The 144,179-nt window shown below is 39.4% G+C and overlaps 2 long non-coding RNA genes and 1 pseudogene across 2 annotated transcripts; 1 reads left to right on the top strand and 2 right to left on the bottom strand.

Annotated features, from left to right (window-relative positions):
• The first annotated feature begins 87,369 nt into the window (after positions 1–87,369).
• LOC146544469 (uncharacterized) lies at positions 87,370–88,901 on the top strand (annotated as a pseudogene).
• A 6,014-nt stretch (positions 88,902–94,915) lies between these two features.
• LOC109367299 (uncharacterized) lies at positions 94,916–109,333 on the bottom strand. Its single transcript, XR_014883019.1, has 3 exons — positions 106,970–109,333; positions 103,689–103,777; positions 94,916–95,666 (listed from the first exon to the last, which is right to left on the bottom strand). It is a non-coding gene; the product is annotated as an uncharacterized LOC109367299 (long non-coding RNA).
• A 20,355-nt stretch (positions 109,334–129,688) lies between these two features.
• LOC146544468 (uncharacterized) lies at positions 129,689–136,812 on the bottom strand. Its single transcript, XR_014882781.1, has 4 exons — positions 136,327–136,812; positions 133,571–133,751; positions 131,625–131,730; positions 129,689–129,898 (listed from the first exon to the last, which is right to left on the bottom strand). It is a non-coding gene; the product is annotated as an uncharacterized LOC146544468 (long non-coding RNA).
• Positions 136,813–144,179: the final 7,367 nt, after the last annotated feature.

Here is a 144,179-nt window from a genome sequence, read left to right as displayed (position 1 = left end):
CTGATAGACATTTCTCTTTGGTGCATAAAGCCTAAGTTCAGGGATTGATCTCTTTCTGATGTGAGAACATGGATCTGCCATTGAAAACTTTGGATCTCTAGTCTAGGGTTTCAGGAATGATGAATTTCAGGGAGTCCATTGTAATGTATAACTAAAACAGTGTAGTACTGATATTTATTGATGATTGTTCATATTTATTCAGAAAACATAGTTTGCACACAGACTGATCCAAAGCACATTGAATTGAAACATTTAGTTGAGCTTCAGTAGATTATTGAGTAAATCTACTTCATACAAATTTTTACAGAATATGCTGTCTTCAGAAGCAGTTCCAAGATGAAGGGCTGAAGCCTTCTGCTGGAGATCACTGAAATTGATTGGAAGACTTATGTAGACCTCCTCCAGTGTTAAAACATAGTTGAGGTTGGAAGACAAAACTTCTGTAGAGATAAGTTAGGGGGGCAAGTTATGGTTCTCCATTGTTGGTAGAAACTTCTTGGAGACAAGTAAGTATTCAGTCATTAGTTGCCTGTATCATTCTTCTGAGGTACTTCTAAGTGACTGTCCACATATCAATACGATTTAGCTGTTCTCAGGTACAAAACAACCAATTCTGTGTTATTTTTTTTTTCTCTGAAGTGGAAAGCTTAGTGCTGTCATTATCACCACAAGGGATGGGAGTCATGAGCTGAAATGCATGTGGCTGCAGTCATCTCAGATATTCACCAGTATCCTGCCCAAGTCTGGAAGGCCATTTGTGCTACCTGGCAGAATTGAAGATGATGGAAAATGAGCAGTCCTTTTAGATCTTACTCTCTGCTGTCATCTTTGTTTCTTGCACTGTAAGGAATATTACTTCATAATTTTAGGAAAACATAAGCAAGATAGGAACGTAAATTAGAGGAAGCATGATTGGAGGAAAAAAAAGGAGGTGGAGATTGAGTCAAGAATGTAAATGGGGAATATTGAACTTAGCTCCAATCCCAGAAATTTTGTGATTTGTTTGCATAATTTAAAAACAGAATAACATTCATTTTGCTGAAGGTTTTTATTGCCTTTATCTTTTATAAAAGTTATGCTTATCAGCTGTGAAAATGACAATGCTTTGTTTTAGCTAAAATGTGTTCACAAGATAAAACTGTTTTCGTCTTTAGTTGGTTGATTTAATCTGAATACTATGCCTCTGAAACAGAGTCCTTTCCTTTTTTTACCGAGGCCAAATTGTCATATATATATATGTATATATATACACGTGTGTGTGTGTGTTTTTTTTACAGTGCCAACTGAATTGGGATAGATGACAAAACAAGCTCATAATGTAATTTTTCAGTTAGAAAAATGTAATGTAACCATATTAGACTATTAGAAACTGTTTCTTGTTTGTAAATAGTATTAATTCAAACAATGAATAATTAATTGTAGACAAAGATCAATTAAGAAAAGTCATCTTAAACTTGACTTATTTTATTTGTCTCTGTGATTATGGCTGGCCAAATCATTACATATTTGTCAAATGGCAGTTCAGGAAAGATGGGTTAAATGTCAATGAAAATTGCAGAAATATATAGTTCTTACTACTTTTACTTTATTCTTGTTTATTTTCTGATATTGCAACTAAAGCTTGAAGCAATCAGTGATCATTCAAAACACTTACAGTACGAATTTAATTTTAGTAAGAATTTGACCTAACTGTAGGAATGTAAATGTCTTATCAGATGAGCGTATAAAACCTTAAGGTTGTTCATATTATGAAGGTGCAAAATAAAACTTAATAACAAAAATGCTACTTCCTCTTACAAATGAGTGAAGGAATGTCATATAACTTCACTGAGGGCTTCTAGAAAATTTTCAGGCCTTTCCCATTTGCTTTATAGTTGGGCATTTTCATGCAGCTTTTGGCATGCTGCTCTGCTCTAAGAAATGTAGCACTTCTGAACTTTCAGGTCATTCAGTTTGAATTTCAGCCGTCTCCTCCTTTGACTGATGGATGCTTTATACAGCACAGTGATTCAAGAAGAATGTAAAGGAGTAGTGTTGAGATTCATAGAATGTGCTACCAATTATGGGACTCTTGAGGAGCGTGTCAAGTGAACACACTCCTCAAGAATTCCATCCTTGGTAGAATGTTTTATGAATTTTTCTTCATAGACTGTGGCAGGATGGGCAGTGTTGGTAGATGATGCATATGTTCCCTCACCATTATAGATACAAGGCTAAGCATCCTGCATTATTTAGGACTGTTAGGCTCTTGGAAAAGCATTAGGCAATTTTCATAATAATGAACAGCAGCTCCCAACTTTGTAGCCTCTTTTCTTTCCTAACCTTTCTCCTTGCTCTTCACAGCTTTTCTTCATTCTGTGCTGTAGTTGAATGCATCTTCAGACTTACTGTGTCAACAGTCAGATTTGGAGATCTTTTTGAGACGTGCTGATGCTGACATTTTCAATGAGTAAAGCTGTCCAGAACACTTCAATACAACGCTCTTCTGGCAGCGCTGCGAGTGGTGCATCAGTGGTGGGTATCAGTTCTGAGCTAATGCAGATCAGGTTTCTTGGTGCTTGCTTGTGTTTATGGGGATGGGAAAAAAAAAAAAAGGATTTGCCCAGTATATTGCAGCCAATTTCAAATGCAAGTAAAGGGGTCATGAATCTGAATCCCTCATCCATCATAACTCTCAGGGGCAGAGGATAGCTGGGACAAAGCCAACTCCATGCGGTCTAAGTCATGAGCTAAGGAAAAGTGGAGTTTAGTAAGAGTGGTTATTGACAGAAATGCACTGGAGGCAGTAGATATGTATTTGCTCTACTGATGGAATCCTACTGATTTGATCACAGAATGTAAAGCTTCACTATCTGAAGCTTCATTTTCTTTCTTCCTTTTTTACCATTATACATTCTGTGACACAAGTTATGTCCCACACCAAAGAAGAAAATGTCTACAAAAAATGTACTAAAATTTCTTTCAGCCCTTTTTCTTCAGAAAAAGATTAACAGGGACAATAGATATATCACTTGGTTTTTCTCACTGCTAATATTGACATGTGAGCTGGTGAAATTAGTGTCTCTATATATTCATATATATACACTTATATATTTGTCTGCAAATGTTAGGATTGTGGCAAACAGATTAGTCTGGGATACAGATCACACTTTGTTAAAAGTAATTACACCAAAAAAATGCTTATTTTATATAAATCAAAGCTGCATCTTGTTGCAGAATAAACTGTCCACAGTGTCCTGCTGGAACTGAATTGACAATAATCAGGCATTCACTTTATTGATATCTGTTGTAGGATAGAGAACTACATCATATGCCTCAAATAATTAAAATTTAAATCAACACAGACACTCCTCAGTGATAAAAAGAATGCTTTATTTTGGCTTGCATCCTCTGAAATAGAATGAGTTTTGAACACCAGTTTATGATGTACAGTTGTACAAGTGCAGGTCTTGAGTGATGTCACCAAATTCTTTGCAGAAATGTGCATTCTTAGTTTTGTGTGTTAGATTTAAACAAAAAAATAGTGTGGACTATTTTCTATTTTGAAAATAGAAAAGCTTTGAGACTGATTTTTGGGGTTTTAATCTGATATGGGAAAAGAAGATAACTTTTCCAAAATAGATGCATAGACTACATATGCAAACAGGAATAGAAACTGCCTAGAGAGCTTTCATGCTTCAAGGACATCATGTGATTATTTTTATATTCTGCCATGAAGATATTCTGTAGTAATATTCCACTTCTTGTTTTACAGTATTGAATGAAGGCTGAGACATTAAAAATAGAGTGTGAGAAAAAAGAAAAAACATCAACAAGAGCAGGTAATGAAAAACTTATTAAAAAGCCATGCATGTCAGACTTCCTTCTGTAAAGTGTGTGTTTGGAGTAGCAATTCTGAATTCTGCAGGGTACTGTAAGTAATGAAGAAAATTGGTCAACCAAAAAAAAACTTTTTTGGAAACTTGAGTGCTGCTGAGCCCCTTAGCATGCAAACTGTACATCCGCATAAAATAAACCTGCGCCCTGCTGATAGCTTTTATATTGTTCCCCTTGTATGCATCAATTTGTTTGCTTGGTTGAGCTTACTTGAGTAAATGTTCTATGATTTTATGGGGGGAATGATGTTTACAGTTTCCATGAGTAATTAGTAATGAAGCAAAATGTAGAACTAAATGAGGCAGGCAGTGTCACCAAGGAAAAAGTTACTCTTTTACCTACAGTAGGAATCTTCTGTTCATGATGTATTTGTCCCATTTGACAACAGAATAACCGGAGTAGAGAGGGGAAATGGTCAAAGAATTGCAAATACTGCTGGTGTGGCCTAATGTTGAAAACCTACTTTAGCAGGAGAGTTGGATCTCTTATAGTCCCTTCCAACCCCTGCAATTCTGTGATTCTGTGAAATATTCCAAGAAGAGAGCTGCAGTGTGGAAATAAATCAGAAGATTCCAACATGAAGAGTCAGACTGCAGGAAAGATAAAAACTAAGAGGGAAGGCAAAAACAATAATGAACTTAGTTCATTCAGGAAGGAAACCACTTACTTGCCTACAAAGGCAGAAACGAGAGAGGTAGGAATAGATTTGTAGTTAGAGAATAAACAGAACCTATTGACTTTGAGAAAAATTTGCACAAAAGTTGTTCCCTTTAATGTGACAGAGTATCTAAAATTACTAGTTTGAACCCCTGAGATTAATGTAAAGAATTGTAGGGAAAACTGTGTGCTCAGCAGAGTTTTGAGATGGGACAAACATGTCTTACCCAGAAAGCCTTAGGCTCTTTCTTGCTTTTACTCTCTCAGAAAAAGGTTGTTGATCTTAGGGACAAGTAAACCTGATGATAGCAAGCTGGTAGAAATTATGAAGCTAGAGAAGTGAAAGAATGTGTAAAGTTTACTATTTCTTACCTTTGAAAATATAGAGTAGTAGAAGTCAGGAAGGAAGGGGTGATTAAGACTCCAAAAGATGATGGTTTGTCAGAAAAAATATCTTGCATTCCCCTGGATGAGATGTTTGCCGTGGTGAATGCAATGCCTATCAGATGGTTGTAAATGTTGTCTAGAACTGCTGTCCTGGACTTCAGCCATGGACTCTTAAGTGAAAACTGTTTTGAAAGCATGGTATTATGGAATCTGACTGTACAGAGCTGGCTTTGCAATAAGTAGACTTTAAGGGACATACTCTGGGGGAAGAGTATGATTTATGTACTGAATAATCTTTCCTCTTTTGTCCAATGAATAAATCTTTATACTGGCTGGCAGGCCCAGAACCAAGGGAAGTGCTGAGCTGCTGCTGAAGAGATGATATGACATGTCACTCTGAAAGTACATGATACAAAATGCATGTAAATTGTTTGTTTTATATAAATACATATGAAAGGAACAAGTCTATTGTTTAGAGTGACCTTAGAAAATTCTCAGTGTAATTTTGAATTTAAGTGCCTTCTCTTGTTCTCAAGTATTAGGTTGACAGATGACAAAGAAGTGTTATAGTATGTTAATACTAAGCAGGGCAAAAAGTAAAGGTGTGTATGACAATTTTGCAGTTGACTTTCAGAGTACACAGCCACTTACATATGTGTGAATATTACCAGCTGCATCTCCAAATTATTAGCCACTTTCTCTTCAGGTTTAGCTGTGGAAAAGTATGCAAACTTATTCCTATTTGATCGTGTCCTTGAAGAAAATCTCCTAGAAAACATAAAAGACCTTTACAATTGAAAGAGCAAACATGCTAAATTGCTCCAACTTAAACTAATTTGGTTTAAATATGCTGTATGCAGGCAGCATTATTTGAACACGGGTTTTATTACACAGTTGAGCTGATAGCAATAATTCAGTAAGTCTTCCCCCGAAGCTTGTAACTCCTCCAGACAGCAATACTTTAAATAGGCGCAACATTTTAGGAGAATGCCCAGGACACTAAGTCAGTCTTTGTCAATTGATGTCACACATCAGTGAACTAAATATTGATTTAACAGCTGCACGCATCATCTGAAGGTGTGAGAGAGAATGCTAGGAAGGTACATCAAAACAATGGGAACAGTTTCTTTTCATTAGAGTGGATATAGTGTGCACCTCACACCTCCCAGAATAACATTAATTGGTTTGTCCTTAAAGAACAAGAATAAATAAGAGCCATTAAGCGTCTAATGTGTATGGTATCAGGGTGTATGACACAGTTATAAAGTGTGAAAATTAATTATTTTTTTCCTTTATTTATTGTACTTGTCCCAGGGGTAATCTGCTTCAGCGCCACACTAGCTCTTTTCAGTCTTGTGCAAAACCATATATTACATCAAAGAATTAGGATCGTGTTCAGTGAGAGAAGAGATTCAGGTTAAGGAAAGTATGACATAGTGGTTTTGTTTGCATTCCCTTAGCAACTGTAGGGTATGGAGAAATATGCAAGCTATTAAATTAAAATGGCTGTTAACATTATTATTGAGTGCCGACACTGTAATAAGGAAGTAATGCCCCAGAAATTTGTAATAAAATGGCACATTACTTTCTCCTTTTGGGAGAATTTTAACCTGTTAGCTGGGATGTGAGATGGGAGAACAGTTTAAATGGTTAGCAGTTCTGGTACAGCAAAAGGTAAAGTACAAAGCATTCTAGGAAAATTAGTGATCTTAAGGTCAAATACATAGTGGCATAAATGCAAGAACTTTGCTTCACTCTTCACCATCTCTCCATAATATCTACAATGCGTGCCAATATTTGACATAAAATATTTTTGAAAGTTAAGTCTTCAATTTTCAGTTCCAAAAATCATAAGGACTGGCAACAGATTTAACATTTAAGATTTGGAAGTGGCCTCAAGAGTAATGTGCTTTGACATATTACTTTGTTCTTTTAAAATAAATGCAACAATTAGCCCAAATGAATTTCCAGAGGAATTTCTTGTCTGCTGAAAAATCATGAATAATAATAAAAGAAAAGAGTGCAGAAAGGAAGAAGGGGTCATTAGAGTAAATAATCTATGGTTGAGAAACAAAAACCAGTTCCGAGGACTCTTGAAGTCCTGCTGAAATATTCAGTTTCTGTTTCAAAGTGTTCAGTAAGGCAAAAGTATTACAGTAGTTCACATGAACTTCTGCAAAGTGCTTCATGCACTCATTTCTGTCTTAAATAACTGATTATCCTCCAGTTTTGTCTAAAACACTCACTGCACATCCTTATTTCTGTTAGTAGAAAGCCTGTTCACTTGCAAATGTAACTTGTATCATATAAGGGCAAGCTGATCTTTCTGCTTTTTTGCTTTCTCTTAAAACGTACTTTGCTTATTTTGCAATTCTAACCATCTCCCTCTTATTTTTATGTTGACCATCCTTTCTATCCTGCCTGACTACAAATGCTTAGAGCACAGGCATGTTGTTGAAGGTCAAGCTCACTTTATTTGCTGTGTTTTTCACTGAACAAGGCCTTCATTCCCGGAGGTAGTGACAAGACACTACAATATCATACAAACTATATGTATAAATGCGTGTGTGCATTGATATAATGATAGTACTGATATCAGTATCTATATGTAATCTCTCTGTTATCTGATGGCACTTAAGACTCTTGCTGCTGCAGAAATAAAATATCTGTCTTCAGACTTCGGTGACTACGTGTTTAGTGCCCAGAACACTTCATGATGTATGTGTAATAGTCCTTTGCCTCCTACAAATTTTATTTTAGAAGTCAGTAATTTTTAGGAACAGTAGTAAATCAGCTATATTTAACTGGTGAGAGGCAGTTATCACAGAATGGCTAAAAATTTGTTTGGCTACAAAAGAGCCAATCTCCTACTTTGCTACTGTACGCTTCATCTCCATTCTCTCTGCACATAAACTGTCCTTGGTACTTAAGACTTCAACAGGACTGCAGAATTCGAAATGGTTTGAAAGAAGAGAAAGGAAGAGAGTTCACTACCATTCACCAGTATTTTTATTCATCTTATCATAAGAACTGCTTTTGGTTTGCGCGTATCAGGAATCTCAGCAATGTCAACACTTGCTACAAATTGTATTTTAGGGGATGCTTGTGGGGGTGTGTATCTGTTATGCCCTCCCTGGATGTCCTCACCAGGGGGCTTGCAGAACTGGGTAAGCTAAATCCTTGCTTTGGAGATGGCTTAGCTAGTAGGGACTCTGGAAATTGTTGATGTTGCAAGAAATCAGGTGGTCTCTAATTAATTGTTGTTGAGCTAATTGATATTTTGGAGCAAAGTGTTGATAAAATTGACAATATATTTCCTTTTGAAGTAGGATCTCCACTCTATGCATTTGATTTAAGATAAATACAATTTGTTTTAAAATGATGAGGGTATTTCTGCAATTCTTAAAGTTTTTTTTTTAAATTCTTGCAATTATATGTATTTTTTCCCATATTCATGATTTTCTCCTCTATAGGCATCTAGCTAATTCTGAAAACTAATACCCCCCTGAACCAAAATGTGAGGCTGATAAAAGAGATATAAAAAAGAAGGGAGATAAGTGTAGACATGAAAGTCTTTAAATGAAATATATTTTTTTAAGTGATTAAGCAGAAAAGTGAGAAACTTCAAAAAGGGAAAAGAAAGCTTGAAACCCAGTGAAGCACAAGCAGGAGAAATAGTGTGGAAATGGTTAATGGAATTGTTGTCCAACTTCTCTACCATTTTGTCTTGGCAAGGGGAAATATCAAATCATAGTGTGGTTATAAGGTTGAGATTTTAGTGTCTCTTTCACAATCCCATTTCAGTGCTATGGAAGAGAGACCCCAATCTTTATTAGACATGTACCTTAAAACGAAATATGCCTTTTTATGATAAATACAGAATCAGCTACATACTTTATTGTTCTTTTCAGCTTTCTCAGCAAGGAAGATTGGCCTCTACACTGAAAGACCTTTGTCAGTGGCATATGCATTTCAGAGGACTTCCACCTTCTTTGTACAAGCTTGGTGAAATTCATCAGTAAGTGACATGATTTTCACATAAAAGTCAAATTATTATGTAGTCAGAAATAATTAAATATGTGAATTCACAATTCGGTTTAAACAAATCTATGACTATTACTAATCCAGAATTAATAGAAGATTAATTCAACATTAAACTGCATTAGCATTTTGTCTTAATAACTCTTTGCTTTTCGGTTCACAGTGCTGTAGATGCCTATAAATGGATTGTAATAATTTTTCTAAATGTTTTCTCAAATAGGTAAATTAATTTGTCTGTGCTATATTTTCCCAAGCTGTCTTTTTTTTCCTCCTCTTTGTTTTTGAAGATTGTTTGATCTCCAGTTTTCTGTATCTTCACTGAATGAGTAAGGACTGCAAATAGGACACAAATCCATGCTCTGAGGAATAAGGAAATAGGAAACACTGACATAAGGAACCAGAAAAAAAGCAGTGTTTTAATGAGGGACCTCAGTAATTATTCTTTTAAAGGAATCCTTTTTGTAATTAAGTAAAAAGCTTGTAATGTTCACATGCTCATTTTTATATGCCTTCATTTTGTTTATCATGTAGAGGCATGGCTTTGGCTGGCTGGTTTATTTTTCATTGAGGGCTTCTGTGCCACACAGGATTTTGGTTTGAACTTTCCATTTACTTCAGAGGACAAGAGGCTGAAGCCTGCAGGATAAGCAGTAAGATCTAATGTGGCACAACTGCTCTGAAGATAAACTAAGTGACTGTTGAATACAAGTAGTAGTAAACAGGTGGGGGTCATTTGAAACTGTAGCTGCTCACTCACTATGAAAGACAGGAAAGAAAGAGTTAATGTTTCTTTCTTTTCTAGGTAGGAGGGGTGATCTTCATCACAATTTTCCCCTAGCTGTACTAGTAAGAATCACCCGAGGCAGAAGAGGCACTGTATTTTAAAAGGCAGCAGTAGTTGCCTCAGGTCACAGAGGTAAAGGAGGAATTTGAAACAGTTTTACTTGTTTTCTATCCAGAAGCAGGAAACTCTTTTGATAGAAATAATTTTTGTGTTGTTTGACTGAAGTGTCTACAGATACGTGCAAATCCAGATAACTACAAGAAAAAAGAAATAAAAAATTCCTCAAAATCCTCCAAGTTAATTATTTTTTCTACTGTACCAAAAAGAACTGTAAATCATATCTATAACTTTTTTTTTTTTAAACAGAGTTTTTTTGTTAAACAGCCAGTTTTGTTTGTATGGAAATGGAATAGAAGAGAGGAGGAAAATGAATAGGAATGAGATAGTCTTCTTCAAACAGACCTAGTGATGTCACTTAAGTTCTATTGGTGATACATCTCATTGTGGGAGTGCTTTCTTGTCAACCCACAAAACTGTGCAAAATGGGACTTTGGAGTTCTCACACATCTGCTCTGAGTTATTCTAAGTCTTCCTATCCTGGTCCCCACTGACCAAAACAAGTATAAAGGAATGGCATCCATTCCCTCAGAGCTGTCCCAACTATGTCCAGTACCATGGAATGAGCATGCTCAGGATCTGTCCCATCTGCTATTCAGCAGTAAGATAGAAGGGCTTCTAGGTCATCAGTACCTCTGAGATGTCCATGATGAGGATGGATCAGCACTGGAAGGGGATTTCCAGAGGGAAATTTCCTCGTCTGGAAATCCTTAGAATTCAACAGGACAGCAACCTGACCTAACTTTGAAGTTGACCACGCTGTGAGTAAGAGGTTGAACTAAACAATTTCTAGAAGTTAATTGCATCTTAAATCATTCTGTAATTTTAATTTAAGTACTAGAAACGTTATACCTTCTCTATAAGAACTGAGCTCAGAAAAAATGGGGAATCAGCTTGTTTCCTTTTTTGTGGATTTTCTGGGGAATATAAACACAAAAGCATTCCTCCCCATAACATGGAAGCAGGGTTCACATATCAGAGTCAATTCCTTCTAAGTGGGATATTTGCTGCACCTTGAAGGAATGCCAGAATCTCAGCTGATGAAAACTATTTCAGTTAAGTCAGAGGGGAATCTGAAATCACCAGAGGTCCAGGCCACATTTAAACCTAGCAGCGTGAATGAAGGAAAATTTTTTTCTGTCACAAACTAATTAGCTGGAACCTACTGTTTCACAAATCAGATCTCTCCCTGCTGTTCAGAAAATCTTGGATAAAATAAATCTGTGTCTAAGTAATTTATATGTTTATGTATATATCTGTACATCACACCACTGCCCACTCCCTACAAATCCCTTCCATTTGCAAGCATCGTGACTGATTTAAAAAAGGAATACGTGCATCTATACAAACAGAATTTGTGAAGTTGGACACTGTGCTCATTCATCTTTATTAGGTCACGTGTCTGTAAGAGTTTTGTTAAGTGCTCTGTTATTTTGAGTCAGTTTAATGACTGCTCACTATAAAAGTTAAAGCAATTATATATAATGCATAATTAACAATATGACTTCCAAATGTTCACATGTAATGCATGTCAGATTTCAGTTGAAAAACCAAACAAACAACCTCAAGGTTGCTGTATAGAAGATACATATGTTGTAACCTTAAAATATCGGCTGGTTTCTATGAGTGACCAGAGCAGTGTAATCTGTGCTGCATTCTGTCCTTTATTTTCTTGAATCTGGCCAGAGTAATGATCAGATGTGACTTCTGACAAATACAGTCAGTGTTTGATCCACGTATAGATCTGAATTGATCAATGCTTTTTTCTCATGGCATATTTCTTCCTGGCATTATTTTTGTATAGGATATAACAAAGACAGATAAGCAAATAAGGAATGACCTTTTCTAAAATCCAGCTGTGCTTGCTCTTATATTACTACTGGTAAAATGAAAACATCAAGCGACACCAAATGAGATTGTTGACCACTACACTCATACTGGCAGAGGTAGCCTTTTGCAAAGCATTTTAAATCTAAATACTTCACACAGATAAACCAGCTTTATACGTCACTAGAACAAAGAGTAGAAATGATTGGTCATGGATGCCAAGAATGCCTTGCCTTTGTCAGAAGAGTCCCTTGAGAGAGCTAGCTGCTCTCTTTCCAACCCTTCAGCACAAATTTCTACCTCCCACACATCTTTCCTGTCCTGTTTTTTGGGTACTTGCTTTTTCTGTTCCTATCCACCTCTGGTGCTTTCTTCACAAAGTGTTAATTTTTAATTAACAGAACTATAGATTCAAGTTACCATGTATACTGGGATTGAGTAGTCCAAAGCTGCTTGCTTGTCCCTTCAGGCTCACCTGTTGCCTCCCCAGAGACTGTGGAAGATAGGCAGGATTTGAGGCTGAAGACAAGGAGAGCTGCTGCCGTAGGTGTCCAACTCTGGTTTGTTTGTATTCATGAGTTGGCACTCTGAAATTACACACCTGTTCAGTCAAAGAAAATATAAAAATAAAAACCATTCAGTACATAGAAGACAATAAGAAAGCCTAGCTGAACCACTCAGATGTCTCAGAGTGGACTTCTCTGAACTTGTTTGCAGATGTACCTGGGTATGTTGGAAAAACAGCTTCAGGCACTACAGTTTTGAATACGTTCTTGAAATCCATTGATGATGATTTTTCTAAGAATTGTAATATTCCTTGAAAAGTTCATATGAAGGGTTTTGTTGTTGTTCATTTTTAATTTTTTGGGAGGGCAGGATGATTTGAATCTACTGAAGTGTTGTAGTCTTCTGTTTGCAGTTAATCAGCTTCCTGGAAATGTTTCAACTCTGTTTAGAGTAATAGAATCATAAGATATCCCAAGTTGGAAAGGACCCACAGTGGGTCCTTGAACTCTGATGGCTTGGGGATGCAACTACTGCCCTGGGGAGCCTGCTCCATGCCCACCTGCTGGTGCAGATCGTAACACCCCACCTGACCCTCACTTGAAGCAGCTTAATGCCATCCTTTGAGTCCTTTTGCTGTCACCAGATGACAAAGATCAGCACTGCACCTCAGCCACCATGAGGCCTCCCCTCAGTCTCAATCTTTTTTTCTCAGCTGAGCCAACCAATTTACCTCAGCCATTCCTTATATGTCTCGCTCTCTAGACCCTTCTCCATCGCAAGGGTGGAAAGAGGTCAAGAACTGGGAGATTAATTTAAAAACTAGCTCAGAACAATTAGTCACAGGAGAACAACAATGGTTCAATGGTTTCATTGAACCAAAATATTGCACATATATTCATAAAACACATTTGATGAATTTTCTTTTAAGTTTCACAGTTTGTTCTTTTTTTTTTTAATTTGTGGTAAGTCAGAATTAACGGTGGCAATTTCCTTCACTAATGGCCTAAGTTCTCTTTTTAAACCCTGGTAGATGCCTTTTTAAAGAAGGGCTGGAGGCTCTTCTGGCAGCATCAAGATAAAGCATGAAATAACACTTCTAAATTATGTATCTACATTTGCATTAAAAACTACAATGAACCTTGAGTTTTTCTGAAACCACTACAGAATGTATTTGTTGTTCCTGGTGAGACTTTCTATATTTTATATAGAAATATTCTGTACAATGATACTGACATTCATCTGAAAGTTATATGTGAGATTATAAGAAGTACAGTGGCTGTAGAAATGTACAGAAGCTGAATCAGATATCTATATATATATATATTTATAAGATTATCACTCATATTTTCCTGTTAAGTCTTTCTTCATTTGGAAAGAGGAAGAAACATCACAATCCTTTTTTTTTTTCTTTTTTCTTTTTTTTTTTAAAGTAGCATTTGTATTGATTGGTTGCTTCCTTTATGTATTTTAAAGTGTCCAGGAGAGTAGTTGAATAATTTGTCAGCATTCTTCGTATGAACTTCTTGGGTATAGAGGACATATCTCTGTACAAAGCTTTTTTATCTGTGGACAGCTTTGAGAGCATTTTCATAGTAGAAAAATTTGTTATATACTGTATCTGTTTATGGCACATTTTAAAATAATCTGCAGTCAAGTTTTTTATTTTTCATATTTTAGTTTTTAGTTTTTAGAGGTTATGATCATTATTAATTCAATTCAGACTAAGCACAATAAATGTGACAGACCTATGGGCCAAAGATGTACTAAGTGACTTTGTCCCACGAGGATGAATGAACTAAGCTACTAATTTATGGAAGTAACTTGTATTGTGCAGATTCATACTGTGATTCTGTAACTGATAATACAAAATCTTTACTGATTCACACAAAAACACAGCTGTAATCTGGATCAGATACAGGAATACAATTGCACTTCAGCTGAATGAGCCAGCACAATTCCTACAGTCTTTAGGCCGACTTTATGCTTTTAGGTACTCTTGAAAAGCACACCAACACCCCAACACACCTTTGTGTCCGATCAGTTGTTATTGTATGGCTACAGCAATTTTGAGCCTGCCGTAAAAGAAGTGAAGCTTCTTGGTTGATCCTTCATTTAAGTGGGAAACAAATGCCTAAGAAGGGCTACTCAGTAGACAACTTATTCATCAATGTCTAGATAAAACCATGGACATACTTATTGCTGTTTTTCTTCAGTAGTAGAGAAGATGCTAGGGTTGTGTCTCTGGCTGACATGTACCAGCAACCCTCTGCTAGTTCAGCAAAAGGCCAGGAAAACTGATCTCTAAAGTAGGGGAAAGAGATCTATTCAGTTGAGAATCTCATATGAGAGGTTGTGAGTGGGCCACATTAAGCAGATTATTCAGGCAGGCAGGCTATGTCCTACAAAATAAGTATTTTTCTTTGCGCTTAAAGGGAGTCTCAAAGGTAGGTGTACTTTGGTGATGAAAATGCTCTATTTGAAGTGTTCTGTTCTCCATTTTTTCTCTCCTTCCAAATGACAGCTTCAGTTGTCATCAAGGTCACAGCAACACTTCATCTTTCTAAGAAAGATTAATAGTGTGCCATAAAGTTTCCCTTTCCCTTGTGTCTGTATGTCTGTATCCATCTGTGGAGCCTTATCTTCTCAGCAGGCTTTTTTTTTTTTTTTTTTTTTTTTTTTTAATATAGCTGTAGGGGCTTGCCCCAGTGACCTGACCCAGTTGCTCTTTAGAGGTGGCTGCCTTTTAATTATTTTGGTACTGTTTGTGAAGAACTGGATGAAGGTAGGGTATACATTGAGTTTTTATCAACAGAAATGACTGATAATCAAACTTACTGCTTATAGAAGTCAGTCCGTCACAGGTTTTAAGAGGAATTGAAGCAGTACATCAGTGGATGTTTATGACAAATGCATCACTGCACTGTTGGGCTGTTTTAGTAAACAGGAAACAAATGCATCCTTTTGTTTCCCTCTTTATTACTTCTGCAGTGGTTTCTGGTTAATCATGGCTGGAAAGAGATGATTCACCTCTCTGTTTTCCAAGCATGGAAGTGTCAATGGATTCTTTCCTTTCTGTGGGTGCTAACACATGGAATTGCTGTTTCTACTTTCTACTTTGTATCTATGGTGGATTGGATTCTGGCACAAGTAAAAAGACATGCTCTGTTTATTGAAGGGTGCTGTTTAGATAGTTCCACTAGAACTTGGCTTGATGGTCCCTTTTCGTTTATCTGCAAAATTAACATCTTCTCATCTGTCTGTGCAATTGACTTGAAATGGTTGAAAATTGAAATATCATTTAAATACTTTTGTTTTCCTTTTGCCAGTGCTATTCCTCTGAACAGTGTTTTTAAAAGAACGGTAAGGTTTTTCACACATTTCTGTATAGTTCCACACACACGTTTTTATTTAAATACATTTGCAGTCAAATGTTCTGTACTTATTCTGATGGAGCTTGTTATAGGACAGTTTCATAGCGCAAGCAAAGTGCTACTGCAGCACCTGTGTAAAGCCCTCCCAACTGGGAGCCCTGTTCCGATTTCAGAAGTTTGTGATGATGATTTGTTGGTGGTTTCTTGTTCTCAAGCTTATCACATACCCCGTCCTATCATTCCAAATTAAGTTATTGCAAAGGCTCCATAGAACAGAATACTTGAAGGTAGATCCAGTTGGCTTTAAAAATATTTTTTAATTAAGATCACTGTTATTGATGATAGCCTGATTTGTAACCTTAGGAGCTTGTTTCTCTTTGTCCATTAAGCCTGACGTGTACATAATTACATGTGTTGAGCAGGGGATTTGTCACATGTTTGCAGAGGAGCAGTGTGGTAGCCTCTGTCTTCACTGTCCTATGTCTTCCAGCCTTCCTCTCTCAGCAGTGTCTCATACTTTGATTTATGAAGTAATTTCCTAAAAGAAGAAAAAAAGTACACAGACAGTAGATGGTGTACGAGCAACCTCTACTTTGAGGATTTGTAGCTCACAACAGAAATGACAGTGTCTTCAATCCCTAGCTCCTCAGTCTGAGCCAGTGCCACTGGCTGCCAGTGGCATTGTGGAGATGCTCCATAGGTTGGTTGCCTGTTCCCCACAAAGGCCTGATCACTCACAGCATGCAACTGGACAGAGCAAAGCAGGGGCTGAGCAGAACAACATCAAACGATTCGTTTTGTGAGAATATGGACAACACTATAAAACTAACCTTGTGTTAACCCACTGAGGAACAGAGAGCAAGAATTCTGAATGCCAAAACATAAGGAGATGCATGAAAGGGAAAACTTATACAAAAGTAGACTGACTGAATAAAACTATTTATCTTTAAGCCACACAAGTCATGGTAATTAAATTAGGTCAGGCTGGCTATAGAGCTACAAAAAGCAGGCTGTAACTAATTTAGAAAGAGACAGAGGAGACTTGAAAAGAAAACAGATTGACAGGCCCCTATTTTTTTATCTAATCGAGGCAACAAAACTTAAGAAAGAGGAAACGAAAAAAAAAAGCCTTGATTTATCAAGATTTTCTCTCAAGCCATTAGGATAAACAAAAGCACATAGTCACATATTTGATGTGTGAAGGTTTTCACGTTGTCATTAGTGTTAAATGAAGGATACATGCATATAGATTTTATCCCTGAGAGAGACAGAATAATTGAAATCCTTAACGTTTAGAAAGAGGTGGAAAATACAATAAAGTTTAAAGTTGATCTGAACTTTATAATTACAGTATCATTTCACCAAACTATTCTGAACATCCTTATCATCTGCTTCTATATGAAGAGAAGTTCTACACATTTGCAAAAAGAGTACTTTCATTTAAAACCACTTCTTTGTAAAAACCACCTGCTACTTCTGATTGAAACAGACCTTTGGAAATGTTTTCAAATTTTTGCTTTGAATTTTAATTTCTCAGAATGTACAGAGTGTGGAAATGCCATTATTGGAAGAATGGAAGGATTGGGAGTTTATTTACAGGTGTGAATCCAGGCTCATTAAACAAGGTTTAAAATAATATTTTGGTTAATTTCTACAGCAGTTTTCAGTCCCCAAGTGATCAGAAAAATTAGCATTCCAAGGCTGTCTGAAGGGTGATAAGGACTGTGTGAACGAAATGGGGGAAGGGAATAGACAAAAGGCTCAGCCTGGTTTGTGTTCATGTTTAATAGCAAACAACCCTTTCCCACCCTGCTTCTCTTTTATGCCTGTTTTTATTTTAAGTAACTTCTAAAGGTTTTCTGGCAGCTGATGATGCTCAGCCACTACATTCATCTGAAATAAGATACGAACTTTGCCCTGTGAAGAAAATATTTGAGGTTTAACAGCATAATTAAAGGGTTGCAAATTCTCTGTGAAAATGGAAATTCTGTCCCATTCCTAGTGATAGGTCCTTCAGGGTGAAGTTTTGACCTTGCTAAAGTCAATGGAAACTCCATTCTCTTTCATTAACACAGGAGTCATCCTTCATAATCATACTTGCAACAATGAAGTAGATAGCAAAGGAGAATCTGTCTGGCTGGATATTGCCATTAGATAACACTTCTTCTAGCCACTGAGAGACAGACTTTAAGAGATGTTCAGGACTGATATGCAAAAATGCATCTAGTCAGCAGGGAGGGGAAAAGCAGCATGAAGCATTTCTCTTTGCAGGACCTGATAGCTTGTGGGTAGAAACAGAAGGAAGGAGCAGTCCTTTGGAAAGGGCCCCAAGAGGAAAAGATTGCTCTCGCTGCAGCAAAGCATGGTACAGAGAACATGCACAGTCTTGAGATGCCTCCCAGCTTCGAGGCTGAGCTGGCTCCAACCAGCAGGGTTTAATTCTGCTTTAGGGAAGAAGAGAAATAAGAAACCCAAAGGCTATGGCTGGAATTGCAGGACCAGACTGTGTGGAATGTGGCTAAAAAGCAGGAGTTCAGAGAAATAATTAATGAAAGAGCTAGCATGAGCAGAAAAATGTACACTTATGAGGAGGTTGGAAAGTGAAAATCTTAATTCTGAATGAATTGTGGATTGGCAAAAGAGTATCCATTTTCTTTACCTTTCCCTCCATCTAATCTTCTCTCTTTTGAAGGCAGAAATTGATTTTAAGGAGTGAATCAAAAGGCTTTATATCTAATTTAGGGTTTGAGGTCCCCAGCAGCAGAAATGCCCTTGAGTGCTAGATGTATGTTTTTGTGATAAAAAAAAAATGCTCAGGCTTATATTACGTCTTTCATCAATAATTCTCTATATATTTCAGACACACGCAGCATCTCTGGTGGTAGAGAAATATTGTGGATTAAGGACGTGACAGTGGAAGCCCTCATCCTTCAAGCTGAAGACTCCTCCGAGCTCCTCAGCACTAGACATAAATTTTTGTAAACAGTTACAAAATGAATTAACAGAACCCAAAAGCATTGGCCCAGAACTTGACCCAAACACAAGCTCAGAGATTCTCAATGTTTTTGTACCAGAACTTGTTGGCAAGACTTTCTCTTCCCCTCCCCTTCTGCCTGCCTCCTCTTTCACCTTCTTCCTACCCATCACTCACTGGCACTGATTCCACACTGTTTGTGCCTCTGCTTCTTCCCTGCACATCTGCTGGCTCTGGCAAAGGCTCCAGGGGTGGCCTCCCTGCCCTTCAAGCCAAGCTCTCAGCTCCTTCACATCTCTATAAGTACACAATTATTAACACCGCAAGATGATTCTTCCTCATCTATCACTTCAAGTCATTGGGGCATAAAGAATGGCTAGCAGACTGGGTCAGCTCCAAGGACACTGACATGTCCTCTGACTTGTGCAATACTGAATTAATATTTTTACCTTGTGGAGTGGTCAATGTCACAGCCCTTTTCATTCTCATTTCTTCTGATTTGAGAACAGAGCATATTTGAGGATAGATACTGTGGTACCTGTAACCAGATGAGGAGCAGACATAGAACTGCTCTACCTTTGCATGCCTTGGTTTTAAGGATCGCCACTTACGATTGTTAAATGTAGGTCAGACATTCTGCCATACTCTTCTTCACTTCTTAAGTAACTGTTCGTGTGTCTGATGTTTATGGAATGCAGTGGAACTATCAGTGTATCAGAAACTACCAGTGGAGATGGGCTGAGGCACCAAGATCAGACAGAGCTTTTACCTCTGTAGGCCCATGACCATGACTATCCAGAGAACAGTATAGAGCTGGATTGTTCAAGGTAAGCCACACGAACAGGTCTGAACTCCTAGGTTTCAGTATAGCAATATACTGCTCTGTGCAATGTTCACATACAGCCAATATGAACCAAGGGACTGAATTAAACCTAGTTTTGACAGATAGCTATTACTCCATTTTTGTTGCTTATTGGTAAAAAGGGACCTGCCAATCTATTATAGATTCTGGACCTACAGAATATGGACTGTAATATCTTATATTCTATCGTGTTGGGTTTTGTTTGTTTGTTTTTAATTACCCATCTTATTAAACTAGAAGCTGTAGTTTCTATTTTGTACAAAAGATAAATTGGAGATGGCATGGAGCAGTGGAAGAGCAAAAGCCTTTAGACACTCTCCAAAATTAGAGTTTGTGAAATACTTTCCAAACATCTGCATGAGCAGTACTATATCAGCTTTCCAGCTGACTGCTTAAAAAAGAAGTCCTTTAATCTAAACCATGTTCCCTTGGATTTCCTAATGTAATTAATTCTTCATCTTCTTTTTATATTTTGCCAGTGAGAAATGGATTAGCGGTAGTTACCACTGAATCCTTTCCACTGTTTCTTTCAATTTTGGCATGATGTTGTAGGTTTTCATTGCATGGGGATCTCCTCAAACAAAGGAAAATTGTGAAACTGTCAGATCAGATTTCATGTATTGCTCTTGGCATTACATTCACTAGACCCAGTACACAGTGAATTTTGAAAGCCTCTGATCTTTTATAACCATTTCCAGTCTTATACATACATTTTAAGTTCCTCATCTGCAGTCACTGGGAATATGATTATTAAAGCTGACGTAATTTGGATATTTTCTTTCTGTAAAGATATATAGAGTTATCCATTACACCATTAATCATTACCAATATTTCATTAACCTTTCTGCTACACTTCTCATTATTTTATTAATACTGTCTTGGTGTTTTTTTCTCTCACTTTTTTCAAATTTCTGCTTTGGTTATATAATATGGTAGAGCTTATAATCAAGGTTCTTAGATGGAGGAATAGGATAATTTAATTTAATTTATTTTCATCACCTTCAGTTTTTAAGTCAGATTAATGCTTCCTTTTATTATTTTTTTTACTTTGTGGTTTTCTAAAGTGTTATTTTATCTCCAAGAATCTTTGGTTTAATACATTTATGTGCTTATGTAAATAGAAAAAATGTTAAAAACTATTTCAACAAAAAAGGACATTGCATTTTTATATATCTCTGACGTATAAGTTGGGATAAAATCAGTGGTTTTTTGGCTACTTTGGAGGGCAAAGTTAAGGCTTCTCAAGTATTGATCAGAAGGTGTGTTTAAGGGAATGAACACTGACAATGGGTTAGAGTTTTGAGCTTCTCTTAGCACTTTTAGCACAGTAAATATTTTCCTCCCTGACTTCTGTGTTGATCTAGAGGCCTAACAATCATACATTAGCACCTTAATTTTTATCATCTTTTGGACTGGGGTATGTGTGATTTCTCTGCACCATAGTGTTCCTCATCAATTCAAAGAAATCAATCAAACTGAGGCTATGTTGACCTTTTGAGGCTTAAATAGAAGATCGCTCGACAAAACTCTCGACAAAAGTTTGTTATTGTATTGATTCCTTTGGCCAACTCAATAGGCCAGAGCTGAAAGAATGAGTCTCAACAACTTGGGGTATGGTCTAGCTTAAGTGAAAAGGCTAGGCTTGCTGGAGAACGTGAACAGACAGAAATCCCTTGTTATTGTGGGATCATAGCTCAGCTGTTTGTTTGAGAAAGCAATCAGACATGACTTCTTTTGGAAAAGAATAAGTTTTCTGGAACAATTGGCTGAGATGATAGATTATTCAGATGTCTTCTGAAAGCAAACAAAACATTTTATCTTCAATGCTTATATTGTAAACAACTTGCCCTCACTTCTGAGTCCTCACCGTTATTTCTGTCATGCATACAAGCACTTTGATTTTAATGGGAGAGTTTTTGTAAATGTGGCTTAAACTTCTGATCTTCTGTTCTTAACTGTACAGACCATAGACAAGTCAGCACAGAATATCTGTGTCCATTTGTTGTGATTATGGTGGACAGTTATTGCAGCAGTCATATTTAGGAGATTAGTAACTTTCCTAGATGGGTTATTTCTATTCTGTTTTTTAATTCCTTCCTATTTTTCTTTCTAGACCTACTTGTCTATCAGTATGAATCTGCACCCCAATACTATATGAAACATCAGTTTGTTTCTATTTTTCTGCACTTTGTTTCTGATGTACTATTCAAATTCCATTTGTTTTTCCTAGCTGAGATGAAAGCCCGTCTTTGTCTTCATACCAAATGTTGGCTTTCTAGCTCTGTGTGTCTTTTGACTGATCCTGTTATCAGTGCCATATCCCAATCTTTTGAAATTTCAGATAGTATATTCAGGTCACACATTAATGTGGCTGCTTTTATTTATCTCTGTACAGCATGCGTAACTGACATTATATCTGCCATCTTTCTTTGCGAACTGCTCTGCATGAGGCATGAGTAGAATTTTCTTCATTTTCTATCTTCACATTAAGCATTTCTACCTCTGTTTCCTGTTTTTTATCAGATTACTATTTCTTCTCTGCATACTGAAATACCATCGTGTTTCAGTTTGAGTAAGCTGGTGTTATCCTTCCAAAGCAAAAAAAAATCTTCTCTAACACAGTTGTACCTCAAGAGTGTGGTTGGGTTGAGCTGGAACATGTCAGAAACAAATCCTTCTCAAGCCATCAGGGAATAATTCCTCATGGATCCTTCTCTTAACTTAGAGTCTGTTTCTTACTTCAGAAAAATTCCAAATTTAGCTCAGCTATATTTTTCTGCAAAGGGAAGATATGTGTAATGTCTCTGAGAGCAGGACATTGAGACATTTTCTCTTAATGAAGTCTGTGGAGAGTGTTGCCTTTCCTGATCTTAACAACAAGCATGTTGTTAAAACAGAAACTCTGCAAATCATTATCTAGTTTTATTTTTCTTTCAAAGAAGGTAAAAACAACCAGACAAAACAAAACAAAACAAAAAAATCTGATCAAAATGTCCATCCAACAATATCTAAAAAGAAACAGTTAGATGGATTGTTTTCTTCTGTAACAACAATGACCAATTAAGGAAACTCATGCATTAGCTTTTTGATTCTCAGAGAAGAAACTCTATAATCTAAGAAATGTTTTAGATTTAGAAAATTTGTATAGAACAAAAGTTAATGCTCAGATTGGGCTTCCATGGTATGCATATGCCAGCTTTAGCACTCTGCATTAAATTTTTGTATCTGAAAAGTAGTTTTTGGAAGCAAATATCACAGCACTAAATAAAGAACAGTGAAGTAAACAGAAATATGATAAGGTTATCAGTGAGTACAGCCTGAAGGAAAGTAGTCTTTAGTAGGTAGAAAGGAAAGCGTTTTAGGTAGGAGTTCCAGAGCATCAAACTTCAAGTGATTTGGGCAGAAAATCTGTGAGGTTGGCTCACAGTGGTTTACCTAGTGACCAAGCACATCAGGGAAGCTGCTATACAGCATCAAGTTCAGCATGGAGATTATTACACCACTTAACCTTATCCTTAGGTCAGACCCTCCTAGATCCATTTGCTGGCGCTTGGTTTCCTCCCGCTTCCAAAAGCCCTTGAGATGGTCTGAAAATAAAGGGCCTGTTTTACTTCAAATCATTTAGCATGGATCTAGTTTTGATCTTGTAACCTTTAGCAAAGCAGGGCAGCACAAGAGCATTGCAACATTACTGTGGTATAGAGTAAGTGACTTTGTGTGTGACACTGGTAACCCTGGTATTCGAGATACCATTTCCTATTATCAGGACTTCAATCATATTGCTAGCTGGTAAAGTCAGTAATTTCAGCTTCCGGAAGTGAATATGATTCTCACAGAATAATGACTGAACTTAATTGTATTTCATCTTTAATGGTTTTTGAGATTCATTCACCGGAAAGGAAAGGGAAAGGGAAAGGGAAAGGAAAGGAAAGGAAAGGAAAGGAAAGGAAAGGAAAGGAAAGGAAAGGAAAGGAAAGGAAAGGAAAGGAAAGGAAAGGAAAGGAAAGGAAAGGAAAGGAAAGGAAAGGAAAGGAAAGGAAAGGAAAGGAAAGGAAAGGAAAGGAAAGGAAAGGAAAGGAAAGGAAAGGAAAGGAAAGGAAAGGAAAGGGAAAGGGAAAGGAAAGAGAGAAGGAAAGGAAAGGAAAGAGGAGAGGAGAGGAGAGGAAAGAAGAGAGGGAGAGGAGAGGAGAAGGGAGGAGAGGAGAGGAGAGGAGAGGAGAGGAGAGGAGAGGAGAGGAGAGGAGAGGAGAGGAGAGGAGAGAAGAAAGGAGAGGAGAGAAAAGGAAAGAAAAGAAAAGAAAAAAGAAAAGAAAAGAAAAGAAAAGAAAAGAAAAGAAAAGAAAAGAAAAGAAAAGAAAAGAAAAGAAAAGAAAAGAAAAGAAAAGAAAAGAAAAGAAAAGAAAAGAGGAAGGGAAGGAAAGGAAAAAGGAAGGAAAAGAAAAGGAAGGGAAGGGGAGGGGAAGGGGAAGAGGAAGGAAAGGTTGTGGTGACGAGAGCTTTGGCCTCTTCTCCCAGGCAACAAACGGGACCCGAGGAAATGGCCACAAGTTGCACCAAAGGAGGTTTAGATTAGACATAAGGAAAAACTTTTTCTCTCAGAGAGTGGTCAGATACTGGAATGGCCTGCCCAGGGAAGTGGTGGAGTCACCATCCCTGGCAGTGTTCAAGAGGTGTCTGGATGAGGAGCTACGAGATATGCTTTTGTGGTAGCATTGGTGATGAGAGGATGGTTGGACTAGATGATCTTGTAGGTCCTTTACTACCTTGTGATTCTATGATTCTATGGTATTGGGGAGTCATGGCAAGCACATGTCACACTTTGGTTGTTCTCAGCTGGAAGATGTTCCTATGAAAGCCCCTGATGATCTCTCACCTTAATCCAGGGTTCTGACAGAGTATTTGTAATTTGGCCTTAATCGTGATTCCACTATATATGAAATTGAACCAGTGGGTCTTGTTTAACTAGGAGGATTAAGCTGTTTTTAATTTGTAGATGTGCATGAATCATTCAGATTGAAGACAGTATACCACGTGTAGTGCATTAATTTATTCTTTTACTAGCTAAATTAATTGATTAGTTTTTCCTAAGTGAATAATGAATGGAAAAAAAGCTTTTGCTTAAGTAAAATGTTGGCTTATTTTGCTATGATTAATACAAACTATTGCTAGAGGTGGTCTTAATAATGAGTCTCGTGTTGTCCTTAAGCCATAATTCTTGGGACCAGCTCCTTTCTTACAACCTCTTCCTGAGTGAGGGTGCTTTGGCAGAGCACAGTACAGAGCTGTGTGCCCCATTTTGGGAGTAGCTTATACAGCAACCTGGGACTGTGGAACTTTGGCAGGTAAAGAAATGCTTTGGAAATCTGTGGGAATGCTGATGACCTGACAGTGATTTATAATATTACTTTAGAAAAATAAATATCTGTATGATACAGCAGAACCTGTCAGGATGGATAAAACAAAGATTTGCTGTTAACCATACTGTACAGCTGTCTAGCCCGCTGAACCTGCTGGTTAGCTGAGTCCTTTATTTCCTCCAAATCCCCACATGAATTTATTACAGATGGGTACTGGAGAGCCACAGGAAAAGCTTTCACTGTTCTAACATCATCTCTGCCTTATGACAGTCTTGGAGACTTTTTTCCCCTCCCCTAGCCAGAGCGATTCTCTCCAGCCCTACAAGGTTTAATCTTCTCTTACAAATGGTGGGAAAAAAAAAATATTAGCCTAGCTGGGATAACCAAGGGATAAATTACCAAAAAGCTACATATTGAACAAGAGAAGCTTAAATTATGCTTGCAATTGCCAGCATGATTTCAGCTGCTGTGCGAAGAGCTCTGGCAGTATTCTCAGCTCAGGTATTGTTTTGCTCAAGAGACTAAATGTAACTAATGCCTGATATATCAGAACGAGACAGTTTTGTGTGATTTGGCTTCTCTTCTCCTATGTATTCATCAAAACATCAGGAGCAAAGTGAAAGCCCAAATGAAAGCCAGTCTGGAGATAGTGTGATTTGGTGCTGAGTGAAAGCTTGCACAATGGGGACCCTCTCTGGCACATGCTGTGGTCTTTAGCTCCACTCTGTGAGCAGAGACAATGTAGGCCCAGCTTCCAGATCCAATTGGACATGCTATAAAGATAAAACAGGAAATAGCTAAGGAAGTTAGTGGATTATATTATGCTGTGAAGGCATAATATAGTTTGTAGAGTCATAGTTCTAATGCCCTGATTTGTCCCTTTGAGCCTGATACAAATACAATCCTACTTTTTAAACGTTAAGATGTCCATCTAAATCTCACTGACTTAAAAAGGCCTACTCCAGAACTTCACAATGTTCACCTGAGCAGTTTATTTGCAGAACTGTATCTTGTCTAGCGAGACGTTTGAAAACAGATCCTCTGTCATCACCAAGATAAGAGTCCAAGGTTGAAAGGGTAAGTTAGCCTGTGATAATGATTTTTCTTTTTCCCAAAGGGAAAACCTACTTTATTTAGATTTGCAGATTACTGATGTAGAAGGTGCGTTTGCCAAAATTTTTCTGGGTGCATACACTACTTTAAAACAAGTAAACATTATATATTTTTCTTGCTACTTATAAGGCACTGGTGATTGTATTGGGAAATTTCACCTCTGTGGGATTTGGGATTTTACTCCTCAACCAGTAAAGTCCGAGAACTTAACTCAGCATTTGCTGAAAATATCAGGAGCAACTGGAATTATGTTAATATGCAGGGTTGCATCAAATACCGAATCCTAGTAATAGAAATCTGTTCAAGCTGTGTTATTTTTTCCCAAATAGTCACTGATACAGTCTGACTGAATATATCACATTTATTTCATTGTTAACAACTGTCTTTTGTCATGAAAATACACAAAATTTAAACTCATCCTGTAGATTCTTGTTAAATAAAAGAATTATTAAATGCTGAAAATCCGAAATAGAGAACTGTTTACATGTGAGATAACAAGTGTGTACAAAGATTATGAAAACTGATTGGCATGCCACAGTGAATAGCATGTGAATAAATTCTCACAGGCCAAAATCTTATTAAAGGACACTGAGAAGCATAAATCTTGCTTATTAAAAAGCGAACAATACGACAAGTGCAAGAGTTAATCAAGTATGTGGTTCAGTTACACATGCCCTGAATCAAGATTAGATGTTGAAATATGTTACTATGATTTTAATATTATTATTCTAACTATTTTCATGCATTAAAGGGTTATAAATATAAGAATATAATCTCTTCCGTCACAAGAGAAAACTTCTTGCTGTTATTAACGCTACAAATCTGAATGCATTTTACATGGAACATGAACTGTCCTTTGTGCATGCCTGGCAACAGTAGTTTAAGTCTCTAGATAACAACTTCAGACTGGCTGCATACTTCATTATTTTTTCCCCTTTACAGTTGTTAAAACTTTATAGAGCCTCAAAACATATCCAGATGGACAGTTACTGTGACTGCCACTTACGAAACCAGTATAATCTAGCACAATACACAAAGTAGGGTAAGTGTGGTAAGAAAACAAGTTCTGAATAGAGGACCTCCTCAGAATATTGGATCAGCCATCAGACACACCAATTCTGTTTAGACAGGCCTGTTATACACACCCAAATGTTCCGCAAAACAAAGCAAACCCCCAACCTTTCACCACTTTCCTCCTAAACACTCTGCCCAAGGGTAGTGGTCTTCACCCTGCTTGATGCAATATTTGTGCCTACATCTTTATTCACAAAATGAAGCTCTCGTTTCCATAGCTTTTTGGCAAAGCTGAGATACATAAACCATTTTATTCCTCTCAGAGGAATATCATATCTTGGCAGCTTTACTTGAGTCTGACCTTTTCAAATATGCAACAGCAAAATATGAACAAATAAATTACTGTACTGATGTGTTGCCATGCTTTTGCTAGTGGATTCTCCTTCACACCTCCTTCAGCCCACGTGCATGAAACTAGGATTATCACAAACACTATGAGCAGAGAATTTGGTCAAGATGAAAACAAAGTTATTTGAAAATATAATCTTTGTTCACTTGCTGGATGATGGCTTCTAAGCACATGAAAGTAGCAAAGTATAGTAGCTTCTATAGATTTTTTTTTTGTGATGGATGCAAAAATAAAACTTTCTATTTTTTGTATACAGTATACAAATATCTCAACAGGATGATTACATAATGGAGTCAAGAAATGAGAAAAAAACAAACAAGCTTACAGGATCTTTACAGCAACTAAATCTATGGCTTCATTCCTCACTCCAGCTGGAATGGGTGCTTATTTCAGCAGTTCTGATGCCTATGTCTATTTATTTGTGTCTTGATGGAGACATATCTCAGTGCGGCAGGCATTCTCATTTACTTTTTTATTAGTTACATTCCACAAATTTCCAACTTGTATGTTAGCAATTAAGAAAATTGTTTGGGAAATCAAAATTTTAATTCATGGAATTTCATCTTCTTCTCTGCCTTTTCATTTCAATTCCTTGTAGTCAAATTATGTGTTACAAACCTGGTGCTAGTTGTATATCGGTTGCTTCTGGAGAGATTTTTCTAAATGCAATGTATAAAAAAGACACTATCTCTTAGCACATGGTATTAGAGCTGTGGTTTAGTTTGCTGTTTTGCAAGAAGAGATTGCTTGCCATATGCCTTAGCAGAACCTTCTTTTCTTCTAATCTTAAAAGGATGTTGAAAGGTTTTTTTTGTGTGTATGTTTTTGTTGTTGTTGTTGTTGTATGTTGTGTATGTCATGATTAAAGATTGATTGTGAAATATTTAATTAGGCTATGACTACTACCACATGTTGCGAAGCTAAATACTGTGTCATTCAGCTGTACTTCCAACTAAATGAAACACAAAGTTAGGTAAAACCTAAATAATCTTGGAGGCTTTTAAGCAGCTGTATCTATACAACCCTATCCTGTCATACACGGAATTTATCATTTAAGGTTTTTCTCAAATAAATTAATTAATTATGGAAACATATTCATATAGATATTAATTCCATCGTTATAAAAATATATACTGTGATATATATATATTAGTTCTGATGTTTCTGTTTGTTTATTTTTTTCCATGTTGAAAACAAAGCTCTAATCTTTCATATTTAATCTCCCCTCCATTTCATACCAGAGGTGACCACACAACTTGAGCAGTTAATTGCATGAGAGTAACAAGAATCAGATCATAAACAAAAGCACACTGGGGCTTCAATTGGCTAAGTACAAGAGAAGAATATTAAACATGAGCCCTGCCTAGGTAAAAAAATTGCTTTATCTTGGTCATGGCATATAACAAGTTTTCATGCCTCTTTCTGGTATGTCTGGTGCCACAGACTTCCTAGGAATCTGATTTCATTCAGATGCCTGCTCCTGGAAGTACTGGCAGACAGAGGAGCAGCTATTTGCTGACATATTGCTGGGTTACACCTTTATCACATGATTTTCTCTCAGAGTAGTTCACGAAATAGAAAACTCAATCAAACAACTGGAAACAGAAGCTATTGTAAGAATATTCATGCAGCCAATATTTGGACTTTCTGATTTCTCCATTTACCTGCAGAGTTTATTAAACATTGAATACAGCAGTCAAGTTGGTTAAGAACTAATTAGAGATTCTAGCGTACACTAGAAAATATGCTGTGTTGTTAATCAACGCTGTCATTAACCAGTGCTGTTTTAAACATCAGGACATACAAAAAGTGATAGAAGTGATTTAATATGACTGTACTCACTTTGCACCTTGTGGCTGTATCTACTTTACACCTTTTAATTTTTCAGCCTTCTGCCTTTGAATTTGAGGAAACCATAACAAAACAGAGGTTAATTGTTTTGATATATTTCCTTCAGAAATTCTCCAAACTTTCCATGTAGTGAATTATGTCTGTATGTGTAATACTTGGGAAGGGAGTGACTGAAGCCCCTCAAGGATAAAGAAAAGAGAGATTTGGCTCCTCCCCCCATATGCCTCCTGATTTTTCAACTCTTGATTTTGAGCAGAAAATAGGATGCATTTTGTTTAGCTGGAGGGAATGCTTTTCTAAGTTCCATAGAGTCATTAGTGAATTTGGGCAGCCAGATCACATATAAACAGTATTTTTGCTTTAGATAAACCAGTTGAAAACTAGACAGTCTCTGCTGATTTCTCAGAAATTGCTTAGATTTAATTCATAGTAATTCAAACTGGAGTATCTATAAAATGAACTATGTGTAATATCATTAAAAAATAAGGTAAAAAGGCTTGGCTTGATAGAATGTAACTGAAGACTAGCAAAAATGGGGCATTTCAATATGCAAATGCTGTTCTTTAACAAGGTTCTGCACCAGAAAAATGTGAATCCAAAGAAATAACTAGTGTATTTTTTCTAGATGAAGGAGGAGGAGTTAAGGTTAATGAAAAGGTGGGTTAGTTTTGTCTCCATCAGCAGATTGTAAAAATACAAACATTGAAAAACAAAGAGGAGAGAGAAATGTTTCCTGAACCATTTCTCTGAAATCCTCCTATCTCCTCCCATCTTTTCTTTTCGGACTCATTTGGACAAACATCAGTCAGCCTTGTTACTTTAGACCTTCTTGCTGATGTTCTGTGGGTTTCCACTTTATTTCTGCATAATCTGAAAAAATCATATTTGCATCACAAGCTGACCAAAATGTTCTTTAATTACTTCCCAGGAGCTTTGCTTCATTCTCTGAGTGGGTACTACTTTGTTGCTACAGTGATGAGCTTGTCAACGCTCCCTTTAGAGATGTCTAACTTTACAGGATACTGTAACCCAGCCAACATGTGTGGAACTACAACTCATTTTACAAGTTTTCAGGAAAGATGCCAGTTATTTAAAATGTTTACACTGAAATATCTTGGCTTTTTTTTCCTTTTTTGCTTTTACTCAGATGTGAGTACAATCACAGCAGACCAAATATGTGCCGAGTCTTTTCTTGTCAAGGTGGCCCTTTAGTCCTGGCTCTTTGCTGCCTTTCTTAGACACTGTCTTTCAGACTTGAATGTCAGTTCTAATGTCTTCCTCAGGAACTCTCTATCCAGCAGCTTTTTTGGGTGATACCTTTGTCTCGCTTTTAATCGTTACTTGACCCCAAAGACTCTGTTCCCCAAATCAGGTCATCAAATATTGAACAACTCATTAGGAATGTAGAAGTTTTCAAAATAAGATATTGAGGGACGCCTGCTGCTTCAGCTGGGTACCACAAACCATCTATTTGTAGCCCCACATTTCATCTGTTACTATGAGTAGGCACATAGTAATTGAATATCAATTTATTTAGCTCTGAGATGGCTTCTGCTAGTAGATAGGGAGAGCATTTTAGGTTCTTGTGAGCGGTGCTATGGCCACCACCCAGAGTACTCCCCTCCTTCACAGGAACGGCAAGAGGTCTCTGCATACATGAAGCCTTCAGAAGTTTTCAGAGCAGTTGGATCAGGTTCAGATAAACTTCTGGCTTTCTCAGTTTTTACACATGAAAAATCTGTGACTGATTTGAAAATTGTCAGTAATGCCTTCTGTATTTGTTCTGCCCAGGGGGATTTTAAAAATTCAGATTGAAGCAGCTGAGGGTGAAAGAAAGTTTAGCCCTTATCAGTCACCCGTATTTGCTGAGCTAGTTACATAAAAGCAGTGAAGAAACAAAAACTGGGGACTTCTTGATAATGTTGTAAGTCAAAAACAAGGTAAGAAAAAGACAGGCATAGCTACTTCGGCTTGCATCGTATGTGATTCAGATAAAAGGAAACAGATTTGATATTAAGAGTGTGGGTGAGGTAGGCGTACACATTACATTGGAGATACAAGGTCAAACACAAAAATGTTTCCTCCAAATTGAAGTCCAGGGAATTGCTGATGAGATTGAGCCCACCTGGAGCAAGTGAAAACCTGATTGCGAGGGGCCTGATGATAATCCTTGGACAAGCACTCTTCTCAAGCCTGGCATGAACTCAGAAATCTGCTGCTGAGCTGGGACTGCTTTGCCTTGCCATTAAGTGAAACTGGAGCAGAGTTCAGCCCTGTATTGAAGCTTGCTTATCCCCAAGGTGAACACGCGCATCTGTTTTAATATTCGACTGTTTTCTTGTACACTTTGATATTTCCTTGCTGGTAACTTTTGGGCTATTTACACAGGGTGAACCATTTTACCTGCAAAACTGTAAAAAGGGAAGAGCTAACGAGGGGCTATGAGGTGTTATGGCAGAGGTGATGAGGTGTCTTTATTGGACCTCTGCAAAGTACTTTGCACACTGGGGATAAAATCTCTGTTTCACCAATTTCTTGGGGAAGGTGGGAGACAGAGCTTTTCCCAGTGATTGCTCTGCTGCCTGCATACATGTAGGCAACCTGTGAGATGTGGCACGCCGGATGCCCAGGAAGGGGTCTGCTTCCCCGGCTGCAAACAAGTGGTAATCCTTTGGGCACAGGTTTCAGCCATCTTTATGCTCTAGTAATGGTAGATCAGTCTTAATAAGGAAAAGCTCTGCATCAGTTTCAGTTACCTTCTAAATGGTGTAATGACATCAACTGCTGTATGCAGATATTGAAACTTCTCACCAGTGGGAGGGCACTGGCAAATTCTTCACAGCCAATTTTTATACATGATGGATGCATTAGCTTCTTTTCTTGCCAAGGAAAGCCTAGGATCTTGGTTTTCGAGCTCTTGAAATTTGGCTTGGCCAAATAGTGTAGCATTGAAGTCTCAATGAGCAGCACATCGCAGCTCCTGCAGTACAGCCTTGGAGTTCAATACCAGAGGGATTTCTCTGCTAAGGATGCAATAGTAAAAGTAAAGGTGACTTTTTCTGCTTAGGTGATGCACCTCAATTCTGCCCAGAGAATGCCCAGCACCTTCCCTGAGAAAAGATTTCTGTGAGACTTCAGCCTGCAGAACACTGTTCATATCTTTTGTGTGCAGAGTTTTTTTGGGACTCATTGGAGAGTTTTTGCCCTAAGAAAGAAGTGATTTGAGACTTTTGCAAGGCAAATAATGAAACATAATCACCATGGGAATCAGTTTGTTGGAGCTGGAGGTAAGCAGGAAATAGGAGCATTTCACTTAACCACATTTTGGAATTTCAAAGATTTAATCAACTCATGAGAAAAATTACATCATTCCAAGGACAGATTTTTAAAGAAAGTAATAAATTAGAATTTGAAGAGGTTAAAATTACAAATTAAACTTTAAAAAAATATGAGAAAGTTCACCAGACTTTTTAAAAGGGTACTTGTAGTAATAGGATGATAAGTAAGAGGTACGGAAGTATAGATAAAACACTTACAGCTTCTTTCAGAGCTCTGTTATCCTGTGAATACTGGATATGTTGCTGTTTTTGTAATTAAAAACTAACTTCTGCTGGGATCAGAGCTTTCACCTCTTCTGAATTATGTTCCTCACCCACTTGAATGAATAGGATGGATAAAAGCTTTACACTAGTCCCCACAATTCTTTATATATTATATCATCCAGTTTTTATAAAATCATTCCGTAATTTATCATACAAATATTTTTATATGTTTTCCCTGAAGTGGGAGGGGAAGATTAGCTCCTGCGCTATGAAATATTTGTTGAATAAACAGCAGGTAACTGTGAACTAACGTGGCTAAAATCCTGCTGAGAGGGGCTTGGACCATTTGCAGACAGGTTTGCAAGTGGTTTCTGCCATAGTTGATGCTTTTTTGTCTCTTGATTTGCTCTGTGACAATCTGTCAGTACTAATCTGAATTACGCATAGCATAAAAAACAAAACAAAACACAAAACAAAGTAAATAGAGCAACAACAAAAAAAGAGAGAAGAGAAGAAGAGAAAAAGGAAAACAAAAATACATTTAGATGGAAACAAAAAAGAACAATAAAAATCAGAAGTGGCTGTTTACCAGCAATATACAAGTTGAGGGTACCAACTTAAAGTTATGCTTATAGACATGGTATATATCAGTGTTGCACCGGGGGGCATACTCTGGGATGGTGTTGTAATATTTGCATGAGGCCTGCTAATAAAATCAGTTAGTGCAGATAGAGGCACCAGCAAATCAAGACTTGAGTCCCCATCACTGTCCCAAGGGCTGTATGTGAAATGAAACATGAGTGATGGCCAGGAACTTTGCCCTGTCACACAGCTCTTCTCTAGAACTTTAGCGCATTTGGCCACAGTGAACACTCACTGGCTGTAACACTGAGATGTGCAGACAAAATGTTGTGGAAAACTTTTCTCATTCTTTCGCTTTGAGGTGACTGTAAACACATCTAAAATAAAAATATACTGAGCATTTGTATTGTGTTGTTTGAAACTAGGTATTCTATTTCCCAGAGATAATGCAACAGTTAATTATCTGCTTTACTTACAGTGCTTTTCCTCAGCATCAGTTGCTACTAAATAAGTCCTCATCATTTTTCAAGGGTGTAACTTGCAACAGGCAGCAATAACAATTACATATTGTTTTCAAATAAGATGCCATTTTCCTTTCTGGCTGACAGCAATGGGTTTTTAATGTGTAACATTTGTTTAATAAAACTCACAGATGCTTCCTTCACAGTTGCAAAGGAAAAAGAGAGGAAAACAAAATTAAAGAAAAGGCAGAAAATATAAAGAACAAATGAAAGATTTAGCTTCCATCACAACTGTTCACACTGTGTCCAAGAAACATTTGTATACTTTTGTTGGACCAGACATCTGCTGAACATAGTTTGCATAGCAGGGATGTCCTATCTCTTGATTCCATGTTTTGCTGCAGCATTGTTTTGATTCTCTGCAAATGAAGGAATACAAAGAGTATCCATGTTTTATCAGAAGGCCCAAACTTCATGAAGATCACAGCATTTTGGCTTTTGTGTTTCAGAAGGCAATTCAGCAGAGCAAGACAGATTTTCCTTTTGATTACTCAAGGCTGCCATATCTCCATGATCTGCCTATCCTTTCTAGTTAAATGAGCTCACTAATTTCTTCCCTTTCTTTGGAGTAAGAGGTAATGTGTTAAAATTTTTCACCAAATGACTTTTTTTTTTTTTTTTTCGGTAAACGGAAAGAAATCTCATCCTGCTCTCAAGTTTTCTGATCTTCAAGCAAACAAACATAAAAGGAAAATCCACTTTGATTCCAAAGCGCTATTAAACATAACCAACAAATCTCAGCTAGTAACTTGACAGCTACAAAAGGATGTGGGACCAAGAGAGTAGTTTTCCTCTGCTCCCCCAGCTGGCTGCAGAGCTTCTGTGAGATCTTTGTCTTCCAACTTGTGCAGCAACCTAAGCCTTTCCAATGTGTACTGTGAAACACTATGGGAAAGAAATGGAAGGGGTTTATTGTACAGAGAGGGCCAGCACGGTGAAATCAAACGTTCACAGTGAATGGAAAAGCCCACATGAACAGAAGAGGAAAGTCAGTAGTCCTGGTTGTTTCTTACTCCATGTCTCTTTTTGAGTCCATCAGGATACATAGAGTGTGGTGGTAAGACACAAATTGAGAAATGAGTCTGTCAGCAAGGCCTAATGGCTGATGTCTTGAAGGAAGAGCTGGTTGACTGTCAGTGCTGTGGTCGAAGTGTCTGGACAAAATACAGGAGCCTCTATATCCTGTGTTAAAAAGAGAAATGGAGTTTTGTATGGGTGTCTGCAAAGCAACCCTGCTTACCTACAACAGGCGTTCTCCCCAGGCCTGGGAAGAAGCTTTCCAGGGAAGATGGCATCGTGCTTGTTGTTCCAGCACTCACTCCACCAGGACGCAGCCCTCAATTGTCCACTGCTCCTCACTGTACATGGAGTTGAGTGTCTGAATGTCATATGAAACAGGTTCAGTGAATTTTCACTCATCACAACCCTTGAATTTCAACAGACATCTATACAGTACAGTATTTTCTATGGTCCAAGGAATACTGCAGTGAAAATACCATTTCCCAAACTTGGGTGATCCGCTAAAGTTTGCAAGTCCACTTCATATCACAGCGTGACAAGGGACCATTATAATTTTTAATTAAAAACTGTATCCTTTCATAATGTCTTCAGCTCTTTCAGATGGCTGTGAGAAAGCAACATGAGTCAGCCTTCATAGGGAATGGGGCATCACATCCTGACCTTGGCACGTAGACATTTTTATTTCAGTCATCACACAAACAGCACTCTGGTGCAAAAAGCAGTGGGCAGGCATTGCCTGGTAATGGATGGCAGGCTGGAGAGGGAGCAGTTCCTAGTTCACAGAGCTGCCATGCTTTCCCAGATCAGCCTATAACTTGTGATAATATTGTGCTCAAAATCTCTACTGGAAAAGGAATTCCCCAGACAACTGCAGATCAGGAGATACTTTCTCATTACCCACCAGAAACTATGAGCAAACTCACTGGGAAAAATTCAAAATAAGGCCCAGAAATGCATCTAGTTTGTATGCCACAGCAAGTCCATGTATTTTTCATCCAGAAATAAAGTGATAAATGTTTTGCTTTTGTGTCTCATTTCCTGTCTGTACCTATTAGAGCTAGATATTAGAAGTAACTGTAAAACAAGAGGAGACTGCTTTATTTATTTATTTATTTATTTATTTATTTATTTATTTATTTATTCATTTATTTTAAAGCAGGATTTCGTAGAAGAGATATCTAGTAATATCATGTCCAAACTTGCAGAAATGTCCTTGTAACTCTGAAGAATTGTTAAGGGATTGTTTTCTGAGGATCAGACAGAAAAAATTCAGCCAGATTCACTGATGTCCCCTGATGGCTTAATGTTATTTTAAGCTGTAAAATTCCCATTAGTTGAAATGGAAATATGTACAGCTTTTAAAGCAGGACAGCTATATGTTCCATGTATATTTCCATGTACAATGTACTTGCATCATTGCAAACATCTGAGCAAAAATTCATGGCTGTGTTCTGTCCCTGCACTTCTACAGTCAGCCCATGCTGTTCCCCAGGCATGTCTTTCCTGAAGCTTTGTCTGAAGCAGCTGTGATTCTTCAGACCCTGGGATTCCATTGCTCACTTTCCTTAGGAGGTTGTGCCACAGTTCAGTACATATTGCTAAGATATTATTTTACTTCCAACACTCATCCCAAATTTTATTTACATTAATTTAATTCTGTTCTTTTCAAATCATTGTCTTTTTTTCTTCACTAGTGTTCCGTGAAGGTGTTCTTTTTTTATTCCAGATAAGGTCAAACTTTTCTTTGCAACTAGAACACAGTATTATTCTTTAGCTGGAGGGAGCTCATCTGAAACAGGTATAGATAATTACGGGCTGCGCTAAGGGGTCTGCTAAAACTTTCTGCTTGATTAACTGTGCCTGCTGGGCTAAGAATTGCTGTTAGGCATGAAAGCATCCAGTGCCATGCAGAGACACAGCCCCCCAGCAGCTTTCAGGGCTGCCGATCCTCTTGTACCCTAGCAGAGACTTGGTGAAATGTGACTATTCAAAGTTACTAGAAGAGGAAGGAATGGGTTGTATTCTGGTTTCATACTGGCTGAAACCAAGAGCTCTTTTAACAAGCCCAAGAAATTAGGTGGGTCTGTGCAGCCAAAGTAACATGCAGCTCAGTCAGACCAGGATGTGCTGCTTGCTTTTACTTATTTAATTACTTTCCCACTAATGATGCTCAGAAATCAATCAGTGACAGAGGACTCCAGAAGCTCTTCCCAGCTGTTTTGAGCTGCATCCCCCAAAGCTTGCTTCCTGTAATACAGTTTTAGCCTTACGTGCTTTAAAGTTAATAGACTTATTTGAGCAAATGGCTCATTTGAAATCTACATTGGAATAAAGTGAGCATAAACGTGCACATGCCAAGCTATAAACACATTTGTACAGTGCAGTAAATTGGTCTTGCTGCCTTTTCCTGGAGCAACCAGGCCAATTACACTGTATGTACAGGACAAGAGGGTGGAAGTGGTTCAGCTGATTATGGATCCAGTAGCAGGGACTGCAGCCATATCACGCCACTAGTTCTCATTTTGATATTCCCTCTGTGACCAAATTTTGGCCAACTTGCTCTAAGCTTTTCATGTACTGTCTGCCAAAAGAGAATAAAGATATTTTGGAAATTATCTGAAAAAGGTGATGGAAGTGTGGGAAGGGGTCCAAGGTAGATAATAGGTGATTGTTTCACTGTCTGACAAACTTGAGTAAATCTTTTTTTTCTTGGAAGATCTGTTCAAATATGTGGTAGGCTGGGAACACCAAGGAGTTTTCCTATAGTCACTATACAGCACCTGCTTAAATTTAAGCTTGTGTATGATCAGTCACATGCATTGAAATGTTTGTGGGTTGGCTGTCATTCTTTGGACCCCAGATCCCATTCTCTCTGAGCAAAAGGAGCATAGAGAAAAAGATAAAAATCTCCTGGATGAGCTGCGGACTGGAAAGTGATGCCTCTCTTGCTACCTCTGTAGGATGTGTCAGATCTGTTATTGCCCTCAAGATAGTATGGCATGGCATTCAATCTTTCATCTGGATACTCTTATTTCTTAGAATTTGGCCTGCTTCTCCTAGGACGTAAAGCAGCCCCACTTGCTTTTATAGCTAGGATCTCTCATCAGCTTAATTTGTCTTTGATATTCTGAAGACATTTAGAAAAGCACCTCAGAAATTTCTCTAGCTACCTGTTTCCAAGTATGGTGTGTTATTCCAGTGTCTGTTACAGTAAGTTTGTGTTGTCCTCACTACGTACAGGGTATGGAAGTTTTTCTTTGCAAATCCATTATAATGGCCAGATTTCTTGCTTGGACTGACAATATATTTCATTGCTAATATGCCTGCTTTTTAAAGCTGCCAAAGACTTCATACAGTTCCAGTCTGGTGTAGCTTCAAATATTTTTTTTTTCAGACTCCCATTTAGCCTTTGTAGAATGCACACTGCATAGACACTTAACAGTAAATAACTTTACAATTACCAGTGTTTATTCTTTCATTCCCATTTTTCTGTATTTCCTGCAAATACACGGAGTAAAATATCTGACTAATTATTATCTTCATATGAAACAGCGCAGACTAGCGTAGCCTCTGTAATCTCCCCTCCTGTAGTATACAGAAGAATGGCCTTCATAGGTGATACAAAATCCTCAGTGGAGTTATAAGGTGTAGAACATTTTAAATAAAGCTCACAGACTTTTTTGTGACACATGATGTGGCATGGTGTGTATGTAAAGTATTGGGGGTGCATTTCACCATAATTGCACAGGTTAACAACTACTTCTTCTTCCTGTTTGCTTTGATACATGTAAACATATTAAAGTTCATTAGTTCCCTGACAGTTTGCAGTGTATTCCTGAGTGCTTCCTAGCAGCGTTCCCAACAGCAACACTGAAAATGTCCATAGAGATTTCATGAAAAAAATCTGCAGAGAAAATAATAATTTACAATATGTACATTTATTTACTTCCACCATAACTTTTACGTCTGCTTTAGTGACACTAATTAATTAAGCCTAATTTAATTAATTCTTCTGTCATGGGAAGGTATTGTTGATTTTTGTAACTTATGATCAAGGCAGAGGTGAGGAACACAGGGCTCCTAGCAGTATCTTATATGAATTCCTTCAACTCTGTACCTGTATGTGTAGACCAGATTGGGCCATGAAACTGGAGCACACTGAACCCGCTTTCTCAGTTTTCCTGAATTCCTGAAACTGCCAAAATAAGTTCTAGTGGAGAAGTTACATTCCTGTGTACTTCTCTAGTGGAGAAGTTACATTCCACATGCTGAACTAAATAAACCCCAAATCAAGAAGTACACACGCAGATACCATGCCTTGAGTTTCCCTTCAGCACCCTCAGTGAGATTTCCTCCTCTATCTATTTGATCATATAAAGTTATTGAACCTTGCTTGGGTAAAACACAGCTGCAATGGGACAGATCTTCTCTTGTTCTGGATCAGAGTGACAGCCCCCAGTCCTGCCTTGCACATCACTCCTGTTCATAGAATCATAGGTTGGAACAAGGTTGGAAATGACCTGCAAGATCATCTAGTCCAACCACTCTCCCATTAGCATTGCTACCACAAGCTACTAAACCATATCTCATAGCTCCTCATCCAGACACCTCTTGAACACTGCCAGGGACGGCGACTCCACCACCTCCCTGGGCAGCCATTCCAGTACCTGACCACTCTCTGAGAGAAAAAGTTCTTCTTATGTCTAACCTAACCTTCTCTGGTACAGCTTGCAGCCATTTCCTCGGGTCCTGTTTGTTGCCTGTGAGAAGAGGCCAAACCCCTCCTCATCACAACCTCCCTTCAGGAAGTTGTAGAGTGCAATGAGGTCTCCTCTGGACCTCCTCTTCTCCGGACTAAACAATGCCAGCTCCCTCAGCCACTCCTCATAAGACTTGTGCTCCAGACCCCTCACCGGTTTCGTTGCTATTCTCTGGACACGTTCCAGGGCCTCAACATCTTTCCTGTAGTGAGGGGCCGAAAACTGAACACAGTACTCGAGGTGTGGCCTCACCAGTGCTGAGTACAGGGGGATGATCACCTCCCTGCTCCTGCTGGCCACACTATTTCTAATGCAGGCGAGGATACCGTTGGCCCTCTTGGCCACCTGGGCACACTGTTGGCTCATGTTCAGCTGAGCATCAACCAACACACCCAGCTCCCTTTCTTCTTCACAATCATCCAGCCACTTGTCCCCAGGCCTGTAACGCTGCATGGGGTTGTTGTGGCCAAAGTGCAGGACGCGACACTTGGCCTTGGTGAACCTCATGCCATTCATCTCAGCCCAGCAATCCAGCTTATCTAGATCCCTCTGAAGGGCCTCCCTACCCTCAGGCAGATCAACACCACCTCCCAGCTTGGTGACATCTGCAAACTTACTGAGGGTGCACTCAATCCCCTCATCTAGGTCATCAATAAAGATATTAAACAAGATGGGCCCTGGTACCGACCCCTGGGGGACACTACTTGTAACGGGTTGCCAGCTGGACTTAACTCCATTAACCACTAGCGGTTGGGCACGGACCTCTAGTCAGTTCCTTACCCGAAGAAGTGTTTACTTGTCCAGGCCACGGGCAGCCAGTTTCCCCAGGAGAATACTGTGAGAGACCATGTCAAAGGCTTTGCTGAAGTTTGGTAGACTACATCAACAGCTTTTCCCTCGTCTACCAGGCTGGTCACCCAGTTGTAGAAAGAGATGAGGTTGGTGAAGCACGACCTGCCTTTCATGAGTCCGCTAGCTGGGCCTGATTCTCTGGCTGCCATGCACATGCCATGTGATCTCATCCAAGATGATTTTCTCCATAACTTTCCCTGATACTGAGGTCAGGCTGACAGGCTTGTAGTGCCCCAGGTTTTCCTTACGGCCCTTCTTGTGGATGGGGAGATGGGAGATGGGAGATGTGTGCAGCTGCATGCTGTGTTCTACACTGATGGACAATAAAGCATACAAATGCTCCTATAATTTACCCCAGGGTTGCTGAGCTGTTTACACAGGTAACTTTCCATCTATCCATCATGCTCCATATCCTACAGAGGTGTTTTCTCTTGTTCCCAAAATATTATTGCTCATTAGTTAAATTTTAGTAAAACAGGTTTATCTTTGAGAACTGGAGGTCGTTAATTTCCTAATAGGCTCTGTGGTTAGGGAAGAAAAAAAATCTAATATTTCCCCTGCTGCAGTATTGCCTGCTAATTTCTTGTCAATCTGTTCATCAGTGCTACTCTAATCTCTGACTTGACTTTGTACATGAAATCATTGTAAGCAATCATTTTGCAAACAAAAACTGTACCTTTCTCCTTGAATGCTATTTCCAGGAACACTTTATTTAATGAAAAGCCCTTCTGTAATTGCACAGCTTGTGAGTCCTGCTTCCAGCCTGGCGTTGCCGACTGCTGCACCATTACACCGGGCACGAATGCAGTTCTCCTGATTGTTTCCTGTGGCAGGATGTTGCATGCATTTACCATATCCCTGGCAACAGGGAGTCTGCCTTATGGCCACTTCAGAAGAAAGAAATAAAGTGAATCAGAATAAGCCATAGTCCCTGCAAAAAGGAGGAAAAAGAAAAGAAAGAAAGAAAGAAAGGAATAGCCACAGAGTGGGGTCTGGGAACATCAGGCACTGGTTTGACAACAACAAGGCAATGAACTGAAATCCAAAAGAGTGTTTGTCTACTTTCCAGCTGCACCAATAGCCATTTCTCTGCTAATTACTGTCCCTTTTGTGGGGGCGGTGCCACTAGCAGTATCATGGCAGTGATGCTGCTGTACTCATGGTGGTCTGTCTCCAGGTGTGTGTGAGGCAAAGCTTACGCAGTGAGTGTGGTTGGGGACATGCTGTGGGACCAGCCACCAGACGAGTTTCAGGAGTGAGTCTAAATGCCTGGGTTTACTTTGTGTTGCTTGCAAAACATCTTAACTCTTGAATTTGGTCAAAAAAATGTAGCACTGTTTGTAGCTCTCCATGAGGCTCCCTGTAAAAATCCAGCCAGTGGCCTATGAGAAGCAGCTCGGTTGTTTTCCCAACTCTGAGATCCTTTCTGCTCTTGCTGTTCAGTCAGATGGAGTTTCTCTGAACAAAGCGTGGTACAGGACTGTGTGAATTCCCCTCCAGCCCTTTAGGCTGTGGATATTTATCTCACTTTCTGCTGTTGGCAGATCTTTGAAGGGCATAACCAGAGGCTTGTTTAAAGTACAACAGCCTCTCCCGAAGCTCTGTCACTCCATCCTGCCTGCAGAGCAAGCTATCAGCAAACACTTGCAGCGCTTTATTGCAGGTGATTACAAGAAACAAGAAATATTTGGTTTCTTTGAGTGTATTCTGTCTTGGTCCTTACCCAGGGTGCCACTTCCACTTGGAAACGTTTTTCACCACTGTTATCTGACGCCAGCAGATTATAACAAAAAGGGCTGATTATGTAAAAACAAAGTGACATTGGGCTGTCAAAGCAAAATATCCTCTCCACAAATCACAGCCTGGGCCCTGTGCCCACAGCTGGCTGGCAGAGCGGCAGGAATGCCTTTGTGAGGCCAGTGCAGGGACTTGTGCTGCCCAGTAGCACATCCCAGCAGGAACGCAGCTCCCACCCCACTTGTCCCTGGGCTGGGTGCTGGGGCAGGTGAGCATCTTCACACTGCCCTCACGTGGCTTTTGTACATCACTTGCTTCTCAATCTGAAAAGACACGAGAGATAGGAGTATGGATAGAGTATCTACAGCATTCATGTAAACAATCTGGAGCAAAGCACTGTCCTTCAAAACATGTTTGATTTGTAATAGAAGCCACATTCCTCTGCAGTGCTGAATAAACTGTAGCTCAGCAAAAAACGTAAGGTTTTGCAAATGTCTGAATTTTGTACATTGGCTCTGTGTCATAGATCATGTTTGTATATACATATATATATATAAAAGAACATGATTAAGTGGATTCTTTTTATTTACATGATCATAAGCATGCTGCTGATAGCCACAGACTTTGTTTTACACTGTGTCAGAGGTAGCTGTCTTCAGTCCTCTGCCTTATATCCCTATTTAGGGCTGACACTTCCACTGATAATTTCAATAGGAATTGCTATTTAAAAAAATGTCAGAACCAGGACAGGATTCAGCTCACCTAACATTAACTTGGGCATTTGGCCTAAGCTGCTTATTTCGCCTTTCTCTAGTGAATGGAAAGTAAAATATTTCTCCCCTGTGCAAATGTTCCCTTCACATCCTAGGAAGCACTCTAGAGGTACCTGTTTTTCTGCTTATTCCATTGGAGGGAAGTAGCTAATCCTTGATTCTTAACCAACCGAAGCTGGTTCATTATGATCTGAAATTACTATAACATCTTCATCTGATGTTTTTTGTAATTTTTAGTAATTCGCTTAAAATCCTTCCCCCAGTATAGTATAAAACCGTTTAAAAATGTGTAAAACTGTTCCCTATTGCAGGTTTTAATTTTAATTTTGACATCATCAGTAACAAAAACTACGATTTCAGAAAGGCTGCTATTACTGTCAGCAGAAAGTCAGCAGTTAGTGTTGGATTGAAGAGTTTGGTTTTAAGTAGAGGTTATTTCTAGAATGAGTGGCTTTCATAAATTAGGAACATGCTCAAACTACAAATCAGAGATTTGAACTTCCAAAAAGCTCCTCCTTGGCATGCAGTGATCTGACTTCTTTTTCCCTACTCCATTTTTTTCAGAACTGGCAATTTGTATACTAGCTGTGCTAGTTAAGGCCATGGAAAACTGCCGTAAGGAAAAAAAAAAAGACTTTCACATCAGAGAAGCCCTGCTATGAAAGGAATCTGGAGAGATCATCGCCCTGGGATAAAGTAAATGACATGAAAAGAGCTGAAAAATGCAATTCAAAGCCAAGATACCCATTGCAGAGAGTGGGTTCAATCTAACTGTACTACTACTGAGAAGCACTTCATTACTGCAAAGGGTTTCTCCTGACCTCTCAGCTGTCCATTCGTGGTTTCCAGCTGGAAGGCAGCGCATGGCTGCACGAGAGCTTAGAGAGGCCTGAACAGATGCAAGCAAGTTCATCCAACCCACTTACATTGATAAGTTTTCTATCTGGTGTGGCTCCAGGAGTGCTTCTGTGGGCATCCACATCCTGCAGACCAGGATCATATGGATGAGATCTCTCTTCTGTTGGCCTGTTTCATCTGCTTCTATTCTTCTGAAAGTATCAGGCAACTGCTCTGAGATGTTGCAGACCCCATGCTGTGGTTGTGTCTGGACTGCTTGCTCTTGTAAATTGTTGTGAATTATGCAATCAGAAACCCAGGTCTTCTGCAGCTAGGCAGTCAAGTTTATATTATGTCTCATAATTGCAAACTGAGAAAAATGGGTTTGTTTTAAAGTGGAATGGAAATTGTCAGTATCTTAAAACCTTTCCTGAATCTCAGAATCTTTTCTGAAGCTTCATTGTCTTCAAAAAGCACCTGTTCTTTGTAATTATGATAAGAGCAAACTATTTTTTCAAGCAAATGCCATTGCTCAATCAATCAAAAGATTGAGGTTTGTGCTCTTTAATTGCCTGTTAGTAAAGAAAGGGCACTAGGACATCTGATAGAGAAAACAAACCAGATTATGTTCTTATACCTTGTGATTCACCAGAGCCAGAAGGAAATAATAGCCTGGGGGTTTAAGCTAAAAAAGAAGAGGAAAAGTATGTAGAACTCATGGCAGATGCTCCATGTTATGGTGAGTAAGCAGCACGCCGAAGGATGCTGCCATCCAGACAGATCTGAGACCATAAATGCAGTATTGCATTGCAAAACCACTGCCAAGTGTGAGCTCAAAAAAAAAAAAAAAAAAAAAAAAAAAAAAAAAAAAAAGTCCCTACTCAATAGCTTGTAGGCCTGGAAATACCTGTTTTTCTGTGACCCCTGAAATTAAGTCTGTTTGGTGACATGGAAGAAGTAGCAGCAGACCTAAAGCCTCACATTCTTTGTTCCCAGAGTTGTTTGCTGAACACAGTAAATACTGGTTTGATCAAGTAGGTAGCCCTTCCCCATAGTGTGTGTCTGCTTTCCATGCACTGTTTCCTATTAAAAAAGATGATCTTTTCACTTCCAGCTTTCCCTAGCTCCTGCAAGACTCACAGATCACTGTCACCTTGTTCCTGGTCCACGCCAATCAATTTCCGTTTTTCAAACTGAGATACAGCAGAGTCACTCAGTGAACATACCTGCCTTTCACCAGCCTGGTAACATGCTCCTTGTAAACAGGTGGCATTGCGTGCATCCTCCTCAGAGCCTTGTATTACACACAGACATTAAAGGGAAATGTGATGCTTGCTGTATATTTTCCCTACTTGTCATCTATGGTATTTATACACATTTACTAAAGCAGCTCCTTTGTCTATTCCAGTTACGAGTTGTGGGATGAAATTTGTTTAGAATCTTTTCAGGAGCTTGGATGCACTTTTACTAAAACTGATGGATGTTCATGTCTCTGACTTTGCTGTGGAAGCTTCAGGTGTAAATCACAAATGTGGTAGGGCTCCTAAAATTGGGAGGGAGAGTGTACACTATAGTAAAACTGCTCCTATTTATTTCAACTTTTTTGTCACTGCCTTTTTTTTCTATTAAGAAAAATCAATATTCTGTTATACTTGTTCAGCGTTCGATCTCACAACAAATCATTTCTCTAAAACAGTTTGCCATTTATGATGTGACATGACCGTTGCCTAAGTAACCCCCAGCCCTGCTCCTCCCCCTGCCCATACAGCCCTTCTCATGATGGATCCCATATGGGATGCCACTGGCAGAGCAAGGCTTAACACTGCTGACCACTGAATGGGCCTTTACAGCGCTGCCAGCCTGCCATGGTCAGCCGACTGGGGAGCTGCAAACAATAGGGGCTTGAATTGTTTTGCCCATACTAAGCTCGTATCAGTGATGTGTATCTTAGCTGTTACAACTTACAGTTTCAACTGTAGCTCTAGTTACGTAATTAAGTATTCTAAATTAACTTTCCTAACACATACTGGATTTCCTAAACTCTTCCTTTTTAATGTTTTCCCTAATAAATAAATAAATTAAAATTAAAAAAAAAAAAAAAGTCAGTGAATGAAAACCAAAGAAATGACTGAAGATTTGACTGGGAAGCAGGCAGAATTTTAGGTAGAACATCTCTGGCTATATACTGGAACCATAACAAGGTTTTCTCAATGTTTTTACTGTGGAGTTGCTTTGAGGAGAGCAATATGAAGTAAAACAGGAAGAAAGTGGAAGCTCAGACTCTGCTGTGTGCAAAGGTATGCATACAATACAGGGCTCCAGGAGGGATGTTTTCCCTTGAGGAATTTCCAATACATCTGTGTTGGCAAAGCTGAAAGAAACGGGAAAGCTCAGACTACAATTTTGACTAGCACGTGTCTCAACACAAACTATTTCTAAGCAGGTATGTGGTATTTGACTGTGAAATTAGCTGAGCTGCTGGTATTCTTATAAATTTAGGAAAATGTGAACTTCACAAAGCCAAAGAAAGTACTTCTCAGTTTATACTGTTGCTGACTTTGATATGTCAGCATAGATCAGCACAAATGATAATACTGACAGCATCTTTATTGTGAGAGGAATTTTGTGCTTCACGTTCTGAAATTACTTTTTGCAGAATTGAGACACAAGTTGGTAGGTGGCAGTCAGCTGCAATTAAGTTATACTACAGTGATTACTTAATCTTGATATCTTTTGTCTAAGGACAGAAGTTCTTGGGGGGAAAAACCAACAGTTTTTGAGATGGTCTGAAGAATTTTTACTTAACTGTATTAGAGAAGAAGCTCTATGGAGTTCCCTGGAGTTACAGTGACTTGACAACAGTTTAAGTGCAGACAGAATATGACGCCCAGTGTTTCAACTCTTAAAATTAGACGGTAACTGCAGAATTCCATTTAACAGGAAAGCTGCAACGTTCTGACTTTTGGTATGTACTTTCTGTGCCATGTTTATCCTGCCTTGTTGTGGCTCTTGGCTAATCCCACGGTGAGCATCTACAAGCCCCAGATCCCATCTCTCTGTGGTACAAGCTAGACCTACCAGAAGGCAGCTCAGCACAGCCGTATTATGCCTCCACAGACATTTATTTCTCTCACTAACAGTACAAAGAAATCCTAACTCAACCAGTTATATGTATATGGCTGGATAGGCTGTCTGCAGGGCTCAGTAGGTGCAGGATGTAGTGTAGTGCAGTGGGTAGACCCTTGAGACAGGGACATGCTAAGCCCAGGAAGGTGAAGAACAGCACAACATACCACCATGCAGATGTTACTGCTGTAGAGACTCCACTTCCGTGTCCATGTCCATGATGCAGAGAACTAGACCAGACTTTTCCACCTCTACTATGGCTGAGTCAACCTGTTGAAAAGAAAATATGCATGAATTTGCTTCTTGCAAATAGCCTCTTGCTAATAGGAAACAATCTGTGATGTCTTTGGCTCTAGAGAAGTGCCAAGCACGATTAGTATTGTTCAGCAGAGTATCTGGCTTGCCTCTGATGAATAAGAAAGGTCAGAGACCAGAGATTGATGTTGCAAGCTAATTGCTGAAATTATTTGTCTGGCTTGTGTTAGATGCTTGGCTCCTGCTATACAAGTTAGAAGTGCAGAGTGCCCTCAGTGCAGTATTTGAAGTGCTTATAGTACAAGAAACTATTCACTGATCATCTCATTAGAGGCTTAGCTATTTACATCTGGATAGGTTTTCATCTTTGATCTCATAAGAAAAATGAATGGAAGTTTCGGACATGTTTATTTGCTTTTGTAAAGACCTGGATCCAAGCAAAACACACCTATATATGAGAAATAACAATGAGAAGTTCTAAATAAAAAATACTTTGACCATCTCAAGATACTGAAACAGAGATGTCCATGGTTAAAGAATTCAAGAATGCTGACTCCTGGCTTCCACCTGACTCCCATTGCAAACCTAATTTCTATGCTACTAAACTAAACAATATACTTCTACCTGTGGATCTGTGGACTCATGAGTTAGCTGTATGGTCATTGTTTGTTTTTTTTTCTTTTCTTTTTTTTTTTTTTTTCCTTCTGCTCCTATCTATTGGTGAGCAAGAGAAGAATGCCCCAAAAAATAGTCAATCTGTTCAGTTGCTCACCTAGATCACTGGATGGACATATAGTCCAGAGGTAGGGCCTCACTGATACCATCTACTGGTTACCAAATAAATGGCCTTTTTCTTTCACTCCTCACTCCTGTAGTAGCATTCTGGGAGATGAATCATAGAATCATAGAATCGATAGAGTTGGAAGGGACCTCTGAAGGCCATCTGGCCCAACTCCTCTGCAATGAACGGGAGCACCACAGCTAGAACAGGTTGCCCAGGGCCTTACCAGTCTCTCCTTGAAAGCCTCCAGGGACAGGGCATCAACCACATCACTAGGTAACCTGTTCCAGTGCCTCGTCACCTTCACTGTGAAAGATTTTTTCCTTGTATCTAAACATATCGGTTACAATGAAATGATTGACAAAGTCCTACCACTCTTCCTGGCCTCTTATTTTGGGAGGACTTCTCTGTAAGAGCTCTGGCAAAGGACTTTGCAGGTATATAATTATGGAGAAATATAATTGTGATGAGAGCTGACCAAAAGGAACTTTTCTCACTCAAACCATTGGTAACTGCAGCAGAACTGAGATGTCTTCACTGAAAACTCCTTTACTAAGCCAGGAAACAAAAATTAAACCTTTAGATGGGGGCCTTAGGAAGAGAATTTAGAATACAGCAGAGTACTAAGTAGTCTGCCTGAGCAGGATTCAGAGCTCTGGAGCTGTAGTGTCCAAATACTGCAAAACTATAGGGAAATTCAGAAGATAGGGAAGGAAAAATGATTCTCAGAAGGAATGCATGCCTACAGGAAATTCACAGCATCAAGTAGCAACAGAATCAAGGGACAGTTGCCAAAGGAATCGAGTGAAGTAGATGACTTTATTTATTCTGAATTGTTTCCCCGAAGTTAATGATATCTTTGCTCTGCCATTAATGAAGATCTCTTTGTTCAAAGTGTTTTTATGCTTGCAAGCAATGAACTCCTGCCTGAAGGTGCTTGGAAAACTGTGGGTTGGAAGTGAGACAATGCTGTATACTAGTTTTGAAGGAGGAGACACGACCTCGTCGCTAGCAGGAGCTCTAGCTGGATATCTAGCAGTTACATGTGATGGCAACATCCCAACTAGATGGAGCAGAAAACAGTCAAAAGAAAGTAAATTACTGGATTCATATGGAAAGGCTGAATTTCTGAGCTCATCAGCTTCTTCGCTTGAATTTTCTCAGCATCTTAATCTTAAATGAAGCCTCGCTGCTTTTGTTAGAAACAACATTCAGTTCTTGCCATACTCTCATCAGTGGTCATTGCTATTCTGAGATCATAAGGAAGAAGTGCAAGCATGGTGAGGAATGTAAAAGAGCTTTGTGGGGAAAATATGCTGCTGAATAAATCAATACTGGGATGAATACATTCTGAGACAGAATATTATTCAGCAGAATGGTTTATCACCAAATCAGTGGCATGCTGCATTTGTACTAAGATTTTCTAAAGAAAAGTGCATCTGCAGACAGCTGACTGATGAGTTCACATTATAAAAGCCTGTTCAGGAGTTCATCCACTGAAAGGGCATTTATGGGCTTTACTTTCTCACGGTCCTCTCTGGAAAGAGTTACTCTGCTTGTAGGACTTGCACAGCCCATGCATATCCTCCCATTGTTTCAAGTTAAGAGAACATCAGCTGTTTTTTCTATTGTGAACAGGGGCAACGAGGAGGGCTAATTGGTGCTGTTTGGTTAAGTGTCTGTTTTATGAGGCCAGACTATTGCATGCACCCATGCTGAACAATGGGACAACAGTCTGAATCTGTGATCTCAGTTAGACAATGAGCATTTAAGTCTCTTCTGAGGGATTTAGTAAAAAAATAAAATAAAAATCCTTGTTTCTTTTTCCACACAATTTAAAAAAAAAAAAAAAAGATAATTAGGTAATTCGTAGTGGATAATGTTAATCCATAGTTTGGAAGGGATTTCTGTCTGATAAAAACTCCTTTGCATCTATAGTACAAACTGAGTTTACTAAAAGCTTGCTATCAGTCTGAGGTCTGAGGATGAAAGTTTACAGCAGAATTTTTTAGGGGTGTGAGGTATTTGTTAATTTGTCAATATTAGATACAGACAAGGATACATACAGGCCATTGCTAGCAAATCAAAATTGCACTCTTGCTAAAGAAAATTCATATATATCTACCATTTGATGACATTGTTGTGTCCAAACACCTTGCTATTTTAATGAAGAAAATTGAAGTAGCCCAGTGGTTGTTACAGTCTGTACAAAAACCTACTTAGGGTAATATTGCCCATGGTAAAGAGAGAGTGGGAAGATGGCTCAGGTCACTTCTGAGCACCTGTATGCTGAGATGGATGATTCTGAGGAAAGTCTTGCACTTAATGAAGAGCCCTAGAAAGAATAACATGACTGTTTCAGAACAGTGAAAACCAACATGCTGCCATGAGACAATCTTATTGGTTAATAGAAATTTTTGTTTAGCTTGAAGAGAGGAGATCAGCGTTCTACACAGCTGGGTGTTTGAAGACAGTGGTTTTTCATTTTTGCAAATGTAGGTCTCTGGAAGAATACATGCTTTTTTGTTTTGTTTTGCAGGAGTAAAATTTAAAGAAACTTGGAAAAATGTTAGAAAACAAAGGACAGGGTTGGAGGATTATTTTACTTAACACATTTCGTAAAGGCCCTTTTGTGGGAAGGAACTTAGTGCATCATGGCTCATTATGCAAGGTTCCTCTAATATATCTTGTTTTTCCTCCTCCCGTGCAGTATACAAATATGCTCATTTATTCACCAGAGAATTCACAGTATTTTCATGTAGTTTATCACTTCTGTTCACAAATGCTTGCATCCCTCGTGGAAATGAAATGAACCTTAAAATCAGCTGAATATCTTCACTGATAAATACATTGTTTTTACCAGGTTCTTTCAATTCCTTGTACCATGCTGTGCATAAGCATTTAAGTTGTTGCTAGGTATTTGGTTAAATCCAAAACAAATTGGAAGTATTGAGAGAAGATGGTTGTTTGGTTGACATTAGAAATTAGAACTACCTAAGTACACCAAATGGCTTCATTTTACTAAATTTGATGTGTGGCTATTTGAAGAAAAATTGCATAGCAATTGTACACAAATACAGTACAGTGTGAAACACTGCTGCTTTCTAGAAAAGCAGGACCCTTCTCTTTGCAAACTTGCATATGATCTCAAGCACAGATTTCTGCAGTTTAACTGTAAGGACTTCCCCGTCCTTACCATTTTTGAAAGGGAAAAGTGGATAGCTGCTGACTACTCACCAAATCATCTGAAAGCCATGCATCCATAATGCATGCAACCGGAGAAGCTAAGTATCTTCCTTCATAGAGAATCTGGGGATGAACAAAATGCACTGTGAGAAGATTATGAAGTACAAAGTATTAAAAAATTAGGCAGTATGGAAGATGACAGTAGGCAGAGGGAGGCAGAGAAGAGCTTGATTTTTATTTCAATTTGTAGCTTGAATTTACACCAAATCCAGTTCTAGAAAAGCAACAGCATTGCTTGAAAGACACTATTTCCTCAAAGATCTCTGTCTTCTTCTCTTCGTAAATAACCTCTATAAACGCTTAAAAATATCAGAACAAAGGAAAAAAAGTCTGGATTTAAAACTTGAGCCGTGCAGATTGCACTGAGGTTTGATTTAGAATCAGCTTAAAAACTGACCATATCGCTGCCGAAGTTTAATGTCTTTGGAGAAGAGAGTGCTTGCACTAATTAGTACAGTTGCTGAGACGACTGTTTTGGAGATTCTCAGAATATATTAAAAAATATTAAAGAGGAGACAATAATCAACATTTCAAAAGTGTGTGAATAGGATTTTACTAGGCACTCTAAATGCGATGGAAACAGTGTTAGGTGAAGCCTAAATCACAGGAAAATCCTGCCACAAGAATCTAAAACCGGTGCTTGCAGCTAGTCATAATAACAAATTATTGATGGGGATCTTTGACTTTCTTAAAGAATTTATCCGTACAACCACTGCACCACATAACAATTTAAACAGTGGCCCACTCCAGACATTGCTATTTTGAAAAAAAAAAAAAAAAAAAGAGTGCATCAAACTGCTATGGATGACATTAATGTGGTAAAAGAGAACTTTATCTATCAGCGTGGGGGTGGCTCAGCAATGGAAAACCAGTGATGTCAATATGTTCAGCTACCTAAAAGGCATCACAGAGATGAGGGAAGGCAACCATCCCAGCAGTTGGGTGATCTATATATAAAGACAGAATACAGTTACAAGCCTGGAGGCCTTTTGTGTGATTGCACAAGTTACAGAGTATGGAAAACATCCTAAAAAGAATGCCACAAAATGCACAGAAGATTGCTACATCTCACTTTCCATTTGGGAAAGGCAGAGACTGCAACAAAACAGAACTTCTTAGTGGACGATGAATAGATAAAATTTATTTTTTTGGCAGGTTATAGCCTCTAACATTACTCATCTGTTCCAAAGTAGTTAGGCTCCAGGTAGTCTAAATTGCAGATTTTCCATAAAACTATGTCATGCTACCCCTTTAGACCATAGCAGAATTTGAAGTTTTGCCCGTTTACAGACCATGTTGACAGAATTAGTGCAATATTTAGAGATGTATTGGAAAAAATATTTTTTTCCAGTGTTGCAGAAGTTTCAAAGAGAAATGGTATTGCTTAGCAAATGTCACATTAACCACTGGCACATTCTAATAGGTTCCTCACTGAAAGTCAACCTAATTAGGTCGGGATGTCTAATTTGAAAAATGGTTCCCATGGGTGGCTTACAGATGGCTGATGGCTTTGACCCAACTTCATTCATTACATATACGTGAAAGCTAGTGTAAATAAACTATTCCAAATAGAGATGGCATGTCTTCACACTGGCAAAGCAGAAAACCAAAAGCTAAAAATTATATTCAAAAAGTTCATTGTGAACACAGAGTGCAGCAGGAACTAGCAAGCTTATCAAAGATCTTTGTGTTGCCTATAGTATCAAGTGTTATGTTCACAGAGAGACCAGACAAACAAATTGGCAAGATATGTCAATATAGTCCAGACTGAAAAGGGTCCCATGAGAAATTAATGTCCAAATCTTTAATGTATCACATTGTATTTTATCTACAGTAGTGCTGCTTTTCACATCTCTACTGTAAGAAATATGTTGTTAAAACATGTTGAAAACAGAAAGAAATAAAAGGAATTCCTGTGTTCTTCTTCTTCTTTTTTTTTTTTTTTAATCTAACTGCACACTTTCCCAAATGCAAGTTGAAGCCCCATTCAGCAGAATAATTACATCTGTACCCATGTCACTCAGACTGCCCACACACTTCTTTTGTGTGAACTCACCAGAGCTCATCTGAGTGCTCCACTGTATCAGTCATAAGTTTGACTTCATTTTTTTTGAGGTGGAGGATGAAGATCTAGCTGTTTCTCTTGGAATCAACAGGAGTTTGTAAGAAAGGAGAAGATGTGGGAAACTTTGTTCCTCTCTTCTTGTGTGTGATGCCAGACCTGCCACCAAACCTGATGGGTCGGATGTAGTGCGGATAGTGAGGTGTGACGTGGCAGGCAGCTTCTTCATCACTGCTAGCATTCTCGGGTCATTGGCTTTGCATGCATGCATTGAAAAGACATGCATGAAAATGTCATGCATTGAATCAAATCCTTGTATGAAAGAAATTTCACATTGCAAGAGAGGCTTTTTTCCTTTATTCTTTTAAGGAAAACAGAGATAAAACCACTCCAACTGAATGGGATAGAACACAGATATTACAGATAGTTCTGAATTGTTTGCATGCTGTGTACATTTGTGGAACATTCCTCATGTTGTACAAATATAGCTGCCATTGCATGTGTATCAAAAGAAAAAGGGAAAAAAGCACAACCTCTGAAAAGATAATTAGTATTTCATTACTGAAAATAGAGTTATTTCCTGATATTTTTTTTTTTCCCTTTCCTGGAGAAGCACAGCCTTATCTATGACTCTCTGTACATGCAAGGCACTCACCAGGGCAGAGTATCTTTTCATCAAATCTTGGGCAGATGATTCTCAAACTGCAGAGATTTTGTACCACAATAAAACATGTCATGTTGAAGGAATACATATCATACATCTATTCTTTCACTAGAGAATAGAATCTCTATTGAATAGCAGTGGTAACATTATTTAAAACTCTGTGCAAGGGGAAAAACTCCTAAATACCTTGAATGTTGGCTCATCAAAGACTTGAAATTCTTTATATTGCCCCAGTCCTAATCTTGCCGGTATTTTTTAGTCTTTTCCATAACTAGTGTATTGATTAAAGATAAATGTGAGATACAAAGAAATGAAATAGCATCATAAATAGGATCTTGCCAGCTCTGACATCCAAGTGAACTTTTTGTCTTTACATTTGCAGTCTGTCATTTCACTAGTCGTGGCTCTCTACCTTTATGCTATAGCTTGCTCCTGTGTCACTTCCATACCCAGTTATCTCCTACCGCACTGTTCTCCCTGAGCTGTGCCGTTTGTATCAAAGTGTTGTGGAAACAATAGCCAGAACTAACCAGCCTGCCTGAAAGCCTGACAGGGGATATTTATCTGATAGCAAAACACTGTTTTAAAGACAGCACTTTGCATCCATTACAATTGTGCATTTAAGGAGAAGAATTCTTATAAGACTTGTTTTTGCCGTTCTTGTGAGTCGAAAGCAATGTTGGTGTTCTGCTGGCTTCTGCTGTGTCATTTCACTATGCAGTAATCTCTCCAAGTTGGCTAATTTGGAATCGCCGCACGCTTTGCAATTTCAAGATAATTTGATCTAAATAGCAGTTTCGTGTAAATGTTTTGGCAGTAACAAAAATATCCTCAGCATTTCCACTTGCAGATTCAAACCCCAGTAAAGACTTTACATGCTGGCAATAAAAGAGTTTGATAGGCAGTTTAAAAATCATTAGTTCTCTGCTCTGAAATGGATATTTTCCTATCGAAAGATTTGAAAACAAACCGACTTCCAACAGGTTATGCCTGTCTGAATGTGATACCGGCCACATCTGTGCAATGCCTCTTTTCTCCTGTGGGCAAGAGCTGCCCAAGGAAGTTCAGAGACAGAGCCCTTGTTTGCTTCGCCCCACAGCTGCGGGGTAAACAGGCAGTACAATATCTGAAGTGTTGAATAATTGGAGGAAGAGAATGATAACAATAGCAAAAGTGGTCTGAGGAGATTTTCTGAGGAGGTTTTCTGAGGAGGTTTGATTATGTACACACTGGATACCCGCTCCTCTCTACTTGAATAATGCATGGGAACCGAGAATTGTTTACTTTAAAATATCAAAATGAGAAATGACCATGTTCTGAAAATAAAACCTGTGTTTCAACTCCGCCATCGCTAGCAAAGCCCAGTGGGAGGGATAGGATTGCCAAAGCCAGAGAGGTCTCCCTTTCCTTGTTATCATTTAACAAAATCTGAAGGCATCTTCCCTTGCAGAGAGCAGGAAATAATTCCCATGCTGCTCCAAGGCCATGCAAAGGTTATGGTGCCCATTTTGCTTGTAGTGTTAAACAGCACTATGCTTCAGGATCCCTCTGGAGTTGCACTGAGTCACTCAACACCAGGCAAGGGAAACAAGAGAGCACATGTGGGTCCCTTCCAACACAGGATGTTCTCTAATTAAATGTAGAGTGGAGTGTTTCTGACCTAGTAGCAGATGGAAATACAGTTCTCGTTAGCCACCCCCTCTCTCCAGCAGCCATGTCTGTTTTCTGCTACTGGGGAGATTGCCTACAGACTAATTTCAGAAGGCATGAGGCAGTAGACCAAAAGTTCCAGCCAAAGTGTTTCTGTTAATTGGTAATTGTTTTGGACACCTGAATACGAATGTTGTGAATCAAGGTTGTATTTCCAGCCTCTGCTCCATGCCTGCTTGAAATTAGTGGCCTGAAGTTTTATGGTGATAAATGACAGTACCCCATTGAGAAAGACTAGTATACATGTTGTCTGCATGTTAATAAATGTAACCAGGCTTCTCTTAAAAACAAGAACAGGGCACATGACATTTATGTAATGCACTGTTCAGACATCAACATCTGGGAGACAGATTATATCTGCCACTCCTGCCCTGGGACAAGGCAGCCTGGAGGTGTCAATAGCTGAGAGGTCTTTGCCTTATATTACAGACCACAGCAGCAACATTCTCAAAGGCTTTTGTGCTTTCTCTAGGGTTCATCTTTATTCTCCATATATGGAAGCAAATATTTTGAGATGTCAAGTGTGATTTTTGCTAATCAAAGAATATCTAATCACTTAAACAATTTATAACATTTAAAGAATGCACATCTCAGATTTATCTTGCACAGATCTTATATTTCTATTCGAAGTTGATTGTTATGCACACTCTGAGGATTTAAATATCGCATGAGCAACTTTTATACAGTATTATAAACACTGAAAGGACTTTGGAATAGATCTGGCTACAACCTTAGGGCAAACCTCCCAAACTAATACAAGCCAGTAGGTCAGTACTGATATGAAAGAATTGCATTTCTTCATGGTAGCGGACTGCAATCAATGTGGTTTTCCTTTTTTGGATCCAGTTTCATACCTTGAACTGCCGGGAGCTTTGGATCTTTTACCCTCTTCCATTTTCTCCCTTGCTTGTACAGAAGAAACAGATGGCGTATCAGATACCAAATGGCCAGTGGCACGCTGTTTGCTTTACCAAGTACAACTAAAGCTAGAGCTATCAGCTAAACACCCTGCTCATTTTGACCCCCTTACCTGAGATAAGACCCTGTCTCACGTTTGCAGGTTTGCAGTCTTTTCCCAGCTTCTTGTCTCCAGGTGTGCAGTTGCAACATTCTCAGTAGTGCAAGAGAGATAGGAATTGGGTTGTGACACTAAGCTGAAGTCCCCAGCAGCCTTAAGCTCCGTCCATAGCCCCTTCCACCCAGATTTCTCATCCTTGCCTGGCTTTTAAGCGTCAAGAAAAGAATGTGCACCAGGACAGGTTTCACCTCACAAAGGATACAAAGAAAGGATGGGCACGTCGCTGCATTTTTTCAGGGAGAATTGAACTGGTGGAAAAGAACAGAAACTTCCAAACCCTACTATATTGGGGTTTTTTTGCATCTTTGGCTCAACTCACAATGGGTCAAATTCTTTGCCATTTTGACCTCTCTTGATCCGTGCTTTTAATACAGCTGTTAGAGTCAACTGAGGAAGATAGACTTGTCCGAGCATGTTCAGAGGGATCCAAGAGTTGGAACAGCTCTCCTATGAAGACAGGCTGAGAGAGCTAGGGCTCTTCAGCCTGCAGAAGAAAGGCTCTGAGGTGACCTGATAGCCGACTCTCAATATCTAAGGGTTTGCTACAGGAAAGAAGGGGACAGACTTTTGAGCGGAGTCTGTTGTGAGCAAGGGGAAATGGTTTCAAGATTAAAGAGGGGAGATTTAGGTTAGATATAAGGAAAAAGTCTTTTACAGTGAGGGTGGTGAGGCACAGGTACAGGCTGCCAAGAGATATGATGGATGCCCCATCTGCAGAGACTTTCAAGGCGAGGCTGGATCTGGCCCTGGGCAGCCTGACTGAGCTGTGGATGTCCCTGTTCACTGGAGGGGAGTTGGACTAGATGACCTTTGAAGATCCCTCTCAACTCTTAAGGATTCTATGATTCTATTCTATGATTCAAAGATGTTAGGAAATCATCTCTCCCACTGCCACATTACCAAGAATGTTCCAATGAAATCATAATCCTTTTGATCTTAGTTATTTGGGAGCTCTTCTACAGCTTGTATCTCAGCAAAAACCTAGCAATCTGTTTGCGTTTACTGGAGGAAAAGAGATGTTGCCCTGCCAAAATAATTACATTGGTCAGTTAGGGAATAACAAGTGAGAACAGATGAAATATTTAGATATAAATAGTCTGTTTTCATATGCTGTGATTGTCGCTAATAAGGCAAGAGCGTGTGGTTTGTGGTTTGGGGACAGGATGAGGAACCATGACATCTGGGTTCCTTTCCTAGGCTTACCGCAGTGAATTGAAGGAGTCATCAAGGCTTTTTATACCTCACCGGTTGGAAGTGGATAACAACACTCTGGGGGCTAATTCTTTAAAGCTGTAGTTTACAGATGTGCAAAAGGGAAGAGCAGTGCGAGTGCTATGCAGAAAATCTGTCCATTTATAACTTTAAATCTAGATATCCAGAGAGTTTCTCAAGAAACTTGTCCTGTCTTGACTTGAGGAATCGGACGAATTCATAGCAATGACAGAAAAATGAGAGAAAAATTAGAAACACGATAATTTTTTTTGAGCAAAATTCTATCTGAAAGTACTTGATCTTAAATTTTATGATAAGTTTTTCAGGTTTTACATTCAAGTCTTTTTTTATTTTTTTTCTTTCCCCCCACATTTCAATTTACTATTTGCTTTAAAAGGTGATGAACGTGAATTCACATTCTTTGCTATATGAGGAACAGAACAAGCAGTGTAAATTCTAGTTGGATATGCTGGTTTATATCACCATTATATCTTTCACATTAATTTCCCTAAAAAGGCATCCTAACCCTCACCACACAAGCGCATCTCTCTGCACCAATGTATGTGGAGTCATTTAAATAACTGTATGGTGAGACAAAGCAGCTTGAGCAACCAGAAGATTTAGCAACAAAAATTCTTTTCCAATGGCATAAATCTCACTAGTAGTAATTTCAACTTGAAATGGAAAGCATAACATTACAGAATTTGAGCACAAAGGCCAGATTTCCCTGGTTGCCAGTTAGACCCCATGATCGCGCAAACACAGCAGGAGAAACCTAAAATGATTTTGTTTCCTAGCGATACTAATTCCACTGCTGCAGAAAATGTAATTATATTTATATTGACATTATAATGATAACTTTGCAGGCCAGATTCCGATCTGTCTGTTAGGACAGAGAGAAACAAAGCACCAGCAGAGACCTCAGGAATTTCTGTTGCTCTGTGGTGGTGGGGCTGGCAGCCTAACTAGTAATTTCAGCAGTAAAAAGAAAGTTCATTCTGTGAAAAATTTAGTTAAAATTTAATTTTGCTTTAACAATAAAATCTCTCAATTTTATATTGATCATTTGAGCTCCATCTGGAGTTGGCAATTTGCAGACTGGGGTTTTGTCTTTAATATGTATAAAAACTGGTCAACATTGATTTTACCATTCTTGAGCCAACCATTTATACTCCACTGTAATTCATGCGTTTTCTGCGTGGCATTTTTTATGTGATCCATTTAAAACATTTTACACTGAAAAACTCAAAGATGAGTATTAAGAAAAGAACAGTTTCCTTCGTATAAAATTTTTAAAGCAAATAGTTCTGTGTATATGGTCAGGGTATTGTCTTCAATGTTTTCTTCAGCTCCTGAATTGAAGCAGTTTTCATTTCCTAAAATAATAACCTGAAGATGTTTCAGTTTTTTGTTACGATTGTTTCAATGAATCTCAGACTGAAAATGTGGACAATTCCACACACCCCACACCCCCCCCTTTTTTTTTTCTTTTATCAATCAGTACTGAAAAAGAAAGAAAAAAATGGAAGAAAGAATGAACTGATTTTTTACTCTTTATATTAGATCAGTACAGCTCCAGGAGTGAAATAAAGAATATAAAAGCGAAACGATGAACAGTAGAAGTATTTAAGTTCTGTATACTTCCTATCAAACGAGTTCCCACAAAATCATCAACAAAAATCTCTCAGTGGGAGAGGAAAGTGCATATAACCTCAGAAACAATAAGAGCAGGTTTTTAGAGGTTGAGCTTAAGGTTGGCTGGTCCTTTGCAGTTTTCTTTCGCTTAGGACGGCTTTGCAGATGGTAAGCAGCAAAAAAACTCTCAGGTTGAAAATAAAGGGTACAAAGTTGTAAGAACTACTGATAAGAAGTAGCTTGTGGACTCTGTTTGGAACATCGATGGTAATAATCGTCATTAAAAACATCAGAGAGAGGTAAGGAACCTCACCAGAAAACAACAAAGCCAACACTCAGAAATAAATACATCAAATGCAACTTTTTAAACTAGATGATTCCTCAGGGGAAAAACAATCAAACAATTTTAGATTTACACTCAAATCCGTACCACATTTTGCATTTGGATGTCAGCACTACACTCTGAATTGAGTACAGGCTTATTAATTCCTTCAAGAATAAACCCATAATAGTGCATAGATGCAGAATCCCATGACACTGTGGCCAAACAGAGACCACAGCAGCCCTTGAGAGAGCTTTCTTGCCTCCTGAAATCTGTGGCATCCGTTGTAAATGTCCGTTGTAAATGTAGGCAGTACTTTTGGCCATAAAATACTTCACTGATGGTGGTTCAAATGGTGCTTTTTATTTATTTTAACTGCTTGGGAACAGAAAATTTTACAGTAGGTATGTGTGTTAACACATTGTCCCACCTCATTCCCTGGTTTGTTTTGCCCAGCAGGAAGACAGTGACTACAGCACATTTCACTGACACAGATCAGGGGCACCAAAAGTATTTGTTGTTCTCGTTATCGCCTCACCCCCCTCTCTGGTCATGTACAACCTCTGTTCTTCTCCAGCAGGCTACACTTGGGCCATGCTCTACACACATGCATGATACAATGCAGATTTAAGAGAACTATGTTGTACAAAAGACAAAAGGATACTTATTATCAACGTAATAATAAAAAGGCCAACATTGTATTTTTTTTGTTTTGGTTTGGTTTTTTTTTTCAGTGAAAATGGCCATTTCATTGTAATAAGCATTGTAACTTTCTCCAGTGTGGTGTACACTAACATGTAGTCAGTGCATATTAAAACGTTACATGCTTAAGCATTTGTAAAAGCCAGCAACAAATATGTATAGATATGTATATTTGTATGTATATGAAAGAAAAATTGTTACATGCTGCAAGAAATTTGTATGCGGTTCTTCATTTACTTCTGCTGCTGATGGAAGAAGCCTTCCCTGTGCACGGTACGTGTTATTGATGTGAAATGGCAAAAAACAGTTTTGGTGAGATGCATTCTGCTCTCTGCAACTTTAGGCCTGGTGTTGCATTTCACAGAAGCCAAACCAAATACAAAGACCGGCTAAAGTGATTTACTTTTCAATATGGAGCAGGTACTTTTCAACATGAGCAGTTGCCTCAATATTAAGAGAGAAGCCCTACATGAATTGAAATTCAAGGATGGTGGAATTGCAGCCATTCACAGTTGATTAATTTAATGCACAGTGCCACTTTTAGATATTTATCTATCCTGACCATGTTAACTGAGTATGTTATGGTACAGGTGCCACACTATCCTACTGTTTTCACGAGACACTTTATCAGTGTGAGATATTGCTAATTCTGAAGTTAAGGTCATAGTTCTCCGGCATGAACTGGGGGCTGTAGTTTTGCTTTTTCTTGTATAGTTCATTAGGAAAATAGCTCCAGAGAGGAAATTATTCGCAACCTGGAACAGAACTAAGTTAAACAATTAAAAGATAAAAAGATCTAACAAGCCTTAAAATTTTGAAGATTGACTTTTGTTGACAAAGTTTTTCCAGGACAGTCAGAATGTCTGTTTTATTTCAAAGGTTAAAAAGGAAGAAGAAAAATTTGTTTGGGTCAAATGAATTTAGTCTTCTCTGCTATTTTCTTTTGCATTCTTATACTAAGTTAAACAAACAAACAAACAAACAACAAAACACGGGTATATGGTATCTGTAATTAGGATACCAGCTTGAATTAGTCACTGCTCCGCTGCCCCTGTTAAGCTAATCAAGTTAGTTAAGGTAGATTCGTTTTTCCTAATTTAACCACGTGAAAGAGAGGCACCTCTTTTAACATACTATCCCACATCCCTCCACTTTTAATGAGATGAGAAAAGAAAGAAATTAAAACTGTCTGGAATCAGTCACTTGGTTGCGGTACCTCTTCCCCTACCCGGTAAGAAAGCACTGCCATACTTGGAACTCAGATTCAAACTGAAAATTTATCACTCCCATAACACACAGAGGACTGTGTGACATGATGACTGTGGGTCATTCAAATATTAGGGCAGGAAGAGGCACATAAGGGCCATTGAGAGACCGTGAACTTCATGAACTCTGCGGCCATTGCAGCTGAACACAGTGGCAAGAGTTCAGCAGTCCAAGTGTGGAGCACAAATTTGGCCCAGCCTGCTTTTTCCATTTTCGTCAATATTGAAAATATGTCCTCTATATGGTACTTGTCTGGCATTCGCCACAGAAGGGCCTTTACAGACTGAGTTCAACACCATAACTTTTTTATAAATGCTTCATAGAAGCGTACAGATTTCACAGGCTTACGTTGGCTTAAACAGGAGGAATTTTATGTGCTTTACCAACGTTACCTGAGGAAATATAGCTCCCAAATGGTGATTTTTTTTTTTCCAGAATACTGTTACAATATGGGACTGGATGAATATTGGCACTGTTAAATTATTTTAGATATGGAGCTTTCACAACTTGCACGTTCTTAAAACTTTTGCTGAACTTTTCAAACTTGAGTAGATTTTTTAATTGAATCTCTTCTCTAAGACTAAATTCAATATTGTATTAAATATACTGTATATTAGTCATGACCACAGTACCTTCACTGGAGTCAGTTTGTATGCACAATGCAAAGGTGAATTTGGAATTCTAACAGCCTAATAATCTTGAATAATTGAACAATGTTCAAGGCAGTTATGCAAATGCTATAGAAAACAAAGATTTTCTCAGTAATAAGAAATATATACATTTATATCTCTAAATGTATTTATGTTTGGGAAGGATGGCAGAATTCCTTTGCTTATGTATAAAAACTCACAGAGCATTAATAACGGTTCATCATTTTACAAAGTTCTGGATTACCTTTCTGTACCTGAAAAGACTACCTTCATTTCCCAGAGTTTTAGAGATGCCTGAATTGGTTCGTGAGAAATAGAACTTTTTCAAATTTACTTATACGTATATATTTATTTAAAATAAAGGACAATGATGTCAACAGCCGTAACTCTGAAATCACCATAAAAATCACTTTTACTTGCCATTAGCTAGCTTTAAGAGGTCAATTTTTAATAAATAATACATTCAATTGGTAATAAATATAATAGGATCTATGCAATTTAATGCATAATAAGAGTGCACCAATGGCTTGGAATAACTCTCAGGTATAAATGTAATGTCACGGGAACTGGCGTGTCCTAATCTTACTACGTGAGGTCTAAAAGGAAATTTGTACGAAAGCATTCAGGTTTAAGTGCATGGGTCACCTCTGTCTAATCTCATTTGGAATTACACTTATCTGCTTCTAGATTGAACTTGATCCACAATATGCAAAAGTACAATATACAAGTTGGAAACATGTACATAAATTTGAACAGTTTAGCGGACAGTGCAAACATTAAATTTGAATCACAAAGTCTATCCATCAGCTTTTAAAAATATATACATTTTGGGCTACTTTCAAGCATCTTACCCCTATTTTTTTACACCTCGCTGGAAGTGGGGTAGTACCAACCCTGAAGCAGAACTTCAGTGTAAGGGACAGAATCTTTACCCTGCCCAGAGCACCGGAAATTTCACAGCAGTTTGATAGGAAGAGTCTCACTTCATTTTCTAGATGTGATATGAATTGCATCTGTGCATTTGGATGATGATCTCGATTAATCTGAGTACGGTAGAAACTTCCTTTTTAGTTTGCCTGTCACTAAATAAATGACCGTGTCATTTTTTAAGTCCAGCTCCACGGTTGAGCAGCCAAACATCAAGTCAAATGCAAAATAAATTACAAACTAAACCTAACTCAATTTAGATTGTTTTTGTCTCTTACAGCTCCATTCTTCAGAATGGTGCCGTATCAGATATACACCCTACTTTTTGAACCGGAGAACTCATAGTCCATTCATATTATAAACCAAACTCACGAAAGAAAGTTTATATAGCATTTTTCAAAGTCCTAGTATATCTGAAATACATATTCATATTCTGCAGCACCAGTTGCGATTTTCTTCTTGTTCACTTGAATTTTTTCAGATTATCTGGTTTGCGTGAGCCATTTTATTAACTCAAGTACTGCTACATCATTAAGACTTATAATCTAAGAGTAATTTAGCATAAAACAATGAATATATTCATGTCGCAGGCTCTGTCTGAACTAGGATCCCTTCCTTTTTCCTGAACACTGATATCTATCCTTAAAAAGATTTTCTGGGACAAGAATTCACCTTCTATCAAGTCTGCATCCCCTTTAAGCCCTTTACTAGCTACATGATGGTGTATACCTCCTCTAAGTTACCATACAAATATTGAATGCTGGATGTGAATTGTGTGTTGGGATGTCCTTGATAAATTAGGCTGCTTGAAAAGCAATCACGAAAAATGGAGAATGGCTTTAGAGAAGGCATCTCGCAGCAAACTTTCTTCGTATAAAGCTTGAGCTGTTCTTGACATTCTTATACTTTGACCTCAGCCACCTTGGAAAATTCACCAGTTGTCCGCTGTCTGATTGGACCAGCTCACAAGAGGCTGAGTTAACATGCAGTGGAGAAACTTGAGAAGGGCTGAGCCTTGTTTGGGTTCCCTCCAAAGGCAGCCTGGACGGCCCAGCTCCCCGTCAGCCCCTTGGCTGCAAGCTGTCCCACAGAGCAGTGCCAGGAAGGGAAACAGATGCTGTCCCCTCAGCTCCTCACTCTATGTTTCTGCCTCTCAACCCCTCAACCCTGACCAGAGACTGCAACTGAGCGAACAGGTTAGAACAAGCAATTTCCACCACTCACAGCAAACGGCCGGGTGGTTTGTTACTCTACAGCGGCTTCACCCTCTCTCTCTGGCTGACCCAGACAGATAGGGTGTTTCTAGCTGGATCAGCACTGTCCACGTGAATATGAATGAAGAAATACATATACTGCAAAAGCCATGTGGTACCTAGCAGGCACATAAAAACAAATGAAAACTTGGTTTTTGTGGAACTACAGCAAACTGGAAGGGATTTTTAGTGTCTTGAGTTTCAGCGTGTATCTTTCCTGTAGAAAGATATTTTCTGTATCATATTATTATGAATAGGATCACTTCCAGAAGTTCACAGTGTGCTGAACTTAAATTAGTGGTATAAATCAGGTGTCTCGATAATTTCAAAAGAGCTGAGTCATGTTGTGTCAGAACAGTAACATCATAGTTACTTCACACAAACAAAGATGATTATGATAATGCTAAAGACAAAGGGAATTAGGTCTCATGAGTAGAAATTTTGAACTAAGGAATTGAATTATTTTTGTTTGAAAGAGATCAGTGAGGCATAAATACATTCAGGAATGTTTAATCCTAAAAGGAATGAAATCTGTCAAAGCAATTTGAAAGGGTAATACATTCATTTCTGGTTTTACGCAGTAGTGCCATTATGCAGTTCCCTGTGTTATTCTGCCATTGCCTCAGTATCTTGTTATTTTCCACCGTGCCTTTACAGATGTAAAGTCTCCAAGATTTGAGGCTATACTCCCACAGTCTGTCCCGGGGACCTTTCCGGGAGTGTTAATGATTTAATGGTAATGGCCACTTCAGAAAGGGTCACGAAAGCTGAGGTGTAAGAGGTCATTATTGTTTAAACATATTTGTTTTGCCTTGCTTCTCAGAAACTTTAAGTCAGAAGAGATTTCCTTAAGCAGACTGCCCAAACTGACATCTTTAAGACGGGTGAGAAAGACAGAGTTAATTTAGTGCAAGAGATAAGACATTTCCTTGGGGAAGTACTAATTCCAGGCCTATTACCTCTCAGTGTCATTTCACGTTAGCACACTGCATGGAAAGGGGTGTTAAATCTTTTTAATCGTAAAATATTTTTCTTTTGCTTACTAAAATAAGTTTTTGCCTGAAGGTTACAGAGCTTTAAAATTATTTCTGAACTACATCCAATTTCTGGACAGTTCATCAAAAACTGTAAAATGAAGCTAGTCTGTCGCCTTGTCATTTTATAACAGACCAGAGAAAGAAAAAGGACTTTTCCTCAGTGTCCCAAATAGAATGATTATATACGTTACAAAAAAAATGGTTGGAATTATGAAGTGCAGGCGTTACAGCATGTTAAGATTTGCCAGCTGTCACAGACGCATCTGTGGGTGCGAATACGTGTGCGTACATGTCATAATTATGCATGCAAAGCGAGGGGGTAACTAACCTTGGCGGTTGAAATTAACACAGATTCCCTCTCCCTTTTTTGTTACCGAAAATTCTAAAAGTACCAAAACTACTGATTGTAATCTCTTTGGGTTTTTTATTCATCAGTCTTGAAGTGACCTCACAAAAAGAAGAAAATGGAAATATCTTTTAAACTTCAGCGGGTTCTGGGCAGAGACATCTGAAAGCAAACATCTTGCTTTACTCAGACTTCAACCCGTTACAAAAAGAATTGCAAACTGCCACAGTCTTTTCCCTTTTTCCTCAACTGCGGTTCAAAGTAATGTCCTCACTTTGACTGGCGTAGGCACTAAGCTGAGAGAATGCAAGGAAAGTCCTGGAAGGCACAGTTCCCATCAGTATGCGTGACATACTAGAAGTTTTAAAAATATTTAAAGATATATACCTAGTATATTTAGATGACATTCTAATTAAAATTGTGCCATGTTACTTGTTTTTGAGGTCTCAATACACGGGCTTACTTACATTCTGATTTGGGGAGCAACATATTTAAATTGGTACTCCGCAGGTTGATGTTTCTACAGAGACACCATCAGCACACAATCTCCAGGTAACTGCGCTACTTTGCAGAACACTTGTCTGTTATTTTTTGTTTTGGTTTTCCTTGAAACTCCTTCCAACTGACTGTACTCTTTCCGCTTCTCATGCTTGCATAACGTCTCCTCTGATCTTTACTGAAGAAGCAATATTTTGCTTTTCTAATTCAGTCCTTACCGTTGTTTTCCTAGCTTCTAGTTCTCAAGAAATATGATTTCTTTAATAAAAAAAAAGTCTAAGTAAGGTTTTACAAGCAGGTAGTGTGACAAATTAGCCCTATCTTCCACCAACCATCTGATGGATGGGAAAATAAAGATGCAGAGGCTGTTAGTTTAGCTGGAAGCGCTCTACCACATCAATTTTGGCCCCAAGCCAAAAGACCCTAAGAAATGACAAGAACTACTGATGGGTTTATGAAGTGTATTCCTTGTGAGGCCTGACATCAAAAGAATGTGTCTTTATTAGCAAAATCTCTGTGCCTTCTGCAAAAACACTTACTTTGTCTTCAAACTGGTATGAGGCCTGGTGTTCTCATGCTGCAAGAGAAAGGTTGTCTTCTTCTCTTAGTCAGCGTTGTGATGTAGTGGTCTGAGTTGATGGTTTGTCCGGATTCCAGGAAATACAGAAGGATCACCTCTTTCCTATCCTGAAAAGCAGCGCACATCACTTTACCTGCTGAGGGATGCAGCTTTTTCTTTGGGAACTCACGTGTTGCCACTTGCTGTTTTGACTCTGGCTCACAGTGCCGGCTCCACATCTCATCACCGGTAATGATGCAGTCCTGGAAACCGCAACCTTCAGCCTCGCATTGGTTTAGTTGGTCCTGACAAACTTACTGTGAAACTTCACCTGGCAATGTCAAAATAAGGAATCAGAATTCTGGTTGAGAATCTAGTATGAATCTTAGAATGCCATAATAACTCAGCTTCCCTCTTCCTTCTAACACGTTTGACATCCTTTAAGCACGCATCCTTAAGTTAGCTCTTTCTTAGCTGTTGTTGATCATAGGGCTAATTATGAATCACATCACGTGGTTTTAATTTGCCATTCACTTGCAGCACTTCATATGAAGCTGTAAATAAAGATAACGCAGTGGCTGAAGTTTTCTACTCACGCGGTATTTTTCCAATAAAAAATAAGCAAAAATTTACAGCAATACACAATTAAGTGTTCAATAATCATTGCTTCTAACTCAGAAAGGCAAGTCCTTGAACAAAGAAGCGTAAATCCAGTTTCGCTGGAAATTAAACGTTATTCGGCGAAAGAGCAGTACTGAAGTTGTCAATGAACCAACTTGCTTACTTATAACTAGCAACACGGTCATTGTCTGGCTGCCCAGACATACTGTAAATTAGCCTGTGCAGTCTGTACGGTTTAAAATTATTTAGAAGACAGTCTCAAGAGAGAAGTGAACCAATTCCTTTCTTAGTCACTCGGTCAGCTTGCCTCAGCAGGGTAGTGGCTACAACTCTGTCCAATTTAACCCTTTTTAGCAGACTAAAGGAAGGTCTTTTCCTTTCTCTAAATATTGCTCCAATTGCTCTATATAGCAAGGTCATTTAGAACCACATTTATCAGATTTTTCAGTTTCCTAGATTTCTCAAACTTCTTCGCAAGAAACATTAAGAAATGTTGCTCCATAATTTACACTTTTCAGTGCAGTTCCGTGGGGAACTTTAACCAACGTTTGAATCCAGAATAAGAGCCATAGATTTGTTATACTCTACGCTTGGTTGCCAGATGACTGTTTTTTTTTCAGTCTGTACTTTACTTTTGCATGTTCTAGTTTAGTCTTTCAGGTTCAGGTCGGCTAATGTGTAGGAGGAAATTTTCAAAAGCGAACACTTCTTCTCAGTGCCAATAGTAGACATTTAAGAGAAAATCCGAATAATTTGCCGTGAGCGCTCACAGTCCTCAACCAGTAGTTTGCAGTCCAGATGACTTTCAAACAAACAAACAAACAAAAAAACCTGCTTTAGGTTGATTCAGCAGGTGGATTGGACCAGGCGTCTTCCGAAAAATCCCTTCCAACCTCAATTATCCTCTGATCTTTTTTGCACAACCCCACTGCAACACTGTGATTCCATGAACTTACAGTTTCTATCTAAAAGCACAGATTTCAGCAGCTAACCCTGAGTCAGAGTAAAAATTAAGTCCTCCTTTATTTCTACTTGGACATGTTGTTTCATCAGTTAGGGCTGAAGAATACACAGCCAAAGTTTGCCATTAAATGCTGCTTAGTAGGTTTTGCAGGAAATAACAAATTTAGCAGGACAAAACTGAAAATAAAAAGATAAGGCATAACTCTGCTATTAAAGATAGACACAAGCGTACAGAATTAACCTTGTAAGAGCTTGTACTGTTCCATTCTATCTGTGCAAGTGAAATTGAGATCTAGAGAGTGTCAGAGGCTACAGATCGTGCTCAGCCGTGGCAAAGGCAGTAGAGATTTAAGCCTCAGAAGAGATTATTTTTGTCTTGATTCGTCCTCTTCTTAATCATAGTAGTATTATGCATGTTTTCATCTTAAATTAATTTTAGTCTCTTGCATCGGGAACAGTTTCCGATTTTAGGACGGCTTTCTGGGAGTATTAAGATGGAGATTTTGCTTGCTGAATGACACATGAATAGGATAATGATTTCAGAGCTGCATGTCCTATTTTAGCAATCGTAACTATCAGGAAAAGATGGGCTGACCTACTTTCAAGTAACAAAAATAGCCAGGGATCTTTAAACAAAATCAATCTCATTGAGTTGAACAGAAACGGAGAAGTATAATTGTTCCATTTGCAGGTTATGCGCTGCTCATAGCGTAACCAGGGGACGTGCACATCGAGGCACTGGAAGCGGTAAAACAGAGCAGCCTCACTGTGCATGCTGCCAGCAGAGATCGGGGATTATTGAAAATCTCAACAGATTGCTTTTCGTAGAATTGATGAATCACCAAGGTTGGAAAAGACCTCTTAGATCATCCGGTCCAACCGTCCACCTACCACCAATAGTTTCCACTAAACCGTGTCCTTCAGTTCAACATCTTGACGTTTCTTGAACACCTCCAGGCCTTAGTGGTCACATTCCCCACCCCATCCAATTAAGGATGGAGATTCTCCTTAGCCCTCCTCTTACTGTTAATACATTTATGAAAAAGTTTTTTGTTCTCTTTTACTGCAAAAGCCAAGCTGAGTTCAGGCTGGGCTTTTGCCTTTCTCCTTTTCTCCCTGCACATCCTAACAACTCGTCTCTGCTCTCCTCTAGTTGCCCATCCCTTCTTCCACTATAGCTAGATTCTCTTTTTCTCCTGGGGCCTCAGGAAAACCTCCCCGTTCATCCACGCAAGGCTTCTTCCCCGCCAGCTCATCTTCTGGCACAGGGGAAGCAGAGATGTTTTTTCACATATTATCATTGTTAGAATTCTACGATTAGACTTAATCTTCCTAGTTTATTTTGTTCCTTTTGCTATCATCCTCAGGATATTACCCACATTACCCACATTACACTCAAACTCGATTTCCTGCACAAAGTCTCATATGCTGCTAAGATATGCTTAGCTGTTTTAAAGCTCAGCTGAGACTGTCAAAGCCTTAATTTATGCAGTGTGATAACTTCACTAGATGGCAGTGGAGAGAAATAGTAGTTCATTTAATTTCCTTTTTTGGTTGTTTTTTTTTTGTTTTTGTTTTTGTTTTTAATAGGCAGGGAAACACCCTTGTATGTACTGCAGTTTATTAATATCGTCCGTGTTAAGTCCAGATCACAAGACCACACAAGAGCGTAGGGGCTTCCGCCCTCCAGTTCAGTCTAGATGCAAACGTTTGCAGGAGCACCGTCACATACTCTTCCGAGCCTCTCACGGATATGCAGGAGCACCGTCACATACTCTTCCGAGCCTAACACGGAGATGCAGAGAGCAGTACTTATCTTTGAACCTTGGTGTTGCAACCACTCTTTCCTTATCTTCTTATCTTCAAGGAAGAATTTCTTTATTGTGAGAGCGACGGAGCGCTGGAACAGGCTGCGCAGAGAGGTTATGGAGTCTCCTACTCTGGGTAATTCAAGACCCATCTGGCCACCTACCCGTGCGACTGGCTGTAGGGAACCTGCTTTAGCAGGGAGTTGGACTCAGAGATTTTCAGAGGTCCCTTCCAGCCCCCATGAATCTGTGATTCTGTGTGAATCTAAACTTGAAAAAACATCACGTTTTTATTGGTACAGTGACTAAAACAAAACCAGGGGAAGAATCAATGCCGTTACGCAGCGACCGCTCCCAGGACCAGGAGAAGGGCAAGAGGCAAAACTGACGGAACAAATACTTCAGGAACAAAGTTCTGTGGCTTCTAAGTTTCAAAACACAATTTGACCAGTCTATTGATTATGGAGAGTTGAATGGAGCGGATGATTTCTCCCGAGATCACGACTTCAGTCAGAAGTCTGTCGGTGAAATTCTCCAAGAAGTTCCTCTTGGCATTCATTCTGTGAGATTTCCCTTGCTTTTCCTTCTTGTTAGCCTTTGGGAAAAAGAAATATGTGAAAATGCAAAGCCTGGGGTTTAGTTAGGGACACACCAGGTTGGAATCTCTGCTCTGCAACGAGTGCGTGGCTTTAGTCAAACATACATAAATAATAGATATGTCAGTCACAGGTACAACTTGTTACATAAACCAATCTGATGAAATTAAGTCACTGCCCTCAAGCATCAAGATGTAGATGAAAATAAGTACTGGGTTACACAGATTCGTAGGAAAGATACGTTTCAGATTAGCGTGTTGGGTTTCCCAAAATGGGTGTATTCTCTGTAGATGGTTAGAATTCAGTGTTTGTGGAACTAAGTACACCTAGCAATAACAGAAAACAGAAGACCAACGTGACAAAACAGATGATGCGACGTGTCCTCACTCCAGCTTCAGTCGCGGGGAAGCTATAATATTTTCTCACTGCTATTAGCATCGTGCTGCATTTCCCAAGCTAATTTCAATACACGGTGAAATGGTTTGGTACTGTGATTTTATAGGTCTTTTCCGACCGTAACAATTCTACGGTTCTATGAAGCTGTCCTGGTTGTCAGTGTTTTTGACCCATCGTCATGCAAAGACGCTCCTCCTTAATTGTTATCCCATACTACACAGTTTGCATGAAATGGACAGAACCACCCCAAATCCTTCACCCTCCCTTTGCCTGCGGGCTTCATCCTGCACCCTTCATCCTGCATCCTTTACTCTTTACCCTCGATCCTTCATCCCACCCCTGCCACCGCATCCCGCATAGTGAGATGACATCTACGGCCATCTGTGCTTGCAGTGGGACGTCACTGGGGACATTACTGTCTGGGTGAGCTAAGCCCCGAGGCCTCGGGGTGGCTGTCATATGCTCCGGCTTGCCTAACAAAGCTAGGCTGTGCTAACGAAGCAACGATCTCCACATGATGTGAAGCTGGGGCTGCGTGGACACAGCTGTGCTTTGTTTGGTGCTCAGGGCAGGGCCAGCCCCAAAGCCTCTTAAACCCCACTGGAGGCTGCTGGGAGCTATTGAGGGCTGCTGGGAGTGTGGAGGTGCTTCTGGGGCTTGCTCCTTGTAGTAGGAGGCTGCTGAGTTTGCAGTCATGATTTTTGGGGGAGGCTAACCTGGGGATAGTATTGGTCTCTCTCTCTCTGTTCTTCTAGAAGCTGGTTTCTGCTGGGCTCCCCTGGTGGTTTTTGTGTGTGTTTGGTTGGTTGGTTTGTTTGTTTTATTTTTTTTTTTGGAGGCAGTACAGTACTGCTGCTGGGCTTCAAGTTTATTTTTGTGGGGTTTCTTTTTTGGGAAACTGAAAGAGTTGCTGCTCCTGCGCTTCTCTGATTTGTGGGGTTGTTGCAGTGGCTGCTGCTGGGTTCCTATCAAGCTGCTTTTTCTTGAGGCCTAGAGGGTTCTGAAGGCGTTGCAACTCCTTGTGCTCAGAGTGACAGGTAAGCAAGATGGAGCTATGCACTTTCGCCTAGCTCTGGTACTGGTAAGTAAGAAGTGGTAAGTAAGGAGTTTAGGGGCTTCTGCTGGGGAGTGCCACGCACTGAAGGGCTCTCAGTGCCTCCTTGACTGCGGCAGCAGGTTGCTTGGCTCCCACACAGCTTTTCCTGGGGCCATTATTGTGCTGCAGCTGGGTTTTTCCCCTCATCTCTTTTTTCTCCCCTATGTTCTCTTGTAGGGGATCTATTATTTCATCACCTGAAGTAAGTGATGACTGATGGCGTTAAAGAAGATGCGGCCAGCAGGAGGAGAGGCGATTGTCTGCCTCTACTCAGGTCTTGTGAGTGCCCACCTGGAGTACTGCATCCGGCACAAGACAGTCACAGGGCTCTTGGTATGTGTCTGGAGGAGGACCACCACTCTTGTAAAGAAAGGTTGAGGGAACTGAGAAGGGAAGGCTTCTTGGGAAACCTCGTTGTGGCCTTCCGGTAGTTGGAAGGAAGGTATAAATGGAAGGGGATTGACTGTTTATGAGGGTGGATGGTGATAGGACAAGGGGGAATGGTTTTAAGCTAAGATGGGGAGGTTTAGGTGAAAGACTAGGATGAGTTATTGGGCTCAGAGGGTGGGGATGCACTGGAAGGGGCTGGATGATCTTTGGTCCTTTTCCACCCAGGCCGTTCCATGATTCTGTGATGAGGGGAGTGGCTGGCCCAGGAGGCACAGGTGCAAGTAATTCACCTGCGCTTCCCATGTGACTCCGGGTCTGCCCCTCCCTGGGCTCATTTAAGGGCTAGCCTTTGCAGGGAAAAGGTCTCCTGGGTGAAGGCTGTTTTCTGAGAAGAGATGTTCTATAGCTAGAGACCCTCATTGCTTCTCAGGTGAGTTGGCTTTTCCTATGTATAATTGTTGATGTTCCTACTGATAGTTTGCCTGGTATTGCAAGGGAATTAGCAGGTGCAATTTCTCTGCTTCCGAGGACCAACACATTCCCAGCCCTGTTACTGCTGGGAGTAAGAAGCAATACTAGGGTCTGTTTAAAAAGAAATATTGCCTGTGGATTGTTTTTCTACCTTTTTTTTTTTCTCCTGGTGCAGGGTCAGGGCTGTAGCCGATCCTCTTGTAAATCCAGGCCTGTGAGCAGTTTCACTGGCGGTGAGCGCGTGGGAATCGTTGGAGGCTTCCTGCCTTTAGTTGGAAGGTGCTGGACTCCCTCTCTTCTCTTCTTGGGGCTGGTGCACTGAGGTGCTCTTGGTCTGCCATGTGGGGTTGGGTGGATGATGCAGCCAAATAGGATGGGGCTGTGCTCCCTCGGCCCTGTTGCTGCTGGGGGTGAGAAGCAACACCAAAGGTAAGTGAAATGGAAGCACTCCCTGAAGAGAGCTGTATTTCATTTTTGTTTCCTGCAGCAGGGTCAGGGCTGCATCTGAGCGTCTTCTGAGCCTGGACCTGTGAGGAGTTCCGCTGTTGGTGAGTGTGGGGGTGTTGCTGGAGGTTCCCTGCTTCTGGTTAGAAGGTGCTGGGTTGTTGCCTTTGTCTTTTTAGGGCTGGTGTGCTATGTGGCAAAAGGTTAGTGAAAAGAAAACTGCCTGAGTTGAGCTTTGTTTCATTTTGTTTTTTGTCTACTTAATTTTTTGTCTCATGTTGCAGGGTGAGTGCTGCTGTGGATCAGATCAGCCTGTGAGTGGTTCTAGTAGTGATGGGACTGAGAAGGTACTCAGTGTGAGTACCTTCTCAGTCCCATTGGTACTAGGGCTGCTCACAGTTGCTTGGGGATCCTGGAATTGTGTAAGTGTTTTTCCTGCAGGTCCAGAGCTGGTGTGGGGGTCCCCTTGTGATGGAAGGTGCTGCTGTCCTGGAGCATAGGGACTCCTGTGGTGAGAAGTTCTTCAGGAGGCTTTTTCTCCTTAGGTCTTTGGAGTTCTCAAAGGGGAAGAAGAGTCATCTGTGCCCTGCTGTAATGGGTTTGTGGATGTTTCTGGTGAGTGCTACAAGTGTGCTTGTGCTTTTTATTCCTGATGGAGTTTTGTGTGCTGAGAAGAAGCTTCTGTTGTGGGGTGGCTGTTAGGGTTGTTTGAAAAAAAATTTTTTGGGTGCTGGAGGCTGGGTTTTGCACTATCTCAAAGAGATTATTTTTTTTTATTTTTGGTGGGAGGGTGGGTTCTGTCATTTGTTGTGTTTTTGTCTTTATTGGCTCCCTACTGGGGCCCTCCCCTTGGGTGGGGGGCTTGAGGGGGAGTCCTCCAGCTATGGGGACTCTCCCTGGGTGGGAGCCTGAGGGGGGGTAGATGTGTTCTATCACTTGCGTGAGGACCCTGTGGTGCTCCTACTGGGACCTGGGGTGATCTTCCTTGCAGAGCTGTGTTAATTCTTGGCCAGTGATGGTGCCCTGGCTCTTCTCTAGGGCTAACTGAGGGTGGAAGACCTCATCCTGGAAGGAGAACCCACTTCCTTATTTCCTTTAAGGAAGGTCTTGAGCTCCAGTGCCTGCTTGTCTCAGGGTGCTTGGAGAGCTTGCAGGTCCATCTTTCCTCAAGATTAAACTGAGTGTGATCTCTGGCAGCTGTAGTGGAGTTGAGCGCATCTCCTACAGATGGGTTCTGCTCTAATGCACCAGTGAATGAGAACTGTATAAGGCAAGAAGAGGTGGTGTGTTTTTTTTTCTTTCTGAGAGATGAAGGAGATGGGAGTGGTGTTGGTGTGGGTATGCAGTTGTAGCTGCCCAGTATGAGAGCTGACTTAGTCAGGAGAATATGAGGCATGAGGGAGAGCTTTCACCCTTCTGATAAGACATTCAATTAGAATGGCTGTTGAGCCTTGATCTGATTCAGGTTTAAACAACGGCGACCTGAAGCTGAAGACTGAGTGCCAGTCTGCAAGCTGAAAACTTAAGTTCCATACGTAGGTATCTTCTCTAATAAAGTTGATTGCAGCTTAAGATTGTGATACTTAGCTAAACCGTAAGCTGTAGAACAATAATGAAGAAACTTTATGAATACAGAGTAAATTGTCTTAATGCTATGGCCTCTTATTCCTGTTTGGGTTTTTATTCTGGCCTCCAGCTGATGTTTTGAAGAAATATTTGGCTTTGAGTAAAAGTAGCTTGCCTGACTAAGTTTCTCTTCCTTAATGTGCAAAGCCAAGTTCCAGTGCTGACTGACTTGCTGTGAACTGCAAGATGTGAGTTTACAGCTTGCACTGTCTCAACCTGCTTACTAGGCAAAGCAACTGTAACACTAGGCTGGAATGAAAAGCCACCAGTCTAGAGGTGAATAGAATGAATTGAGTGAATTTTACTTACGGCTCACTCTGGAAACCTGTAGCTCTTACGTGATTAAGAAACTCAGATGTCTTTCCAGTCTATTTTGTCTTTGCATTTGCCACTTTTTTCTTTAGCACAATATTGTTTTCCATCTGGTTTTACTTACATTTGTAACACTACATACCTTGGTTTCTCTTGTCCCAGTTGTAGGTCACAGCCGGGGGGCATACAAAAAATGAACGAGTTGCAGCACCTCTCTAGCTATCCCTGATGATTGCATGGTGCTTAATTTTTCAGTACTGATGTTAATTTGCAAGCCACAAGCATCAAGCTGTCAAAACCAGTAAGTGACTTTAATTAGTTCTTCTCTGATGTAGTAATAGCCATTGCTAGTTATAGCAAAAGCTGGAGTGCATTTGTGTGGGTGGCTTCTTAGAAAACATGTAAGTGAATACAGCTTACCTGCACTCACCAGCCCTGCGGATGCTGAAGTCTTGCTCGCAGTTGGTGGAAAGGCAGATTGGAACCATTGCTTCTGTGAGAGTTGCATCACCTGGAGACTGGCTTTATGATCTTTGTTATTTTCCACGGCTGCTGAAGACTAACATTGTTCTGCTTCATTAAGACCTGAAAGTAGAACATGAATTAGAGAAGTCTTAAATAATGGTACTAGAAAAATCTTCTCAGTGCAGAATTAAAAAAAAAAAAGCTTGATAGGAAACCACACTTATGAGGAAAGAAGACGGTATATGTGCTCAGTTAAGTGTCTGGCTTGCTGCTAATTTTGCTATGAGATATGGTTTTGCTACAAGATGTGGGTAGTAATGGTTTGGGAGGTCAGTTGGACTAGATGATCTTGTCCTTTCCAGCCTTGTGATTCTATTTGAAGTTCTTTTTCCTCTAGCTCTGGGTTACCAGTTTCTTCTGTTGTAGATAGTGATAATGTAAGGGGACAGATCTTTCATGCCTATGGCCTAGTCTTTAAAAAGTGGAATGGCTTGCTTTCTGTCCTATTCTTCTGACAAAGAGCAGTTATTCTGGCACAGATTATCCAAACATTAACAGAATGTAGTGATAAACTAGTAGCTTAAAAATAAATGAAGAGCAGATAACAATTGTTCCTGTTTCGCAGAAGCTTTACTGTTGTTCCGTCTTTCTAGAAAGCTAGAAACATGACATACTGCTGTTAGCGTGAATGCTTCCACAAGAGCCTGCAACTTGCTTTGGCTTAGCTCTCAAAAGAGTAATTAAAAGCCCTTAAAAATAGCTGGCGGGCTCTTTTTTTTCTGTTTTTCCACACTGTATCCACTTGGTAGGACAGTCCAACCTGTTTTATCTAATGATAGTGTGATTCTATCATAGACTGCTACTGAACAAGAGATGATAATAGTGGTAACAGTTTTGTGCTTGCTAACTATTTGTTAAAACCTTGCTATTATTCTTCCAGGTTAGCTACGAGTTTAAATAATAGCAAGTTACGAAATACTTGCTACTGTTCCTGCATAGGGTCAAGCTGTCCTGATTGCAGCAGCATTTGTGGCATATCTCAACGGGGAAACTGGTATTGAAGAGCAGAACTTGGTGTCATCAATGCCTAACTCACAGCTGGAACTTTTCTGGAGTTCTGTTAAGAATAACAGTACCTGATGAAAGGAGATTAATGATTATAATATTTTGGCCTACAAGTAAATAAGCCTATGTACAATGTGACAGCAAATAATTAAATCTTCAAACGCTTATTTTTGTTTCTAGCGGCTGGAATCCTCAAGCCTGTTTTTCCTATAAGAAAATCTCAGAACTATTTGACAGTGGGAGAATTTCACAGCAGTAAGAACTATGTGTTGTTAAGCAATGACTTGAGCTAAGACATCTTAGTGGACAGACTCTTGAAAACCTGTCTCTAATTATTCCAGAAAATAAGTACATACTTAAAAAATAGGGTGGAAGTGAGTGAAGGGGTACTGAGACGGTGGATATGGTGTGTTTCCTGGCGGTCTAGGACAAGAGCGAAGGAATGCTTCAAAGCGCACAAGAGTGAACAAAACCTGCAGTGAGAATAATCAGCACGTGCCCCGAAGCTGTTTCTGCGAAACACAAACCAGGACATGACAGAAATTGTTTTCCAGCTGACAAAGTCCTTACCCTGGATGCAGAGAGCAGTGAGGTCTATTCTGCTGTCAGTGCTAAGGTCAAAGCTTTTGAACATCTGACGGTGCCAAAAATCAGAGCCGTGAGGTCTGATCCGGTATCACATCCTCAGAGAAGGAAATGCTGCCGTGGATATCACCGAGGCTCCATTCTGCTACCCGTAACAGTAGTATTAAAGGACTTCATGATCCATAGAAAAATATTCCTTCTTGCTATCACCCAAGGAAAGAGGTGTTAAAATTGTTTTGCGTACATACAAGCGCTATTTATCAGCAAGGTCACTATTTACTTAACTACCCCTTGTTCTGAGCGACAAAGAAAACTTGTTTTATCTTGGACAGTACCCGTGAAACATACCTGAAGGCAGAATGACAGGAGGAGGGATTCGGTACAGCACTCTGTGCAATCTGCACAAATATATAAAAATCACTTTGCAACTCATTAAAGATTTAGTTACAGGCTCTGCAGTGATCTATGTTACCAGGCCTTGATAATTTTTGCAAAATATGCTACATTAACTTATGTATGACGGAGCCGTAGATTCAAATGGCTCTAAAGTATTATGATTAAAGTTGAATAACCATCGACAACAGTAATGAATAACATTTTCTGGTTCACATCCCCGGCTTTTATGAACTCTATTGACTTGCTGATTAGTTCGTTGAAAGTAGTCGTATTCTATCATGCAATCATAATTCTGAATGGCTGCACTTGTTGACATAGTTCTACTCAAAAGGGAAGTGGTAGAAGATCAAACTAAATACGCGCACTTCCAGAAATATAAGTAAGTCCTGACTTGAAATACTACTAGCGTATTAATAAATCTGACAGTGAGTGTTTTGACGTTATAGGATGTTGACAGCTAACTAACTGTTCATGGGATGCCAAAAATCCCTCACGTAAGTTTGCATCTTCCCAAAATTTATCTGTATAACTCTTTAAGAGAGGCATTTAAATCTCTTGAATAGCCTGGTTTTTATTCTGGGGCAAGACATTACTGGGATTACCACGTGTGTAACTAGTGCTAAGAACACAGTTTTGAAAAATTAAGATTGTGTCAAGTACAGTTTTGAGTAATCAGTGAAAATAAATGCACAGTAGAAATATCTCCTGCTTCCCTGGGAAATCTCTCTTAAACACCATATTTAATCACCATGTGCAGCATCTCTTTTGACAGGAATTTATTATTGTCACTCTATTTTGACACACTTCAGTAATTTCCAGTGATCATCATTCCATCTCACCTGTCACATACAGCATCTTGTCACAAAACACTTCCAAGTTCCACTTTGATTTCTTACTTTGAAATATAGACTGCACTTCGCATTACAATGTGCATGAGACAGAAAAACCCAGTGATGTTGGACCAATACAATACAGTCATGCTCACTTGGAAGATAGTCTTCCCACAAGCTGAACTGTAACAACCAGCCACACAAGGCTGATTGAAGCGCATCCTCCTTTCTCATTCTTACAACCTCACTGACCACAAGAGTGAAAACTAAATGAACTTTCCTCTATTTTGTGATGGACAAATCAGGGAAGTTTTCCTTTAGGGCGGGTGAGCAGCTATTGCACATTCCAGTAACTGCTTACTTAAGGGTGTTTTTCCCCTTAAGTGGGTAAGTACAAATAGATGTAGATAATGATGAATTTAATTCCCACCTGAAGCTTTTACCCGATCAGGTCTACAGGGAAATAGGTTTCCAGCACATCCTCAGCTGCAGAAGGAGAGACAGGTGCAGGCTAAAAAAAAAAAGCCTGTCATAATCACTCCTCTTCAGCACAGCTGGTTTAACAAGAGCACAGAGGTTTATTTGGACCACATTTGGGAAATGGGAATTTCCATCTTTTTGTTCTGTTCTTAGTGTACTGTGCGAAAAGGTCACTTGCTCTGGCAGTGGCTAATACATGACATCCAAGCAGACCCTTAACCAGGCTAAATAGCCGCGGTTCAGCGGTATAAATAAGCAGCACAGCACTCACTGGCCAAGGAGACTCTCTAAAATGCTTTTGATTAATTTCCTGTTTCTGAGTTGGTCTCCAAATGCCTCTAGATAACTTCCTGGCAACGCAATAAACCCAGTTTGCAGAGTGGTGCTTCCAAACGTTTTCCTTTTATTCACAAGCCAGAACACGATGCTTCCTATTTATCACACTTACTCACCTCTGCCGGTGGCCTTGGCAGGGGGGCTGACTGGAGAACTATTCCGGTGCAGTGCAATTTATATCGACACGGCGCAGATAAACAGCAGCACTAAAGCCTTCCACCCACCACCCGTGTTTTTTTCCCCCATCGTGTACTTACCCCTCTGCAAAGACCCCATTTTGTGTAAGAGGACTTCTTGCCCTTCTTCCTCTGGCACATAATGCTGGATGACACCAATATCCCACTCCTCCACCTTCCAGAAGGAATTTATGAGCGAGTCGTCACTTTTGAAGTTCCCATTATTCAGTTACAGTGGCCACTTTTTATTTATTTTTTGCATGACCACTTGCATGAGTGAGGTAGAAAGGAACCATTGCTCCACAATGCAAGAAAAGCTCAAGAAAATCTTAGCAGCTTGAGGGCAGAAGGGAGAAGTTCTCTCAAGTCCCAGTGAGCATCCGAATAGAGCCGGACCAGAAATGGAGCCACAAATAGCAGTTTACGGGCAGTTCCTGCACCTCCCCTTTTCTGACTGTTACTTCTAGCCAACGTACTGGAGAAGTAACTGAAAAACACTGAGGAAAAGGAGAAAGAGGAAAATACAGCACTCTTTTCGTCAGGTATTGGGCCACACAGTAATAGTGGGGAGAGAGAGAGAGAAGCGTTCACATCTCTACCTGCCTTCACACCATCTGTTTGCAACAAGATACTTAGTCCCTGTGTAAGCAAAGGAATAAAAAAAAGATGGGTTATTTTATTGCACATTCACATAGATTTTTAAAAGGAGGAAACTACACAATTAAATATAATTTTCTCTTTTTCCCCCATAGACTCAGTCTGGATGAATGCCAAACCGCATTTCCGAGGGGTGAGAAAGGCCCCACATCTGCTTCTGGTGTAACTGTTTGTATCTTCACTCTAGGAAAATTAGGTTTGAAATAATCTCAAATTGTCTGACACCTGTATCCTATTAGAAGTGACACATGCAAACACCTTCAGCATACTGCATTTAGCACCATGTCAACGGCTCAAAGTTCAGGGGAAAAAATGGTAAAAATCATTGCTTCCCACTTTTGGCTGAAACAGATCTGGTGTCTTTTCACAGGATCATACTGCAAGCTTGGTCCATAAATGGGCTTTGAGCCCGTAATTACAACACGGTCTGTGTCCCCAGCCACGGCTGGAATTAAATCCAGCAAGCACCTCGTGGTGACTAGTGTTACGCAATAGACAGAGGCTTGTTGAAACACACCTAAGGGCTGGGTACCAGCCAGCAGCCAGCGTGCGGGCACACAGAAGCTTCAGGGACAGTGTAATGCTATAATGTGATGGAAAGTACAACAAAAATAGCAGAGAGGCAAAGTAAGCCTTTGGCTGCAGCAAGCGAGGACAAGCCCAAATGCAGCAGCCGTAAATACCGTAGGTATAGAAAGGAAGGAAAGAAAAAAAAAAAAAGCCGCTTACCTTTGGAAAGCCTCAAGCACACAGGGATCTCTAACAAGATCCCCTCACCTCCGCTGCCAGCCCTTAAATGAGATCCGGGAAGGGGTGTATCCTGGCTCCACCTCTTCCAGTCACTCAAGTTCATTGCACGCACCTGAGCTGCTCTGAGTTGGCCCTGCCTTCCCACCAGGTGCTCAATCAGGCTGTGATTTAGCAATTCTGTTACAGAGAGCTTCTCTGAAGTTCGGCTATGAATCTTAATTTTCGCAACTCAGCTTCTTTTTACGGTGAACAGGCCATATGTCACTCGTCTCAAGCAGAGGAGTCAGATTGGTGCTACAGAAGATAAATTCTGCCACGGCATAAAGGTTTGGTCGTGTTCAGACACAGAGAAGAACCAAATGACTTCAGAAGCCGTGCATCTAGTTTTGCTATAATGGCCTGCTCCTCCCTCAGCACAGACTGCGACGCACACGTAGTGCTTTACCTGAAGCTCCATGTGGAGTCTCCCATTTGCAAATTCCTCTATTAGGACAGATCTGATGACCTTCTGCCGGATAATTCGCTGATTAGAAGACACAGTTCTGCTGAGTTAGGAGAAATTGCTTGCTTTCTTTTCAGAGAGCATTGTTTTCCAGCAGTTCCGCTGAAAAATAGCGAGTACTCCCAGAGTCAAGAAAACCAGAAAAATGCTGTTCTTGATCATTTTTCCCTCACGTTCCGGCCGTTCATTGACACCGTGTGAGCAATCGCTTTCTCATCACAGAAGTTGTGACAGGCAAAAGGGATATTTACAGAAACACAGGCAGGTCACAGAGGTAGTTAAGAGCTCAAAAATTGCAACTTACCTTTTGGAAGAGTAAGGAGAAGACCCATAGCAGGGTGTGTATTTAGTTAGGCATGGCACAATACAGAAGGGGTGTCCAGTTCCGACAGCACTGAGGCTATGGATGGAGAGGGGTGACAGCTTCGGTAAAAGGAAATGTCTCACTCTCCTGTGGGCTGCAAGAGGTAGTGTTTCTGGATAATAAAAAAAGCGAGAAAGTAGAAAAATGGGGTAATAATGAAAGGATAACATGGAACCATTTCCTAGAGACGAAAGCGGTGTTCAGAGTGTTCAAAGACAAGAGTATTGCTACAAGTTTGGGCTTTATTTTTTTTTAAAGTCCAACCAAGTGGACTTCCTAAGTGGAGCAGCAGCGGTAGCACTGACCAAAGGATAATGTGTAATTTAACCACACAACTACAGCTAAAATTATCAAGGAAAATCTTACAATACAACCTACAATACAATACAATACAACCTAGCTGAGGTGGAGTTTATTCTGAGAAAACACCTTCAGTGGCACGAGACCCGTTTTGGATCCCAAGGCCTTTCTTAGAATTATAACCTTCAGCTTACAAGAGAAAACTATGACTAGATCCCTGCGAGTTTCCCAAGAAAGAAAATGAGAAATTGCTGTAAGTGAAACGTGTGTGTGCACTGGAGGAGTAGACTCACGGCAGTCTTTTGGAAAGAGCCTTCCAAAAAGGATGTCAGATAGTAGGACGCTTTCCCAAAAAGGATGCTACAAATCACACGCTGGAGTTAGTAAATGACAGCAACAGTCCGAAGGGAACGTATGGGACAGGCAATAATACTTCATTATGAATGCCTGATTAGATGATGTCTCTTTCTGAACTATTTTTGCCTCTTATGAATAAATGAGAGAAAACAAGGGTGCCTTGTAAACAGCTGCTTCGGGCCCTCGCAAACCTTCAAAATGACGAGGTGCCAACATAAATTTAATAAGCCCGCTCTGCCTGTATTCTGATCAGTTCCCAGCTGAGGCTCAACCGGGATACGGATGCAGTGTTGCTATTTGTGAGTGCAAATACTGATCCCATCCAGATATCTGGATAAGCTGTCCTCTTCCCTGTGGGCAGCTTGGCTTCCGAGACAGACTTTAGCTGCGCACCCCGCTATCCCTTTATCCAGACCGAGGGCTCCACAAAGAGCAGAATTGAGCAGAATTGAGCAGAAAAGATACGCATTGTGAGTGTAAACATGGGCTGTTGAACTCCAAGCCAAAATACCAGCACAGCCTTCCCACGTATACCGGCTCCCGCCTTTGAACGTTCAGAAGTTACCTTTTTGCAACTTCTTATTTTAAATGCGTGAGTCCTCTTTAAGGCTTAGCAAGTTTTTCCCCTCCACGATATAGCCAGTCATGGTTATTTTGTGGTTGCTATCATATTTAATGCATGAAGCACAGTAACAAGTAATAAATTCAGATAAAAATTGCACATCTTTTCCATGGGGAAGTAAACCATTCCTAAAAGATGGGCAATGTGGTCTTAAAACAGTATTTGTGGCTCATTTTCAGGACAAAAATAACACAAGGATCATTTTCTGGAGTGCAAAAATAGTACTTCCTGCGAGAGCCTGACTAGCACTTGATAACATCACCTAACCTGAACGAGAAGCCTTGGGGCTGTACCATCAGAAAGGAAAATGTACCATCTGGAGACATGTGCATGGGAGGCATCAGCGTCGGTAACTTTCATGGGTGTCTCGCTCCGATTTATAGGAGGGAAATGACATGCTTTTAATATTATATACCCGGCGTGAGATTAAGAAATAACGGTTGATATGTTAGTCCAACCAGTTTATTATAATCCTAATCAGGGAGACGGGGAAGGGAAGGAGGGCGATAGAAAAGAGAGGAAAGAAGCAAGAATTGCGTAAAGCGGGGATAGTCACCACCAGGATCCAGCAGCGGTCCCGTTGCACGACGTTTCGATGGTCCAACAGGGGAGGAGAGAGAGAAGCAGCGTGGCCAGCCTTGGGCAGCAAGCAGGTGGCAGAAGGAAGTCGCGGAGCCGATCCAGGAGGAAGCAGCAGGACTCAGGTAGCAGGCCCAGGGGAGTCCGCCAGCACGCAGGAATTCCGTGGTGAGGAATCTGATAGCAGACACCTACTCTCATGGTTTTCGGTTCCTCCTTTTATTCTCCTTTTCCTCTTGCCTACGCGACATCCCTGGGCGCTTGAGCAAGAGTCATGTGAGTATCCCTCCCTCTCCCCCCCTCCCGAGATGGCCATCATCCTGAGATAAGTCCACACAAAAGACCGCTTCGCAGCTATTTAGCTGCAGCTTATCTCTCTCTCCTTGCCCCTGGCCTTGTCCATCAAAGTTCTCCAGACAAAGGATTTCACAACCTTTGCCCAGGACTTGCCTGGACTCGGACAAGTCCATCTGTGTCCCCAGCAAGCTTTGAGACACTGATGTTAACAGAATAATATCTTACAATCGGCCATCCTAGCTTTCCTCACGTTGACCAGCAGGCGAACTTGCCAAATAGAGGAAACACAAAGATACAGTAGAAATGCAGATTTTATCATGATTTCACGTACCTTAAAGACAAGAGACTCTTGCTTCATATGGACCTCAAGGAAAAAGAGCTGCCTGCTGGCCTCTACGCAGCCCAATTCTTTGTGAAGTGACGCTGGCCAGGACAGCTGGGACACACGGCAGTGTAATCCTTGGACACATGGGCGGATTGCAGCAAAGACATATGTACAGCAGTGATAGGTGGTACCAGAACATCCTCTACCTTGAAACTTCTCTGAAAGTCAGTGCGATACTATTGAATACTGTAACATGGAAGAATCCTCAATGCTCTTCCCAAGATGAATCCCTTTCTCCTATTTCTAAAGATTTGCACTTCTGTGTCATCAGTCGTAGTCGTTTGGCTACACAATCATTAACAACAAGGACAAGAGGTAATGGCCTTAAGTTATGCCAGGGGAGGTTTGGATTGGATATCAGGAAACATTTTTTCTGAGGAAGTGTGGTGACAAACTGGAACAGGCTGCCCAGAGAGATGGCGGAGTCACCATCCTTGGAGTGTTCAAGAAACGTGGAGATGTGGCGCTGAGGAACATGGTCTAGTCCAGTCACAGGCGTGGATTGGTGGCTGGACTAGATGATCTGAGTGGTCTTTCCAACCTTAATGATTCTATGATTCTGTAACTAGAGGAACATGGTGACAAACAGGAAACAATGAGCTTCAAGGTAGACAGATACAACAGACAGACTGTTACACTAGTAGTCCAGTGTCCATGTGTGCCTAATTGCAGCGCGGGACTCAAAATCGTAATGAGAAGTAGAAGGATGCCAAAATAATCTTTTAAACCATAAGCAGGACTTCACAGTTAGGTAGACTTCCCAAAAGAAAGGAATCTGTTTCCTTTGAAAATACTTGCTAATAGCAAGTCCTATGAAGTTATATGTATCTACAGATTCTACAGCATATGTATTATGAAAAAAAAAATAACTTTTTGTTTGTTTTTCTTTTCCACTCTTGGATAGCTACAAAAGAAAGCTGTGAATTTTCCTGATTTGTCGACTAACAGTGTTGCATTTCTCAAGCTTGGCAGCTGCTCGGGAAGCAACACTGATGAGCCAGGGTCTTGATAATGCTCACTTCAGTCCTCAGAAGACTCATGACAGAGCAGAAGGAGAGAAATACTGTCTTCACCGTGTCTGAACCTTTCTTTGTTTTTGGCTCAAAGTTAGCTTTCTGAGGCATTTCTTGCGATGAAGCTCTGGCTTATCTAGGAGACGAGAGGGGGGTGTTGGCGTGTGGCAACCAACATCACTTTGTGGACAATTTTACATTTGAAAACATTTCTTTAGAGCCATTTGCCTTGGAAAGAGTGTGCTCAGGAATGTTTGCTGGCAGAAGATCTGGCCTGTGACCAAATAACTCCAGCTTGGTATGGGAGATTGGAGAATGATACCATCGTATCCTGTGAAAAACAGGATGCAGGTGGGCACCTCGCTGCTCCCTCTTATCTGACGGCAAGGCCCGGAAGATGGGAACAAAGGAGTTTCTGCTGAGATCCCAAAGCCAGAAGCTGCCAGTCCAAAGAGAGAGGACTCGACCACTTTGGATTTGAGCTGTCACTCCAAAGAGAGCTGACTCGACCACTTTGGGCTTATAAATAAGTCTGTACAGTCACCGTCGTTATCGTCAGCGAACCAACAGGCCCCAGTGACCCATCACTACCGAAGATCAACGTCTGAACTATGAGCAACGCTGGAATATGTGGTGGTGACTATGTCCCTCTTGCTTCCTACAAGGACTCCTTGCTTTTACTTCCTATCTCTTTTCTATCGTCCACCTTCCGTTCCCCATCTCCTTAAGCAACGAGGCTTTGCAATAAACTGGTCGGGCTAACATTTGCCCCTTTGTGTCTTAATCTCGCCATCGGGTATACACGTATCAAAGAAACTCTTCTCCCTCCTATAAATTGGAACGAGAGATTTTTTATGGCATAGTCTGCAGGATGCCTGTCATGAGAGTGTTGCCCTTCCAGATATAGTTTGAACCTCTTCTCTGCGTGCCTCCTGGAGTTGCAAGGAGTAATATTTTTTATAATTTAGATGTGAGCACCCCTCCAGGAAAATCACTCCACATACTGGAACATAACTGCATTTTTGAAACCTTTTCTGTGTATACCTCTCAGGGACATATGAATTAATTTTGAGTATTTGCATTTGTTTAATACGCGTGTGCCTCTCCGGGAAGACCACTCCACATTTTGTGCTTTTAGTATCTTGTAACTTAAGTGTGATTTGAACCTTTTTTCTGTGTGCGCCTCTTGGAGGAGTTGAGAGGAATGATATTTTTTGACTTAAACGTGTGTCCCTCCCCAAAAAGATCACTCCGATCACTTCAAGTCTCTCCACTGAAAACTAAAAAGTGTTGTTTGAGCCTTTTTGTCTTCTGTGTGTTCCCCTAAAAGAAAGGAAGGAGTGATTTGAGCACTTACATTTGTCTGATAGGCGTGTGCCTCCCAGGGGAGGTAAGAAGTTACTTGAGCTTTTGAATACGTGTACCCTCATCTCCCTCGGTGTAGATCTTTCTGCGTATTGAGAAATGAGTGACAATATAGTCACTATGAAAAGCAAAAATGTGTTGTTTGACCTTTTAGAAAGGCATGGTGCTTGGCCCTCATTATCAGGGGTGGACTGGGCATGACAGAACTGGCATAACTTGTGGAGTGTTTCAGACCATATTAGTGTCCTACAAAATGACGCTCGTACCCGAGCCAGAAAAGGAAAACCGTTTATCTGTGCAGTACTCAGAGCTGCTTTAAAAGCTGCCGTGGAGCTCCGAGACGAAAAGCATTTGGCAGAAACCCCAACGATACAAGCATTGCAGGACTCAGTTAAAGTAACACAGGAATTGGTTAAGACTCTGCAGAATCGTATGGTAAACCTTGAGGGACAATTAGAAAGTGAGAGACGTGGTACAGCTTTGTTGCAAATGGCCTTAAAGGAACAGTTAAGGTGTAAGGGTACCCGTGACACTGTTATCCATAGTGCACCTCAAGAAAAAACTCATCTTCGGGAGGAATTGAAAGAATAAAGGCAAGGGTAGAAAAGTCGGAGGTCTCCCCAGCGCACTTGCATCCTTTGATAAAAACTGAATATACATTTGATAACAGTGATGATCTAGACCCTCAAATGAATGTTAAACAAATTCCCTTCTCAGCCACTGAATTAGCAAAATTAAAAAAAGATTTTGGCCACTCTGCAAAGGAACCAGAGACAGAATACGTATGGAGGGTTAGCCTCACGGATGGAGACCAAATACTATTAACTAACTGAAAAGGAACCTGAAGGATACTGGGGATCAGGAGAATTTTTAACTACAGGCAGCAATTGTGCTCCCTGGTCCTTGACGCAGAGGGCTGCCGGTTGGGCAGGTGTTCTGAACCCTTTAGAAAGGGGAGACCCTGTTGCCATTACTGGAACGGTTGATCAATTAGTAGAAAGTGTTCAAAAGGCTGCTTGTCTCCAAAGGATGTATGCTAGAAAGCTGCAGCCACACGATGAATCATCTGTGATGATGACTGCTGATCCTGAGAGGATGACCCCTTTAATTAGGGGACTTCCAGAATCGTTAAAACCTATAGGTATTCAACTACAAGGAAAAATACGGGCTATGCCTCAGGGAGAAGGAGCCTGGGCAGCCTCAAACCATCTCCAGTCAGGATACAAAGTATGGACGTAGGGGGAGGTTGCCCAAGAGTTAATAAACTATGGGAGAAAACGTGGGCCGGTGGTTTCTTCCACCAGTAAATTCGAGACAAGGGGAGTGAGGCTTGCCCTCGGACCACGTGGCCTCAATAGAACAGAAAGAGCCTCACTCCCAGTAAAAATGGGTAGGCGAAACACTGATCATAAACACAATGGACTTTGGACTCTGGGCTGGCAAAAGAGTATTCCACGAGATCTGATGGATAGACTAACAACGGATGGACTGAAGAAGTTGGTGACTGGATGGCTGACTACTCTCGAGGAAAGCAAAGCCCCAGCCAGGTTCTAGTGCCTCTCCTGAGGAACCTGAATGGCTACCCAAACAGTTGGAAGACTGATGCCTTCGCACCTTCCACTTGAGTGGGGAGAGTGAAGAGTGGGCGCATTAGAAAGCTCACAACAAAGGGAAACAGTCCTTGATTTAACGCCCAAGGCTCCACCGCTCTTGTCCATTACCCCTGCGTGTCATGATCCACTCGCTGATAAGCTAGGGAAACTCTCTTATCTCCCTGGACAGCCTGTGTCGGTTGACTCAGCTAGCGTGAGGCCAGTTCCCTTAAACTTCATGGAACCTCTTAACAAATATCCTTGAAAGGCTAAGGACACCCAGAAAAAGAAATATAAAATCAATACTCACAGGATTGTTCCCTCGTTTTTTAACCATATTAACTAAGCCCAAAAAGGGCAAGTTAATGTCTTGTTTTATTTTGCAGAAGATCCCCGTGGGACCTCGACTGAACACAGAAAAGCTGATAGCTGACTTTAACCATTTGTGTTTTATGACAGAAAAATTGAAGATTTGATCACGCTACAATGCTGAATACTCTTGATTATATATTTTGATTACGTATTTTGGTTGCAATAGTATTATGTTTTGGGTTGTTGTGGTTGCGGGTGATGACTGATATCAGTCCTTGGATCTGTTAAGCTTCACACTTGGGTTCAGAGTTTACACAGGTTATCTTGGCTTACTGGCCACTCCCTGTAGAGTGATACCATTCCTTCTGACTCCTTCTTTCGTCCCTTTTTATCATGACTTACATGTATTTGCTCCGTGGTGTCACCAACTTCCTATCAAACTGGGAAATGAACCGAGGGAGCCATCTAATATCTGTCAGATGTGGTCTGAAAAGAAATCCATCATAAAGTCCTTTGCAATATGATGTTACTGATGTTTCGCAGTGTCAGAGAGTTGCTGATTTAACACCAGTCCGGGAGTTCCATCCAAAACATGGCTGTTGGAAAGCGTCTAAGTTTTGGTAAGAGATGTTTCTGGGATTACTGGGATTTCTTATGGCTTATACTGGGGGGTATCCTACATACACTATCCTCTGACAATTCTATAGACTATAATGATACTTGAACTTGCCAAACTAGTATATGTATCTCTCAGCACTTGAATTGCTTTGGAGATGCTCAAATGGAATGTTCTGTTCATATTTAACCTTAGAGTAACATGCAGTGTTGCGGTTTGGTACGGCGATACCTTCACTCTGCCTAAATAGAGTGTTCAGTTTTGCTAACCACAGGACACAGATAATCACTGTGATATTAGAAAACATATTTGCTCCATCTACTGCCCTGGCAAAACACCAAGTCATCTTTGAAAACGTTACCAGGCAAGTCCACATATTGTCAAGCTGGACTAGATATGCTTTTTGAGAATTAAACTTGCAAGAGCAACGAGTGCTGAGAATGGCATTGCAAAACCGGTTAGAGCTTGATATGTTATTACTTAAAGAATTGGGAGTCTATGGCAGATTGAATGACTCTAATTAATTGATTCCTAAAAAGAAAAAAAAAAGAAAGGAATGAATATTGTAGTTGTTAAACAAATTGCCCACAGGTGAAATGTGTCCTACTGTATTTACTGTGTGCTGCTGCAACTCTTTTTTTTTTTGTTTGTACCTTGTATGACTGCATGTTTTACTCAACTTATACAATGTGTTGTACTTTGTAACCAGTTCTTCTGATGGACAAATCCAGCAGATCATGGCAACATTTGTAACCAAGCCCCCCCCCCAAAAAAAAATTTTGTAGAGATTGTGAAGCAACTAACTCCTCCTTCGCCCCCCTCTTTCCCTTATGTTTTTTTTTTTTTTTTTTTTCTTTTCTTTTTTCTCTCCACCACCCTGAATGGTTGCTTACGCATCAGTTTCAAGCAATCTTTGAGCCACAGGGTGGTGTCTGAAGCCTTTTCTGTTTTTGGCCCAAAGCTTGCTTTCCGAGGCATTTCTTGTGAGAAGACTCTTTCATAAGACGTATTGAAGAACCTCCTCTCCCTCCTATAAATTGTAGCAAGACACACCATAAACAGAATAGGAGACAAAAACCCAATTTAGATGCAATATAAACTTTATGCTGTTGAAGAACGAAGTGCCTGCCATTTCAGTGAAGCCCAGCGTTACTTAAAATCATTTCTTAATGTTTTGGCATAAGCAGCGAAGAAGGACGGCCTGCAGGATGACCTGCTTTTAATGTTTGCAGAGTAGCCCTGAGGAACAGAAGGAATTTCACAAATATTCAGTGTGTACACAAAAGCATCACTGCCTTTAGCAAGTTCTCTACAGCAACATAGTTCTTAATCTGTGGTACGTATTCTGCTTTTATCACCACAAAGTCAATTTATTGCCTTGTTTAATCTGAAGATTATAACACACTTAAGAAAACAACCTCCCTCAGAAAAACAACCAAAGAACCAACCAACAGGGAGACTGCCATGTGGTGTCATGGCTGAGAAATGGAATAAATCAGCTCGTGCCAATTGCTCCACTGCCACTCCAGTGTCAGACTTGAATGAGTTGCTGGGGGTTGCTTGTTGGCACCGTGTCTGTTTTTTCATGCAAGGCTGTGTTGTAAACCTCATTGCTCATCAAAATGTGATACAAACTGCTCTTTATAAAGCTTCTCATAGAATCATAGAATCACAAGGTTGGAAACGACCTATAAGATCATCTAGTCCAATCACTCTCCCATTACCATTGCTACCACAAGCTACTAAACCATATCTCGCAGCACCTCATCCAGACGCCTCTTGAACACTGCCAGGGACGGCGACTCCACCACCTCCCTGGGCAGGCCATTCCATTACCTGACCACTCTCTGAGAGAAAAAGTTCTTCCTCATGTCTAACCTAAACCTTCTCTGATACAACTTGTGGCCATTTCCCTGTGTCCTGTTCATTGCCTGGGAGAAGAGGCCAAACCCCTCTTCACCACAGCCCCCCCTTCAGGAAGTTGTAGAGTGCAATGAGGTCTCCCCTGAGCCTCCTCCAGCCTAAACGATCCCAGCTTCCTCAGCCACTCCTCATAAGACTTGTGCTCCAGACCCCTCACCGGTTTCGTTGCCATTCTCTGGACACGTTCCAGGGCCTCAACATCTTTCCTGTAGTGAGGGGCCCAAAACTGAACACAGTACTCGAGGTGCGGCCTCACCAGTGCTGAGTACAGGGGGATGATCACCTCCCTGCTCCTGCTGGCCACACTATTTCTAATGCAGGCGAGGGTACCGTTGGCCCTCTTGGCCACCTGGGCACACTGTTGGCTCATGTTCAGCTGAGCATCAACCAACATCCCCAGCTCCCTTTCTTCTTCACAATCATCCAGCCACTCGTCCCCAGGCCTGTAACGCTGCATGGGGTTGTTGTGGCCAAAGTGCAGGACACGACACTTGGCCTTGGTGAACCTCATCCCATTCATCTCAGCCCAGCAATCCAGCTTATCTAGATCCCTCTGAAGGGCCTCCCTACCCTCAGGCAGATTCACACCACCTCCCAACTTGGTGTCATTTGCGAACTTACTGAGGGTGCTGAGGGTACTGAATAAAGCTGTTCTTTCATACAGTGCAAGAAGTGACCCAAAGCCTGTTCCAGCAGGAAAACCACGGGCTTGTTGCTTGCAACCTGCCGCCCTTTTTGGAGGGCTCTGCACACAACCAGGTGAGGTGAGACTGCAGCCACAAAAAACTGCTTAGATGCCCACCCCAGCTTACCCTTCCCCAGTGATCCTGCCACTGCTGCCCTTTGTACCTGAGAGTGCATCACACTCGTGAGCAAGCCACAGCCACAGATCAGATGCATGTGGCTGTGCTGTCACAACTGTTGCCATGCATCTCCCATTCCCTGGTGACCACAAAAATTAGCCTACTCCATGGCAAAGGAGCAGGACGTGCTGCTGCTGGATGCGGGGCTGGACTGCAGGATCTCCCATGGCCCGAGTTAGACAAATTCGTTACACAAGTAAGGCCTGCACAAAAAAATCCACGCCACATCTTTTCCCTAAAAGGGGATCCATTGCACGTGTGTGCTACAGGCATATGTTATGCTATATCTCATACTTCCAACAGGCGCCTAGGATGTGGTATTGTCTGTCAATTCTTAGCCAAACGCATGTTTTCAAATACCTTTCCAGAGGACTGAAATGTCTGTTTAAATAGAAATCCTCTCTCATTTGGAAAAATACAAGTGAAAGTATTGCAGCTATCTTTCACTGATATGCATAGTAAATCTGAATGTGCATTCTACAGACATTTAAGCCTACTTATATTTTGTATTAATACAAAGTAGACTGTCACTTCTAATTTATTGTCTTAACAAGAAGTAGACTGCAAAGGTCAAAGTCATCTTAAATGTTTTAAAATCAATTATTGATGATTTTTCTCTCCTCTACCATGTTAACTACCGCATACATCAAAACTGCTTTCAGCTGCTTTCACAGATGGTCCAAATGCACAAAACCACAATTTAGAAAAAGAACTTTCTAAAAGAGTAAAATCTGCCAAACCAAAGCAAGTTTCCTCATCACTGGTGCCATCCTTCTTTCTGATTTATGAAAATGCTATGCAGTTAATCTCGCTCAAAATTCATCAAATTGGAAAAATAAAAGGGTTGTTCTCTCTATAAAATGTTTATGACCATGAAGCAAAATGCAAGCAGACCAAAGTGCAGCAATAAAGGATGTTTTCAACAGCATTGAATAACTTTGTGTAATTTGCTTTCTGAAAAGCTCAAAATTAAAACAACCGGTCCTGCTCAGTAACCCAAAAAATGCTCAGTGCCACTCAGAGCAGTGGCAGTTTGAACTCACTGAGTTGGAACTTTGAGAGTCGTTCCCTTTTGGACAATAAGTGTGTCTGAGTACAGTTGTGCTTTACCACACAAGCTGAGTTTTCATACAGTATGTCCAGCATGTCTGGCATAAGTTACTCAGCAACTCTAAAAAACCTAACCATGACACACCATTGCCAGTGGAAGTTTTTCTCCACTGCACATGCAAATGCAACCTTTTTTTATTTTTTTTTTCCCCTGAGAAAATATGGTTTTGTTGCTTTCAGACACAATTTAAGGACAGATTGCTTATATGCCAACTATGTGACCAAATATTGATTCTCATATTATTTGGATAGCAATCCCCTAACATACTGCATCTATCAAACAATTACCTCGTCACTAGCTCTCGAAAGTCTCAAAATACATATATGCACAAGCAGCTTTGTTGGCGAGTGTCATTCCCTATACAAATAACATGCAGTTGGGAAAATAACTTAGTTTGTACCTTTCGGGTCAACAAGATGTTCTGACAGTTCTCTGTGCAGATGAAATTCAGAGTTCAGAAAGGTTTTTTTGCTTATTCTCTGTGTTTCTTAGCAGATTTTTAATTGCCCTCCAAACCAAAGATAGCGTTCCTGAACCAATGATGTTGAAAGCCTTGTGAATTCTGCTATTGTCTGCAGATGAAACAGGTCTGAGCTTAAATTCAGCATGCAACTGGCTGCTTAAGAATGTATCTAGCTCCAGCTGGTTGAAATCCTAGATAAAGTCTTCTCTTTGCTCTGGCCCTGCTATTTCTAAACTGCATAGACTACTACAGCATTCAAAAAGCGCTCAGGAAAAAGACTTGCACATTTTACAACAAACAGGTTTTTTCACTTTCTGAAGAAGTCAAGAAAAAAAATGCACCCTCTTTTTGCCCTTCCTCTTCTTTTCTAGAATATATTTTGAACCAACCATTTCAAGTATAATACAATCACCATTTTTCATGTGCATACCTGCATTCCCAGCAGACTGCAATCAAATCTCACAAGATTTGTTTCTAGGACAGATCAAAATATCTCAAAAATGAATTGAAGGAAAATTATCCTCTGAAAAGCTAACATTCCTAAATTTCTCACTTTAAGACCTGACATAGCCACTCACCTAAACTGTGAACAGAGCTCAAAACTGCGCTATGAGAGACAGCAAGTCAAGGATTGATCCTGCAGATGGTGGTCATATAGGGACATGGAGACTTCTGGAAACACCTCAGACAGAATTTGTTCAGTTCCATTTACAAATAGAATCATCGAATCATTTAGGTTGAAAAAGACCATTCAGATTGTCTAGTCCAATCGTAACCTTGGTCTTGGCTCAAAGTGCTCAACCATGTGCTGAAGTCCACTCGTGCGCCTTAAAAACTCTATACAATTACTGAAGAAAAAATCCAGTGTGAGATTCACCTCCCATATCTCTATATCTTTCTCTTTACTTTCTGTAGCCTAAAGGTCTAGACAGCTTATTTGTTCTGAAATAGAAGGACTCATTTTTTACTATGGGCATATAGAAAATCATAAGTACTGTCGCTGCAATAAAAAAAAAATTAGTATCTGAGCAAGATAAATCCAACAATGACATGAAACATTCCTTCACTTCTACTCTTTCCTTTATTAAATGTTTGGAACAAGGACTGTACTTCTCGGTAGCCTGTGAATTAGCCAACATTAATGTGTTATTGTTTTCAAACTCAAGCTGTTAAAAACTGCTCCAGAGCCTCCAATCTGCAAGCCTGTCTCCTGTAGCTCGTTGGATTGCACTGAAGAATAATGGGTTGACATTATTCCTGGTCTTGGCCAAGTACTGTTGCTACAGTGCTCAAGGTCATTTGCAGCTTACCTCTGTGTGTGCTGGGTGATCTACAGCAGCGCTCAGCCGTGCTGATGTGTTCATTGTTCTCTGAAGGCAGTGACCAATGTTGAGCAGCTGGCTGTTTGATCTTCCCACTGCTTTGCAGGCAGTACCATGCTGCTCAGAAAATTAAAGGGGAAAAAAACACCATTGAAAGCATTTATCAGCTAACGTCATAGAACCACGCTTGACCTCCGTATCTTCTCTTGTTCCCCAAAGGCAACACGTGTAAAGTATTTCCTGTCTTTCATGTTGCCTGGAACACATCATGAGGTCCAAATGTACAACCTGCTGTCTGTTGTAGTCATTAGGCATAATTTTCTTTGTCTCTTGATTAGAGCTTCAGCCAACTGTTCACTGTTGTAATGCATAACTCTTTTATTATTCCCTCCCTTCCCTGAACAAATAACTAAGTAACCAGCCAGGTTGAAAGCTGAAATTCACTCAAGGCTGCTGTGTCTTACACTGTCTTTTTTTTTTTTTCCACATCAGCACATCCCCTTTGCTCAGGACCACCAAAAAAGAGTAAATAACGTCCACCTTTTATTCAAGGGCCAAAAAACAGATAGTAGTGAAAAACAATTAAAAGGAACTCTGAGATTTCAAGATATGTTCTGCTCCCATATCTGTCTGCTTGACCAAGATAGTTGGAGTTTACTGGCTGCAACTTGGCTCTATATTTGTGGATTTATCAGTAACACTGAAGGAGTATTTTTCTATAATGACGTCCAGTTTGCAGAGACATGACAGGAATTAAGAAATTAAGCTGTTGTGTTACCTTCTCCATCTGCAGTATGCTGGAAGATTGCTCACAAAATTGTTACTTGGTATTTTCACTTCTGACTGTCTTCAAAATTGGCTGACAACAGCTTAGAAGGGTCGTAAAACATACACAAAGACAGTAAAATACCAGCCTGGCTATGTTTCGATCCCAGTAGCCAATACGCATGTACTGGTTATGCCCTCATTCCACTAACATGTATATACTTGGAATAAATGTCCTTAACATGAAAGAAAACCCTGGAATCCCTGATCGTACTTACTTACAATAATAAATCTTCAGTGATCTTAGGTCAGAAAAAAAAACAAAACTGAAAATTGTGCACAGGCTGAACTGTTATCTACTTTGAAAACTAGATCAGTGAGAAGAATCTTGCCGTGGAAGTGCTGAGGCAAGTATAAATATGTATATATGCATATAAATAAATAAATAAACAAACAAATAAATAAATAAAGCTATCCATGAGGCTATCCCCTAATTCCTATGATAAGAGTCTATACCACAAGCAGCAAATGAGTTCCTTCGTCCCCAATATTTCCACCCAGTGCAATAACCTGACCATCTGCTCCCTTTGCAACAGCCTTGGCTGCAGATACCTGCAGTGGCCAGTCTGGAGATGGAGATGTGGGCTGGCCCTGCAGCTCCCATCAAACCCTTGTAACTGATGGTTTCTGACAGTGCTTCTGTGTGCAAGAGCATTACTGTTAATCTTTTCCTTCTAACCAGTTTTCAATTCTCATAGACCTCATAGGAAATTAAGGTGATTAAAACCTGTCTCAACTTCAGCTGGAACTGCTGATCCAACTCCAATTCTGATGAAGGAGAGACTGGCCAGCCGGTTGGATGCAAAGGGCTGGTTATGAAGTTACAAGCAGCCCATTTCTCTCATTCAGCACGAACAGGCAAACTCTCAGCGTTAGAAGTACAACAATTTTTGACCATGTTACATCAACAGCTCAACAGCTATCTTGTATATTATAAGGCAGCTTTATATTTTCTTGTTTGCTGCTTGACATCAGCCTTTGAAAGCAAGTTGGAAGACTCCAGGTTATGTCACTCACTCTTCTGCAAACACAGTGGTGTCGCTCCTCTGTGTCCCATCTTGTATCTCAAGGACTGGTCTCGTTTTGTTTAGAATTACAAGGCAGAAAATAGACAAAAATACATTTCAAATGCTAGGAACATCTGCCAGTTTTCTCTTTCACTTAAAAACCCTGTCCTGAAGGGAGGGAAAATATTGAATAGAATTATTCTATAGCAGCAGAAGTTTCAGCCTTTCCAAGAAAAGTTGCAGGATCCCATGCATACGGCACTTCTTTGGAAGTATGGATACTACAGCTATTTTTGATCAAGGACTTCAACCAGAGCTAGCAGACTTTATCAGAAAGTGCCTGCTCAAGCCAAACACCTCTTAGGCTCCCTTTTCCCAGGCCTTGCTTGACCATACCTGTTTACTTGCAAGGTGAGAGTTCTGGTGGAGTACAGGTGTAATTTATTCCATTGGCAGTTACTTTCCTTATAGCTCAGATTAATTAATTAACTCTCACTATCCACTTAGGCCCTGGATTTTCTTGTTAATTTTAAACAGATACTACACAGATAATTCTGGGGAAGCTGTCATAGTAAGAATTACAAACATCTTTAAAGCAAGAAGATTCTGCCTACAAGACAAATGTCTCTAAATCAATCCATCAAAAATTGTCTGAATAAATCAATAGAGCAATAAGATCCGCTTGCCTGATAGACAGTATCTCTACTAATAGAAATTGCTTAGTTACTTCATCATCCATGGAAATTTGCATCACCATCAGTCACGTTTGTCATTTATAAAGCTTTGTATAAGGTTAAAACAAAAGGAAAAGCAAATAAGCATAAAAGTCCATCTCCAATATTTCAGACTATGGCAAATCATCATCCTCTTCCAACAGCAAAAAGGCTATGGCAGGTTGGAGACACGGTGTTTGGCACTGGCATTACCATCAGTTATATTCATACTGTCCCTTAAGCAAAGTTTATTTACTGATTTATTGACTTAGTCTTGCAAAGTCCAATTAAATCATGTGTCCTTTTCTTTAGTACCAATTTTATTTTCTGTGAACTGTATCTCATGGTTGGCTCCAAATAACAAGTTTGATATCACATCCAAATGAGATCTGAAATACCGCACAAGACATGTATTTATACTTCACACGGCCACATCTAATTTCAGTAAGCATCTATACATAGTCCCAATACTGCATTCAAGCAAAGGCAAGTCTTCACTTGCTGTTCACTGAGGCAGGGAATATAGCTTTTCCATATTTTGAGGTTGATTTGCCACAACGTCACGTATTTAGCCTCAAGCAAAGACATTAGTCTTTTTCTATTTTCTTTTTTTTTTTTTTTTGGTCAGTTTAGATAAATTGACTGTGCCATCCATAGCTCTGCAGATCATAGCATGCAACCCAATGTAAAGTTTGGAGAGTTTTCAAGAGTCACAGTATAAAAAACACAAACCCTTAACTACTTCCACAACATTCTTAAGTCACAAACTGACTTATTGAGAAAGGGTAGACATTGCGTTTCAACTCAGTCTGTCCATTTGGACCATCTACATATACCTGCAAACAAATTTCATGATCACTCGTAAGTTACAGCCCCAAATTTACTATTGCTACCTAACTGTCATTGTTTTATGATTTTTGGTTATCGGTATCCCACATCATAACATCATGTAGTGCACTGGAAGTTAAAGTGTTAATGCTCCATTTCGGGTATCTGTCCGGAAGAGAAGAAGAACTACATACCCCAGGGGGCTTTGTGGTCAGAGAGGAGATATAACCCCTGGCAAGGTCACCTGATGCGCTCTTCTTCATCTCCCTGCTGCTGCACATCTCACCTCAGCATTGTGGTGAGGCCTATCCACCTTTCGGACACTCTCTCTCATTATATTTGATTTATTTCTAATTATAATTTAATTTAATTCTAATTATATTGTATTATAGTGTGCTATCTTGCATTCTGATACTATATTTGGTAAATCAGTTTGTTTCTCCTCAGATCGTTGCCGCTGTTTTTCATTATTTTGGGGTCCCCTGTTTCCCTTTTCCAGAAGCGCGGATTATGCAAAATCTCTCTGCCCCAGAGATAGAGCCTATTAACCAGCTGAACCAGCCCGTAAACCGTTGACACTAACAGATTTCCAAAAAGCAGAGCTAGGAATGCAACTTAACCCAGTAATGTCCCGGCCTTTTTAAAAATAGACAGTCCTACAAAAAACCATGCATCTAAGTCACTTTGCTAATTAATGGGTAAGCAATTGTCACCCCAGATAAACAACATCTGACGGGCAAGATGGATGGCTGTGAAAAATAACCAAGAGCAGTTTGAGAAGACCAAATCGATACTGACCAAATCAGGCAGAAGTCAGAACAGCGGCTCAACAGAAAAGAAAATCTGTGGAGGATAACCAACGGTGCTGGTTTATTTTAAGCATTCCTTACAGAGCCTGCGGGCTACATTTCACTGTAGCTTTGTCCAAAATCAAGCTAAGTTTAAAAACATGTATAATTGAAAGTGATTTATAAGTGCTTGGGTGGCAGCGACAGGGCAGACTGAAAGACATTAACATCAATGAGTATTCTGGGGATCTTGGAATGAAAGTAATGCTATCTTCTATGAACTGCATAACCTGTATGAATTACTCAGTGCCCACAGACTAAAAAATTTTGCAAAAGGAAAAAAAGTAGTCCTGTATTTCTTTTGATTATTGAAAGAAATGGGACTGTGCTAAGGGAAAAGTGAGTCTGGCACATTAAAAAATCATTGCTAAGGAAAGCATTAGTGGCCAGATCTCACTCATCTGATTCAGTCAACTGCCTGCAACTATGCAATAGCAACGGTTTAAATTCTCAGCTTCTCAGAAGGATGAAGCTTTCTCCCTATTCATCTTTGCCACCATATGAAGAATTGAGAGAGTGGCTGGCAATGAAGAACACGTTAATCATGTTTATTGTGACAACCACAACTGTTATGAAACAGGTATTCTTACAACACATACTAACCTCCCCTGACACTTTTTCCTCATTCAAAACCTGTTGAACATTCAGTTCAAACCCTCTAAGACATATCTCTAGAAAATCACCGATGCCAGGAAGAAATCTGTTTCAGGTACGTGCAACAGAAGCTGCTTGTAATACGCTAGTGGTGTTTATTGTTTGGATGTACCTTTGTCCTCAAATCTGAAGTCATGCAAGTATTTCTCAGAAAAGATGTCTTTGAACAGTCTTCAGGAACAACCAGCTGTGAGAAGACAAAATATCTGACTGAAAGATATGTATATTTTATTTAGCTCTATGATTTATTCTTACCTGGATATTTACTCTCTACAGTGGAAAGTGATAAGGAAATTTTTGAACAAAGCAGAGCTCAAACACACACCATGTGAAATTATCATCAAAGCTAATTTTTAAAGTTTTCGAATGTGCTTAACAAACACTTCAGAAGCAATGTCTGTAGAATAATGTGGATGGACAAAGATAGGATTGCTTTTGGAACACTTTGGTCTAGGAAGAATTCCTCACAGACAGAGTCTTCTCGTAGAAGAGACACCTTACTGGACACTGAAGTGTTATAACATTATCTGAAAAAGCATTAATGGAAGAAGGGTCAGTCATTACCTTCCATGGCCCTACAGAGTGCACAAGAGGGCTTGCTGCTGAACATCTAACCCAGCCTACAATCTCCACCCTGGGATGATGAATGGCGTTTCTGCTCCATCACTTGCAAAATTTCCAGCTTTTCATACTGCCATTACACTGCATTTCTGTTAGGTTAAATGGAAAATAATTGTGCTACTCACACATGTTGCACATTCAAACATTTAAATGTTGGTAATTTAATCCTGACTGCTACAATTAGTCATTTTGAAAATATCTTCTACAGCCACCATACAATTATGCAATTATTTGTCTGCTCAGTCATCGCAGGCAGGAAAGTGAATATAAATTTTGGCAGTGAGAAATCAAAGTCAGTATAGAAAACCAAGTGTTCACTGGGCTCATAAAGCTAAATCACATCTGCATCTTTGCTAGCACTGCACGGCCTGGTAGAAGAGTCTGTTGTACCAGGAAAGTGTCAGGGATCCAGACTCCTTACTATTTTTCTTCCACTCTGCTCATGAAGTTGCTTTTACTGCTGAAGATGGAGCCTGGCTAGATTTGGTCATGCACTTAAGAGGTCCACAGTGAGGCAGTGAGACAGTCCTAATCATAATGTGCAAGGAGAGTAATGATGTTACTCTGCCATTTCCTCCTTTACAGCTACAAATGGGATAACCCCATTTTATGTATTAGACATTTGATTTGCTGCAACAGTCAAATAGGGATAACACAGTATTACAGTATTTGTAGCTTTGATGAAGACTCAAAAGGATGGGAACAACTGATGAAAAGATGGTGCAGAAAAGAATCTCTTCTGAAGTCCATTAATAGGCTCTATGACACGGACTACAGTAATTTCAATTTTTTCCACCAGTATTAGTCTAAGCATTACTTTCAGGCAAACTTTCTACAAAAGAGAAAAATAAAAGAAAGATATAAGAATGAATAAAGAAGAAAAAAAGAAAGAAAAGAAGAAGAGAAAAGTAAATCAGAAAAAGAAAGCTTAACGAGCAAGGAATCTCTCCCAAATTACTGTAGATGTGCCTTGCTGCTGAAGATACTAGAGAGGACTCAGTTTAGCAGCCAGAATGTCGGAAAGCAACTTAGTGTTGAAGCAAGGCAATTGAAGAAAACCTTCTCTAGATGTTAAAACCTAATAATTCTGTCTCACAGGGAGAAAGAGTCAGGAACTCAAAGTAAATATCCACATGTCATAGCAGCAAATCACTAGGTATCTGCTAACTACAACTTTGAAAGTTGCCATGGAGTGAGCAAGGCAGTTCTAGCTGTATTTGATTAGTTTTATAACTGAAGAGCTTGAGTTCTTTCCTATAGTCAACAAATTCAGCAAAAAGCCTCTACATTAATTGCAACCACATCGTGTTCTTTTAGTATATGAGAAACACCACAATGCCTATAAAGACTATAAAACAGCCATTGTCATGTGGGGATGCTATTAATCAAAGCATTCTCGTGCATTTTGCCTTCACAGCTCCCTTGCCTAGATTTCAGCGTAACAGCTCATTGGCTTTTAACTAAAAGCAGAATGGCCGTGTACAGCCATGCAAGAGGCTCAGTGTTTTGATTCCAGCACTCTGAATGCTTAGCTCTGACCCCTCCTGCCAAGGGGGAGACCATGACATATCCGCAGGCATTACAAGCACTACAATGAGCAATCCCACAAAAAGGATTGGAAATACCTCTTTCATTCTCAAAGTACCTTCCACATTGAGACACTCCCCACATTGTCGCTTTTCTCTTTTCTCCACTCCCAGAAAATCAAGAGGTGCTACAAAAGGAGAGAGGCTTGCACTATCCCAAATAGGTTGTTTTTCTTTAAAGAACAAGGCTAGGCTCCCAGGCAATAGAAAACAGGTAGAAAGAGGGAGAGATGAATAGCGTCTCACAGTGCTGATACAAGCTAAACTACTTCGTACTTCAGTTCCTTAGAAATTGATACACAGGTTATAGCAGACCACAGACAGGACAGGCGTGAACAATATCACTTTGCAAAAAGCTTCAGATACCACACTGAGCTGTATAAATGGGAACACAACTTGCAAGGGAAGTTATCTCCGCACTCATCTGAGCAGCCTCAGTAGAAGCCCTCAGCTGCAGTACTGTGTCTACTTTCACGCACCATACTGCAAAGATCACAGACTATCCTGAATTGGAAGGGGCCCATAAGAATCATCAAGTCCAACTCCTGGCTCCTATAGGACCAAAGATGTGCTTTAATGAGGAAAAAAGCCAGAAGACGGAAAAAAATCATCGAACAATACAAACTCTGAGGAAAGGCTGACTATATCAGAGATTTTCAGCCTGAAGAAGAATGGACAAGTGAGTGCAGATAAGTCTTGACGAATCTAAAATGCTGCTCCAAAAAAGGAACGTGTTTATGTTCTCCATATCCACCAGGGAGTAAGACCAGAAATTATATAAATGACAGCCTGGAATACTAAAACTCAATATTAAGGAAAATCTTTTGTCATTAAGAGCAAACATTTGCCTAAAAAAGCTGTACTCTTGTCTTCACTGCTTAAACAACTAGAGTTGTTTTTTGTTGCGGTGTTTTTTGTTGTTGTTTGTTTTTGTTTGTTAGTTTAGTACACATCTCATGCTTTAGGGCAAGAAATCAGATTTAGTGCCATTTTAAGATCCATTCTGGTTGTCTGACTGTACAACTCAGCAACCTTCACTCCCAAATTTCCCACTCACCATTTTAATAGTCTTCTGTATCAGCTTAAACTCCTTCACAAACCTCCCAGGAATGCTGTGCAGATATAGTTGCACTCTCAAGACATTCCCTGGGAAAGACAGGACAATTAGTTATTTAGATTGTAAGAAAGGAAAATGGAAAAAAAAAATAATGATAATAATAATAAAAAAAATACAAACAAACAAAACAGAAACCAACAGTAATGAAACAGGATTGTTATCTCATTGAGAAGTAAATCATGAGACAGAAAACACACTTGATAAAATAAGGTACTGGCAGGCACTACAGTAGAAAAAAAAAAAATAAAGTTACAACGGGGATAGATGTTCTGTTAGCAAGTTGGCAGAAAGCTGACATTTTCCATTTCTCCATAAAGCTACTATACACCCTTACTGGAACAGAGAAGTAAAACTCATTCTGCCAGTTTGAGTCACAGCCAGTGTAGCGGGGCTGCTGTTTGGTCCGCGCTGGTTATCTTCACACCGCACTGGCTGATTTAGTGCCACAGTGCTTTGCAGCATCAGTAGGTGAAGCATTTTTCCAGACACCTAGAAAGCAACTTAATGTTAGAGGATACCTTTTGAGTGCCTTCTATATCCCTCCCTTTTTATTTCTTTCCTTTTCCTGATAAGTAAAGTAGGAATTATTTAGTTCAAATTCACTTCTTACAGCCAATCTGTTAAAGAAGTCCTCTGAGCCTAGCAGCCCATAGTTGGGACACCAGTGCTCTTATCACAGAAACATGAGAAGAGGGCAAAAAGGATCTCAGTTAGTCATGCCCCCACCCAAATATCAGGCAGGCAGGAAGAGGACATCTGGATAAGACAAGGCTGCGATAGAGTGGTTCTTCCATGTGGTTTTATGGAGTAGTAAACTTTTATTACCTGGTAATTACTAGGTGAGATTTCAGACAATCTGACTCTACAGCCCACGTGACAATGGGGCTGCTGGGCAGCTGGCTTGCTAAGATCCTGCTGCAAGACTGATGCTGCAAAGGGGGAAGCTGGTCCACTGGGAAAGCTGAGTCCAAGAGTATAGCTTGGCTATACATTAATACTACAATCAGAGAGTACAAATACCAGCTCCCAAGGCAAAAATAGAAAATAAAAAAGGAACCTGCAAAAATAATACAATGAACAGGAAGAAGGTATCAGATGCAGACTTAAAACACAGAACAAGAAACGTAAGAACAATAAGGCCTGGACAGCAGGTGAGCAGGTGTTGGGGGACAAAAATGTGCCCACAAACAGAAATGCAAAGAGCCTCAGAGCTGAGATGGGAAGGCTAAGATCCGTGCTGCAGAACGGACGCTTATGAGACCACTGTAGCTGGTTCAACAAGGAGCAAGAGAAGTGAGAAGTGAGTTAGAAGAGGAGAAATGTCACAGGAAATATGCACAATTCTAAGCAGAAGCAGTATACTCCATCATACAACAGTTGTTGCTTTAAGACTTTGGGTACTACTAGCAAGAAAGTTGATATATTTTTCTTCATTGTTCATTACTATAATACTACTTCTTCATGTAGTCAGTAATGCAGAATCAGATAATGCTTGAAGGATCAGTAATAGCATTTTTCTCTGTGGAGGCATTGGAGTTTTCTGAAACATGAGCATTTTGGGGGACCTCAGAGTACTTTCAGTAAACTGATGCCAGTTGACTACTTAGTCGACTGACAGAGATGTTTTAATCCTGTATACCTGTTCTAAACTACATTTAAACCTTAAAGCTAAAAAGATATCAAACAATCCTAACCCATGTGATAAACAGATGCCAAAGTTTCCTAGCTCTTCTGTTCATTCTCTGCAATAAAAGCAAAAGCTATGGTTGATTTACTGTGCACTCAAACGTTGGGAGAATCCAGGAACATGTGGGATCAGTTTAGGTCGGGATCAAAACCCCATAATTTAGCAAGAGAGCAGCTTCCAAACTAAGCTTGTGTTTTTTCAGCCTGTATTTTTTGTGCAGTTACTATGTGCCGGTACCTCGTTAAATGTCCTAAGAACTGAAACAACCCTATTCTTCATTGGTAGCAGCTTTTGCTCCCCTAATTTAGAAACACCCATTCTAGCATAATTCCACATTAGCAGACCTTGCAGTTATTCAATAGCAATCTGACCTCCAGGTCTGGTGGCGGCTGAGCTGTTAACAGACTTCTCTCGTTGCCAGTAAGAGAGCAGAATCTTCTGTTTTTCCTTTCTGCCTAACATTCATCTCAGTTCAGCTAAGACCTCTGCTCCCCTGTAGAGTTGGCCAAAGAGTGGGAGATCACTGGGATAAGAGCGAGACTCTAGTTCCACCAGGAGTACGTGAGAGAGAGGGTAAGCTACAAAAGCAGCTAAAAAGACTCTCGTGTCTGTGTAATACAGATAATAATACACATTTGAAACGTTTTGGTTTCTGTATTGTGTGCTCATTCACGTGGCATTGTTAAAGTCTGGTTATTTCCAATCCCTCTGCATTAAAACAGCAAACTAAGAAGAGTGTTGTGCAGGAGACAAATTGGACATGCATCAGAGACCAACTTGAACATATTTGTTAGAGAAATGGTGCTTTCTGATGAACGCCGAGAGCCAAAAACTTGTCTTTATCACAGAAGTTGCTCTGCAGGGGGAGGCATGGCTGAGAGCAGTGCTAGGGGAAGAGCAGCCAAACTGGTATCTCGCTCAAACAACACAGGGACATGCTGCGCTCAGGAAGCAGTGGAAGAATGAGCAAAATCACACCACAGACTAAATCAAGAGAGACTTCTGCTCTGCTTTGTACAGTCTACAGCTGTTGCGACACCCACAAACTTATTTGAAACGTAAAATATGAGCTGAAAATGAGCTGTTGGAAGATTTTTTTGTTGTTGTTTTCTTTCTTTTTACCATTTGAACGTGTGCAGAATATATACTCTGTGTATTGAATGGTTTCCTAAGAAGAAAATTACAGAGGCAGGAAAAGTACCCTGGGATTTATGCAGACAGTGCATTTTCAGTGGAAGGAAACTTTGCCAAGTTGTTATATGCGTTCACAAAATGGTCTCTGAAAACATCTGAGTGGGGAGCACCATGATATTCAGTGGGATGCACTGAAAGGCAGCCAACATGGCAAGTATTCTGGGTGCTTCTCTGACAATAATGAGCTTTATCAAACTTTGGCTAGTGATGTCAAAATATTTCCAGCTTGTAGTCACAAAATGGGCAACAAGCATACAAGCTCACTGCTTCGTGCTAACATATGTTAAGTCTCAAGAGATTAAGTACTCATCCGCTTCCAAACTGTGTTAAAAAAACATACCTTTTCTTCCTGCCCATGCTTTTGAAGTGCAGCAGCCTGGACACAAGTTACGGCTTCACAGGACTTCTACTCTCAGATATTTCTCATTACATAACAGCTACAGTGTAGACCTGTATAGGAAATCATAGGCGGTTTTCAACGTGTGTAGCAAAACTGAGCCTTCAATGAACATGGATTTGTTGACATGAGCAAAAATGCTTTGACAAACTGATAAATGAGAAGTTCAGACTGTTGTAACAGGGACAGCACAGAGCCTGTAACTAAAACAGTTCGTGCTTCCTTGAAATAAGCTGGGCAGAAAAATACCAGGTTTGGCCTAAACTTTCCAAGACTGTCTTTGGACCTGGTACAGTCAATTACAATGTAAATTATTCACTGATGATGGACAAAGTTGAAATAAAGCACAAACCTCTTGCTGGTACAGATTTAAAGGAGGAGCAGTGCAACACTTCCGATAGCCCACTGCAGTCCTAATGACATTCATAGCTTTGTCAGGTATTTTGTGAATGTGTCTTTTCAACTTCAGAACTGAGAAAATCTATAAATTGAACAAGCTGGATCTATCAGTGATCCTACAGCACGTCTACCTGCTTTAAGTAAATACAAAACAAAACAACACCCTGAACCACTCAACCCTCAATCATTTCTCTAATGAGCTATAATGTATTAAATCTTAGGTAAGAGTCAACAATATCATACTGCTGGGAAAAAAATGGAAAGACCATTCTGGGAAAAATAAACGAATAAACAGCATCTGTATCATCTGTAAAGCACATGGCACACCACTGGCACTCAGCTCAGTGATGGGAAGCATGCGACTTGGCTGCAGGCACCAGAAATTCAGGAGGATATGATACAGACAGGGTAGAGAAGAACAGGAACAAAGATGTTGAAGAGGGGTCATGGAAAGGTGGCTTATTAGAAAAGGCTGAAGGACAAGGGCTGTTCACTCTGGGATATGAAAAGCAACCCTCAAAGTATTTTACAGAGGTCTGCAGATGTGTGAAGAGCAGTTAAGAAGAAAGGAGTAGTTTGTTCTACACCCCTTGGCCCCTTAAACAACATTAAGCTCCATGAAGACTGAGAAGTGCCAGAGACACAAGTGAGCCAGCACCCCTGCTGTGACTTCTACTGTATCAGGAATTATGAATTTCTACAATATGATTTAGCTACTTTCTGAAAAAAATCATCTCAATCTGATAGTCATACATTCCTCGTATTCATGTAAGTATTTGCTCTGAAGTTGTCTTCCCTCATGGCCAAGCAAGGGAGTGCTCAGTACTTCCTTCTGGTGCCCACCTGGCCCTCAGCTTCAAGCTGCTTCACTCTAATCTTCCTCTTTTCTGTTTGCTGTCATGAGCTCATTAGTGGTTTGCATATCTTTGTCTCTGCCTGCTCCTCCAGCTGTTGGGAAGTATGCTGGGTCCCCATCCCTGACCCAGAAATGTTCTCTGCTCAGCACAGCTAAAATAAGAGAGACTTGATTGTTTCCATGGACTGATCAGATCTCACATTAGAATCATACAGTCATTAAGTTTGGAAAGAGCACTAAAATAATCCAGTCAAACCGTGAACCCCCTGTGAAAGCTCTAGACCACATCTCTCATTGCCACATCTACCCTTTCCTTGAATACCTTTAGGAACTGTGACTCCACCATCTCTCTGAGCAGCCCGTTCCAGTGGATCACCTCTCTTTCTGAGAAAAAATTCTTCCTGATATCCAACCTGAACCTCCTCTGGTGCAGCTTAAAGTCATTCCCTCTCATCCTATCACTGACCTTGGATAGATGACTTGCTCTGGAAACACAGGTGAAATAGACTGTATAGGAATGTAAAGTACCTAGAGTTTACGTAAACATGGAGCAGCAAAATGCAAAATACAAGGCATCCAGTTTGTGTTCTAGTGGGAAACACAATAACATTGTTAGATATAAAAGCAAAGGAACAAAAAGAAACAAAAGAAATAAAGGAATTTGTGAAAGTATGTAGGTCATTTCTCTAAGGTTAGACCTACAGCTGTCCAGACCAACACAGGCACCCACGAGTTGTACACAACCACATTCCCATTAGTAGAACACACACAGGTGTCTGCATACACAGTGCGTGTCTGCTAACACAGCAGGAGCTTAATCTGGAGGGCAAGTGAAAAACAAGTGAATGACACTTTTTACAAGTACTAACTCAATCACGCTGGAGAGCGGAGGTTCAGATCTATAGAGATCATTGTAAATACTTTCAGATGAAGTAAATCTGTTCTAACCTACATAAAATTAAGGTATGTAATAATCTAGGAGAAATTACAAATCAGTGCATGGTTTATTCTTGGTGCCCTCAATTCAGCATCTACTGTGAGGCTCCACGTCCTGGCAGACATTCGTGCAGTCCCTGCCACTTCCAGTTTTTTCCCCACTACCACAGCCCTTTAAAAGAGTGAGGCACAGAATGCTCCCATACACAGAAACAGCACAGATGTTGGAGCTAAATGGAAACAAGCAATTCAGAAAGGTCCTGGCACTCCTCCTTCAGTTACCCAAGTGCAGTCCTTGTGCATGTTTACAGTACAACTGAACCATCTTAAATAGCTTAACATTTATTCCTGCTATGTGGCGTGGTTCAGTGTTGGCTGCTGCAGGGACAAATAGCTCCTAAGGAGAATATTCTGAGCAGATAAACATAGATGACAGCCAGAAATTAAAGAAATTCTGTCTTTTATTTCTACTTAAAATTTTGATTGATTTATTGTAAAATACTGTATAATCAATGGATATATAGATGGTATATAGTCAATAGATATACAGCTGGTATATACATATATATATATCCAGGAGCTTGGCTAATATAATTTGTATCGGAGTAATGAGAGAAAGAGATGAGAGAAAGTCACTCACCCTGTCCTGGGCTCGCGAGATGAACTCTGAAGCAGCAGACCTCCAGAAAGATCCTTCCCCACTGGCAGTCAGCTCTTAAATGGGTCTAGGAGAGGTGGAGCCAGGCTCCACCCCTTCCTGCAGCACAGGTGAATTGCCTTCGCCTGTGCTCCCGTGGCTGACTCATTGCTCGCCTCAGGTGATCAATCAGAGGTTCAGGCCGTGATTCAGCAGCCCCATACACATACATTTCCTTTTTCTTCAATCAACATCTATATCAACAACACTTAAGTAAATATATGTACAATTCACAGAATTGTAGCATCATTAAGCTTGGAGAGGACCGCTAAGATCACCCAGTCCTACTGTCAAACCATTCTCACCATGCCCACTAAGCCATGTCCCTCAGTGCCACATCTCTGCGTTTCTTGAACACCTCCAGGGACAGTGACTCCACCATCTCCCTGGGAAGCTTGTGCCACTGCATCACTGCTCTTTCTGAGAAGAAATTTTTCCTAATACCCAACTCCTGGCACAGCTTAAGGTCATTCCCTCTTGTCCTACCACTGTTACCCGGGAGCAGAGGCCAATTCCACCTCCGACAGTTGCAGAGAGCCATAAGGTCTTCCCTGAGTCTTCTCTTCTCTAGACTCCTCGCTCCCTTAGCCATTCCCCATAAGACTTGTGCTCCAGAACTTTCACAGTTTCCTTGCCCTTCTCTGGATGTGCTCCACGGCCTGAATGTCTTTCTCACAGTGAGGAGTAATTCTTGCTGTAGTAAAACAGTTTTAAATGATTTGGAAAACTATTGGCTGGCACACAAAGCCTCATGTTGGCTGCAGTTTCAACCAACTATCTGAGGCTATCTGTGCAGTAAGCATATGTGGGTTCCAGCAGGTCCCATGCATCCCCTTCAATAATGAGAAAGGGCCCAGAGGAAATGCTCATCCACGAGCAAATGTGTCCCAACTGATCTGCTCCTGAGACCAGTTCTGCCAAGCTGTTTCTCAAGGGTGTTTTTTTGCATGATGCAGAAGAGGTATGCCAAGCAAATATTCTTAACCGAGCAAAAGCTTCCTACAGATTGGGAACAGCAGGATAGGAGGGACTTAAAGAGAACTACACCCATGGGAGGTTGCTCTCATCCTATGGCAGTTGAAAAGATCTGGAGCAGCAGCCCAAGCAAGCTGGTTCAGCTAAAAAGACAGCTAATACCTTTGGCTTCACACTCACTAGTATTTTGAAGATCTATAATAATGCAAAAAACCTCCCAATTTTCTAACTGTAATAAGCCAAGAGAATCGTTGCCAGTTGTTAAAGTTTTCCTCTGATCGTAATGCATTTATTTTCCTGTCTGAGAGTTTTCTCACCATATTTTTTTTCTTTTCAGAAAGAGACTGTCTTTCTTTTTGCAAATCCAAACCATAAGTCTTTCACAAACTGTCCCCCAGAAAGCTATTGGCAGCAACTGAAAGGATTATATTCTTGTGTAAAGGCATAGCAGTGTTATTTCTAAAGGAGTATTTTTTTAAAATTTATTTTTAGAAGTAACATTTTTGCATTTAAATGTCCTTCTACCAAGTTAAAATGATTGCAAGCATCTCTACTCACCTGAGTATTCCATTATAAATTTGGGGAAAACAGAGAAAGGGAGCAGATAAGGAGTGAAACAATTGAAAAAAAGAGAAATCTTCTTCAGAGTCATGTATTAATAAAGAAATAATGGAAGAATATTTGAAATTTTCTGTGCGCAAGTACCTCAGGTTCCCAGCGAATCTGTCATTGACAGAATGCACAAGGAGCTGAGAACTTTCTTGGAGTCCATTCATAACCCTATGTCGGCATTTGGCAAACTGCCTCACTGTTACATCTCTTCCCCTTCAACATGAATATTATTCTTGTATTACACAAAAAATATTGGTTTTTAACTGCTAATCTTCCAGCATTTTCTGTATCATTGGAACAGACATACAAGTTTTCCAAAACTTGCAGAAAGTTGTTCAAGTATTTTCCTGAAATGAAAACATTTTATGTAGTCTGAATCTCTTCTGTATTTTAAATGACTTGCACTACTTTTAATAACATGAATTTAATAGTTTTTATTATCTAGAGCCCCCTATTTTAAACAAAAAAGGTAGGTGATAACATTCTTGTATTCATACCAGGCTGCTCAGGGAGGTGACAGAGTCACTATCCTTGGAGGTATTCAAGAAAACGGTGGATGAGGCACAGAGGAACAAGCTCTAGAGCTGTCATAGGTGTGGTTTGATGGTAGATCTAGACAATCATATTTCCAACTTTAATGATTCTATGATTACAATATATACAATTTTTCCTCTGTGTATTTTCAATTTATATACCAACTACGTGTTGATTCTTGAAGTGTATCCACAATTTCTCGTAACAGGGCACATTATTCAAGTTCATTCTAATTCATCCAGTTGTGACTTTTTAACATAATGGAGCTATTCATACTAGGGAACCACACTCTAAGCTGGATCTCAAGTAAATACACCGACTCAGCTAATGTGAATGTCAGTATTTTGCTGAAACTTTTTAATAGAATTTCGTCTGGGCAAATCCTTCATCACAGTTTCATCAGCCTTTTGGGAAAAGCAGAGATTACTCTGGGATGTTTAAACCCACCCAGGTAAGTCAAAATCTATCTTTTCCCAAAGTCATCTGCAAAATTTTTCACTACCTCTCCCTACATGCCTTTCTACACTAATGACAACTTGAGCTGAAATAAAAACGCACACCAAGATAGTCTTGTCTTGTAACCTTTAGAAATAGAAGCAGCTTTGCAAAACACAAAGAAGCAAAAAGTAGGTTTCAGTGGGACTTCTAATGGGCTGTGAATTACACTTGAGCTTAATTAAATTACTGTACTGAATCAGGTTCTAAATTAAAGTGAGATACTCTTCTGTGTTTATTTTGTTTGGATAATTAAAAGCAGTAACAAAACATGTCTTTAGAGCTAAGGTAAACTGAAGTTTTAGCAATTAAATTTTTCTGTGTTTAAGCACTCGGCACCAGCAAGTGCAGGTATAGGTGAATGCTGTTCTTCAGCTGCTCCCCTCTGCTACGAAAACAAAAGCACAAAATTATTGAGAACCTATTTTACCTCATCCAGAATAATCTGGGAATACTTTCTTTCAGGCCATTAAATGGTCTATGTCCCGCCGGTAATCTTTTTCCGGGCCCTCTGAAGCCAACAAGCAGGAGTATAAGCTATTTGCTTATTTAAGCTCAAGAAATAGGAAAATACTTTGAAGAGGATACTTTTTATTGAGAGAGGGATGAAATTTTATATGGGCTTTTACCAAACCCAGTTCTCATCTCTTAGGCCCTTCCTTACTGTCTGAGACGTTTTTGAGCTTTCCTATACCAAGTTCTTTCTAATATGTCTTTGCTACTATCTGTATTTATCATCCACTATGTCTATCTATTTTTGCATCCCTCCTGTGCACAACAGCACCTTGCTCATTATTTCTGGTTTCATGGGAGGATCCCCATGAAGACTGGTTTAATGAAGCAGCCTCTGCCCTCCCACAGGACACACAGAGGACTCATAAACCATTTAAAGGAAATGTTGCAGCAGCAAATCCTGAAAGGAAAACATACCTGGCTGTTTGAAGGGCTTCATAAAGTTTCCTGCATGACGTTATCAGGGAACTCATCTATCCTCTGGAGGAACTGTTTCTTGTGCTACCACAGTCATACAGCCTTCTTACGAGTACCAGATGAAGTGGCAGTAAATAAACTATAGAAATGGAAAAATACAGGGCTCTTTCAAACTAGCATCCCCTCAAGATCAGGGAGGAGAATAATCGCCACAGAGGAATCATTATTTATTGTACCTTAGCCTTACAAAAATTTATTGGAAAAACACAGACGTTGAAGGGATGGTTGAGAGACAAAATACTTGGTTCCAAAGATCGCTTTCTGTGGCTTGATATTTCTAGTACTTTCTGGTCAAATTTCTTACCAGTGTCACCAAGTTTTCTAAAACTGTGGAGAGTCCCAACACCTCCTAGCTATTGCACATACAGTGCACAGTCTCAGGATTATTGTTCTCAACAGATGCATTAATTTCCTTACTTTTCCCATCTATAGACAAAGGCACTCCCTTTTCCCCAAGTGAGGAGTGCTGATTACCTTCCACATTTCAATCACGAGTTCCTAAAAGGCAGTTAATGCTGTGACTATGAACAGTGCCTTCAAATGACATTCTCCGTTTTGGTACAGCCTCTTTGGTTTTGTTGTAGTACAAGTAGAAGTAGGAGACACTGAGAAATATTATCAATATTCAAGTGATAGAATTCATAGGAAAATAGAGAGATTTTTTTTTAACAAAAAATAAATATTTACTTTTAATATACTATATATGCATTACTATACTGTTTACTGCATTATCTTCTTTATCATTTTACCACAGTACTCACAGCAAAGAAGGAACTGAGACTTTGTTAATTTTAAACCTACTTACTGTATTTTTAATGAAGATAAACCAGATCACTCGAAGTGCTGATTAATTTTCAACATAAAGGTTAGAGCAGTACAAGAAATGAGCAATTATAAGATGAGATTCAATTTATCTATAGAAGAATACCGTGTTTTTAAGAGAGTGATATTTCATCCAGATTTTTTCACTTCAATAACTCTTCAGAACTGACTGGGGTGTTAAGCAGTAGTTATTATGTTACTGTGGAATCTATGTTTACTACTTTATTAAAAAAAAAATGCTTGTTTTTGCATCCACGGTGATGAATATACTTTCCACATTTATCATTTATTCATAGCAATTTCAAAATGCGCATTTATCCAGTTATCTATTTTCCTCACATCATAACTTTTGGAAGTTTTGGTCTCTGTTTTCAACATCAACTATAGAGTTGTTCAACATCAGAGTAGTTCAAGGGCAGACAGTGCAGAAATGAGTGCTGAACGTTTTTCTGGAAATAACATGACTGTTCTAATATACTGGCACAGTGCTATGCTGACTAATAAGCCTTGCTGTTACAAGACTATATGAACTAATAACTTTAAAAACCCTCTTCAAACACGTTTTATATTTGCTGTCCACTTTAAGAGTGTGAATTACCTTAGATCAGATAGAAGTAGGTCAAGATATGTTACTTTGTCCCACAGCTACTGGAGAAAACACATTTTTGTCAAAGAAACCATGCTGCCTGAGGTCAGTGTCAGAGAAATGTATTCAGGACACTTGACCTGAACCCAAGACTACCAAACTTGACTATTCACTAAGAGGCACTGTAAATTATTCAAATTAATATGGGTCACAAATCTGCCAAAACCTTACTAAATTCTATTTATACGCATTACAAAATCTTTCCAATGTCTTGTGGAAAAAATGACTTTTTCTGTTAAAAACATATTTGTGACATGGAAATGTTTTGTGAATCATATTTGTCAGCTACACAAAAGGCCACCAATTATATTACTCTCACCACAAAAATTATGCTTTTCAGTGTTGGTTTCCTAACTAAACTCATACAAGAATAAATCACTCCATCTAGAGAAAAAAAACCAAACATTTGCAGATTGGATTGAAGCTCTTTTGCTTTGAAATGTACAATAAGATGCCTTTATTTCATTCCATTGCTAATGAAAATAAAACACTGCTTTCACCAATTTAGTAGTCAGTTCTGTTCTGTACGTCTACAATATAAAACAAAGCTGCATTTTTCTGTTTCTTTCCCTAGAATACATATCTTCAGTGATAGCATGATTAGAAGGTCTAAAAATCTTTTACTAAAAGAATCGGCATGGCTCTTTTAGATGGCCAGTGTTGTTTCTGTTTGCACTATGTAAATATTGCCCAAGAGCAGGGACCCAAAACTTGGAAGAATCTCTTAAACTGCTGATTGTAGTCTTATGCTACCATGGGTAGACAATCTGCTTTTCACTAATTTCACCTAAAAAAATGCGAATGAATATATAGCACACAAATAGGAGCATGGGATCTTTTCCTGTAGCACCTATCTTACCATTTTTTGGACAGAAACCTCCTCATTTTAGCCAAGGGCTAAAACTCAGTTTTTATATGGTTGGTTAACCATATTATCTACCATCCTACCTATTTCAGAAGATTCTCCTTCCATGCTCCCCATCTTCTCTGTTCACTTCTTAAAATACGTTCTAGCTTGAATGCATCTTTCTTGCAAGTCAACAAGAAAAATGGCACAGCCATCCAATCATACACTTCCCAAAGGCTGCTGTGTTGTACGCAAGAGGGTATTTCTGCATAACACACACTGGTATCACTCAAGCATTTTGCCTGCTGCAAGGAAGTCACCTCCTTCTTCTTGTACTCCAAGAAGAGGCTGTTCTATTATTTTTAGATCAAATCTCACAACATTAAGTCATTATTTCACCAGTGCACAGGCAATTCTCAGGACGCTCTGCTATTCAAAATGATCTCAGCTGTAATATAAAATTGTGGTTGGTAAAATACAAGAAAATCTTATTTCAGTGATTGTCTTCTTCACAACCTTCCTGTAAAATTTGCTAATTCTTGCTACAAGGATTACCAATCTACTACAATTAATGAGAGAAAATACAGCTACCTCAGTATGGGACTTTCTGTGAGTTGTTTTATATGTTGTGAGTCTGATTCTAGGTGCTTGATTTGAAGTACCTGAAGTCTTATTTTTCCACGTTAATAAGCACCACTACTCATAGGTGGCTGCTGGAAAGCAACAGCAAACATCCCGGTGTGAGGCTGAGTGCCTAGATCATGAGCTGGCACCCTGGCTTCCAGCACTGACATCAGCACTGTGCAAATCTCTGTTTACTGAATTTCAAACTTACACAGACAAGCTTACTTTTGGCTTGAGACCAAGCCCAACCATTTAGACTAAAAGCTGAATTTTTTTCATGAAACAAGATTCACTGGCCACTTTGCTCTTTTGTTATCATCAATCATTTATTTTTTCCAACTTTTTTTCCTATTTCAACCTCTATTAAGAGTAGCCAGTAGAGATGGAGCGCAAGTTACCCAACGAGACCACTGGGACTCTTCCCTCAGTATGTTCTTCAGTGTTTTAGAGCTTGCCATATATTAAAGAATTAATAAACTCTCATCTTCCCCTATTTCCTTTGTAAAATTACTATGCTGGCTAATAGACCTTACAGTTTTGAGGCTTATATAAACTTATAAATGCTGCAGTAATTTCAAGTGCATGTGTGGTTTGCTCAGCTGTTTGAACATTTCTTACCTCAGCCATCTTTTCTCCCTATGAACTCACACCCCAGAATAACTTTGCATCAGAGAAGAACAACCATGTGACTGAAAGCATTAGAGATTTCTGCACATTTATACCTTTCATGATTAATGAAAAGGCTTGGGAGCTTTTGTTCATCTTAAGACTAGATGGAACTATGTTACTGTATTGTCAGAGGCTGAGAGCTGGGTAGTTTGGTGTGTAACGTGCTGTATGTAAATTTATCACAGAATCATAGAATCATTAAGGTTGGAAAAAACTTCCAAGATCATCTAGTCCAATCGTCCACCAACCACCAATATTTCCCCACTAATTCACGTCTCTCAATGCCACATCTCCATGTTTCATGAACATCTCAGGGATGGTGACTCCATCATCTCCCTGAGCAGCCTGTGCCAATGCATCACCACTTAAACTCCTAGGGATTCACTCTGCCAGTTGTACAACAGAAATAACACCTACCTTGAGGTGTTTTCAGACTTCCAAGTAGAAATGCCACATAAAGGCACACTGCCATTACTCGCTGCAACCTGCCGAATATCACAATCACCTGGTACTATTCACAGCACAAATGTTCCTTCTGGTAGGGAGCATGTGTCTCTTAACATGAATGTGGAGGTGCTATGTGGGCAACCTATCTCAGCACTATACTGCCCTGAGAACTGTGGCATGATTGTCAGTTTTCTCCAAGAAATCTACTTTGGGCAGGACTCTAACAGTCAGATTAGAAAAAGAAGAAAAAATTTTTTCTAATCAGTTCTGGGTAACTTAGTGCTAAAGGGTAAACAAATATCAGCGAAGGAAATGTGGTAATCAGGTTATTTCTCAACACCACACTTCTGTTTCATGACACAAAATATTTTTAAAAGTGTTTCTTTGAGGAAGATCCTATCACATAAGTATGATTTAATTTGGCATTCAGTGTTTTCTAAATTAATATCCACAAACCATTTTACTCATAGTTAACTAATTCAATCTATAGACAACCGTATTTTATTTCCACCTGCAAAAAGGGTAAAATTCATCAAGTATTTTCAAGAACATTGCAGATGAGCTCTGCAACAATTTCAGCAGGGATCTGCAGAATAGTAAAAACCAAACCAAACCAAACCAAACCAAGCCATAAATAAATAAATAAATAAATAAATATTTCTAACAAAACAGTGAATTAGTCCTTGTAATAGGCTGAATCATTTATCCTTCTTCATCTGAAAACATCTGAGAAAATTGCCTGAAATTATGGGTGCTATAAGTGAGCTACAAGTGAGTGCTCCAGGCATCATCCTGGGATCTTTCAGATTCAACTTTGTCCATGAGATGACAATGGGATCCCTTGAAAAATTAGTTCAATACATTCAGATTTCTCAGAAAAATACATTCTTAATTTCGTGAATATTTCCTTAAACTAGTGTGAACCTTTTACTATGCATTTCTGAAATATGAGACTAGTTTCAGTACTACACATAGTGGAGAAAAGTGCATCTAAGTTGATGCAAGTCCAAAAAAAAATGAAATTCATTCTTGCTGATACATGGTATTTCTGAATGCTAGAAAACACATCAATTACCAGCATGCGTGGAGAATTAAGCTTGAAAACATCTGGACTGCCAACTAACCATGTCCAACCGCACCACTTACCTAGTGTCTAATACAGACATATATTGTCCAATCTTTCCCCTGGCATTTTGTCTCCAGGCAAAACTTTCTTCCTTCTTCTTTCAAATCAGGATTTAAAATAAATGAATAAATAAAATAATAAGAACACACCCAAATCCACAAATACTCACTATTATTACTTCTTCCTATAATAAAAAATAATAAGAAGAAATGCCATTAACTCCTTTAGTAGTTCTTACCATCATGTACACTCCAATTTATGGAAGACACTGCAGATAGTTATCAAAAGTATGTCACTGTAGTGCATCCAACCTTTTCACCCATGTGAGTTGGCTACAATAGGAACATTTGTCATATGGAGTCCAAAAAGAAGAGGAAAAAATGAATTCCTACAACTAAACAATTATTTCTTCAGTATGACAGATTTTACAAAGTATTTTAAGCAATTCTAAACCATTATAATCCCATCATCCATGCTTTGTACAGCTATATTTCCTTTTACACAGATGTCATACTGCACTCCTAATGTAATTTCTGAGTATTTGTGCACATTGAATCATAGAAAGATTTATACGATTTGGAGAGAAACCAAAGTATTGAATCTAACCATGGGTCTACCTTCCTGTAGCTGGAGCATGGCAGCAACATATGGCATCAAGCTTTTCAGAGATCCGGAGAAGTTCTGGAAAGCAGCAGTCTCTTCTGACACTGGATGGGATCAGCTTGCATCATTACACAGGAGAGAAGTGTAGCAGAAATGACTTTCTTTTAAAGGATTACTCCTGGATATGGAGAGGTCTGTTATTTTTGGCAGGCTTCAGGTGGGCTGTGCATAGGGAAAAGGCACCCTCCTTCTACCCCACAGCAGCCATGGAAGCTGGGTCAGAATGTGTCTCTTCATGAAGAAGCACAGATGTGACCTGTAGGCACTTAGAGGCCAAGGGAAAAAAGAAACAACATTTTCCTCTGCCAATACATTGGCATATAACTATAATGCAATCTATTATCCTAGATATAAAACAAAATCATTTAAAAAGGACTGAATCCTCTGTGGATTTTCTCAGTGGATCAGCATGAAGCTATTTAGGCCAGATGTTCTAATAATTCTGATGCACTAGGAGATGCACAGCACTGTGGCCAAGTGTTAGCACACTGAACTATAATGTAAAACATGTAAAGACACTGACTTCCAAAGTTATTAGAAGTTTTCATTCTAACCACTCTGCTCCCTTAGTAGCTATGTTTTCTTTACAATACACACTTACGCTTTAGAGCACACAGAACAGCTAACAATCCCTCCCATCCCAACAAAACATCCCTTCCAAAACATGGAAGAACACGGAGGGGCCAACTTAGGACTGATATAGGAGCCTTGCAGGAATGGAAATCTCATATCTGAACAACAAATAACATACTCAAGGCAAACAAGAGGCCAACAAGCCACAGCTGGGTACCACATGAGCAGGTGAAATAGCGATGTTGAGATTTTGAGAACACCAAGACAGATTGTCTCACTGCTTGGTAATCAAGTGCATCTGTAATGGATCTAAGTATTTGCAGAGGTAGTTTTAAAGATATTTAAGCAGGTGCAATTTCTATGTTGGTCTAATAAAGAGAAGTAACAGTAAAGAAAATATCATAGAATCATAGAATGGCTTAGCTTGGAGGAGACCTCAAAGATTACTGAGTTCCAACTCTCTGCCAAGGACAGGGCTGCCAACCACCAGATCAGGGGTCCCACAGCCCCATCCAACCTGGCCTTGAGCTTCTCCAGGGATAGGGCATCCACAGCCTCTCTTCATCAAACAAAAAAAGGCAAGAGCATGCCCTTAGAAAGATGCAAGAAACAGAGCATGAAGAAATAGATAGGCACTCTATAGAAAGATAATGCAGGGGGATACCTTGCACTGTGAGCCCATTCAGAAAAATCACTGCCACTATAATTAATTACTCAGGAGCTGGATATATTTCAGAGCTCATTTCTGCACTGTCTACTTGCCAGGGTGTTAGTTGAGAGTTCTGTGACTCTTCAAGACCTTGTCAGCCTTAGAGGACAAAATGTGATCCAAAATTAACATAAAAAAATTACTGGGGTTTAGAACTTGCCCTCACAACTCTTAATGCATTTTTTTCCTAGAACACACCTTACACTTCAGACAGGAAACCAGAACTGAGAGTTGCCGTAACTTCCATTGCTTCAAGTGGGGTTTAATCTATTTTCTTTTTTTTTTTTTTCCTCCTTAGTAAAATATGCTGAAGTTTCAGTTATGTCTGAACTTTCTCATGCTTTTTATAAGGTAAGCAAATGTTTCTGGATTTACATATCAGGGCTATATACAGTGCACTGGTGCAATCTGCCATAAGGTATCACTTCAACTGTTGATACTCTAATTATCCTCTACGGTAAATGGAGGTTTTATTTCACTTCCACAAGACAAATGTCTGGTAATCAAACTTCCTGCATGCCACTTGCCAACTATTCTGCTCCTTTTTTTCCCTCATGGCTACACAAAAATTTGTCATTAAATCGTATTAGACATAATTACTTCAATTCACATTTCCACCTGTTACTTTTACTCAAAAATAATATGGGGGTTTAAATTATTCAGATGAGAAACTTGTATTAAAAAAAAAAAAAAAAAAAAAAAAAAGAGTTTGTAAAGATAAAGCAGGTGGCAGAATTAGTCCTCTAGTGTTACGGAGCTAATCCCAAACCTTGCATTATTCACAGATAATTTAAACCACTCTAACCTTTTTAAGTTGGATACAGTCCTGGATAGCTGTTGGACAAAAGCTGATGACATGTGTAATTCCTAGATAGTTCTCCTCTCTTTAACAACCAAAGAATTATAACCCACTTATGGAAAAAAAAAAGCAAGCATTCAACATGCACTAGATTGTTCTATATTGTTTCTAAATTGCTGCTCTACAATTTTAAGTCTGGTTCTTGCATCATCCATTTCATCCTTATCTACTTGGCAGCTCAAAGGTTAAATGAAACAACGATCTTACAACATTCTTTAAATCACAGTAACATAGGTGGTAATGAAAAACCTTAGTCTTGAACTCTCAAACTCTGAAAATTACTGTCATGCTTATTCATGAATCCCAAACTTGCAGACAATTAACGACTCATGTATTGTAACAATTCTGAAATGCTTTTGAAAGCTTTGACAAAAAGAATGAGAAAGATTAATAATAAAAATGCATATTTGCCAGGGGTTACTCATTTTCTTCCTTATTACTTCTTGTCTTGTATGAGCTCTAATACATAAGTACCTAAATGACACTTTAAGAAACAGAAAGCTCCACTGGGAAGCATGCCAAAAATCATGGCCAGAAGCAGGCTTCTGTTGAGAATTCCATATTAATATGCAGGAAAAAAAACAGCTCCACCTGCAAAGGCTACCTAATCTCAGTTCTTAAAATCCTGTTCATGCTACTTCAATGGCAGTAGTTCTTGCAACTTGACCATAATGTCCTCTGAGGAAAGCGGTTGTTGTCAGAGGATAAATGATTCAAAGCCACTACCCAGCACCTGAGTGCTTCATGCAGAAATTCCATGCATGTTTGTTACTAAACAAAAGCATTTGATCTCCATTTCAAATATAACACTTAATAGTGTAATAATAGCTTTAAAATTGTAACTATTAGTCGCTGAGATTCTGCAAATGCTGAAGTTCCTTTCTCTACTGAGATACCAGGCATTGTCTTTCGCTACCCAAAGAACAGATAGTAAGGACCTTGTCAGAAACTATCGCTTGCATTATCCAATTCCTACACTTCATTTTGCAGAATTGTTCTTTTCCTATATCATTTTCACTGATGTTTAGCTAGCTCCCAAATGGCTCAGAGAATCCACTTTGCTTAAGTAACTTCAGTTTTTTCCAGAATTCAAGTGTTATTACAGAAAAAATATATATATATAATAATAATAATAAAAATCCTGATATTCTCTTCTCTTTTTTGGCTTTGTATGTGAAACACGAGGACTCAAGTACTACATTTATGACTACACACAGTGAGAGAAGCATAGCAAAATGCCTGAAGAGGAGAAACAACAGCTCCAATGGCCAAGTGGGGAGAAGCTAACAGAGTAATATTTCAAGAATAAGTCACCCAAAACAAATAAAATAAATCAATCACCACAACTGATATACCCTTCTGTCCATTCCTTGTGCAAAGATTTCTTTTCTCAAAATTCCATCATAAGAAATGTAACAAAATGTTATATATTGTTGTATATACGTGTTACATTGAGTTACAAAAATGTAACTCAAACATGTTTACACCTGATGCCAACATTATCAGCAGGCTTCAAAGCTCATGTGTTTGTTGTTTTTTGTTTTCTTTTTAATCAGCAAGACTATGACTGGTTAGACCAGTGCCAACTATATTTTTTTCAGTAGCTCTTAGGTTACTGCAGCGTTTCTTGAAATAAAATTTATCTCTACTTTACTTGTTTTCAAGTGCTGGAATTTACTGCTGAGTTGATGCAAAATTCATTCTACCAAACTTATTGCTTTGTTCATAAAAATAATTTAAAAAAAAAAAAAAAAAAAAAGGATCTCACTGAGTTTTGTATAAAAAAGGACTCCCTCAGTGCACATGAAGCGAATGCCATTTATCATTGCAAAACAAACAAACAAACAAACAAAAAAAAAAAACCTTATGCAGTGATGGGAGTAACTGCAGGAACCTAGTTTCAGTGTATTTGTAGTGGTTTAGGTGTAGCTGATCCTGTCCCGAGTGGGGTTACCTCTGCTCCTATTTTAAGGATATTTACCTTTTTTTCAGTGTGGGAAACAGCAGCATTAGAGAGGTGAAGATGAGGCCACTCTTGGGACTTGAACAGAGCCATTTTTGTATTCAGCAAGGCAATGTTAGCATTCATTATAAGCATTTACACTGCCAGCAGCTATTTTTGAGAGACTTCAAGATCAATTTTTGATGGATTAGTTGCAATATTAGATCTGATGCAGAACGGTGAAAGTTCCAAAATATTATTCCATTGTGGTTCCACAATACATCATAACAATACACTGTTGCAATTATTTCTCCCACATTCTGTTAGGGGTGTGGGTTATGAAATATTTCTAAAAGAAATGGGAATATAAGTCAGAGACACAGTATTTTGCCAGTTTCCTTTCTCTCAGAAACATCAACCGAGAGGGTTGACTTGACATAGCAGCCTCTCCCACCACAAATCCATGCTTATCATACTTTGAAAGACAGACTTGGCAGCCGAACACCACGTTATGACATGTCTTCATTTCCTCTTTCTTGCCCCTGCCCACTTAAGGATTTGGCAGATCCAGTAGGAGATTGCTCACCTGCAGTATGAACTCCAGGACTGCCTTCCTGACTGCTCTGAGGACAGTTGTTTACATACCATCCCCACCACTAATTTCCTCTTAGTATCCTTACTTTATCCTAGGAATGGTGTCACTACTTTTCCTGGCTTTCCAGGCTGCCTTTCTTGACCCTTGCTCCCCCACTCCCAAGTATTCCATGAGCACAAGCAGCCATCCTTGTTCAGCATTTGATCAAACCCATCTACCAGATGCTCATCTGCTGTCACATACAATTCATCCCATTTCAACATCTGACACAGTTTTTCACAACTATTGATCTACAAACTCTGCACTGCCCCACCCTTCCTTTCCCATCCCTAAATCTCTCCCTATCCATCTGTTTGTCACTGTGCCATGATATGTAATCATGACATGTGTCTTTCCCCACACAGCTCATGCGAGACACACAAACCTCCTTAAGGGACTCATCTCTGCCTTATGCCAAGCAATAACTAAAATGGGCATGTCATCTGCATCTCTTACTCCTTGTAAGATGATCTCTCTTCCTCCTTGTATCCTGAGTGGACACACCTCAGAGCCAACACCAGCATAAGGATGACTCCACTGACCCCTCACTAAGGCTGCTACACTATGCAGAACCAGTCATATGATCAACTGTATTTCCCAAAACACAAATACATTTTCAAGATCAAAACTTGTACTTTGAAATTTGGCCCAGCAAAATATTGCCTTTTCATAATATTCCTTCAGTTCTTGTGGGTTTTCCAAGGGCACCACATCTTCTGTGCACACACAAGCTCCACAGGACGATGATTAATATGACTACATCAGATCTGCCAAGATCTGCTAGTACCTGCATGAAAGAACTGTATTACAGAATCATAGAATCATTTGAGTTGGAAGGGACCATTCAAGATCATGTAGTCCAACTGCCAAACAAAAGAAATTAAAAGCAAAAACTCTGTCTCATGTGACACTTTCTTTCAAAACACAAACCATATATCAGCATAGCACATCGGCTACAACTTAGTTTGATTCCCTGGTTTACTCTCCCTGAAAGAGAGAAGACAAGAAAAAACAAAGATCTATTAACTTCAAATTATTGTGGCCTTTAATGAAATAAAGGCTACATTTAAAAACAAATAGGAAAAAAGGCAACAATCTGGATGTAGTAAAACTTTGCTTCCCCTAAAAACAAAGGGACATAAGCCCAGTAGACTTCATGATGTGTAACCGCTATCACCAGGGAAGCCATTTAGTTAGGTGCCATTCCGCTAGGAGATAAGTACTAAAGCCACGTGCACTGCACAGCTTTCCAATGCAACAAATGGGCATTATAGGCAACAAGTGGATGCATACAACAAAAGAAAAAATTTCAAAACAAATACAAACCATGCTTATTTGAAGTTCAACATTCAATACAATTCTGTATGATACTCATTAGGGCAGGAGTAATCTCTGTGGTACTTCTACGAGGAAAAAAAATGAAGTATCTTATGACCATAGAATTATTAAGCTTGGAAAAGACCACTAAGATTATCTATTCCAACCACCAACCCATCACTACCATGTCTACTAAACCATGTCTCTCAGTACAAAGCAGTGTTAAAATTGTCATCTTCTACATGCATTCCTTTGTTTCTGAACATCATTGCCTTAACTAGAAAGTTTTTTCCTCATGTTGCTTTCTGTGCTACCAAGAGCATACATGCTGTTGTCCTGACTGAATTCACCAATATTGGAACGTGCACGCTTTTGATAGCTTATTTAATCACACAAAATGAAATAATACAGTTGCAACGATTCTTACATCAGGACATAAAATGATCCAGTAAGGACAGAAGAATAGGTTTTCTAGCTCTCTGTTCTCATGAATGTGGTGAAATAATGCTCTGGGATCATGTGTGGTATTCTCACATTTGCTGGCAGAGTATGGCAGACCCAAACCAACAATAAATGAGACATTTATTTATTCCTTTTTCTTCTCTCTAAGCTGCCTGAAATAACAACATTGGTGACTATATACTATCTCTTTTGTCTGAACAAATGCCTGTTCTGGAGACAGAAACGTCAATATAAAAATCAGCCTTACAAAAAATTCTTCTTTACATTTGGAACAGAAGCCCATGCCCATTTTCTGTCATCCAGTATTAAAATCCTTTGGACAATTTTTGAATGCTCATACCTAGGTTGTTGTAAATGCAATAGCCTTTAGCATACTGAGAATGACATAATTGAAAACTATAAATTATATTTAATAGAATAAATAATCCCAAGTTAATAGTGGTAAGCAAACAAAATGTAGAGCCTGTCACTGTACTGAATATATTGCTTTCATCATTCAATGTATAAAGGAATTCAATTTCTTTAAATTTAAATTAAGCTGCCACAAAACATTTATGTTGTAGTGTCAGAGATACGAAGAATTCAGTACCTTAAGGTACTGGGCCCTACTTGGTGCTGAAATAAAGCTGCCAGAGTTAGGGGGGGGAAGTGCCTTTCTGTTGGGCAGCAAGTGCTGGGTGTGGTTAAGGAGATGATACTGAGCTACTCCAATTGCTCGTACAGCTGCCTAGTACAGGATGAAACTGAGAATGCAAGTAGATGGAAATGATCTGTGGTTACAGGTGTTCAGCATCTGGACAAAACCAGCAACTTTCAAACGTGAGAGCTGCAAAACTGCGTCATATGTCTTTTTGTCTTCTGGAAAATAAAACATCTCATTTAAAACAATGGAATCCAGAATGGATTTTTTGAAAGAGATCTGCAGGAGAGAGTTCCAGAGCATGCTTCACATCTACAACTAAAAGAGTTAGCTTTTACCAAATCTGATATAACTTTGTTCTCCTCAACTTCAGCATCCACATCTTTCAAGTGTATCTTCCTATTTCATTTTCTGGGAAATATTTAACTTTTTCCAAATTGTTTTCATCAATTAGGACTACAACATAGATTTTCCAAAGCAATACTGAAAACAGTAAATATCAATGAAACTAGTAAAATGTTGAAAATACAGATTTTTTTCTTTTCCTATAGAAAGTCTCAGTACCTACAGTGGCTATTCTTTGTGACAAAAAATAGCACGTGCAGTTCCTCTGCTGCTGCAATCATAACTGAAAAGCAAGACTTACTGCAATTCTTAAAAAAAAAAAAAAAAAGAACAAAAAAAGAAGGTTAATTTCATTTGCAAGTCATGAATCAGTTTGATTTTCTAACAATAAAAAGATTATCAAGAAACTACAGTTGTCATATTGGAAGAGCTATTGACTACCAATTACTAAATCCACAGAATTATATCAGCAATAAACATAGATCTCAGTCCAACCAGAGCAGTGTTTTGCATTGCCTGCAAGTCTATTGTCTCTGGTCTCAGAAACTATACAAGTTTGCGTCTGAAGGAAAAGGCAAATTTTAGACCTGTTTTATAAAATGTAAAAAAGGAGGACTCGTGGAACTACAGACTTTAATAAAACAGTCTCACACAAGGTTGACAAATCTGTCAGGAATTCTGGAATATATTTGAACCAAAAGTCTGAAATAGATGACCATCTGAAGACATCATAGCCCTAACTCTCTTCACCTTCACAAAAATCTGACCATCTATTGATGTGGAAGAGAAGATAAATGACTGTGATTTGAAGTCACCTGACTGCCAGGTCATTGCTTATTTCCTCATCTCTTTTGGTTTAGCTCTGGGGAAACCATACATGGGAAAGGACTGATAAATGAATTGGTACACATCACAGAAAAAAAAACAAATTTGTTTGTTCTCAGTATGCTGATATCATTGTGAACTTCCTCTTCCTTTCAAGAAAACTCAAAACCACTGCTCCAAGGACCCTGAGGGACTTTGAAGTTGTGAATATAACACTAGAGAAAAGGGGAGAAAGGAAGGCTTTCTTCTGTAACGTTTTCACTGTATGATTAATGGGGTTTATTATATTAAATAAGTAAGTTTGACCAGAGTCATAATAGACTAACTTGCCTAATGGAAAGTTCTTGGTTCAATGCTTGCAGCATATATTGATTTTGACCTGTGGCAAGATTTTGACTGAGACACCACAGAGGAGTGCTATGGTTATCTCTTAAGAAAAAAGATACATCAAAATGCAACACAGTTCTTCACAGTTAAATATTGGAAAGATTTCAAACATGTCTCTCTCCCTTTTTCACTCAACGTCTTCTGGCAATCAAATCCAAGTGCCTCACACCACTGAAAGTTTTACAGCATTTTCAGGACAGCTGTGGCTGACGTACAAATTTCTCATCATATTAAAGTAGGTGCAAGAAAGCTCATTTCGCACAGTTTGTCATCTGAGAATGTGAAAATAGATCATGTTAATAAAAGAAAGTGTGAGATCCATACCACACGTTCTGTCAGCCAGCAACTTGTATGAATCCCCCCGTAAATGCAAAGTGAGCACATCCAGATACACGACTGTGGGGCAATGGGACGGCAGCTATCAATTATTTAAAGGAAGTCTGCCTGAAGACAGTCATGCCAAGCACCTGAATCCACTTTAATGGTGGAAGTATACTCATATGCTTGGAGACTTTAAATCCTTTATGAGTAACACTTCTGTTATGATGTACAAACAGAGAACAAACTTTTAGGAAGACTGGAGTGTGTGGCTATGTTGTGGGTGATGCTGTTCAGCAGTGCTCAGGATCTGTAGTTCAGCTTGTTGTTGCACAGATGAAAAGTTAGGACTTTCAAGTGATCTTGCATAAACAAATATTTCCATATCACAGCTGCTTGCTTTAATGGCACTTACATTAAAAGGCTTAATGAAAAATTAAATGAATGATGCTGCGTGCTGAAAAAGTCTTGCTTTCGACAAACTGATTAACTATAAAGCCTCCGTTAGCATTTCTTGGATGCATTCCCAGAAAAACCTCTTGTACTCAGGCTATTCCTCATCCTCGATATATAAAAGAATACAAAACATTACCTAAATACAGAAAAAGTTGTTTTCAACAACCAGTAGGAAGCATTTTGATAATACTGTACTTGGTGTTAAAATACACTTATCAGCATTTACAGAGCAGACACCATTTCTTATGCTAAGCTTGTTCTTCACTTAACATAACACTTCAAAGTCCCCAGTGCATTTGTTAAAAGCAGCAGAATATAATACTGTAGAAAACTTCACTCCACAAATCTTTCTTTTTCCTCCACTAAAATAAAAATACTTGTGCAGTTCATGTAAGGAAATTTAATTTTGAATAAATAGTTTGAAAACATTCAAATCATTTCACAGCTTTGTGCTTCTACAGAATCAAAATACTCAGATTTTCTGTTTGGTGAGGCTTTATGCTAGTTACCTGGAAGCACAGATTGCATCAACATTTGCTCCAAAAGGCAATCAGCTCCAGTCAAAGTGATGAGTAACTGGGGAGCAAAGTGTCAGACCAAAAGGAAGCATCACACATGCATTAGCCAAAATTTTATTTACAAAACCTTGTAAGCAATAGCTACACAAAATGGCAATAGAAATATATATATATATATATATATTTTTTTTTTTTTTTTTTTCCAGCAGATTTCCGTACAAGTGGAGGAGGAAAAGGAGAAGCAAGAAAAGTGAACACTTAGAAGAAAAGAGAGCACTCTGGAAACGTACAAGCAGAACACCTGGCAGGAGAGAAATCTGGCAGCAAAACTCAAAAGAAATGCCCAGTGGGAATGAGCCTGGGAAAAGGGAAGGGAAGAGAGAGAGAGATGGAGAGAGACAGATAGAGAAGTTGTTCTGTTTCTAGCCACAATACACAAAACTTACCAGCTACATGCGTTGTCATGGCCAGCAGGCAAAAAATTCCTGAACACTTGTCCAGGCAACATGCTTTGTGGGATGAAAGCATCTGCAATTCTTCCTGGAGAACCTAAATTAAGTTAGAACATGAAGTTTCTATTATGATTATATCTCTAATTTTAAAGTTTTAAGAATGGTCTGGGTCTGTATGATGGTTCTGCTCTTGCTCTTTAACGTCATGGTTTTTCACCACTTCCTGATCTTCTGTTCATCACCAGTATGGCGAAGTAGCCAGATGCAGACTCACTGCTGTATCATTAACTCATTCAGTGTGCTTGCCTTCTTACATAAAATGATGCTGTGGTTACTCTGTTATGCTAATACATCACAGCAAAATCACCTGCAAAATGTGGAGAGTGCCATGATTTGTGTTCCTTCACTTCAGAATTCAAAAACACCCATCCCAGTCCATGTGGAAGGTACATAAAGTGGCCAGGTTGGATGGGGTCCTGGGCAGCCTGGTTTAGTATTAGATAAGGAGGCCAGTGGCCCTGCCTGTGGCAGTGGAGTTGGAACTTCATAATCATTGAGGTCCCCTCCAATCCAAGCCATTCTATGATCAGGGCCTAATGTGTGGGATCCTGGTGCCAGTTGGCTTCCTATGGTTCTCTTCAGGTACACTGAAACACCTAAGGTGAGGAGATCTGTAAGGTTGCGGGTGTTTAGGAAAACACTTCTACATTTTTGGTGTTTCTGTTCAGTTGATGGCAACTGCTGAGAGCAATCTCATCTTGAAATGCACCTTTTCTGCAAAGCTTTGAGGATTATCCTGAGAACACTTCTGAAGAACGTTCTCAGCTTGCACTGGATAATGTTGACATGTGCAGAATGGGTGCCTATGGAGGATTTTATTCCTCATGTGCAGTTCAGTAACCCTTATTCTGTGATCTTAGGACACGTTGTTTCTCTTCAGCACAGCATTATAGGGGAAATTACATTTCCTCCTGTGTTCACAGTTTGCTGTAGCTCATAAAAATATAGATATATTATGAGCAGAGTATTCCTGTAACTCCATGAGAAAGAATTGTTCTCTTCCTGGCTCCCCTTCAGCACTCAACAGTTAACATGACCAGGCTGCTTCTTTTGAGCCCATGAAATATTAACAGAGCTCTTGGCCAAGTACCACAAGAACTTCTGCCCAATCTGTTTCAAGAAATGTACTGTCTTTTGTGGGGAAGCAGGGAGGAAACATTATGGGTAAAGTCTTATTTGGTTCTTTTCAGCAGAGCTGACAATATGTCGTGGGCTGAGTGACTGTAGGCTGAATAAGTTGGCAAGATCAAAACTGTTCAAGCTTGACTGTGGAGCCAAGTCTGATGGGTAGCATAACATACTGTATAGCCTCTAGTCAGAATAAAATCCATATAATGAAAATAAATAAATAAATACAGCATGCAATCATCAAATCTATAATAAGTTCATGACTGGCTGCATAATCAAAGGAAAATTACTTCATTGGGCACACTGCCAAACAATGAGCTGGAAAGGGTGAGATTTCTATTTCTCAGATTCAATTGTAGGCAATGGGGATGACATCTCTAACTCCACAAACCTCATGTTCCTTGAACAGTTCATTATGACCTTCATGTTTACCACAGTCCTGGAAATATGAGACAACACAAACAAAATCCAGAAAGCAAATAACACTGCCATAGTGTAGACACTGATCATTTAAGCAGGAAGAATTTGCTTGATTTGAAACACTGCCAATATTTTGCAGTTGTAGAATTATTTTCCATTTCACAATGTCTGTACTAGCTCAGCATGGATCCCTGTTTTAACCCACGTCTTATCACCTTAGAACTACTAGAATGTTTGGGGTCTCCTTGGCTGAGGCAATACTTTGATGCAAATGCCCTCCTCATGACTTTCCACTGCCTTTCTCCATACTCCGCAAATACTCTGGAAGAAAACAGAAACATGGACAGAAGGAAATCATTGAGAAGTTTTGAAGGGGACATTTTTGAAGGGGAACAGAAAGCAGTCAGTTCTTTAATGACTATAGCTCCCTTGCCCCTCCCTTTTTCCCCTTAATTCCTTTCTCAAACCTCCCCACATTGTACTAGGACTACTCAGTATGTTCTTGGAGATGATAATTAATTTCTAACAGGGACTGCCTCAGCTCATTCCTCAGTTGTTACATATTTATTGTGTGCTCAAATTAGCTACCTATTCTTAAATCTCTTTCTTAGTATTTAGTTTGTGCTCTTGATTATTGGCCATCAAAAGAGGGTTAAGGATTTTATTTATTTGCACGGTGCCAGATGATATCAAATGTACTTAAATGAACATTAAATAAATAATAAAATTTGACGCTGGGGCCAAAACAACAGTGATAAACAAAAAATATCTTGTTATTATCTCCTAATGAGAACTACCGATTATTTTTTACATTTCATTTGACAGTCTTCATCTCAATTAATTCTACACGGCAAAGTTAAATTATTCAGCTTGATAAAGATCATCCTGACTCCAAAGCATACTTATTAAAAGAAATTAAAGCCTGGTGCTAATCAGGCAAATGAGCATGTGTTACTAACAACATACAAAGCCCAACAGTGAGATAATGACAGGTAGGGTGACAGATAAAAAGCATTGCAATTTAAAGGTAGTGAAATGCTTTGAGCTTCCTGAAGGGAACAGGCATTGTTGATGAGTCTTCTGAAAGAACATCCTTTGCTTTTTAAATTGCGCTTCTTTCATATCTCAGATATAAAAACATCTGCACTAAAAAGTGACTGAAGATGATAAAAGTAGTAGGTTGAGAAGTTGTACCAGAGCCAGGAAAGAGTCATAGAATGAAAAGCAGGGCTTGTTGTTACATAGCACAGAGGCAGTTTTCCACAAATGACCCAACTATTCCCAGTCTTGGCACATATATTCAGAAAGTTATTTCAAAGTGAACTGGGAAATCTGGATTCAGTGCTGATTTCCACTGACCTCCAATATATCTATCAGGATACGTTTGTTACATCTGGAGTCATGGCAATGCTAATGTATTTATGTGCCTATGGGTAACACTACACAGGTAAGTAGAGCCAGCAAAGCTTGCATTTTGATGGAATGAAAATTCCTGAATTAGCTTCAAATGCTTTGTTTTACTCAACGACAAGTGAGATGATTTGCTTTCATTTGCATGGAACACATGGTTCTCTGGTTGAGAGAATTATCTATTTTTTCCTGGCAACCTTTATTGTTTTGGGACACAGGCTGACATAGTAACCTCATTCTGTTAAGAGAGATTTCTGCTTGAAACGTAGGTCTGAGTAGTCAGGAAAGTTGCTGTATTGTCAGGCTCATGGACTGGAGGGATCAGTTCTGCCTGGTGTGGGCAGGAGGATGCACAGTCCTGTGCAGCCCCTCGGTGAGTGTGGGCTTCATGCTCCAGTAAAAGCAGCCTGCAGACTGCCCACGAAGAGCAGATTCATGCTGCAGGGTTTGATGAGATTACAAAAGAATTATTTCACAGCTCAGAAAATCTTGTCTGGCTTGGGTGTGCAGAGTTTGGCCCGCTGGCCAAGGTGGTTATGTGATCCACAGGCAGTCATTGGCAGCATGCTGTCCCCCAGCCCTTTTGGAAAACACATTTTTCAGAGTGCTGTAGGTATGTTCAAGGACTCCCACAGTTTAAGTTAATTTCTCACATAGCTTATCCAAGATAAGACATAGGGAAGTGCCATGTGGCCCAACATACTGTGGATTAAACACCTCAATATAATTACAACTTTTGCACACCACTTACTCACGGGTTCTCTGGGGAGAAGAAGATGAGCTAGTTTATGCTTCAGAGAATTCCAAGTCCTGAGCTTCTCCAAATATAAGAGGCAATTCACCCAAATATTTTGCTCTTCAAAGTATGCTTTTTTCTGCTGTTTCTTATTTTGCATGGGTTGTCCATGGATGTTATTAAACCCAGATCTCACCTTCCAGAAACAAACACAAATTATATGTAAGTGAAAAGGTGATCCGGGAAATGTAACAGTTGTTTGCAGCACATTATTGACCAGAACCTTCAGGCTATATTATTGGTCTTTTGATGCATGCACTGAACTACAGCATAACAAAGTACATTACTGTTAATTGATAATAAGCTTTCTACTCTGTCAAGATGACCACCTGAAATAAATGACATACAAAAAGACAGAAGATGATACAGACTATTTCCATTATTTGAACTTGCATTCCTGTGCTCAGCAGTCTCTTTTGCACAATAACAATAATCAGAGCCTGCATTTTCGGGTGCAGTTGACAACCAGAGAGAAGGTGCAAATAGAGGAACATGTAACTACTTCCTTAGACACGAGGAGTAAAATTATGCCATGTCACTCTGTGAGCGCATTTTCATTCGTAGAAGTCACTTGGGTGGGAAATTTTAAATGTAATTTTGTTTATTCTTCCCTTTATATGTCATGCAAAATAAAAGGAATACATTCCAACATAGATATAACTTTCAATAAGTTGTTCCAGATTATCCTCATCTGTTTACAACTAACACTGAATTGCCATGTGACGCTTTTCAGTCTGAAATCATATAGATAGGAATTAAAAAACTGAGATCATTAAAGATATCAGTGTTGGCATAGAACCTGCATTTGATTCAAATTACAAAGATTCACGTTACAATTTTTACAAAAAAAACCCTTTTCATCTCATAAACTATCAGAAATTGATTTTTATATGCAGTTTTTAGAAAGCTTATCTAACATCTCCAGTGATGCATATGCATTTCATCACATTGTGGTGGGCTTTTCAGGAGTCACATCCGTCCCATTTATAATTCAATGATAAGCATGAGTCACAATGTGATTCCTGAATAAAATTAAGTGTATTTTGAGCCTACTGACTAGAATTTATTATTGTTAACATGTCTTAAGAGCACACTAAATCTTAAATTTGAGAAATACTTTTGCCTGATTTTTAATTGTAAATACATCTGATTTTTGAAGTTGGTTAAATACAACCATGAGACCTTTTGTTATATCTGATTTTTTTCCCCCAGTTTCTAACTGTACAATTGGCAGGTATGATTGTAATATTCAAGACAGAATGATGGCATAGAGATGCAACACATCATCTTGCTGCTTAGCGTAGCGTAATTTACAGAGCTGTACGTTTTTGTAGCTAGCACTGATCTAGTCTGTCATTGTTATTCAATAAACACAGTACTTCACAGTAACAGCATTTGTTGGGAATGTGTTATTTGGGTATGTATTATTTGGGTAGATTTTCTTTCCCTCAGGAGTGCTGAACAGTAGCTAAAATAGGTACTCAAAATGAAGTTCAATCATCAAATGCAGGTATAACACAAACCTGCATTAAAGTCAGTCAGTGTTGGGTGCTCAGGAATGCAGGATACTTTATACAAACTCTCACAGACAAGAATCATATTACTTAATGAGCAGCATGCCAAAATAAGCTTGCAACAACGACTTGCTGAGTTAAAAGAAGAAACCTTACTCAAAATGCAAGCCCAGCTTTTTCTTGAAGTTTGAAAATCCAGCTGCCCAGTAATTCTTATGCACGTGTCAAACCCTCCCTTCCTGCATGACTAGCAATGATGAACTGTTATCCAGCTTTCCAGGTACACAAGTTAGGTTTTGCTTATTTGTTTGCTTGATGACAACAGTAAGTTGCTACGATGAAACTCCGCAGTCTTGACATGGCAGAAAAACCCCAAACCCTCGTTCTTCCCAGAGCTGTTCTTTCCTCTAACAGTTCTACTGTTGGATAAGAGACCGGTTTAAACAACCTGCCAGAGGGATTTCTGTTGAACAGTAGAGTTAACTGTCATTTTATAAGGTCTCCAGAAGCAGTTTCTTTTGTATTTGTTTTTTTCAATGCCATACCTTCAATATTATTTGTACACTCCATTCTTATCCATAAGGGATGTGGTCATGTATCCTTTGCTACTTCTATGGGCACAGCAAGTTGTTACTGACCTGAAAGACTGAGATATGCTCTCCAACCCAATGCCTATTATTAGATACAGAACATTATACATAAGCCTTTTGTATCAATAGAAAATTAAACTTCTGCTTTTCACTCTGGGGAATAAAAAGAGGGTGAAATTGCAATTCATAATTCACTGATATGTTAAAATAAAGCCTTCTCCAACACTGCTGCCATCCTTTCACAACGTTTCATATTTTACCCACAAATCCCTACTTTTCTTGACCTCACTTCCTCCTGGGAGTCTTTCAGAAATAGGAATCAGTGTCAAGGCATTGCAAGCCCACATTCCTTTCTCTTAGGGGTAGAGAAACAAAGATGTTCTGAAGTTATGGCTAAACATGTGTATCTGGTGGGTCAGCTCTGGCAGCACGGTTTAGATGATCCGTTATGCCAAGAATCCTCTTTTACACCCTTTCTGGACCACTATAAAACTGCCCAAGGTGCAGGAGAGCAGCAAACCCTAGAGTACATTTCATATGCAAATGTAAGAATAGGAAAAGCTGAAACAGGAGGCAAAAAAATCAGACAGAAATGTAAGTGCCAAACCTTGGCAAATGCAGCTCAAAACAGTGTGTGTCTGGCTCCATGCACCTGAACTGAAACATTCTTGGCTTGAGAAGTGACTCGTCCAGGAGAAAGGATGTGGAACAATTTCATTGTCAGAGAAAGATCTTATCCGTAAAGCCCTGTTATCTTGTGAAGAAAAAATGTTGTGATATTAAAGATAGATCATATGAAAGATGGGCAGTAGCCCACAAACTGTTCAATGGTATAAGATCTTCCAAGGTTTTGTCAAGTTAAAGGAAAGAATGCCAACAAAAACAGTTTTTCCTCCCAACATGAGACCAATTACACATCCATTGTGTTCAAGGCCAACAGCTTCTTCTTTCCCTTGAGTTCTGAGCTGGCAAGGTGTGGGGGGCACTGCCTCTCAGTCACTTCCTTCAAATGCTCCAAACTTCTGGCCAAAACAGCCTTGTGCCAGCCAATTCGAGATCTGCCTCTGTGCCTCTGAGCTTTGGCATTACATCAGACAGTTTGTTTGGTACAATACACTTGTTCCACTGAGTAACACCATAAAGTTGAGAAACTAGTTTCTAAGCAGTTTTCCTCCTCTTGCACTATGGTTAGATGGAGCACATATCCCCAGCTTAAACAATTCTTGTTTATGCTTTTTCTATGCAAGATTAAGCATAAAGAGTATTGTCCCTTAAGAAGAATACTGAATAACAAAACGTTTAGTGCACACATAGGAAGAAAGTACTACTTAAGATTATCATATATAACCATATTAGAAACAGCACTGTATATTAGTTTTAATTTACTAAGTTTTTTTCTAATATACCTGCGAGGATATCTCAGCCATCTAGGCATACAAGCTGAAGAATTTGCTTGAAAAAATATTGGATATGGATGTTTACAACATGCATTACATTATATTTCTTTCTAGTTAAGAATATGCAACGACTGATATACATCTATGAAACTTTCTTGATTTCAGTGCAGTGGTGCCAATTCACAACATTCAAGGATTTAGCTGTACTTTTCCTGCTAGAAAACAGAGTTTATGTCAAGCTGTCCAGATAAACAAACTTCTCACTCATATGTAAATAAACAAAAAGAAATGAAACAGACTTGTTTAGATGTGACTGTTCACTGAGATACCCTTCTTTCCCACAACTGCACATTCACGCAGCACTGACAGAGCCCCAGGCCTCATCCTTCTCAGTTTCTCTGCTTCAGAGTAGTTGAACATAACAATCTCCTCACATTTGCACAGCATTCCTGTCTCTCCTCAGTTCCTTCCTCCACCTCAGATATTTCCCTCTGATGTCTCAGGACACACATGAATTCGAGCTTAGAAAATGGAGTACTGTCACCTGCAATAGTTAGAAGGAACTTATTCAGAAAGAGGAAAAAAAAATACCAATTAGCAGTAAAAATCTTGTGTGTGATTTCATAGAAGCAGACAAATATGTACTTTACCAGTTCTCAGAGTCCTCTTGGAGTGGCGTGCATGTGTGTGCATGTGCATCCTTGTTCCACATAGTGCAGGAGGCCTTCTTGTTGTCCTGTGCCGTCCTGGGATCCTGATACAAAAAATGGTAATTATTTGTTTGTGTTCTGCAAAGTTTTTCTGACTGCAGGCCTTCGTTATTCAATGTGACTGTGAGAAGGACTGGACTGCCTGGAGATGAGAGGAGGCTCCTTCTCTGCTATACTGAAACACAGAGCATGCATGCATCTGACATGGCTTTATACAAACTTTGCTTTTGAATGACATGCTGCATTACCACTTTGTACATTTTCTACCATATGTACAGCAATTCTGGATAAAGAAAGATGATTAAAAGTCTTCTGCTGCAACCTTGAAGTAAGAGGCTGAGAGCCCCAAGTTCTCTGCAGGACAGCCCAACAATATCATTATGAAAGCACAAATTTGAGGTAAAGAACTTTAAAAATTAAGAGCATCACATCACATAATTGAGATAAATTTACTGATTACTTCCTTTCTTTAGAGAAGAATGTAAGACAACTTGCAGAGGCAAATCTCTTGCTTAACTGTGATTAGATGGTTATTCTTGAGTTTAAAAAAAATAGCCATATTAGTATAATCTGTATCTGCCAACCATAGATTTTTGCTTTAGAACATAAATAGTATACTGTAAATGTATTAGCATACAAACTAAATTACTTTTAGAAAGAACTGACCTCATGCATTATATTGCCATATTTGTATGTAGATAACACACACAATTTGAATTCTGCTGCTTTTATCTTTTTTTGCTTTTTTATTAACTAGCAAACAAAACCTTTTTGATATTTGTTGTTCCCTTTTGTCTTTTGAGGGCAAAAAATATCCAAACACTTTTGCATGAAACCAGCTTGCTAACCATTCTGATACTTTAAGCATTAGATTAGCAATAATTACGAGGGGTAACAGGTTGCTGTCATTAGTGAATATTTCACCACTGATATCAATGAACTTTTAATCAGGCAATGAATCCTGTTTCCACATTAATTTTGACTCCAAATTAATAAGCAGTCCATTAACGCTCTACGGAAAGCGAAAATCAAACCAGTGTTTCTAATACTTACCCTGAATACAAACAACAGGACATACAAGAAACACAACAGACCCACCTTTAATTTTCTGATGGAATTCTGTATTAGAAAAAAAAAGATTATTATTCAGCCATAGTGGTTTCACTAGCCTAAATCAACTAGAAATAAGATTAGAGTCGAGGCCAGATGTTGCTGGAGAAAATGGAGATGACTTAAGAAGAAAACTTAAGACTTAATTTTCCCTTGATAAAGTTGCCAGATGAGAGTCTCTTCATTCCTAAAACATAAACTGACATGTAGCTAACAGTTATGAGAATATGATGCATTAACTTATTATCCCTACACTTCCTCTTAAAAACAGATTTTATCTATAATATTTCCTATAAGTTGTATTATATGCTTACTGAGAGCTTGCTTTCCCTGTGCACTCTTGGAATGTGTGCAAAGAGTAAAATATCACAGGAAGTAATATTCATAAATAGATCACTCTGAAAGTAAAAGCTCCTATTTATTTCCATGGAAACTACAACAGATACAACACTATTTGATAGAGCAAATTCTCAGCTTCAGAACACTATTCCTCAGCACAGTCTCCACCAGTAGTTATGCATTTTTGCTAGCAATGAATAAGATCCTACATGCTTTGCTTCTGTACCAGTCTAAGAATCGGTACCAGTGGAGGTGGCCCACTGTCACTGTTGCCAGTACTGAAATGCACCACCTGCCACATCACTGTGCTCACATTCACTGCTTGGTCTCCATCAGCGCTCAGCGAGTGTTGGTGAATGTTAGATGTTGATGAATGGGTGCAATTTTTTTTAACATGGAAGAATTCAATGTCACACTTTTGCTCCACATGCACTTCCATGTCAGACACCATTCTGTCAGTGTGCCCCTCTACTGCCATCTGTCACAAAGCAACAACATGTAATTGAATATTGTTGGGAAGGTTCAGTCTCTACTGCCACACCACCAACATCAACCTCTCACATTGTGGGCCAACATCATAAAATAGGAGGCATTACTTTCAGAGCAGCCTTCATACTTATTTCAAATGAGTCGCACTATTTTCACTTCCCGCAGTTATTTGATAGCTGAATTTTTAGTTGTAACTGAAGGTTAGAAAAAAAATCACAAATTCTAGTATCAAAATTTTATATATATACATTAATATATAGAGAGACACATAAGTATACACACACACACACTTTTAAAATAAACTGCCTTAACAAATTCTACCTCAAGAACTGCACGTACACATGTTGTCCCTGACCTCAAGTGAACAAAGTATGTAAGCCATTGTTTAGTTCCTGAGTCAGCTATAAGACAAATATGATTTTGTTTTAATCCTAGAGGTGATTTCAATGGCATTTATGCAAAACCAGTAAGCCTACACTTAAGTGATCTGCCAAATCAGTCCTTTGCTTGGTTAAAAGTAAAATCCCTGCCTAATTCCTGCTCTCATTCTGAAGATAAGATTTATAAAACGTTATGCTGACAGTTGATCAGTGGTGTTTTTGAGATTATGCGGCTTTTAACATGGCATGTATTTTCTAAGCCAGTTTCAAATCACTGAATATGAAAGAAAAAATAATGGCGGACTTCTGCAGCAAAGAAAGATATTTTTCAATTTGAAAAATGAATGTTTACCTCATAACTAGTGTAGAATATATGGAGTTTTCTGAGGCATAGAAGGCACATATTGCATAGATCAGTTTTATTCAGAGATTGTATTTTCTGTGATGTTTTCAGCAAATTGCCTCAATCTTTCCTCTACATACATATAAATCATATACACGCTTTCTTAATTATTGTAGGGAGTGGCAATATAAATCTCTCCTTTTCCCAAGATCTACAACCTCATAAAATCAGTATAATGCACATCATCTCTCTCGCGTAGCTTCTGGCACGTCATTTTATTCTCCTTCCGGCACAATCGACTACACTGTGGGATTTTTGTAGTAACAGTCATTAGTCTCTCTAATGAAAGATGCCTGGAAAAAATATGGTAGTTTAACTACTAGATGCTATTTCATAACAATAAATCCTAAGGTTTTCCAAATATATACGATTTTCTTAACATTACTAAATTTGACTATGTCATTTAAAACAATTGTATACTGAGCAAGTGATACTGAAAATAAGACTATTCTATTCACAGAAAGTAAATACAGATATTTAACGTTAGGAAAATTCTGTCATCATAGACATCAAGAAAGAGAAAATTCTTTGCTTCCCATCAGAACAGTTCCCACCATTTCTCAGAAGAGGGAAGACAGAGCAACTTTGGACCTTCATCATTGTCCAGTTAACTGAAGATGCTTTAGGGAAATACTCCTTCCTGGTGAACCAGTCACAGGCATAGAAGTTAACCCAAATAAGGGATAGCATAGAGCAGGGCTTTGAAGGGATGCCTTGTCACTGTTCCAAAGACAGGCTACAGGAAGTGACATCAGGCAAAATACTTGCATTTGGAAACCAAGAAAAGATAACAGTCCATACTGGGGATAACAGACCAGTGCCAAGGCTCAACAACAGGATGGGCTGATAGACCTCATGCTTTGAGGAAGAGGTCCAGGTTCCTACCACTAATACTTCCAGGATTATGCAGTTACGAGACCCTAAACCATAAGGCCTTCTTGTGTGCACATGGGTCTTAAAAGAGCCTCTGCAAGACAAGATTTTAAATGTGATATTTCCTCTCAAATACCTTGGACACCATTCTTTCATCTACTGTCCCAGTGCCGCTGTTACTCTCATAGCTATAGAATATAGTGTATTTTAACAGAGCAGTGATTCAAACTGCAATGTTAAAGACATGAAAATAAAGCCTTGCTGGTAAGCAGATACTAACAAAAGCCACAAAGATCCATCTGGAGTTTTCAGGGACTTACTGGCTTCTTTGACCGTAATTTTTTGTTTTTCATTAATCAGTGGCAAATTTCTTACCTTTACAGATATCAAATATCAAAGATGAAAGACTTCAGTCTACCGGTGATTCCTTATTTCATACTGCTAGTTTTGCAATTTTGCAATTACATTCTTGCTTCTGAACTTCATCCACTTTAGCACACTGATTTGTTCACCTCCTCTGCAAAGCCATCCAGTGAAACTCACAGACTTTGAAGGCTAAATTCCATTCCCTGTTTCCCGCAACTCCAATTCTAGAATAAAAATAGAAAGTAGTAAGTATTGCCTAATAAACCTAAGCTGTAAATCCGTAGCACATAAACTTGCAATGCTAGGTGGTATACAAGCAAGCCTGTCTATTAAGTCATATTTAACATGGATAAATGTCTATTTATCATGAAAAAAATTCAGAAGTCTGGAAGTTAACTTGCTTTCCTGTGTTTTTTTTTTGTTTTTGTTTTTTTTTGTTTTTTTTTTGTTTGTTTTTTTTTTGTTTTTGTTGTTGTTGTTTTGTTTTTTGTTTTTTTTTGTTAACAGGTACTTCATTGATGTTTTGCTTTATCATGGTAATTACAGACGAGTTACGTATAAGTTTTTGAGAGCTACTATTAGTTAAGTTTAAGTTTCTACCTGAACAGCTATTGCTTTTATAGAGTTTTTTTCCTGCTATAAAAATTATAGGGAAAAAAAAAATCCATTTACATAATGTGGTAGTAGGCAAAACAGATAAATCCTGGAAGTTAAGACAGATGTGTAATATAAATTTGATTGCAGTTTTCCAGAGATGTTACCACATCAGAATTAGCCCAGACTCTGCAGAGTAACACCAAGGAACAAAGGAAAAAAAGCCACCTCTTCTGTGTAGTAACTGACTTCTATAAGATCAATTATAATGAAAGTTCTCACAGAGATAGTAAGGCATGAAAATACACACAGCTCCAAAGTTTCTAAAAATGGGTCCAAGCCATGCTTTGGAAATACATTGTAAAATTCATTGCTTTGTTTTTAACAGCTCAGCTTTGATTTCTAAAGCACATAAGCACATTTCTGAGCTGAAACCTTAAGTCCAACATGTGTCTTTACAGACACTGACATACTTCTAAAGAAAGGACCTCTCTGCCTCTGAGTAAGAGTGCAAAGATTCTGTTGAGAGCTACAGTTCAACATGGATGGTACCCACAGAATGCTGAGAAATGACCATTAAGGAAGTTATTTAAATTCCCTACAATGTATTAATGGACACATGCAAGAATTTACAAATTTGCAATGACACAAAAAGTCTTATTATTCTAGAATACTTCCTTTTTATCTCGTACTTTTACTGTAGCTGCATTTATATTTGTATATATGTTATCTGGCATATTTGTTTTATCACACAAATCACCCTGCTGAGTACTGATGCTGTAGAAATTGAAATAATATGAAACTCATTCTTCCAAACTTCTCCATGATAAAGATGAAACTCGATAAAATGATTCCTCTGCCTGACTTGGAAATTTATGCTCCCTCTAAGCACGACCATATTCCACACCTATGAAGTCAATCAAATGTCACTGTTATTTTTCTTTTATTACCCAGGGCTGGTAGAGCAGCTTCAGCAAAAATAATTCATACCAACTGTTGCCAGTTAATGGAAATTCAAAGTCTTCAGACTGTGTTTTTTATTCCTAGTGCTTGAATTCTCAGGGAAACAGTGAAGTATAATTGATACCATATGCTTTTTATTGTTTTCCGCATGAAAGAATCATGATATTGAGTGGATCACTGAATTATGCTGTGGCATTGTGCCACATCATCAAACAGCAAGGTCACAAGCAATGAAGGTAACAGTACTCACAATGGGACTAGCATGTGTCATATCTTTGAACTGGAGGTTTACTTCAGATTGTCTAAGTAAAACCAGACTAGGAAAAAAACAAACAAATGAAAAAACCCACCCATAATTCCGAATACTACATTACATTAGAGCTAGGTCAGTTGCTTTGGCCACTTTAGAAACATTAATAACTAGGGCATATAAAAACAACTGCACCTAACGTTATTTCAGGAATATCGCTGACATAGAGAAATAGTCTCTCCTCCATACTTGCTCCTGCTATTCACTAATTGTTTTGAACATTAATTTCTCTGCTTTACACTTCTGCTTCACAAAATCACATCTAAAGGAATATTTTTAGAAAATCTAAATTTTTTTTTAGCTTAGGAAAAACATTTTTGATTTTGCTTGCAAGCCTAGATCAGATTCACTAATGGAAGCTTTAATCATTCTTTGACTCATCCTCCAATGCACCTCAACTTCTCCTGTATAAGGCCAAAACTTGCTGGAAGCAAAACATCTTTGTGACATATGTCTCACATTATGGAGAAATTAGGTTCATATCAAAGAATTAAAATTCCAGAACCAAGTGAGAACCAAAACCACT

The sequence above is a fragment of the Meleagris gallopavo genome, chromosome 4 (assembly GCF_905368555.1).
Source record: "Meleagris gallopavo chromosome 4, MGAL_WU_HG_1.1, whole genome shotgun sequence".
In the NCBI taxonomy this organism is placed as follows: Eukaryota; Metazoa; Chordata; class Aves; order Galliformes; family Phasianidae; genus Meleagris; species Meleagris gallopavo.
Note: the sequence above shows the minus strand (reverse complement) of the source record. Positions and strands in the feature narration are given on the sequence as shown.